The 144,179-nt window shown below is 43.0% G+C and overlaps 4 protein-coding genes across 10 annotated transcripts in view; 1 reads left to right on the forward strand and 3 right to left on the reverse strand.

Annotated features, from left to right (window-relative positions):
• Positions 1-12,837: 12,837 nt before the first annotated feature.
• Positions 12,838-22,184, reverse strand: LOC311136590 (mitochondrial outer membrane protein SLC25A46-like). Its single transcript, XM_084170778.1, has 8 exons — positions 21,686-22,184; positions 18,721-18,763; positions 15,941-15,998; positions 15,619-15,696; positions 15,373-15,473; positions 14,734-14,790; positions 14,414-14,471; positions 12,838-14,022 (listed from the first exon to the last, which is right to left on the reverse strand). The coding sequence occupies exons 1-8, from the start codon at positions 21,933-21,935 to the stop codon at positions 13,447-13,449; spliced, it is 1,221 nt and encodes a 406-aa protein (XP_084026904.1). The 5' UTR covers positions 21,936-22,184; the 3' UTR covers positions 12,838-13,446.
• Positions 22,185-31,614: 9,430 nt separating this feature from the next.
• Positions 31,615-89,374, reverse strand: LOC311136540 (alpha-mannosidase 2-like). 3 transcript variants are annotated; one of them, XM_084170705.1, is made up of 22 exons: positions 88,915-89,374; positions 87,697-87,960; positions 85,553-85,697; positions 78,103-78,274; positions 73,489-73,616; positions 72,342-72,515; positions 69,349-69,535; positions 68,347-68,524; positions 67,741-67,940; positions 59,420-59,605; positions 59,069-59,183; positions 58,469-58,536; positions 58,103-58,268; positions 47,802-48,032; positions 46,183-46,305; positions 45,810-45,924; positions 42,410-42,543; positions 40,959-41,100; positions 40,383-40,513; positions 39,073-39,264; positions 37,634-37,747; positions 31,615-33,974 (listed from the first exon to the last, which is right to left on the reverse strand). In XM_084170705.1, exons 1-22 carry the CDS (start codon positions 89,053-89,055, stop codon positions 33,822-33,824), a joined length of 3,459 nt encoding a protein of 1,152 aa, XP_084026831.1. In that variant the 5' UTR covers positions 89,056-89,374; the 3' UTR covers positions 31,615-33,821. The 3 variants fall into 3 exon arrangements, with proteins under 3 accessions (XP_084026831.1, XP_084026830.1, XP_084026832.1); XM_084170704.1 differs by having other exon boundaries at positions 40,380-40,513; XM_084170706.1 differs by lacking the exons at positions 31,615-33,974; positions 37,634-37,747; positions 39,073-39,264 and having other exon boundaries at positions 40,443-40,513; positions 40,945-41,100; positions 88,915-89,143.
• Positions 89,375-97,178: 7,804 nt separating this feature from the next.
• On the forward strand, positions 97,179-115,939 carry LOC311136697 (E3 ubiquitin-protein ligase Praja-2-like). Of its 2 annotated transcripts, none has more exons than XM_084170933.1 (9): positions 97,179-97,258; positions 99,867-100,061; positions 100,504-101,551; positions 101,989-102,150; positions 102,951-103,136; positions 103,344-103,455; positions 112,112-112,226; positions 115,012-115,127; positions 115,408-115,939. In XM_084170933.1, exons 2-9 carry the CDS (start codon positions 99,869-99,871, stop codon positions 115,531-115,533), a joined length of 2,058 nt encoding a protein of 685 aa, XP_084027059.1. In that variant the 5' UTR covers positions 97,179-97,258; positions 99,867-99,868; the 3' UTR covers positions 115,534-115,939. The 2 variants fall into 2 exon arrangements, with proteins under 2 accessions (XP_084027059.1, XP_084027060.1); XM_084170934.1 differs by having other exon boundaries at positions 97,225-98,330.
• Positions 115,940-116,216: 277 nt separating this feature from the next.
• LOC311136067 (tyrosine-protein kinase Fer-like) overlaps positions 116,217-144,179 on the reverse strand; it is a 41,634-nt gene continuing 13,671 nt past the window's right edge. For 3 of the 4 annotated variants that reach the window (XM_084170132.1, XM_084170133.1, XM_084170134.1), the window contains 11 exons: positions 144,049-144,179; positions 139,206-139,301; positions 138,760-138,966; positions 136,016-136,138; positions 134,911-134,967; positions 134,643-134,758; positions 133,250-133,344; positions 132,979-133,102; positions 123,014-123,168; positions 121,008-121,130; positions 116,217-119,276 (listed from right to left, as the gene is read on the reverse strand). The exon at positions 144,049-144,179 is cut by the window's right edge and continues 59 nt beyond it. In XM_084170132.1, the coding sequence (XP_084026258.1) occupies positions 119,140-119,276; positions 121,008-121,130; positions 123,014-123,168; positions 132,979-133,102; positions 133,250-133,344; positions 134,643-134,758; positions 134,911-134,967; positions 136,016-136,138; positions 138,760-138,966; positions 139,206-139,301; positions 144,049-144,179 (1,364 nt within the window). In that variant the 3' untranslated portion in view covers positions 116,217-119,139. The remainder of the gene's footprint in view (positions 119,277-121,007; positions 121,131-123,013; positions 123,169-132,978; positions 133,103-133,249; positions 133,345-134,642; positions 134,759-134,910; positions 134,968-136,015; positions 136,139-138,759; positions 138,967-139,205; positions 139,302-144,048) is intronic. The other variant, XM_084170135.1, reaches the window with a different exon arrangement.

Raw genomic sequence — 144,179 nt, forward strand, 5'->3', positions numbered from 1 at the left:
GAGTGCTCTGTGGGCAAATGTTACAGCTCTGACTGAAATCAGACCGAAGCGTTATCATACGAACTGATAAAATCAAATAGATTATTTAACTTTTCAAAAAAATGCAGTGCCCACACTGTGCTCATTAATGACGTTTGAGGGTTTCCTTCTTTTTAATAAGTTTAGCCAGATCACTTTATCTCAATGAAGAGATCTGTCTGGTGTATCTGGGCATATTTTGCACTGGGCAGACCTAACATTTGACCAGCATGCAGTCCTCTCTCATCTAGCCGCCCCTGGAGAGAGAGCTGCTCTTCTGCTCACCTGACATCTAGCTGCCCCAGCTAAATCCCTTGGTATCTAGACACACTTTACCTCATGCCTATCTTACAAAAAGGGTTCTACATGGAACCAACAAGGGTTCCTCCGGGTTCTCCTATGGGGACAGCTGACGAACCCTTTTAGGTTCTAGATAGCACCTTTCTTTCTTAGTGTATGATTCAGCAATAAGGCATGAGGGAGTGTGGTATATGGCCAATATACCACGGCTAAGGGCTGTTCTTATCCACGATGCAACACGGAGTGCCTGGATACAGCCCTTAGCCGTGGTATATTGGCCATATACCACAAACCCCCGAGGTGCCTTATTGCTATTATAAACTAGTTACCAACGTAATTAGAGCAGTAAAAATACATGTTTTGTCATACCCGTGATACACGGTCAGATGACGCAGATGCTAAGCTACAGGACTGTTTTGCTAGCACAGACTGGAACATGTTCCGGGATTCTTCAGATAGCATTGAGGAGTACACCACATCAGTCACTGGCTTCATTAATAAGTGCATCGATGATGTCGTCCCCACAGTGATTGTACATACATACCCCAACCAGAAGCCATGGATTACAGGAAACATCCGCACTGAGCTAAAGGGTAGAGCTTCCGCTTTCAAGGAGCGGGACTCTAACCCGGACGCTTATAAGAAATCCCGCTATGCCCTCCGACGAACCATCAAACAGGCAAAGAGTCAATACAGGACTAAGATTGAATCGTACTACACCGGCTCTGACGCTCGTCGGATGTGGCAGGGCTTGAAAACTATTACAGACTACAAAGGGAAGCACAGCCGCGAGATTCCCAGTGACACAAGCCTACCAGACGAGCTAAACCACTTATATGCTCGCTTTGAGGCAAGCAACACTGAAGCATGCATGAGAACACCAGCTGTTCCGGATGACTATGTGATCACGCTCTCCGTAGCCGATGTGAGTAAGACTTTTAAGCAGGTCAACATTCACAAGGCCGCAGGGCCAGACGGATTACCAGGACGTGTACTCCGAGCATGTGCTGACCAACTGGCAAGTGTCTTCACTGACATTTTCAACATGTCCCTGACTGAGTCTGTAATACCAACATGTTTCAAGCAGACCACCATAGTCCCCGTGCCCAAGGACACTAAGATAACCTGCCTAAATGACTACCGACCCGTAGCACTGACATCTGTAGCCATGAAGTGCTTTGAAAGGCTGGTCATGGCTCACATCAACACCATTATCCCAGAAACCCTAGACCCACTCCAATTTGCATACCGCCCCAACAGATCCACAGATGATGCAATCTCTATTGCACTCCACACTGCCCTTTCCCACCTGGACAAGAGGAACACCTACGTGAGAATGCTATTCATTGACTACAGCTCAGCATTCAACACCATAGTGCCCTCAAAGCTCATCACTAAGCTAAGGATCCTGGAACTAAACACCTCCCTCTGCAACTGGATCCTGGACTTCCTGACGGGCCGCCCCCAGGTGGTAAGGGTAGGTAACAACACATCTGCCACACTGATCCTCAACACGGGGGCCCCTCAGGGGTGCGTGCTCAGTCCCCTCCTGTACTCCCTGTTCACCCATGACTACATGGCCAGGCACGACTCCAACACCATCATTAAGTTTGCTGACGACACAACAGTGGTAGGCCTGATCACCGACAACGATGAGACAGCCTATAGGGAGGAGGTCAGAGACCTGGCCGTGTGGTGCCAGGATAACAACCTCTCCCTCAACGTGACCAAGACAAAGGAGATGATTGTGGACTACAGGGAAAAAAAGAGGACTGAGCACGCCCCCATTCTCATCGACGGGGCTGTAGTGGAACAGGTTGAGAGCTTCAAGTTCCTTGGTGTCCACATCACCAACGAACTATCATGGTCCAAACACACCAAGACAGTCGTGAAGAGGGCACAACAAAGCCTATTCCCCCTCAGGAGACTGAAAAGATTCGGCATGGGTCCTCAGATCCTCAAAAAATTCTACAGCTGCACCATCGAGAGCATCCTGTCTGGTTGCATCACCGCCTGGTATGGCAACTGCTTGGCCTCCGACCGCAAGGCACTACAGAGGGTAGTGCGTACGGCCCAGTACATCACTGGGGCCAAGCTTCCTGCCATCCAGGACCTCTATACCAGGCGGTGTCAGAGGAAGGCCCTCAAAATTGTCAAAGACTCCAGCCACCCTAGTTATAGACTGTTCTCTCTGCTACCGCACGGCAAGCGGTACCGTAGCGCCAAGTCTAGGTCCAAAAGGCTTCTCAACAGCTTCAACCCCCAAGCCATAAGACTCCTGAACAGCTAATCATGGCTACCCGGACTATTTGCACTGCCCCATCTTTTTACGCTGATGCTACTCTGTTAATTATTTATGCATAGTCACTTTAACTCTACCCACATGTACATATTACTTCAACTACCTCAACTAGCCGGTGCCCCCGCACATTGACTCTGCACCGGTACCCCCCTGTATATATAGCCTCCCTACTGTTATTTTATTTTACTTCTGCTCTTTTTTTCTCAACACTTTTTTGTTGTTGTTTTATTTTACTTTTTTATTAAAAATAAATGCACTGTTGGTTAAGGGCTGTAAGTAAGCATTTCACTGTAATGTCTGCACCTGTTGTATTCGGCGCATGTGGCCAATAAAATTTGATTTGATTTGATATACCACGGCTGTCAGCCAATCAACATTCAGGGCTCGAACGACCCAGTTCATAATGGCTGATAGCTTACTTTTTGCATGGCCTTTTACCTATGATTTCAACTAATGATTTGTTGATTTCCAAAATTATTTTTATTGGGTAAATAATAGAGATCTACTTGCCTTAACTTTGGATGTGTAGAGCTGGGTGGTAGATGAGACTAGGGTGGATGGAACATTTTATATAGCAATTAAAGGCCCTATATAGAGTTCCAATAGCCTGTGTACAGTTCAGGTAAATCAGAGACAGAAACAGTATTTAAATATACAGTGCATTCGGAAAGTATTCAGACTTTTTCCACATTTTGTTACGTTATAGCCTTATTCTAAAATGGATTAAATAAAATTTTTACCTCATCAATCTACACACAATACCCCATAATGACAAAGCGAAAACAGGTTTTTAGAAATGTTTGCAAATGTATTACAAATAAAAAACAGAAATACCTTATTTACATAATTATTCAGACCCTTTGCTATGAGACTCGAAATTGAGCTCAGGTGCATCCTGTTTCCATTGATCATCCTTGAGATGTTTCTACAACTTGACTGGAATACACCTGTGGTAAATTCAATTGATTGGACATGATTTGTAAAGGCATACACCTGTCTATATAAGGTATCTCAGTTGACAGTGCATGTCAGAGCAAAAACCAAGCCATGAGGTTGAAGGAATTGTCCGTTGAGCTCCGAGACAGGATTGTGTCGAGGCACAGATCTGGGGAAGGGTACCCAACAATTTCTGCAGCATTGAAGGTCCCCAAGAACACAGTGGCCTCCATTCTTAAATGGAAGAAGTTTAGAACCACCGAGACTCTTCCTAGAGCTGGTGGCCGCCCGGCCAAACTGAGCAATCGGGGAGAAGGGCCTTGGTCAGGGAGGTGACCAAGAACCCGATGGTCACTCTGACAGAGCTCTAGAGTTCCTCTGTGGAGATGGGAGAACCTTCCAGAAGGACAACCATCTCTGCAGCACTCCACCAATCAGGCCTTTATGGTAGAGTGGCCAGACAGAAGCCACTCCTCAGTAAAAGGCACATTACAGCCCGCATGGAGTGTGCCAAAAGGCACCTAAAGACTCCCAGAAACAAGATTATCTGGTCTGATGAAACCAAGATTGAACTCTTTGGCCTGAATGCCAAGCGTCACGTCTGGAGGAAACCTGCCACCATCCCTACGGTGAAGCATGGTGGTGGCAGCATCATGCTGTGGGGATGTTTTTCAGCGGCAGGGACTGGGAGACACTGGATCGAGGCAAAGATGAACGGAGCAAAGTACAGAGAGATCCTTGACGAAAACCTGCTCCAGAGCGCTCAGGACCTCAGACTGGGGCGAAGGTTCACCTTCCAACAGGACAACGACCCTAAGCACACAGCCAAGACAACGCAGGCGTGGCTTCGGGACAAGTCTCTGAATGTCCTTGATTGGCCCAGCCAGAGCCTGGACTTGAACCCAATCTAACATCTCTGGAGAGACCTGAAAATAGCTATGCAGCGACACTCCCCAAATACAGGTGTGCCAAGCTTGTAGCATCATACCCAAGAAGACTCAAGGCTGTAATCGCTGCCAAAGGTGCTTCAACAAAGTACTGAGTGAAGGGTCTGAATACTTATGTAAATGTGATATTTCAGTTTTTTTTTTAATACATTTGCAAACATTTCTAAAAATCTGTTTTTGCTTTGTCATTATGGGGTATTGTGTGTAGATTGATGAGGGGAAAAAACTATTTAATCAATTTTAGAATAAGGCTGTAACATAACAAAAGGTAAGGGGTCTGAATACTTTCCGAATGCACTGTATGGCTCTGAGGTACAGTGCCTTCAGAAAGTATTCAAACCTCTTTACTTTTTCCACATTTTGTTGTGTTACAGCCTGAATTTAAAATGGATTAATTTGAGATTTGTGCCACTGGCCTACACACAATACCCCATAATGTCAAAGTGGAATTATGTTTTTAGAAATGTTTACAAATTAATTAAATATGAAAAGCTGAAATGTCTTGAGTCAATAAGTATTCAACCCCTTTGTTCAGCAAGCCTAAGGTTCAGGAGTAAAAATGTGCTTAACAAGTCACATAATAGGTTGCATGGACAATAACATTATTTAACATGATTTTTGAAGGACTACCTCATCTCTGTACCCCGCACATACAAATGATCTGTAAGGTCCCTCAGTCGAGCAGTGAATTTCAAACACAGATTCAACCACAAAGACCAGGGAGGTTTTCCAATGCCTCACAAAGAAGGGCAGCTGTTGGTAGATAAAATACATTTTAAAAAGCAGACATTGAATATCCCTTTGAGCATGATGAAGTTATTAATTACACTTTGGACGGTGTATAAATGCACCCAGTCACTACAAAGATACAGGCTTCCTTCCTAACTCAGTTGCCGGAGAGGAAGGAAACCGCTCAGGGATTTCACCATGATGCCAATGGTGACTCAAACAGTTACAGAGTTTAATGGCTGTGATAGGAGAAAACTGAGGATGGATCAACAACATTGTAGTTACTCCACGATACTAACCTAAATGACAGAGTGGAAAGAAGGAAGCCTGTACAGAATACAAATATTCCAAAACATGCATCCTGTTTGTAATAAGGCACTAAAGTAAAACTGCAAAAAATGTGGCAAAGAAATTAACTTTATGCCCTGAATACAATGCGTTATGTTTGGGGCAAATCCAACACAACACATCACTGAGTACCAACTCTCCATATTTTCAAGCGTGGTGGTGGCTGCATCATGTTATGGGTATGTTTGTCATCGGCAAGGACTAGGGAGTTTTTTTTAGGATCAAAATAAATGGAATAGAGCTAAGCACAGGCAAAAGCCTAAAGGAAAACCTAGTTGTCTGCTTTCCAACAGACACTAGGAAACAAATTCATCTTTCAGCAGGACAATAACCTAAAACATAAGGCCAAATATACACAAGTGGCCTATTTAGTTTTGACTTAAATCGGCTTGAAAATCTATGGCAAGACATAGAAATGGTTGTCTAGCAATGATCAACAACCAACTTGACAGAGCTTGAAGAATTTTAAATATAATAATGTGCAAATATTGTGCAATCCAGGTGTGCAAAGCTCTTAGAGACTTACCCAGGAAGACTCACATCTGTAATCGCTGCCAAAAGGTGATTCTAACATGTATTGACTCAGGGTTGTGAATACTTATGTAAATGAGATATTTCTGTATTTAATTTTCAATAAATGTGCAAACATTTCTAAAAACATGTTTTCACTTTGTCATTATGGGGTATTGTGTGTGGATGGGATGGGTGATAAAAAATAAATACATGTTGAATTCAGGCTGTAACACATAAAATGTGCATTCTGAATGCACTGTAAATTATCTGAATACTGGTTGGTTTCCCACTGAATTTGGGGTTCAGTGGGAAACCAGCTACTTTCGCACTGTTGCCATCCTTGGCATTGGAGAACTCATTGTTCAAATACACAAAAGCAAAGAATATGTCAGACATTTATTTTCAGCAAGGTTCTGAAGCGATGAACAAATGATCTTATACATTTCCCTACTCTGAGCTCCGTATGGTCCTAAAACATTTACAAAAGAGACAGTTCAATAATTTAAAATCCCTGAACTCAATCACCCACTCGCATAAATTATACTTTTTTCTGTTCATGTTCCTACTCTCGCACTACATACCTTTGAAATGTTCCTAAATGTACTGTTCATTTGTAATGTACTCTGTGGATACCAAAATGTGAACAACTTGATACATACAGTGAGGGAAAAAAGTATTTGATCCCCTGCAGATTTTGTACGTTTGACCACTGACAAAGACATGATCAGTCTATAATTTTAATGGTAGGTTTATTTGAACAGTGAGAGACAGAATAACAACAAACAAATCCAGAAAAACGCATGTCAAAAATGTTATAAATTGATTTGCATTTTAATGAGGGAAATAAGTATTTGACCCCTCTGCAAAACATGACTTAGTGGCAAAACCCTTGTTGGCAATCACAGAGGTCAGATGTTTCTTGTAGTTGGCCACCAGGTTTGCACACATTTCAGGAGGGATTTTGTTCCACTCCTCATTGCAGATCTTCTCCAAGTCATTAAGGTTTCGAGGCTGACGTTTGGCAACTCGAACCTTCAGCTCCCTCCACAGATTTTCTATGGGATTAAGGTCTGGAGACTGGCTAGGCCACTCCAGGACCTTAATGTGCTTCTTCTTGAGCCACTCCTTTGTTGCCTTGGCCGTGTGTTTTGGGTCATTGTCATGCTGGAATACCCATCCACGACCCATTTTCAATGCCCTGGTTGAGGGAAGGAGGTTCTCACCCAAGATTTGATGGTACATGGCCCCGTCCATCGTCCCTTTGATGCGGTGAAGTTGTCCTGTTCCCTTAGCAGAAAAACACCCCCAAAGCATAATGTTTCCACCTCCATGTTTGACGGTGGGGATGGTGTTCTTGGGGTCATAGGCAGCATTCCTCCTCCTCCAAACACGGCGAGTTGAGTTGATGCCAAAGAGCTCCATTTTGGTCTCATCTGACCACAACACTTTCACCCAGTTCTCCTCTGAATCATTCAGATGTTCATTAACAAACTTCAGACGGGCCTGTATATGTGCTTTCTTGAGCAGGGGGACCTTGCGGGCGCTGCAGGATTTCAGTCCTTCACGGCGTAGTGTGTTACCAATTGTTTTCTTGGTGACTATGGTCCCAGCTGCCTTGAGATCAAGATCCTCCCGTGTAGTTCTGGGCTGATTCCTCACCGTTCTCATGATCATTGCAACTCCATGAGGTGAGATCTTGCATGGCGCCCCAGGCCGAGGGAGATTGACAGTTATTTTGTGTTTCTTCCATTTGCGAATAATCGCACCAACTGTTGTCACCTTCTCACCAAGCTGCTTGGCGATGGTCTTGTAGCCCATTCCAGCCTTGTGTAGGTCTACAATCTTGTCCCTGACATCCTTGGAGAGCTCTTTGGTCTTGGCCATGGTGGAGAGTTTGGAATCTGATTGATTGATTGCTTCTGTGGACAGGTGTCTTTTATACAGGTAACAAACTGAGATTAGGAGCACTCCCTTTAAGAGTGTGCTCCTAATCTCAGCTCGTTACCTGTATAAAAGACACCTGGGAGCCAGAAATCTTTCTGATTGAGAGGGGGTCAAATACTTATTTCCCTCATTAAAATGCAAATCAATTTATAACATTTTTGACATGTGTTTTTCTGGATTTTTTTGTTGTTATTCTCAAATCAAATCAAATCAAATCAAATTTTATTGGTCACATGCGCCGAATACAACAGGTGCAGACATTACAGTGAAATGCTTACTTACAGCCCTTAACCAACAGTGCATTTATTTTAAACAAAAAAGTAAGAATAAAACAACAACAAAAAAAGTGTTGAGAAAAAAAGAGCAGAAGTAAAATAAAGTGACAGTAGGGAGGCTATATATACAGTAAAATAAAGTGACAGTAGGGAGGCTATATATACAGGGGGGTACCGTTGCAGAGTCAATGTGCGGGGGCACCGGCTAGTTGAGGTAGTTGAGGTAATATGTACATGTGGGTAGAGTTAAAGTGACTATGCATAAATACTTAACAGAGTAGCAGCAGCGTAAAAAGGATGGGGTGGGGGGGCAGTGCAAATAGTCCGGGTAGCCATGATTAGCTGTTCAGGAGTCTTATGGCTTGGGGGTAGAAGCTGTTGAGAAGTCTTTTGGACCTAGACTTGGCACTCCGGTACCGCTTGCCGTGCGGTAGCAGAGAGAACAGTCTATGACTAGGGTGGCTGGAGTCTTTGACAATTTTGAGGGCCTTCCTCTGACACCGCCTGGTATAGAGGTCCTGGATGGCAGGGAGCTTTGCCCCAGTGATGTACTGGGCCGTACGCACTACCCTCTGTAGTGCCTTGCGGTCAGAGGCCAAGCAGTTGCCATACCAGGCGGTGATGCAACCAGTCAGGATGCTCTCGATGGTGCAGCTGTAGAATTTTTTGAGGATCTGAGGACCCATGCCAAATCTTTTTAGTCTCCTGAGGGGGAATAGGCTTTGTCGTGCCCTCTTCACGACTGTCTTGGTGTGTTTGGACCATGATAGTTCGTTGGTGATGTGGACACCAAGGAACTTGAAGCTCTCAACCTGTTCCACTACAGCCCCGTCGATGAGAATGGGGGCGTGCTCAGTCCTCTTTTTTTTCCTGTAGTCCACAATCATCTCCTTTGTCTTGGTCACGTTGAGGGAGAGGTTGTTGTCCTGGCACCACACGGCCAGATCTCTGACCTCCTCCCTATAGGCTGTCTCATCGTTGTCGGTGATCAGGCCTACCACTGTTGTGTCGTCGGCAAACTTAATGATGGTGTTGGAGTTGTGCCTGGCCATGCAGTCATGGGTGAACAGAGAGTACAGGAGGGGACTGAGCACGCACCCCTGTCTCTCACTGTTCAAATAAACCTAACATTAAAATTATAGACTGATCATTTCTTTGTCAGTGGGCAAACGTACAAAATCAGCAGGGGATCAAATACTTTTTTCCCTCACTGTACCTACCAGTGGCGTGTATTCATGGATGCCAAAGGAAGCCAGGCTTCCTCAAAAAAAGGACCAAAAAAAACGAACAAAAATAACATTTAAAATAATTTCTCTTTCGTCTCTGTGTTTCATAATGTTCCTTTAATTCGCAAGAGGCTGAATGTACACTACATGACCAAAAGTATGTGGACACCTGCTCGTCGAACATCTCATTCCAAAATCATAAGCATTAATATGGAGTTGGTCCCCCCTTTGCTGCTATAACAGCCTCCACTCTTCTGGGAAGGCTTTTCACTAGATGTTGGAACATTGCTGCGAGGACGTGCTTCCATTCAGCCACAAGAGCATTAGTGATGTCGGGCACTCATGTTGGGCGATTAGGCCTGGCTAGCAGTTGGCGTTACAATTCATCCCAAAGATGTTCGATGGGGTTGAGGTCAGGGCTCTGTGCAGGCCAGTCAAGTTCTTCCACACCGATCTCGACAAACCATTTCTGTATGGACCTCGCTTTGTGCACGGGGGCATTGTCATGTTGAAACAGGAAAGGGCCTTCCCCAAACTGTTGCAACAATGTTGGAAGCACAGAATCGTGTAGAATGTCATTGTATGCTGTAACTTTAAGATTTCCCTTCACTGGAACTAAGGAGCCTAGCCCGAACCATGAAAAACAGCCCCAGACCATTATTCCTCTTCCACCAAACTTTACAGTTGGCACTATGCATGTGGGCAGGTAGTGTTCTCATGGCATCCGCCAAACCCAGATTAGTCCATCGGACTGCCAGATGGTAAAGCGTGATTCATCACGCCAGAGAACGCGTTTCCACTGCTCCAGAGTCCAATGGAGGCAAGCTTTACACCACTCCAGCAAACGCTTGGTATTGCACATGGTGATCTTAGGATTGTGTGCGGCTGCTCGGCCATGGAAACCCATTTCATGAAGCTCCCGACGAACAGTTATTGTGCTTCCAGAGGCAGTTTGGAACTCGGTAGTGAGACTTGCAACCGAGGACAGAAGATTTTTAAGCGCTATGCGCTTCAGCACTCAGCAATCCTGTTCTGTGAGCTTGTGTGGCCTACCACTTCACGGCTGAGCCGTTGTTGCTCCTAGACGCTTCCACTTCACAATAACAGCACTTACAGTTGACCGGGGCAGATCTAGTAGGGCAGAAATTTGACGAACTGTTAAGTTGCGTCAATTCAAATCTGGTATTAGGAACAAAAGAGGTCAATACACGTCTTCTAAATAGACTAGTATTTTAATTAATGCAAAACCTTCAATGGTAAATATGAGGTTCGTATATACGGGTCTACTGAAGTACCACGCAGGGCATTCAGAGAACTAATCCATTGTTACAGGTTCTCCTTAAAATACTCGGACAGTTTTTAGTTCCCGCTCTCTGCTGGGCCTATCAGGGTAGAGACTGAGCGTGGTTTAGACTTACTCAGCCAATCCGTTGGCGCACAGGCTAGTCCCAGCCTCTTGGCGCTCCACCGTTGCCAGGCATAAGTTCTTATCATAACAACCTGTCATGGTGAGAAGAGCCAGCTCCCCTAGACACCATTCCTACGTCCAAGGAAGGTTCACAGATCACAAAGAAGCAGTATAGTCTAGTATTTGGAGACACAAATTCTTATCTCATCTTACCCCCTAAAACAGCTCCTCACATCAATCACAGCTTGCCAGGTGAAACAACCCACATCAGCACAGTACAGACCCTCCATGCCTTAATCATTAATGCATTCCTTCCAAGCTAGTCATCCCATCCATCTATGAGAATAATAAATCCCCACAGAACTGACTTGTTGGAAAGGTGGCATCCTATGACGGTGCCACGTTGAAAGTCACTGAGCTCTTCAGTAAGGCCATTCTACTGCCAATGTTTGTCTATGGAAAATGCATGGCTGTGTGCTCGATTTTATACACCGGTCAGCAACGGTGTGGCTGAAATAGCCGAATCCACTAATTTGAAGGGGTGTCCAAATACACTATATATATAAAAGTATCTCACCGGAGAAAGCAAACCAAGCGAGCGAAACAGCGCCCCTCTGTCTCTATGTGTAGGCCATCTATCTGATGCTCTCTGGTCCAAAAGAGTATGACATTGTTGCTGCCCGTAGCATTGAATGCAAGGGAAGCCAGCGAGCATTTGGCCTCCCTTGATAAAAAAAAAAGGTATAAAATAATAGCCAATCAGCGTTGAGCTAAACTGAACGAGCTCAACTGTGAATGGTCCTGGCGCACCAAAAAAGGAAGCCAGTTTGGATTTGGCGTCACTCCTATCAAATCGCATCGAGAGCAGACGTCATTGACAGAAACAACTTGAATTGTTGCATCTGGTTGTGTTGTTGTTCTCCGGTGGCTAGCTAGCTAGCTAAAATTGGCCCTTGGATGGAGATGCAGATCTGGAGTTGTGGTTTTACTTAATTCTCCGTACTGGATTGATTATAAAGGCGATTCTGATCCAACCATTAATTCATATATTGTGCCACTGGCCCGAGAGGATGGAAGTTCAACATGTAGCTAGATGTAGTAAGCTACATCTGCATTGCTTGCTGTTTGGGGTTTTAGGCTGGATTTCTGTATAGCACTTTGTGACATCTGCTGATGTAGAAAGGGCTTTATAAATACATTTGATTGATTGAATTTGATTGATATTAACTAGCATCATTGCCCATGAAAGGAAGTTAGGCTAGCGAGCAAGCATTTTAGCCAGGTAGCTTAGGACAACAAAAAATAAACATGTGTACTGTATGACAGAGTGATTGACAGTTTCGTCACCATGAAAGAGAAGAGGATGGCGTTGGCGTTTCTCTACAAGTAGAGTGAGTCAACATGTTTTTTCTACTTGCACAAATGCGCACACACACACAAATCAGAACCATGGACAGCCACATCGTATTTAGCTTACGTTAATTGGACTAAATCGTTGTTGGTATCTTTTAGTTGTCACTGTATTAGACTAAGCATAGGTGATTTGATGACGTTGAAATGTTGAAGTTGAAATGGTGCTAGAATAGTGGAGGCAGCTCGTTTTCTTTGTGGTAACTCTCCGTGGTTCTAAATCAATAGTTGTTTAGTGGTCCGAAAATGTCTGAAACATTAACTTACTTGACCATGCTGTAGGTCATGTAACTGTTTGTTACATGCAATATGCTTTGTGGACTTCACCGGACAGAGGTTGCTTTCCGGTTTTGTGATGAAACAAAGGTGTGGTTGAATTTATTCTGCCACTGTGTCTTCTTATTGTCTCGGCCTTTAGGCCTATATATATCACGGTCGAAAGGCATATGAACTTACAGGTTATAGAGCAAACAACGCAATTATCACAACACATAGGTTTTAATATGGCTTTTTTTTCTGGCTTCCCCAGTGATTTTACCCACCAACCGCCACAGATTTACACACATACATTATCACTCGTAAAGCAAATAATAATTTAAAGACATTCTGTACATACATTTCTGAATAAATTGGCACAACCCATCCTCTGCTAGTGCTAACACAAACCCAAAAGCAACAAATTGCCACATTCATACAATGTAGAAATTAGATCCTTTCAGATGAGAAACACCAGAAAAAAAGTGTGATTACTGACTGATAATTCACATAAATGATGCCAGGATGAGTTAGTTTGACAGATGCAAGTTAGGTGTATTTCCTTCTATGACCATTGGGGATATTTATTGATTCCATGCGTTATATTACATATTATTATTCAGTGCTTTGTGGAAGTGCTGACAATTACGTGAGGAACACCACTCTCTGCAAAACACTCGAAATGTGCTTCTGGACAGAATAAATATTTTGGTATTTTAGTGACAACATTTTCTGGAATGAGCACAACTCCGACTGGCATGAAAAAAAAACAGGGTTCCAAGGGGGCAACCACCAAGTCAAACTAACATTTATGAATATTTTGCATTGTTTTTCTTTAAGCGTTTTGCAGCAAGGTGGAATAGATCACCTTGGTGATCTGCAGCACGGCGGCGTGTAGCGAGTACTGCACCACGATGGAGCCGAAGCCCTTGTAGAATCCCAGGGCTCCCTCCTCTCGCCGGATCACATTTACACAGTCCCGGATGCCTTCATACTGCGTGTTGATGGGCAGGACCTCAAAGCCCAGGTCTGTGTTGTCGATGATGGTGCGCGTGCCCTGGATGTGGAGCCTGTGCATCACCGTCTCCAGCGGATAGAGGAGGACGTCGGCACACAGACTGGCCACGAAACTTGCCATGAGTTCGGGGAAGTAGGCGTCCAGCATGGTCTGGACCGTCTCCGAGCCGTCCACGGGCTGCTTGGCCGGACTCCTCCGGCGCAGGAGGAAGAGAACCAGCCTCTGCACGGTGGAGCTCACCACATAGTGGAGGACCCCGTGGAGCACGGTGGGGAGCATTAGGCCCCACAGGGGCAGCAGGCGCTTGCTGTGGGGGATGCCCATTCCCATGACCCGGCCCACACCCTCCTTCACACAGTCCAGGATGCCAGGGTTGTCCCGGATGATCTCACTCTGGGGACGCACGACAAGGGACAGTATAGGTGTGGCGCATATAGTAAATGGTTAATACAGAACGGCCTGAAATGATCTCTGCATGTGTGTTTGGATGAAAAGACCAGCTCTGTGAAGGAATGGAGAAATTGACTGATTCTTTGATACTGTTAAAGGTTGAGTTTCACAAAAACATAAAGTCATATTTATCTTTGTTAGACAATGGATGAACAGTGATCTTCACGCTAAAGATTATCTTTATGTTGTTGGGAAACTCACCTAAAGTCAGTTAGAATGTGAAGGGGAGTTATAGAAGAGATACCGATGGACAAGATAAGGACGGCCAAAATACAACAGACCAGAAAGGGATCATCATTCATACACAGTAAGTATGAAGTGTGGACACACTCACCTGCACAGTTTCAATGAGGCTTGCTGAGTAAAATGGCATGGCAACCACACAGGTCAAACTGTAAAAAGGAGAGATACACAATGACTGGTCATAAGATCAAAGAATTCTACTGGGATAAAGATCTCAACACCATCTGATAACAGCATCTACTAAATGTTAAGTCCCTTCTCAATTACACTGCACAGTTTTTATAATTATAGGAATATGCACTCAATAGTTATGCAATTAAATTATCACTTACTATACAGATACTTGTAAGTCACTACATTATACAGTATGAAAACCATTCATTATATAGGAAAGAAAATACATGTTATTACCCTTTTAGAACCAAATGCCCAATAACTTGCTTGGGGTTCCATTTGTGGGATAATTCTCTGAGAACAAACAAACAAAGTCAGGCCTCTATCCATGGTACCAGGTAACAAACAGTTAGTATTCATTTATTTCATATGTTCAAATAAGGCGATTTAACATGATTGTGATTTTTAAGAATAAAAAAAGGCTGGTTTAAACTAGTTTTTGTCTTGTTTGAACACTTATTGTTGAAGTATACTCTATAGTTTTGTTTTATGTCAGTTTTTTTTTCATTCATTTAAAGCTCTTAGTGGTCTTTGATTTTGGTACTGGAATGTCCTGCTCATCTCACTGGAACCCTTGGAAGCTGATAGATATGGCCTCTGAGTATAATCACCCACCTCCAGCATGTTCTGGTAGTGCCCAGAGGTCACATTGTGACTGGAAGTTTGACACCTAACGCCATTTAAAAGGATGACTTGCTATTGATGCTGTGCTCAATTTTTATCAACAGCAATACAAACATTTTATTTTAGTTTGTTGAAGTCTTGTCAAAGATATGGTGGGCGATCAGGCGATGACTAAGGGCAATGACTAATATAGGCAATAATCCCGTTGGCTAGGTTTCTTGTCTCAAATATCATTCAACAGTAAATGCATACCGTGGTAGTGGAGTGCATTCACTTATGATGCCTTCTGTTCCCAGTGTGACTCCCTGTACCACAAAGGTGCTGCCCATTCCTTTCCATAAGACCTTAGGACCCTGCAAGCAGACAATTCACAACAATATACCAGCATTAAAACAACATGTTAGCCCCAAATTCACATTTTCAACATTTTGCTTGTGTGATATTTGTTAGACCTATTTGTGAATGTTGGGTTTTGGGTTTGTGAAAAGCATTTAATACCTGACTCTTGGTGACATTATACATCACACTGACAGCAGTCAATGGGGACAGATGATAGCACCTGGCGTGATAATTGACCTGGAAGCCACAAACAAACAGAATAAGGAATAATTCATTTATTATTACAGTTTATGTAATCTTACTTCATTAATACTTACTTCAAGCACACTGGAGGTAAAACTGTGATACACCCGGAAGATTGATGTACTGTATTGTAGAAAGTTATGAGTCTACAGATTACACCAAAGCCTAAGGGTGGAACACATACAGTCTCTGAACATGTGAATTGTGGCTTATACTGCATGGATGACCGTAGGCTTACCTGGCACTGACGACGAAACACAATGCAAGGGTGAGCCAGGACATTTTCAGTAAAGAGACTGGAAGAAGAAGACATGGTGTGAATACAGTGCCTTCAGAAAGAATTCACACCCCTTGACTTTATCCACATTCTGTTGTGTTACAGCCTGATTTTAAAATTGATTAAATTGAGATTGTGTCACTGGCCTACACGCCCTACCCCATAATGTCAAAGTGGAATTATGTTTTTCGAAATTTTACAAATTAATTAAATATATAAAGCTGAAATGTCTTGAGTAAATAAGTATTCAACCTCTTTCTTATGGCAAGCCTAAATAAGTTCAGGAGTAAAGATGTGCTTAACAAGTCACATAATAAGTTGCATGGACTCACTCTGTGTGTAATAATAGTGTTTAACATTATTTTTTAATGACTACCTCATCTCTGTACCCCACACATACAATTATCTGTAAGGTCCCTCAGTCGGACCTCCTCAGTGGCGCAGCGGTCTAAGGCATTGCATCGCAGAGCTTGAGGCGTCACTACAGACCGGGTTTGATCCCAGGCTGTGTTGCAGCCGGCTGCGACCGGGAGACCAATGAGGCGGCGCACAATTGGCCCAGCGTTGTCCGGGTTAGGGGAGGGTTTTCCTCTAAGATTTTGCCTGTGCTTAGCTCCATTCTGTTTCATTTTTTAAACTGAAAAACTCCCCAGTCCTTAACGATTACAAGCATACCCATAACATGATGCAGCCACCACTATGCTTGAAAATATAGAGAATGGCACTCAGTAACGTGTTGTGTTGGATTTGCCCCAAACATAACATTTTGTATTCAGGACAAAAAGTGAATTGCTTTGCCACATTTTTTGTAGTATTACTTTAGTGCCTTGTTGCAAACAAGATGCATGTTTTGGAATATTTTTGTTCTGTACAGGCTTCCTTTTCACTCTGTAAATTAGATTTTTCTGTATTTCATTTTCAATAAATTAGCAAACATTTCTAAAAAACATGTTTTCACTTTGTCATTATGGCATGTGTGTATCGATTTAATCAATTTTGAATTCAGGCTGTAACAACAAAATGTGGAATAAGTCGAGGTGTATGAATACTTTCTGAAGGCACTGTACATACTTGACTTCTTCCACATTGTTACGTTACAGCCTTATTCTAAAACGGATTAAATAAATAAAAAGTCTCATCAATATACACACAATACCCCATAATGACAAAGTAAAAACAGGTGTTTAGAAATGTTTGCAAGTTTATTACAAATAAAAAACAGAAATACCTTATTTACATAAGTATTCAGACCCTTTGCTATGAGACTCGAAATTAAGCTCAGGTGCATCCTGTTTCCATTGATCATCCTTGAGATGTTTCTACAACTTGATTGGAGTCCACTTGTGGTAAATTCAATTGATTGGACATGATTTGGAAAGGCACACACACACAGTGCATGTCAGAGCAAAAACCAAGCCATTAGGTCGGAAGAATTGTCCGTAGAGGTCCGAGACAGGATTGTGTCGAGGCTCAGATCTGGGGAAGGGTACCAAAAAATGTCTGCAGCATTGAAGGTCCCCAAGAACACAGTGGCCTCCATCATTCTTAAATGGAAGAAGTTTGGAACTACCTCTTCCTAGAGCTGGCCGCCCGGCCAAACTGAGCAATCGGGGGAGAAGGGCCTTGGTCAGGGAGGTGACAAAGAACCCGATGGTCACTCTGACAGAGCTCCAGAGTTCCTCTGTGGAGATGGGAGAACCTACCAGAAGGACAACCATCTCTGCAGCACTCCACCAATCAGGCCTTTATGGTAGAGTGGCCAGATGGAAACCACTCCTCAGTAAAAGGCACATGACAGTCCGCTTGGAGTTTGCCAAAAGGCACCTAAAGGACTCTCAGACCATGAGAAACAAGATTCTCTGGTCTGATGAAACCAAGATTGAACTCTTTGGCCTGAATGCCAAGCGTCACGTCTGGAGGAAACCTGGCACCATCCTTACGGTGAAGCATGGTGGTGGCAGCATCATGCTGTGGGGATGTTTTTCAGCAGCAGGGACTGGGATTGAGGGAAAGATGAACGGAGCAAAGTACAGAGAGATCCTTGATGAAAACCTGCTCCAGAGCGCTCAGGACCTCAGACTGGGGCGAAGGTTCACCTTCCAACAGGACAACGACCCTATGAACACGGCCAAGACAACGCAGAAGTGGCTTCGGGACAAGTCTTTGAATGTCCTTGAGTGGCCCAGCTAGTCCGGACTTGAACCCAATCGAACATCTCTGGAGAGACCTGAAAATAGCTGTGGAGCGACGCTCCCCATCTAACCTGACAGAGCTTGAGAGGATCTGCAGAGAAGAATGGAAGAAACTCCCCAAATACAGGTGTGCCAACTTGTTACGTCATACCCAAGAAGACTTGAGGCTGTAATCACTGCAAAAGGTGCTTCAACAAAGTACTGAGTAAAGGGTCTGAATACTTATGTAAATGTGATATTTCCGTTTTTTATTTTTAATAAATTAGCAAACATTTCTAAAGACCTGTTTTTGCTTTGTCATTATGGGGTATTGTGTGTAGATTGATGAGGGGGAAAAAACTATTTAATCCATTTTAGAATATGCCTGTAACGTAACAAAATGTGGAAAAAGTCAAGGGGTCTGAATACTTTCCGAATGCACTGTATAGGCTTACTGTTTTCCTTTTCCCAAACATTCTACTGTATATAGAATGTTTAATGAATTCAAATTGGATCATAGTCATCTCTTTACTGCTGAACTACCACTAAATTACTGAAACATCGAATTACCTTGCAAGCCCGATACCAAATCCAGCAAATCTGTTCAACTGCTCTGAAAGAGAAAGAACATATACATTTGAATTAATATCTAACAGCAACATTTAATGGAAAACCTTATTTATTGTTATACATAAATAAGTCATAGTCACGCAAGTCACTCAATATTTTGAGCATCATAGGCTAGGTAGCTGAGAAAGACTCTTCGAATTGTGTTTACTGTTTACAAACAAGCAGAGCAGCCTCACCGGGGGAAGCACACGTATTACTCAGAGGTGTAAAGTCACCAAGACACGCAAAACCCCTCAAAATGTTATTGGTCGTATACACAGATTTGCAGGTACAGCGAAATGCTTGTGTTTCTTGCTCCAACAGTGCAGTAATGCCTAGCAATAAAATAAAAAACAATACACACATAATCCAGATTTTATTTTTATCGGAAATATCAGAACAAGCAATGTTAGAGACGGGAATATATAAATATAATGGTGTGTTTTGTATGTAAATATTATATTAGAATTTTTTTGTACTTTTACCCCTTTTCCTCCTCAATTTCGTGATATCCAGTTGGTAGTTACTGTTAGAGACGGGAATTTCCTTGTCCCATCGCAATCTAGCGACTCCCCGGCCCGCCACAAGGAGTCGCTAGAGCGCGATGGGACATGGAAATCCCGGCCGGCCAAACCCTCCCCTAACCCGGACGACGCTTTTCGCTCTGAGCGTTCAGAGTGCATACTGGACGCTCTGGCCGAGGAGTAGGGTTGATGTGAGCTTTCTGACCTCACAACGGCAGTCAAGCATCCAAGCTAACTGGCTATAGTTGGCTAGCTTGCTAGCTACTTCCAGACACAAATGAGAGAACACCTCACTTTACTCACCCTAGCAGAGCTGGTTAGGCTGTTTTCATGTTATCCAGAGCGTTGGTGACTGTACCTGTTCTGCTGGCAATTTAATTACGCTTTTTTACCGATGTTTACTGACACTGGTCATATTCAACGGGTGTTGTGTGTTCGTAAATTCATCAGGTATTCTGCGCTCTGGCACACTCAGACGAGAGTGCTCTGAAATCAGAGTAGATAGCCAGAGTGAATTGACGAACGCACCCTAAGGTGAGGGCAGAGTACCGGGTGGTAGCCAGCTAGAACAGTGACTAAGGATAGTGGTGACTGTTAAACAGTCTGATGGCCTGGAGATAGAAGCTGTTTTTCAGTCTCTCTGTCCCAGCTTTGATGCACCTCTACTGTCTCTGTCTTCTAGACGGTAGCGGGTGAACAGGCCGTGGCTCGGGTAGCTGAGGTCCTTGATGATCTTTTTTGGCCTTCCTGTGACACAAGGTGCTGTAGATGTCTGGTAAGGCAGGCAGTGTGCCTCCAGTGATGCGTTGGCCTGACCGCACCACCATCTGGAGAGCCCTGCGGTAGCGGACGGTGCAATTGCCGTACGAGGCGGTGATACAGCCCAACAGGATGCTCTCAATGGTGCATCTGTTGAAGTTCGTGAAGGCCTTAGGGGCCAAGCCGAATTTCCTCAGCCTCCTGGAGGTTGAAGAGGCGCTGTTGCGCCTTCTTCCTTACGCTGTCTGTGTGAAGGGGCCATTTCAGGTTGTCAGTGATGTGCGCGCCGAAGAAGTTGAAGCTTTTGACCCAATCCACTGCGGCCTTGTTGATGTGGATGGGGGCGGACTCTCTCGGCTGTCTCCTGTAGTCAATGATCAGCTTTTTTGCTTTGTTGACGTTATTTTCCTCCCCCCTTTAGGCTGTCTCATCATTGTTGGTGATCAGGCCTATCACTTGTGTCGCCAGCCATACCATGAGACATCCATGTCTTCATCACTGGAAGAGCATCTTGTGTCTCAACCGATGGCGGGCACAACACAAAAACCTCATGATGTGAAATAGGGTCTAAGCTACAAGATATGCGAACATGAAAAAAAATCAGAGTTTATTCGTTGTTAGATAATTGACGTTAAAGGTTTAAGGTTTTTGACAACACTGTTTGTAAGCTTTTAAATGACATCAAACTCAACTGTTTATATTTTCCAGTGATGAAGACAGGTCTCATGGTATGGTGGGGTATGCAAAATGGGTCAACTTTGAGCACCTTTATCTCGTTAATGTTTTGGCATTCAGGTCGAAAAAGTCACTTTCTGACCACTTCTTCCATGAGAAAACATATATGGAAAGTTATGAATCAAAAAAGGAATGCTGTTGAAAAGGGATTGAATTCAAGTGGATTTACCCTGTAGTGTAATTGACATCAATCAATGTTCACAAATGCACCTAAAGGCACAAATAACCAGGAAAGCTACTTTATAATATACATTATGACTCATCAACCTACTTGAGAAATGCACCTAGGTCTACACTAGACTCCCTCGCTCTAGGGTCTTGTCTGAACCCATAAGCGCCGGTCAGTCTGTTCAAATGCCATGTTTCTGTTGTGTGTTATTTCGTCATGGATGCTTTGAAAGGCAGTCCTGTCGACATTGTATTTTTATTTTCACTTCTTGTAGGTAATTCTGGACTTGGTTGGATATGAGTTGGTTGGATTCTATCAGCCCAACAGTACATGCAATCAAAAACAGTGCCTCATAAAACATTTTAAAAACAGATCTAGGCTAGGCCTAGTTTGTGCTCTCTTCAATGTTTGTGTACTTTAATGTAATTTAATCCCTATCCTGAACAAAAATAATTTGTATGAATGGCAACTGATTGTAAACGTGGATTTCAGGGCAAAGAAGTCAAAGAAATGTATGTATTTTTCTGCCACCAAGACACGTACGCTAAAGTTTAAGTATGTTACATAGGTCATGTAAAGTTCAAATTGTTGTCACTGACTCTATTCTCAGGCCTAGCTAGCTAGCAGACATCTGAGAGTGATTACACATTTAAAACACTCATGACAGTGACGATTTCGTGTCGTCGTCATTGCTGTGAATGAAAAGGGTCAGAGTTGCTGGAATGATGATGTCCCCTACCGGATGGAGGAGCCGTAGGCAGAGTATCTTCAGCACCAGGTGCTGCAGGGGCCGCCTCAAATTGGGGCGTGCGTTCACCAAAATGTAAATTTCGGCTACCTGGAATATCTGGCGGTGTTGTTACCCAATTCTGCAGGTCCACACTAGAGGAATTATTAAATGACCTTCCACTGTAGCCCCCAATGTAAGCAGGATCCTCTCTACCTCTGTAACCTAAGCCATCGAAATTGTCCGGTCGCCGAGAAGTCATGCTGCACGAGAGCTAAATAGGAGTGACAGCTCCTTTGATATCACGACTAGTCAAATATGTGTAACTATACCGCTTTCTAAATCTAAGAGAAACACATTGAAAATGAAAATTAACCACTGTATAACCCCAATTTAGACCGCAAGCAAGCTAGCCACCCTAAATGACTTCGTTAGATACGCTAGCTAGCGAGCAAAACAACAACGCGTAGGAACTGTCATCCGATCAAATCAGCAGCTCATCAGCCACACTAAACAAGTACTTCCGGGTTATGGAATTTCGAAGATTCTCAAAATAAAATACCCCACGTAATAGTAGAACCGTGTCAATAACCTGTATGTATTCATGATATATTAAAAGTAATTGTCTAAACATTAACAATTAATCATATTTGTTCATATTTAAGTGACATTTGCATTACATTTGGGTTTTAAAACATGTCCCAAGGTAAAATAAATGGCCACAATGCGAATCACTGTATACAGCAAAAACTATTCTGGGTGCCACAGTAAAGGAGTTGTAGGGAATACTCAGTAGGGTCTGTAGATGGTGTCATTTCATGCGGCTCTCAATAATACAGAGTGTTGCTGGCCTTTTACTCCACCCATTCCAATGGCCACAATGTGAATCACGAAATATGGAATACATATTGCCTACAGGAGGTTCGTGGCACTTTAATTGGGGAGGACGGGTTCGTGGTAATGGCTGGAGCCGAATCTGTGGACTGGTATCAAACACATGGTTTCCATGTGTTTGGTGCCATTATATTATTTCATTTACTCTGTTCCGGCCATTATTATGAGCCATCCTCCCCTCCACTGATATTGGCTTATGGCTTTACTGCGGCAGCTAGAATAGTTTTTGCTCTATAAACCAATATGTATTTCATATACAGGGATTAACAATGTGGCCAATGGAATGGGTGGAGTAAAAGGCCAGCAACACTCTGCATTATTCAAAGCCCCATGAAATGACACCACATATAGGTTCTACAGACCCTACTGAGTATTCCCAACCCCACTTTTACATCGGCACATAGAATAGTTTATTCTCTATAAGGCAATATGTAATTTATAGGCCTACAGTGCATTGCATTGGGACCAATGGAATGGGTGGAGTAGAAAGGGCTGCTGGGTATTTAGACCATAACACCATATATTGACTCTAGTGCTAGATCAATAGGGTCTGTAGAATATTATTTTCTTTACATTCATTTACTTAAGCTCCAGCCATTTCTCAATGTGCTCCACCTTATAATATAATGTGTCTTACATAAAGTAGTAATTCTCTTTAGTTTAGATTTTTCCCCGATGTAGTTATAAGTTTGTTACATTATTTTAACATTATGCCCTATGCAAAGCTGCAAAAATTATTGATTTTGTATCATACACATAGCGTTTTACTTTTATTTTGAAGACAAAATCAGTAAACCGGAAATCTTAATGTTGCTGCCGGGACACTAATGCTGCTAACATGACGCTAATGCCGATCAACTGGAAGTTGTTTCCTTCTCTTTCGCATCCAAACTGCATTGTGGGACATATTGTTTTTGGTGTACTTATTTGACCTCGCCGCCGTGCGTGGAAACAGCAAGTAAACGAGACTGGTGTGTAAGAGATTAGGGTGAACAATCCATAGATGTTAGATGGAGGCGAGGGTAACAGGTTTAATTTTGTATTTACAAAGCTGTGCAAGATGCCTATAATGGAACAGGTGGTAGTGCACATGGCCAATTTATTTTTTTATTTCACCTTTATTTAACCAGGTAAACCAGTTGAGAACAGGTTCTCATTTACAACTGCGACCTGGCCAAGATAAAGCAAAGCAGTGCAATACATATGGGGTAAACATATGGGGGTAAAAAAACATAAAGTCAAAAATACAACAGAAAATATATATACAGTGTGTGCAAATGTAGCAAGTTATGGAGGTAAGGCAATAAATAGGCTATAGTGCAGAATAATTACAATAGTATTAACACTGGAATGCTAGATGTGCAAGAGATTATGTGCAAATAGAGATACTGGGGTGCAAAAGAGCAAAATAAATAACAATATAGGGATGAGGTAGTTGGGTGGGCTAATTTCAGATGGGCTGTGTACAGGTGCAGTGATCGGTAAGGTGCTCTGACAACTGATGCTTAAAGTTATTGAGGGAGATAAGAGTCTCCAGCTTCAGAGATTTTTGCAATTCGTTCCAGTCATTGGCAGCAGAGAACTGGAAGGAATGGCGGCCAAAGGAGGTGTTGGCTTTGGGAATGACCAGTGAGATATACCTGCTGGAGCGCAGACTACGGGTGGGTGCTGCTATGGTGACCAATGAGCTAAGATAAGGCGGGGATTTGCCTAGCAGTGATTTATAGATGGCCTGGAGCCAGTGGGTTTGACGACGAACATGTAGTGAGGACCAGCCAACAAGAGCGTACAGGTCACAGTGGTGGGTAGTGTATGGGGCTTTGGAGACAAAACGGATGGCACTGTGATAGACTACATCCAATTTGCTGAGTAGAGTGTTGGAGGCTATTTTGTAAATGACATCGCCGAAGTCAAGGATCGGTAGGATAGTCAGTTTTACGAGGGCATGTTTGGCAGCATGAGTGAAGGAGGCTTTGTTGCGAAATAGGAAGCCGATTCTAGATTTAACTTTGGATTGGAGATTCTTTATGTGAGTCTGGAAGTTGAGTTTACAGTCTAACCAGACACCTAGGTATTTGTAGTTGTCCACATACTCTAGGTCAGACCCGTCGAGAGTGGTGATTCTAGTCGGGTGGGCGGGTGCCAGCAGCGTTCGATTGAAAAGCATGCATTTAGTTTTACTAGTGTTTAAGAGCAGTTGGAGGCTACTGAAGGATTGTTGTATGGCATTGAAGCTCGTTTGGAGGTTTGTTAACACAGTGTCCAATGAAGGGCCAGATGTATACAAAATGGTGTCGTCTGCGTAGAGGTGGATCTGAGAGTCACCAGCAGGGTTGCTGGTTTAAGCTCTGTTCTGTTTGTTTCTCATCTATTACTAGACTGTTGGGTCAGTGGTGTGCGACGTTGCAAATAAACTAGACTCAGGGAACTCAATTTAGGCTACTGACACATTGAAATATGCTCTCCCACTGGGCACAGTCATTAATTAAATGTCTATTCTACGTGGTTGAACGTAATTTCGTTGAAAAACGTGGAAACAATGTTGATTCAACCAGTGTGTGCCCAGTGGGCTGTAAGAAGGCTATGACATCTATTGATGCTATGAAGCTTGCATGTGTTTTTGTTTTATGTTTATCTGTTTATGATTTGTGTTACATTTTTAAGATGGATTTTTGTATCACATTTGAATTATTATCCTTTAAAATGTATGTAATTTTTATATATACAGTGCATTCGGAAAGTATTCAGACCCCTTGACTTTTTCCACATTTTGTTATGTTACAGCCTTATTCTAAAATGGATGAAATTGTTTTTTTCCCTCATCAATCTACACACAAGACCCCATAATGACAAAGCAAAAACAGGTCTTTAGAAATGTTTGCTAATATATTAAAAAATAAAAAAACGAAAATATCACATTTACATAACTATTCAGACCCTTTACTCAGTACTTTGTTGAAGCACCTTTGGCAGCGATTACAGCCTCGAGTCTTCTTGGGTATGACACTACAAGCTTGGCACACCTGTATTTGGGGAGTTTCTCCCATTCTTCTCTGCAGATCCTCTCAAGCTCTGTCAGGTTAGATGGGGAGCGTCGCTGCACAGGTCAGATGTTCGATCGGGTATAATTTTTCGGGCTCTGGCTGGGCCACTCAAGGACATTCAGAGACTTGTGCCGAAGCCACTCCTGCGTTGTCTTGGCTGTGTGCTTAGGGTTGTTGTCCTGTTGGAAGGTGTACGTTCGCCCCAGTCTGAGGTCCTGAGCGCTCTGGAGCAGGTTTTCATCAAGGATCTCTCTGTACTTTGCTCTGTTCATCTTTCCCTTGATCCTGACTAGTCTCCCAGTCCCTACCGCTGAAAAACATCTGTTTTTGCTGTCACCACCATGCTTTACCGTGGGGATGGTGCCAGGTTTCCTCCAGACGTGATGCTTGATATTCAGGCCAAAGACTTCAATCTTGATTTGATCAGACCAGAGAATCTTGTTTCTCATGGTCTGAGAGTCTTTATGTGCCTTTTGGTAAACGTCAAGCGGGCTGTCATGTGCCTTTTAATGAGGAGTAGCTTCCGTCTGGCAACTCTACCATAAAGGCCTGATTGGTGGAGTGCTGCAGAGATGGTTGTCCTTCTGGAAGGTTCTCCCATCTCCACAGAGGAACTCTGGAGCTCTGTCAGAGTGACCATCGGGTTCTTGGTCACCTCCCTGACCAAGGCCCTTCTCCCCCGATTGCTTGGTTTGGCCGGGCGGCCAGCTCTAGGAAGAGTCTTGGTGGTTCCAAACTTCTTCCATTTAAGAATGATGGAGGCCACTGTGTTCTTGGGGACCTTCAATGCTGCAGAAATGTTTTGGTACCCTTCCCCAGATCTGTGCCTCGACACAATCCTATCTCGGAGCAGACTGACAATTCCTTCGACCTCATGGCTTGGTTTTTGCTCTGACATGCACTGTCAACTGTGGGACCTTATGTACACAGGTGTGTGCCTTTCCAAAAATCATGTCCAATCAATTGAATTTACCACAGGTGGACTCCAATCAAGTTGTAAAAACATCTCAAGGATGATCAATGGAAACAGGATGCACCTGAGCTCAATTTCGAGTCTCATAGCAAAGGGTCTGAATACTTATGTAAATAAGGTATTTCTGTTTTTTTATAAATTTGCTAACATTTCTAAAAACCTGTTTTTGTTTTCTCATTATAGGTTATTGTGTGTAGATTGATGAAGAAATACATGTATTTAATCCATTTTAGAATAAGCCTGTAACGTAACAAAATGTGGAAAAAGTCAGGGAGTCTGAATACTTTCCGAATGCACTGGATTCAAGGGTTTTTCATTCAAGGGTTTTTCTTTATTTTTTAAAACTATTTTCTACATTGTAGAATATAAGTGAAGACATCAAAACTATGAAGGACACACATGGAATCATGCAGTAACCAAAAAAGTGTTAAACAAATCAAAATATATTTTATATTTGAGATTCTTCAAATAGCCACCCTTTGCCTTGATGACAGCTTTGCACACTCATGGCATTCTCTCAACCAGCTTCACCTGGAATGCTTTTCCAACAGTCTTGAAAGAGTTCCCACATACAGTGGCTTGCAAAAGTATTCACCCCCTTGGCATTTTTCCTATTTTGTTGCCTTACAACCTGGAATTAAAATGGATTTTGGGGGGGTTTGTATCATTTGATTTACACAACATACCTACCACTTTGAAGATGCAAAATAAAAAAAATTGTGACACAAACAAGAAATAAGACAAAAAAACAGAAAACCTGAGCATGCATAACTATTCACCCCTCCAAAGTCAATATTTTGTAGAGCCACCTTTTGCAGCAATTACAGCTGCAAGTCTCTTGGGGTATGTCTCTATAAGCTTGGCACATCTAGCCACTGGGATTTTTGCCCATTCTTCAAGACAAAACTGCTCCAGCTCCTTCAAGTTGGATGGGTTCTGCTGGTGTACAGCAATCTTTAAGTCATACCACAGATTCTCAATTGGATTGAGGTCTGGGCTTTGACTAGGCCATTCCAAGACATTTAAATGTTTCCCCTTAAACCACTCAAGTGTTGCTTTGGCAGTATGCTTAGGGTCCTTGTCCTGCTGGAAGGTGATCCTCAGTCCCAGTCTCAAATCTCTGGAAGACTGAAACAGGTTTCCCTCAAGAATTACCCTGTATATAGCGCCATCCATCATTCCTTCAATTCTGACCAGTTTCCCAGTCCCTGCCGATGAAAAACATCCCCACAGCATGATGCTGCCACCACCATGGTGTTCTCGGGTGATGAGAGGTGTTGGGTTTGCGCCAGACATAGCATTTTCCTTGATGGCCAAAAAGCTCAATTTGAGTCTCATCTGACCAGAGTACCTTCTTCCATATGTTTGGGGAGTCTCCCACATGCCTTTTGGCGAACACCAAACGTGTTTGCTTATTTATTTCTTCAAGCAATGGCTTTTTTTCTGGCCACTCTTCTGTAAAGCCCAGCTCTGTGGAGTGTACGGCTTAAAGTGGTTCTATGGACAGATACTCCAATCTCTGCTGTGGAGCTTTGCAGCTACTTCAGGGTTATCTTTGGTCTCTTTGTTGCCTCTGATTAATGCCCTCCTTGCCTAGTCCGTGAGTTTTGGTGGACGGCCCTCTCTTGGCAGGTTTGTTGTGGTGCCATATTCTTTCAATTTTTTAATAATGGATTTAAATGGTGCTCCGTGGGATGTTCAAAGTTTCTGATATTTTTTTGTAACCCAACCCTGATCTGTACTTCTCCACAACTTTGTCCCTGACCTGTTTGGAGAGCTCCTTGGTCTTCATGGTGCCGCTTGCTTGGTGGTGCCCCTTGCTTAGTGATGTTGCAGACTCTGGGGCCTTTCAGAAGAGGTGTATATATACTGAGATCATGTGACAGATCATGTAACACTTAGATTGCACACAGGTGGACTTTATTTAACTAATTATGTGACTTCTGAAGGTAATTGGTTGCACCAGATCTTATTTAGGGGCTTCATAGCAAAGGGGGTGAATACATATGCACGCACCACTTTTCCGTTACTTATTTTGTATAATTTTTTGAAACAAGTTATTTTTTTCATTTGACTTCACCAATTTGGACTATTTTGTGTATGTCCATTACATGAAATCCAAATAGAAATCAATTTAAATGACAGGTTGTAATGCAACAAAATAGGAAAAACGCCAAGGGGGATGAATTCTTTTGCAAAGCATTGTACATGTGTTCTTGGGTGTGTGTGCGTGCACGTACGTGCAACTAATGGGTGTAAACTGTGTTGTTGTTGAAAAACACAAGTAACATCTGTAAACTTCTGTTTCTCTTTTAGCTTTGTCTCAGTGTGAGTCATGCTACCAACCGTATCCTAACATATTTGTCTCAGTGCACTTCATGTTACGTCCATGGGAGATTATTTGTGGACTGGGACCTTTTCTAGAGGATTCAGCACCAGTAACAGTACCATGACAATTCTAATGAACTCAAAATATTTATTTTGGTCCTGTGTTGATCAGTTGGTAGTGCCAAGGCCATGGTTTCACATACATACTACAAATGTATACACTAACTGGACTGTCAGTTGCTTTGGATAGGTGTCTGCTAAGTGGAATAATATTCATTTAAATCCAGTCTGTCCCAAAAATGCATTTGGTTTACGATTAGTTTAACATTAACATCAGAAAGGTGTATTCAAGTTCACATCTGTAGCGTTGCACTGTGCCATAATAACACATTATTTATCAAGGCAACTAATATAAGGGCATCATGCCATCTGTGCAGGTGTTTAATGTTTGCATATCCTGTAGCTACATCCTGATGCTTTCCCCATGTCATCTGTTGTGTACTGTAGGCTCAGGCAGACTGTCAGGAGTACGACGTGAACGAGGTGCTCTAGCATTGTCTTCCCAGTTGGTACTGCGTACAAAACAATGTCAGCCAGCTCTCCCAGTTGGTACTGCGTACAAAACAATGTCAGCCAGCTCTCCCAGTTGGTACTGCGTACAAAACAATGTCAGCCAGCTCTCCCAGGTGGTACTGCGTACAAAACAATGTCAGCCAGCTCTCCCAGTTGGTACTGCGTACAAAACAATGTCAGCCAGCTCTCCCAGGTGGTACTGCGTACAAAACAATGTCAGCCAGCTCTCCCAGTTGGTACTGCGTACAAAACAATGTCAGCCAGCTCTCCCAGTTGGTACTGCGTACAAAACAATGTCAGCCAGCTCTCCCAGTTGGTACCACCTCATCCTGCTTAGAGACGAGTTGCAAAAAGAAAACTAGTTGGTTTGAGCTGTGTATTATAATCTCGTTCCTCAAGATTTAAACTTTTCATTAGTGCAACACCATGACAATGTAGGCTATATATTCCTTTCCAGAATCTGCCATACCACAGACTGTGACAAATTAGGACATTCCTAATGACATGATTCAGCTCTAACCTGGTAACCAGATCTGTTTGTGCTTTAGCCGATGCTTTGTAAAGGGAAAGGCAGTTGTTGTGACAAAACAGCAGTTGGATATGAAAATCAGACATCTCTTTTCTTTGAGAATAAGTTGACATTTGAGATAAGGCCCAGAGTACTTCTTGATCATGTGACATGGCCAGGAAAACCTTAGAGACAACACACACTCAGTATCTACAATTTAGTACCTCTATAACCCTGGGGGTGTCTCGGACTCTCTGGTCTGTCTCTTGGCCCAGGTGTTCCTGCAGAGCGATCCAGGCCACATTCCTCAGCTCCTCCTGCAACACGGCTCCGCTGAGCCCTCAGCATACTCACACCAAAGCCTGAACAGCACTGTAGCGCAGCTGCCAGGCCTTGGCGCCATCTAGCGAATTAACAGATGACACCAAACTCAGTGAAAACCCTGACAAACTGCAGACCAGAATAGGGAATTACTGCTTTAGTTAGACTTTTAGTGTAAATATAATGGCTAACCCAAGCGGTTTCATTGGAACCTACTCTTGCTTTAAACTGTTATGTCTGCAATGAGGAGTCATATAGGCCTAATATCTAAAGATGTCGAAAAATGAATTACATCCACAAACCAAAACCAAAATAGATGTGGCTATTTTTGCTCGTTTTCAATGTTTGCTTGGTCTCCCACTCCATTTTTCTCCATGATTTACAGTGGTTCGACAGTTTAAGCAGTCCATCAGTATTGTGATATCCTGGAGGGGTTTGGCTGCCCAGCCGAGCTGTTTTCTTTATCTCGGCATTGCTGCTATGCTGGCATATGTCTGCTAACACAGTGGTATAGATGTGTTTCCAACTGCCATGGCCAGCAACCCCTCGGATACATCCCTTCCTGGACAAGAGGATTACATACTTTTAGTGATAATGAAATAAATTAAAAGAGAGCGACAAGTTAATTTAGTGTGTAGATTATATATGGGCCAGTTTTTCCCAGACACAGATGAAGCCTAAGCTAAAAAACCATGCTCAATTTTAAATCTCCAGTTAAAGTGATTTTTAGTCCAGAACTAGGCTTAATCATGGTCTGGGTAACCAGCCCATAATATGTATGGCAGTTGATAGCTTTAAGTAGAATCCCATCCTGCTCTGTCTTTGGGTTGATGTGGAGACTCATAAACATCTGAAGGCACAACAAGCTGGACTTTGCAGCCTCACCCAGAATCATTAGTCCTACAGTACAGTCCACCCTGAATTTACAATAGACGTTTAAAATTGAATACATTAATTTAAGAATGAATTGATTTAAAAGAAAACACGTTTGGATGATTAAGCAAGTCTTTATAACTTGAAACTGGTATAAAATAAACATGAATACATTTATGAACAAAGATACATCCGGAGTGATGTGTTTACATACGTATGACTATGCAATGACTGACATGACAAGAGGGAAACTGATGATGCACTAGCCAATTTCGATATTGCACCTTGTGCATTCTACTATTACAACTGTTAAGAGTAAGTTGAAAGCTGGACTGAGTTCCTTTTTGGGGGGAAATATTGTCTTGCATACAACAAGTGCAAATAGTTTTATGCACTTTATTTAATTGACAAAACTAACTTTGGATTTCATTCTTTTTTATTCTCCCATTATATTACATTTACAGAAAGATAAACAATGACAACATTTTACTCTCAACAAGCAACATTGGTAGAAAGAGATTTGTGCATAACACCCTACCCTAATGCTGAGTTTCAAAGATAGACAATAGAACAATTACAGTTCTATACCAAGTAAAGTAATATTGTTTCTCTAATCTGCTTTTGCTTTCTAATCATCCTAGACCAGCTTCTGTCTTGAAGTTGACTTTTGTCTCTCATAAAGGAGATAATAAAAAATGATTCATAATTTAATCAGATGGGATAGAACCACTAAACAAGCTTTGACATTCCCATTGACATTCAAACATTATGGAACAACCGTTTCCACATTCATTTACATTGACACAAATAAAAATTCGAAAATTATAGCAACCAATGTCCCAAGAATCCTTCTTACTCCTTACGGTAACAGTGAAGGCGCAATTATTTGACCACCACAATAGCTAGGCATGCTGCCGTATAACGCATAAGATACGCTCACCTCAAAACACCCCATTAAATGTAAGGTAACATTTCCATCTCCTTGGAACTTCACAAAGGTGTTCAAAACATACATTAAAACCCCCCATGGCAACATGTTGAAGTGGATTTGAAAATGGCTCAGTCAGGTTACCAGTTTAAGGCATTGCATCTGGTAGCCAAGATCACAGGCAAGAACAGAACAAAACACAAATAGTTGCGTAAATATGACAGGGTTTGTGACCTTTGGCATGTGTCATATGCTTAAGCAAGCAGTCGTACGCTTTTGGCCATAGTAACAAAATGTGTCTCAAGAATGTAATGACTAACTATTGTAGATTTAGAAGATTCAACTCATTCAGATGGACATCATTAGCATGAGAAAAGAGGGGATTGCTGCATATACGGTATCAATGGTGAGTTTGATCAGTTGCATAGTTTGATATCTAGGCAGTAGGCCCCAATTCAATCAATTGCAGATTATAATAAACCACACTGAGGGACGGTTTCCCGGACACAGATTAAGCCTAGTCCTGGACTAAAGAGTTCGATGACACATTTCCATTGAAAGTTTTTCTGCTTTCTAATGCAGGACTAGGATTTTTCCATGTCTGGGAAAACGGCCTTGAAAGTTAACGCTACAGGTGTGTTTTTTTCATCAATATCCAATTAGGACATTTTCCCAGAGAGGAACACCTCAACGCAGTGTGAACATTCCAAGTCAACACGCAGTGCAGTTTTCCTTTAACTGCAACTGATTAAAAGGCTTTATTATTGATAGACCGTTGAACATTTCTTGAACAAAACATCTGACTGACTGGTGTGCTGTACCAAGAGTAGCATAGCTGTGTAAAGCAACAAAAAAGGGACAATTCACTACAATACGTATATGAAGGTCACAATAACAGACCTATATCAATTAATGTGATGTCACATGTCAATTATATAACATCAACTATTAGCTGCAGTAATTTTGCATCGATCGTAAATTGTAACAATAATGTATGCACTCACTAACTGTAAGTCGCTCTGGATAAGAGCGTCTGCTAAATGACTAAAATGTAAATGTAACAGACATTTTTCTCCAAGCGGAACAACATATAAAGGATATGTACATTGGGCTCATTATGAAATTGATAAATAAGGCACATTTTTGCTCTTTGGAAAAATGTAAACATAATCTCACTTGCAATTAAACATATTTAAAAAATATATATTTAGAATCAGTTGGCATTCAAATCTTTTTTCGGCATGCCAAGGACATTAAGCAATATTCACTATGATTGAAACCATACCTCGGTAAAACAAAAATAATCACATTGTACAAAACATATTAGTGGAAAAGGAAATCTGGACCTGTGGTCTTCTCAATAGAGTGAGTTCAAGTGAAATTGCAACACAAACGTTCGCAACACATACTGAACCTGAGACTGCAGGATAACTAGGGATACTGGACTCAAACAATATCATATTGCACTTTTAGAATGAAGCTTAATCAAGTTCCATTTCCTTCTCCTCCTGCCTCTCTCCTTTCTTCCCCTCCTCCCTCTCTCCTTCTCTCGCTCTTCCTCTTTCCCTCCTTCTGTCTGTTCCAAGGATGTCCTATGTCCCTAAGCTTCTGCATAGCCTCGCTGACAATGTTTTTCGGCACAGGAACAGAGGCCGGATGTTGGGCATGTGCCGTGGCAGTCACCGACTAGCCTCTCTGGCCAGCTCTCATGTCAGCTTCACGCGGTATGTGCTGATCTCCATTGGTTTAAGGCTGATTTCCTCTCTGCTCCACCTTCCCTCAGTCGTATGCATCAGAGTCAGAGACACGGGGATGATGCTCTGGAATCTCAGTTCTGAAAACAGTTTCTCCGTGTGGATCTGTGAGAGAACCAAACCAAACATGAACAATGACGTTATAACCGCATGTTTGAATAGAGAACACATTATAAAAGGGGTTGATGGATAGGTTTAATAAAAGTATTTGACGCCTGCTTTGATCATGATGAAATATCCTATTATTTTAGAAGATATTAATAGGCTTATTAAGTATACTGAACAAAAATATAAATGCAACATGCAACAATTTAAAAGATTTCACTGAGTTACAGTTCATTTAAGGAAATCCTCATGACGCCAGGACAGCGGAGTCACTCACCACCTTCCGGAGACACTTGAAACCCCACCTCTTTAAGGAATACCTGGGATAGGATAAAGTAATCCTTCTACCCCCACTTACCCCACCCCCCAAAAAATTAATAAATAATAATAATAATAATAATAATAAACTATTGTAAAGTGGTTGTCCCACTGGCTATCATAAGGTGAATGCACCAATTTGTAATTCGCTCTGGATAAGAGCGTCTGCTAAATGACGAAAATGTAAATGAAAATGAAATCAGTCAATTAAAATACATTTACTAGGCCCTAATCTATGGATTTCACATGACTGGGCAGGGGCGCAGCCATGGGTGGGCCTTGGAGGGCTTAGGCCTACCCACTTGGCAGCCAGGCCCACCCACTGTGAAGCCAGGCCCAGCCAATCAGACTGAGTTTTTCCCCACAAAAGGGCTTTATTACAGACAGAAATACTCCTCAGTTTCATTAGCTGTCCGAGTGGCTGGCCTCAGACGGTCCCGCAGGTGAAGAAGCCAGATGTGGAGGTCCTGTGCTGCGGTTGTGAGGCCGGTTGGACGTACTGCCAAATTCTCTAAAACGACGTTGGAGGCGGCTTATGGTAGAGAAATTAACATTAAATTATCTGGCAACAACGGTGGACATTCCTGGAGTCAGCATGCCAATTGCACGCTCCCTCAAAACTTGAGACATTTGTTGCATTGTGTTGTGTGACAAAACTTCACCTTTTAGAGTGGCCTTCTATTGTCCCCAGCACAAGGTGCACCTGTTTAATGATCATGCTGTTTAATCAGCTTCTTGATATGCCACACCTGTCAGATGGATGGATTATCTTGACAAAGGATAAACGCTCACTAACAGGGATGTAAACAAATTTGTGCACAACATTTGAGATAAATAAGCTTTTTGTACATATGGAATATTTCTGGGATCTTTTATTTCAGCTCATGAAACATGTGACCAACACTTTACATGTTGTGTTTTAATGTTTGTTCAGTATATACAGCTCTGGAAAAAAGTAAGAGACCACTGTAAAATTATCAGTTTCTCTGGTTTTACTATTTATAGGTATGTGTTTGGGTAAAGATAACATTTTTGTTTTATTCTATAAACTACTGACAACATTTCTCCCAAATTCCAAATAAAAATATTGTCATTTAGAGCATTTATTTGCAGAAAATTACAACTGGTCAAAATAACAAAAAAGATACAGTGTTGTCAGACCACGAATAATGCAAAGAAAATAAGTTCATGTTCATTTTTAAACAACACAATAGTAATGTTTTAACTTAGGAAGAGTTCAGAAATCAATATTTGGTGGAATAACCCAGATTTTCAACCACAGCTTTCATGCGTCTTGGCATGCTCTCCACCAGTCTTTCACATTGATGTTGGGTGACTTTATGCCTGTCCTGGCGCAAAAATTCAAGCAGCTCGGCTTTGTTTGATGGCTTGTGACCATCCATCTTCCTCTTGATCACATTCCAGAAGTTTTCAATGGGGTTCAGGTCTAGAGATTGGGCTGGCCATGACAGGGTCTTTATCTGGTGGTTCTCCATCCACACCTTGATTGACCTGGCTGTGTGGCATGGCGCATTGTCCTGCTGGAAAAACCAATCCTCAGAGTTGGGGAACAATGTCAGAGCAAAAGGAAGCACGTTTTCTTCCAGGACAACCTTGTACGTGGCTTGATTCATGCGTCCTTCACAAAGACAAATCTGCCCGATTCCAGCCTTGCTGAAGCACCCCCAGATTATCACCGATCCTCCACCAAATTTCACAGTGGGTGCGAGACACGGTGGCTTGTAGACCTCTCCAGGTCTCCGTCTAACCATTAGACGAACAGGTGTTGGGCAAAGCTGAAAATTGGACTCATCAGAGAAGATTACCTTACTCCAGTCCTCTACGGTCCAATCCTTATGGTCTTTTGCAAACCTCAGCCTGGCTCTTCTTTGCTTCTCATTGATTAAGGGCTTTTTTCTACATTTACATTTTACATTTTAGTCATTTAGCAGACGCTCTTATCCAGAGCGACTTACAGTTAGTGAGTGCATACATTATTTAGAAATTTTTCATACTGGCCCCCCATGGGAATCGAACCCACAACCCCGGCGTTGCAAACGCCATGCTCTACCAACTGAGCTACATCCCTGCCGGCCATTCCCTCCCCTACCCTGGACGACGCTGGGCCAATTGTGCGCCGCCCCATGGGTCTCCCGGTCGCGGCCGGCTATGACAGAGCCTGGATGACAGAGCCTTCTAGCTTTGCACGACTTCAGCCCTGCCCCTAGGAGCCTGTTTCGAACAGTCCTCGCCGTGCACTTCACCCCAGCTGCCGTTTGCCATTCTTTTTGTAGGTCACTTGAAGTCATCCTACGGTTGTTGAGTGACATTCGAATGTGTTGGCGGTCATCCTGGTCAGTAGAGAGTCGTTTTCGCCCTCTGCCGGTCTGTAGCTTTGTTGTCCCCAATGTCTGCTGCTTGACCTTGTTCTTATGAACCGCCGTCTTTGAAATTTTAAGGATGGAAGCAACCTGACGCTCACTGTATCCCTCTGCCAGTAAAGCCAGAATTGAAACCTTATTTTCCTCACTCAAAACGTTCCTTTTCAACTCTTTTGGCATGGTCAATAGTTATTTTTTGATTAATATTACTTTTGAGGTACTATTAGCACAGTTTTTGCCATCCAGCTGGTCCTATTGCAAGAGGATAGTGATGACCACAGCAGTGGTTTTTATACTTTTCCTCGTTAAATACGATTTGGTTCATGTGATCACCTAATCAGTACCTAACTCAGTAGAATGAGGTGTGCCTGTGTTGGAATTCAACTGACACTGGAATGGAATGGCTGTCATACATGTAGAGATGCTGATTTAAGAAAAATTTGCAGTGGTCTGCAGTGCCAGGGTCAACAGAGATTTCACCATCTACTCTAGCCATTTTGTAATAACAGCCTACTTCCTCTTGGAGAGAGATAAGTATTCACTTAAACTGATGATGGCTGCATTATAGTAGTTGTCATCAGAAAGCGAGGAAATGCAAGAAAGACATTTCCCATTTCCCAAGAAAGACATTTCCTTCCTCGCAGCAGATTCTCTGTGGCATGTGACTCTTGATCCGCTTTGCTAGAGGGGAAGTTAATTTCTGTTCAAAGACCAATAGTACTACAAACTGTTTGAATGAAGAGCATCACGTGCAACTCTCCTTTTAACCCTCAGGTTACAATTCCCTTTAATCACTAATTAATAAAGAGTGTTTGGTGACCACTTTCATTTTGGTGTTTGTGTGCGTGTGTGTGTTTGTGTGCATGCATGCACGGATGTCTCTGTGTGTGTGTACGGATGTCTCTGTGTGTGTGTGCTCCTGTGTGTGTTAGCGTGCCGACATGTGTGTGGCAGGTTTACCTTCCCCTGCGTGGTGGCACACAGTAGCCCTGTGTTCCTATTGGAGAAGGCGCAGTCAAAGCCTTTTCTGTGCAGAATCAAAGCCGCCTCGTCCGATGGACCACCCCCGTCCTCCTGTAGGGCCAGTGACAAACGCTTCAGTCCCCATAAAGACCCCCACTGTCCCCCCCCCCCCCTCCCCCTCAGCCTCAACACTGGAGCAATTATAGAGACCACCCTTTCACAGGTCAGCTGCATTTCCACAGCCATGTTCAAGGAGCTGATTCTGAAACAGACCTGGGTTCACATACTATTTCAAAACATTTCAAATACTTAATCTGTGCTTGATTGAGCTTGTCTGGCTTAATGGACCAATAGAGTAGTTCCAATACTGCAAACCGTCCTATCTGGAACTCCAGTCAGGCGAGAGCAAACACTCAAGGTATTTCAAAGATTTTAAATCGTATTTAAACCCAGGTCTGAATCTGAAACAGGGTAACTACTGTAGTTTACTCCCTGACAGAACAAGTCCAAGTCAATTTCATCCTCCCTCCAGAAATTGTGTTTCTTTTACATCCACAGTCCCTGGCTAAGTAAATGGAGAGATGCCACAGTGCATACTAAGTGTGGTAGCAGTAGCGGCAGTGGTGTCATCATGTGAGTATTCATATAAATTCATACAAAGCCCTCATCTCTAACACATTTCACGTCTCCTCTTTTGATTTGTTCTTAGAGTCAAATTGGATGTCAGAGCGTATCTTTACAATCGATAATTGAGCAAATTGGTCTGCAGATTCCCCTTCTCAGCGGAACAATTAGCTCGATCTTTGACATGAGAGATGGCTCTATCATCCGAGTTAACGGGCCATGCGACAACAAAGTAGGAGATTATAGAAGATGTACAACACAGAGATGTAGTGTATTTACAGAGATAATATAAGGACCTTAATGGAGAGCCCCTGGAGGAGTGCTGAGTGTGTGTTTGTCCTAACAAACAAGAGATTAAACCAGGATTCCACATTGGTAGATTTAAATCAATACAGCCAGGGAGGATCTTAATAAAAAACATGACTATGAGAACACAGCGGTACAGTCATCACTTCAGAAAACTTGGTAACTCTTAGTCTTTCTATGAAGTTGCTCCAGTGTAGTAACCCTGTAACTACTCTAGTAACATTGTATTAACATGTTATTACATAGTTATTCAGTATTTACATACAGTAGCAAATGACCTGAGCGTTTTTTGTTGCTAGCTACATATTTGGAACGGTTCATGTCTCAACTCAATGAATATGCAAGTACAAAGCAATGATTAAATCACTACGTAACAACATGTAAATGTAATTGCAATTAAAGCGTTACTACACAGCTATAAGAGCAACAATGTAAAGCATAAGCTTGATGCGGCCTTATGCTCCACAGGGAGAAAAGAGAAGTGAGGAAGTATTCTGTAGCATTACCTTGGACTGGATGGTGCGTAGGTTGACCAAGTGGACATCACAGGGCAGGGATGAGGCCAGCGGGCTGAAGGCGGACAAGGACAGGGACTGTGCCTCCGTGCTGACAGCCATGGAGATCAGAGGGTGGTTCAGGTACAGCGACAACGCGTGACTCAGCAGAGACGGGTAGCTGAGGGACGAGGGTTTCTCCCCCTGGAAATATCAAAGTAGAGACAGGGACGTTAGGACAATACTCTGGGGCAAAAGAGACAAATTACCATAATGTAATACATGACAATGTTTTAACCCTAATGTCTTAACACTATAAATGATGAGAGCGTCATGTGGACGCAAAACAAATGTACATTTTGTATTACTCTGCCATTTTTAAAGGCATGAAGAGATGGGAACAGCTTGGAATTGACACAGAGGCAGGGAAATCCTAGTCACATGCAGGTAATAATAATAATATGCCATTTAGCAGACGCTTTTATCCAAAGCGACTTAGTCATGCGTGCATACATTTTTTTTTTGTGTATGGGTGGTCCCGGGGATCGAACCCACTACCTTGGCGTTACAAGCGCCGTGCTCTACCAGCTGAGCTACAGAGGACCACAGGTAAGATGTTTGATTTATATATAGTATCAGAAAGAGCAGATTATGCCATTTCTAAAACACTTACCTTTGTCAAATAACTCTCAAAATTCAAGAGCTGAGCTCTATTTCAAAGAATGACTTTTTCCAAGAATATCCGCTGTTCCATTCGTTCAACACATGATCACTCGCGGCAGCATAGCTCAGCCCACTAAGCAAAGACTAGTAATACAACTTAAAATATGTTATTCTGTTCTTTTGAAAAACATTTTCTTATTTCCATAAAATTTCTTAAGACCTGCCAAAACAAAATTCTAATGGGTTTCTTTGTGATGGATTTGACTCTTGAATTGTGGTGTTTTAGTGTTTTTTCCATATAGCCTACAGTAACATAACCTAATGGAAATGCTATTATGTTCTTTGAAATAATTGTTATTTCGTATTATAATGTTACCTTAATAAACACAATCAAAGGCTACTTTTTCCGATAGCATATATGGAATGTATTTCTTAGGCTTTTAGAATGTTGACGTCCAAAAGACGCATCATTGGCTAGAAGCGGGGGCCCTCGAGGCCTTTCTAGTGTTAATCAAGTCTCCATTATTGACCTTAAAGTAAGTGAACTTCAGTAAAACTACAGTAGAACTACAAACTACAGTAAGTATGAAAATGACAAAACGGAATGTGTAGTGAGCTCAATTCAATCTCAAACTTCAAACTCCTGTTGTAAGTACCACCTCGGTCTTGGCCCTCTTCTCCAGGAGCAGGCGGAAGGAGCTGGCAGTAACTTTGTTGTCCAGAACACCCTGGCCCAGCCCGCGGTTATCATCCTGGTTCAGCCGACGGTCCATAATCACCTCCAACTGGCCTGGAGGGGAAAGGTCAAAGGTTATCTTCATAAATATTTTGATATCACGTTGTCTTCTGGTCACATAAGATAAATTCATCAAAGTACAGAACTTTATTTTTTTTAAAGCTTGGCCAGAAACAGCAAGATAGAAACTTCACTCATTTTAAATCAAGTCGTACTGTATCTCCCCCTCTTTTCACATCCCGGTGCCTTAATTGGGGAGGACAGGCTTGTGTTAATGGCTGGAGTGGAATGGCATCAAACACATGGGTTCCATGTGTTTGATGCCATTCCATTTGCTCCTTTCCAGCCATTATTATGAGCCGTCCTCCCCTCAGCAGCCTCCACTGGTACACAGATGGCAAGCTTAGAATCGAGAAGGGATGTCATCTTTCCCGGAGACTTGAAGTACTGACGCCCTTCCAATAGACAACAGAAAACAAATTCACCGGCTTTCACTCACCACTCTCCAGGCTGGCGGAGCCCAGAGACTGTGCAGTGAGCAGGGTCAGTCTGGTGCCGGGGTCCTGGATGTAGGCCATACTGGTCATGGGGTAGAAGTTGGCTTGAAGGGGAAGCTTGGCCATGGTTCTTCTGGGCTGGATCTGCAGACAACATACATAGCATGGTTACACAATACCCACGCTTTATACAGTGACGTCCTATGGGCTGAAGCGCAATGAGCCTTGACGTGCAATGCGGGTACTTGAGAAACAAGAGTGCTATGACATAGCATCAGGAGTACTTCCTGACCATGTGACCTGACCAGGAAAAACTCAGAGCCCTAGACTTTAACGAAGACCTAGAGTTTGTCCTGTAGGGAAAAATTCATGGCCCCACGCATACTGAATCACCAGAGAGCAGGTGTGTTGAGTGGGATCTTTATCTTAAGCCGACGAGTTTGTTTTGACTACAATGGCTATGGGAAGCTGTTCAAGTATGTTGTTGTTTTTAATTTGCGTGAAGCATTGAGTTGTGTTTCATCTCTGATGGCAGTAAATCCCTCTTAATCCCTGAAATCAAGGTCAGACTGGCAAAAACATGCAAATAGAGATTGCGAGAAAAAATTGCCTCTCTCTAGAATTATGGCAGCCTATCTAATTGGCAAAGGCGCTCAAACACTGATCTGTCGGAAGATTCTCCCGTGAACAAATTTTTATAGTTTCAGCTTTTGTTTTCAAAACTTTATGTCATGACACAAATTGGAAGATTTCAATGAAGTCCCTTCTGGGAACTTGAACAGCTAATATACCCCCATTCAGCTAGTTTCAATGTAAATTTGATGTCAAGCTAATGCTACAAAATAGCCATTTCTATCATAGTTAATTGCTAATCATGTCATAATTGTCCAAGCACAAGCCAGTTCAGAAGCAAGAAACGCAGTACTTCTTGTGTTGAAATGTGTGACAGTAGCTGGTACACTGCAGAGCTCTGGGCTATAGCTAGTATCCATGGTTCTGTTTTCTATGTTGAAGTGCAACTGGATAGACAGGGTCCGGGCTTCAATTGTCCATTCCTACTATCAGTTCTAATTCAAATGTTCCACCTTGTGTAAGGTTGCTTCTTTCACTATGTGGTCTTTGCCCTCGCTTTGTATGTGTGCTCTTGTCCAGTGTATTCTTCACTCAATGATTTTGTCAGTATTGTCACCTGCCCTCTTTCAGGTAACTTAAAAATCATACTACAGCACTCGAAGAGCCATTTGACTCTAAGAATAAATAATACATTAATTGTACAGCTGTGACCGATTAACCTGTACACTTATCCTTCAGTGTGTACGAAACAAATGAACATTCTCTCATTGAATGATCCGAGGGCACTGCAGTACCTGAGTAGAGATAGTGGTAGTGAAAAAGAGAGAGAGTTAAAGAGAGCGAGAGAGAAACAGAGATCCGTATCATACAGTAACCGTACCTGGAATCCGTTGAGGTCTGTGAAGAATCGATCGTTGCTGTCCACATCTGATGTTAACCTCATAGCAATTTCATGGTTGAACTCCCCCCTTATATCTACCAAGTTACAGATCTCCACCGCCTGGCCCTCTACACCTAGAGAGAGAGACAGATACAGAGAGCGAGAGACAGAGAGAGCAAGAGAGAGATACAGAAAGACAACTCAATCATAGAGGTTACACTGAACACCCGCTATGCTGTGGTCTACAAGACCATCGCCAAGCAGCTTGGTGAGAAGGTGACAACAGTTGGTGTGATTATTCGCAAATGGAAGAAACACAAAAGAACTGTCAATCTCCCTCGGCCTGGGGCTCCATGCAAGATCTCGTGGAGTTGCAATGATCATGAGAACGGTGAGGAATCAGCCCAGAACTACACGGGAGGATCTTGTCAATGATCTCAAGGCAGCTGGGACCATAGTCACCAAGAAAACAATTGATAACACACTACGCCGTGAAGGACTGAAATCCTGCAGCGCCCGTAAGGTCCCCCTGCTCAAGAAAGCACATATACAGGCCCGTCTGAAGTTTGCCAATGAACATCTGAATGATTCAGAGGAGAACTGGGTGAAAGTGTTGTGGTCAGATGAGACCAAAATCGAGCTCTTTGGCATCAACTCAACTCGCCGTGTTTGGAGGAGGAGGAATGCTGCCTATGACCCCAAGAACACCATCCCCACCGTCAAACATGGAGGTGGAAACATTATGCTTTGGGGGTGTTTTTCTGCTAAGGGGACAGGACAACTGCATCAAAGGGATGATGGACGGGGCCATAATAATATAATAATAATATGCCATTTAGCAGATGCTTTTATCCAAAGCGACTTACAGTCATGCGTGCATACATTTTTTTTGTGTATGGGTGGTCCCGGGGATCGAACCCACTACCTTGGCGTTACAAGCGCCATGCTCTACCAGCTGAGCTACAGAGGACCACAAGTCATGTACCGTCAAATCTTGGGTGAGAACCTCCTTCCCTCAGCCAGGGCATTGAAAATGGGTTGTGGATGGGTATTCCAGCATGACAATGACCCAAAACACACGGCCAAGGCAACAAAGGAGTGGCTCAAGAAGAAGCACATTAAGGTCCTGGAGTGGCCTAGCCAGTCTCCAGACCTTAATCCCATAAAAAATCTGTGGAGGGAGCTGTAGGTTCGAGTTGCCAAACGTCAGCCTCGAAACCTTAATGACTTGGAGAAGATCTGCAAAGAGAAGTGGAACAAAATCCCTCCTGAGATGTGTGCAAACCTGGTGGCCAACTACAAGAAACGTCTGACCTCTGTGATTGCCAACAAGGGTTTTGCCACCAAGTACTAAGTCATGTTTTGCAGAGGGGTCAAATACTTATTTCCCTCATTAAAATGCAAATCAATTTATAACATTTTTGACATGCGTTTTTCTGGATTTTTTGTTGTTATTCTGTCTCTCATTGTTCAAATAAACCTACCATTAAAATTATAGACTGATCATGTCTTTGTCAATGGGCAAACGTACAAAATCAGCAGGGGATCAAATACTTTTTTCCCTCACTGTATGTACAACTGCTTTTCAGTTGTTTTTACAATCAGTGGTGTAAAGTAACTTACAGTTTTTCTGAATTGCTAAAACACTAAACCCCATTCTCTGAACCAAATGCTCAGTGGCCTAAACCCATTTGTCAAATCAGTCAGTCTTTTTGCAAAACTCTAAACACATTCTCACTCACTAAAACACATTTCGCACTGTGATGCACTTGTGTTACAAAATGGTAAACACAGGTGGCAAAAGTTAAACACAACTACAACACAGTTGTCATCGTTTACACACAACCACTCCAAATTGTTCACACTTGTTTCTAATGATGTGATCAAACCAATTGTACAGAATATAAGCCAGTTCAGAGTGCACAGGTGGCACAGGTGGCACAGGTGCGTTGGATGTTGATACCAACAATGGATGGAAACAATCTGAGAGGCAGAGGAGGAAGAGTACCAGGACGAGGACGAGGAAGAGCAAGACCATGAACAGTAATTTCAGAAGAAATTCGAGCAACTGTGATAGACCATGTTGTTGTTCATGGAATGACAATGAGGGAAGCAGGACAAAGACGTGATGCTGAGGCAGAATGAATCTCTCATTGACTTTGATTTCGCAGTTGCACAACATTTTTGAGTGTACTGTAATGTGCTTTTCATTTAGAGTGTTCTTGTTCTTTGGGCTTTTGCAGTTGGACTACTGTATTTTCATGCAAGTGCTGAATATACTGACATTCAATACTGTATTACTTGCAGTACTTACAGTATACAATATATTCACTGCACTAAGTTGTGATTACTATCCTTTTTGTTTTAATTGCTAAATGCATTTACTATATACAATAAATAAAAACATCTGTAACTACATTCCCTGGACGCTGTGTTCTCCATTTTTTTATGTAGTGTCTAATGAACGCTCTGTAGTGTTTGAAAAGCATTGTTTGATTTTGAGCACAGATTAAATGTTTTTGAGGCGATTGTTTGATTTTGCCATAAGAGTAAGGGGTTTTGTGAATGTAGTTTGAAGATTTGGTTTTGTGTTTAAAGTTTTGAGAAAATGGGTGAAGGTTTCAAGAAATGTGTCTTAACAATCGAGAAAAACTGTAAGTAAAATAATAATAATAATAATAATATGCCATTTAGCAGACGCTTTTATCCAAAGTGACTTACAGTCATGTGTGCATACATTTTTACATATGGGTGGTCCCGGGGATCGTACCCACTACCCTGGCGTTACAAGCCAATTGAGCTACAGAGGACCAAATTACTTTAAAGTACTACTTAAGTCGTTTTTTGGGGGTATCTGTACTATACTTTACTATTTATATTTTAGACAACTTTTACTTCACTACATTCCTAAAGAAAAGAAAGTACTTTTTATTCCATACATTTTCCCTGACACCCAAAAGTACTTGTTACATTTTGAACGCTTAGCAGGACAAGAAAATTGTCCATTCACGCACTAATCAAGAGAACATCTCTGGTCATCCCTTCCGCCTCTGATCTGGCAGACTCACTAAACACAAATGCTTTGTTTGTAAATGAGTGTTGGAGTGTGCCCCTGGCTATTGATACATTTTAAAAACAAGAAAATTGTGCCGTCTGGTTTGCTTAATATAAGTAATTTGAAATGATTTATACTTTTACTTTAGATACTTAAGTATATTTAAAAACAAATACTTTTAGACTTTTACTCAAGTAGTATTTTACTGGGTGACTTTCACTTTTACTTGAGTCATTTTCTATTAAGGTATCTTTACTTTTACTCAAGTATGACAATTGGGTACTTTTTCCACCACTGTTTACAATTGTAGATGCACGCAGGCACACACCCAATTTCCATCCTTACCTTGAACGTTATACAGGCGTAGAGTGTGCGTCACGTGATCGAAGTTAGTGGTGATCTCAGAGAACACAGATCCTTTGGTTACCCGTATCACTGGAGGCCGGGCGGGAGTGTATATCTGGAGGAGAACAGAAAATCAATGGGAATCAAATCACTCCTAACACCATCTCCCATCCATCCTCTGCCAATAACACCTCCTACAGAGAGCATGATGGTAAGGGAGCACAAATAAGAGAGGAAGGAGAGAGCGGGAAACTGGGGGAGCAGAACAACTGTAAGAGCTGAAGCCTTTCTTCTTCACAGGGTTTCAGTACAGCTGCAATGATACACGTTGACAAAGGAGCATCAATCACGTTGAATAAAGTTGTCAGGTTACCTTGGCTTCCCCGTCAGGCAGGAACAAGTAGGCTCCGCTTTTATCTCGGTTGCTGGTTGTGCCGTACCACGCAAACTCCACCTTGATCTGGAGTTCTGAGCCGTCCTCTTTCAGCTTCAATCTCTGAGGGTGTCAGTCAGAAGAAAGCGGGATTCAAGACTTACATCATCACCATTACACTGACAGTTTGGCATCAATGATGAGAGCGAACCGAGCTACCGATATTATAATAATACACCTACTGTATCGTGTGTTGTTGTAGCTGAGGTGGTTTAGTGAACAATGTGATGAGCTTGTGTGATGAGTAATCTTGCCTGAGACTGGAAGGCTCGTATGACCTCCCAGAACTAATGCCTAGGCTTTAGCTCAGAGGAATAAGGTAGTCTTGTGTCACACAGACAACCCTGGTTTGATACCCGGTCAGTCCCATTGACAGTCTAGAAGTGTGATATATTCCATGCAACCTTTCAGTGCAAAGCCCTATGGGTCACAGTCATTATACACTTTATGATTCTGGTTCAATGCCCTGCTGTGTAGTGCTATGCTTTACAATGCTATGCTGTGTTATGTAGTGCTATGCTTTACAATAAAACGTCTGTGATCTGTACTATGCTTTTCTATGCTGTGCTAAGCTTTGCTATCAGGGCATAACATTTACTTTTTGGTCCACCAGCCACTGTGGCAGGTAGATTAAAAAATCTACAAGCCACTCAGATTTTTTACCAGCCAAAATAATTTTTTTACCGCTAACATTACACCAACAAAACACAAAAAAAATGATGAGCATGCTTTGTAATGTTTCTAAAACAATACATGTATTACTAGTAAGAAGTAATGTGTATATTGTTTCATTTCATTTTTTCAACCATAATATCCCAGATGAGACAAAAAGTTTCACCTGCCCCTTTAAGGGCGGGAGGTTACCGTGGCAGCGTGAATCCAGTCATGTTTGTGCCTGTGAGATTGAGTCTGACTACTAGAAGCGTTGTCTTCTCTTCTCTAGCAGTTGAAACGCAAACATAGAAAAACGACCTAGCTTGTGAACAAAACAATGTAAATAGCCAAGAAACACAAGGACAAAGTCTCACTTCAGTAGACTTTAGTTTAAAGTAAATTAGACCAACTTGTATCCCTGTGCGCAGCGCTACTAAAAATGAATCTTTCACTCAGCTCTTCACGTGCGCACAGCACCCAGCCAGGCAGTGTTGCAGCACGAGGTGGAATAGGTTATATAGGATATGTAGATCTTTGACTTTGTGCGATTAATTTACCAGCTTTGTAACAAAATGGCAGAAATACTTTGAAAACAGCTACTACAGCATTTATTTTACTATAAATGTGAGTGAAATGCTCGCACTGTGGTTCCCTGACCACCCGCCAACATGGCTGGTGAAATTGACATTTTACACGCCAATGCCAAAATCTACCCGGATTTGGCAGGTGGCGGGTGTTAATTTTAGGCCCTGTTTGCTATGTTGTCATGTGCTAAACTTTGCTATGCGTGCTAAACTTTGCTGTGCTAAACTTTGCTATGCTGTGCTACGCTATGCTAAGCTTTGGTATGCTGTGCTATGCTGTGCTAAACTATGCTTTGTTATGCTGTGCTGTGCATGGCTTACCTCCATCAGGCCGGTGGTGGGGGAGCTCCAGACCTGGAGGTGGGGGTTGTGGATGGTGAGGGGGGTGGTGGCGTCCTGGGGGATGTTGACGGTAAAGTGCTTCATGTTGACGGATAGTTTGTCGCCTTGCCTGAAGAAGACATACTCCGCCGTCTCCGCCCCGCCGCTCGCAGCCGTACTCAACTGGTACAGCCCAAGACCCAGCGCTGGCACCTGAGCTACGAAGGACAACTGCCCCCGAGAGAAAACACCATAACATGAGATAATGTGAGAAGAGAACATAAACAACAGAAAACGTTGTTTTCACTACGAACTGGTAATACATTGGTGATCAATCTCTAGTCCAAACTGAAAAGACCACAGCTTTGGGTTTCTGCATCCATACACAGACTTGTCTGATACTGCCTGACACTACCTGATACTACCTGCCTGATACTACTTGATACTACCTGCCTGACACTACCTGCTGATACTACCTGATACCACCTGCCCGATACTACTTGATACTACCTGCCTGACACTACCTGATACTACCTGCCTGATACTACCTGCCTGATACTACCTGCCTGACACTACCTGCTGATACTACCTGCCTGATACTACCTGATACTACCTGCCTGATACTACCTGATACTACCTGCCTGATACTACCTGATACTACCTGATACCACCTGCCTGATACTACTTGATACTACCTGCCTGATACTACCTGACAGTACCTGATACTAACTGATACTACCTGCCTGATACTACCTGATACTACCTGCCTGATACTAGCTGACTGATACTGTCTGATACTACCTGCCTGATACTGCCTGATACTACCCGATACTACCTGCCTGATACTGCCTGACACTACCTGATAATAACTGCCTGATACTGCCTGCCTGATACTGCCTGACACTACCTGATACTACCTGCCTGAACTACCTGATACTACCTGCCTGATACTACCCGATACTACCTGCCTGATACTGCCTGACACTACCTGCCTGATACTGCCTGACACTACCTGATAATAACTGCCTGATACTGCCTGCCTGATACTGCCTGACACTACCTGATACTACCTGCCTGAACTACCTGATACTACCTGCCTGATACTACCCGGTACTACCTGCCTGATACTGGCTGACACTACCTGCCTGATACTGCCTGACACTACCTGATAATAACTGCCTGATACTGCCTGCCTGATACTGCCTGACACTACCTGATACTACCTGCCTGAACTACCTGATACTACCTGCCTGATACTGCCTGACACTACCTGCCTGATACTACCTGATACTACCTGCCTGATACTGCCTGACACTACCTGATACTACCTGCCTGATACTGCCTGATACTGCCTGAAACTACCTGATACTACCAGCCTGATACTACCTGCCTGACACTACCTGACACTACCTGCCTGATACTACCTGCCTGACACTACCTGACACTACCTGCCTGAAACTGCCTGACACTACCTGATACTACCTGCCTGATACTGCCTGACACTACCTGATACTACCTGCCTGATACTACCTGCCTGATACTGCCTGCCTGATACTGCCTGACACTACCTGATACTACCTGCCTGATACTACTTGATACTACCTGCCTGATACTGCCTGACACTACCTGATACTACCTGCTTGATCCTGCCTGATACTACCTGCCTGATACTGCCTGATACTACCTGCCTGACACTACCTGATACTACCTGCCTGATACTGCCTGACACTACCTGCTGATACCACCTGCCTGATACTACTTGATACTACCTGCCTGACACTACCTGATACTACCTGCCTGACACTACCTGCCTGATACTGCCTGACACTACCTGCCTGATACTGCATGACACTACCTGCTGATACTACCTGATACCACCTGCCTGATACTACCTGCCTGATACTGCCTGACAGTACCTGATACTACCTGACACTACCTGCCTGATACTACCTGATACTACCTGATACTACCTGCCTGATACTACCTGACTGATACTACCTGACTGATACTTCCTGACACTACCTGATAATACCTGCCTGATACTACCTGCCTGAACTACCTGATACTCCCTGCCTGATACTTCCTGATACTACCTGCCTGATACTGCCTGACACTACCTGAGTGATACTGCCTGACACTACCTGATACTACCTGCCTGATACTGCCTGCCTGATACTGCCTGCCACTACCTGATACTACCTGCCTGATACTGCCTGACACTACCTGATACCACCTGCCTGATACTGCCTGACAGTACCTGATACTACCTGACACTACCTGCCTGATACTACCTGACTGATACTGCCTGATACTACCTGCCTGATATTGCCTGACACTACCTGATAATACCTGCCTGATAATACCTGCCTGATACTACCTGCCTGAACTACCTGATACTACCTGCCTGATACTACCTGCCTGATACTGCCTGACACTACCTGATACTACCTGCCTGATACTGCCTGACACTACCTGATACTACCTGCCTGATACTACCTGATACTACCTGCCTGATACTACCTGCCTGATACTGCCTGATACTACCTGCCTGATACTACCTGCCTGATACTGCCTGACACTACCCGATACTACCTGCCTGATACTACCTGCCTGATACTGCCTGACACTACCTGCCTAATACTGTCTGATACTACCTGCCTGATACTACCTGATACTACCTGCCTGATACTGCCTGATACTACCTGCCTGATACTACCTGATACTACCTGCCTGAAACTGCCTGATACTACCTGCCTGACACTACTTGCCTGATACTACCTGCCTGATACTACCTGATACTACCTGATACTACTTGCCCGATACTACCTGCCTGACACTACCTGATACTACCTTCCTGACACTACCTGCCTGACACTACCTGCCTGACACTACCTGATACTACCTGCCTGATACTACCTGATACTACCTTCCTGATACTGCCTGACACTACCTGATACTACCTGATACAACCTGACACTGCCTGATACTGCCTGATACTACCTTCCTGATACTGCCTGACACTACCTGATACTACCTGCCTGATACTGCCTGACACTACTTGCCTGATACTACCTGATACTACTTTCCTGATACTGCCTGATACTACCTGATATAACCTGCCTGATACTGCCTGATACTACCTGCCTGATACTACCTGACTGATACTGCCTGATACTACCTGCCTGATACTGCCTGACACTACCTGATAATACCTGCCTGATAATACCTGCCTGATACTACCTGCCTGAACTACCTGATACTACCTGCCTGATACTACCTGCCTGATACTGCCTGACACTACCTGATACTACCTGCCTGATACTGCCTGACACTTCCTGATACTACCTGCCTGATACTACCTGATACTACCTGCCTGATACTACCTGCCTGATACTGCCTGATACTACCTGCCTGATACTACCTGATACTACCTGCCTGATACTACCTGCCTGATACTGCCTGACACTACCTGCCTAATACTGTATGATACTACCTGCCTGATACTACCTGCCTGATACTGCCTGACACTACCTGCCTGATACTACCTGATACTACCTGCCTGATACTGCCTGATACTACCTGCCTGATACTACCTGATACTACCTGCCTGAAACTGCCTGATACTACCTGATACTACTTGCCTGATACTACCTGATACTACCTGCCTGACACTACCTGATACTACCTGCCTGATACTACCTGATACTACCTTCCTGATACTGCCTGACACTACCTGATACTACCTGATACAACCTGACACTGCCTGATACTACCTTCCTGATACTGCCTGACACTACCTGATACTACTTGCCTGATACTACCTGCCTGATACTACCTGATACTACTTGCCTGATACTACCTGATACTACCTGCCTGATACTACCTGCCTGACACTACCTGCCTGATACTACCTGATACTACCTGCCTGATACTACCTGATACTACCTTCCTGATACTGCCTGACACTACCTGATACTACCTGATACTGCCTGATACTACCTTCCTGATACTGCCTGACACTACCTGATACTACCTGCCTGATACTGCCTGACACTACTTGCCTGATACTACCTGATACTACTTTCCTGATACTGCCTGATACTACCTGATATAACCTGCCTGATACTGCCTGATACTACCTGCCTGATACTGCCTGATACTACCTGATATAACCTGCCTGACACTGCCTGTGTGACACTCTGGCTCCGGGACTTTTATATTTGAGCCAGGGTGTATTTGTTTTGTTGGGTTTTGGTTTGGTTATGTTGGGTTTTGGGTGTATTTCTATGTTTGCAGTTCTGTGGGGTTTATGTCTAGGTTTGGTCAATGACTCCCAATCGGAGGTAACGAGTGTCAGCTGTCGGCTCGTTATCTCTGATTGGGAGCCATATTTAATCTGATTGTTTTCCTGTGGGAATGGTGGGTTTTTGTTCCAGGTTCAGTATTTTGTCACTGTTGGACTTCACTATCGTCTTTTGTTTGTAGTTACGTGCTTTCTTTATTTAAGTCATCATGTTCACTCAACGCGCTGCGTATTGGTCTGCTCCCTTTATAGACGATCGTGACAGAAAAACCCACCGTAAAAGGACCAAGCAGCGTGTCAAGCGGCAACAGGACCTACCTACACAGGATTTATGGACGCCTCCAAAGGATTCATGGACATGGGAGGAGATACGGGCTGGAAAGGGTCCTTGGGCACAACCGGGAGAATATCGCCGCCCTCGTGAAGAGCTGGAGGCAGCTAAAGCCGAGAGGAGGTGGTATGAGGAGGCAGCACGGAGTCGAGGCTGGAAGCCCGTGGGTACTACCCAAAAATTTCTTGGGGGGGGGGCTAAAAGGGAGTGTGGCGAAGTCAGGTAGGAGACCTGCGCCTACTCCCTGGACTGACCGTGGAGAGCGAGAGTACGGGCAGACACCGTGTTACGCAGTAGAGCGCATGGTGTCTCCTGTACGCAGGCATAGCCCGGTTCGGTACATTCCAGCTCCACGTATCGGCCGGGCTAGATTGAGCATTGAGCCGGATGTCATGAAGCCGGCCCAACGCATCAGGCCACCAGTGCGTCTCCTCGGGCCGGCTTACATGGCACCAGCCTTACGCATGGTGTCCCCGGTTCGCCCACCTGGCCCGGTGCGGGTTATTCCTCCTTCCCGTACTGGTCGGGCGACGGGGAGTATACAACCAGGTAAGGTTGGGCAGGCTCAGTGCTCAAGGGAGCCAGTACGCCTGCACGGTCCGGTATTTCCGGCGCCACCTCCCCGCTCCAGCCCAGTACCACCAGTGCCTACACCACGCACCAAGCCTCCTGTGTGTCCCCAGAGTCCTGTGCGTCCTGTTGCTGCTCCCCGCACTAGCCCTGAGATGCGTGTCCTCAGCCCGGGACCACCAGTTCCGGCACCACGCACTAGGCCTTATGTGCGTCCCCAGGGTCCAGCATGCCCTGTTGCTACTCCCCGCACTAGCCCTGAGATGCGTGTCCTCAGCCCGGGACCACCAGTTCCGGCACCACGCACTAGGCCTTATGTGCGTCCCCAGGGTCCAGCATGCCCTGTTCCTTCTCCCCGCACTAGCCCTGAGATGCGTGTCCTCAGCCCGGGACCACCAGTTCCGGCACCACGCACCAGGCCTATAGTGCGTCTCGGCCGGCCAGAGTCTGCCGTCTGCCCAACGGCGCCTGAACTGCCCGTCTGCCCAACGGCGCCTGAACTGCCCGTCTGCCCAACGGCGCTTGAACTGCCCGTCTGCCCAACGGCGCCTGAACTGCCTGTCTGCCCAACGCCGTCTGAACTGTCCGTCTGCCAAGCGCTGCATAAGCCGCCCGTCTGCCATGAGCCTTCAGAGCCGTCCGCCAGACCGGAGCCGCTAAAGCCTTCCGCCAGACAGGATCAGCCAGAGCCTTCCGCCAGACAGGATCAGCCAGAGCCTTCCGCCAGACAGGATCAGCCAGAGCCTTCCGCCAGACAGGATCGGCCAGAGCCTTCCGCCAGACAGGATCAGCCAGAGCCTTCGGCCAGCCATGAGCAGCCAGATCCGTCGGCCAGCCATGAGCAGCCAGATCCGTCGGCCAGCCATGAGCAGCCAGATCCGTCAGCCAGCCATGAGCAGCCAGATCCGTCAGCCAGCCATGAGCAGCCAGATCCGTCGGCCAGCCATGAGCAGCCAGATCCGTCGGCCAGCCATGAGCAGCCAGATCCGTCGGCCAGCCATGAGCAGCCAGATCCGTCAGCCAGCCATGAGCAGCCAGATCCGTCAGCCAGCCATGAGCAGCCAGATCCTTCAGCCAGCCATGAGCCGTCCAGCCAGGATCCGCCAGAGCCGTCCAGCCAGGATCCGCCAGAGCCAGCCAGCCAGGATCCGCCATTGAGTCCGGTGCTGTCCCTTAGCCCGGTGCTGCCCCTTATCCTGGTGCTGCCCCTTAGTCCGGTACTGCCCCTTAGTCCGGTGCTGCCCGTTAGTCCGGTGCCGCCCCTTAATCCAGTGGGGTTTAGTTGGGGGGTGGTCATATGGAGGAGGCTACGGAAGCGGATAGTGACTAAGGTGGGGTGGGGACCACGACCAGGGCCAGAGCCGCCACCGTGGACAGACGCCCACCCAGACCCTCCCATAGACTGTATGCTGGTGCGCCCGGAGTTCGCACCTTTAGGGGGGGGTACTGTGACACTCTGGCTCCGGGACTTTTATATTTGAGCCAGGGTGTATTTGTTTTGTTGGGTTTTGGTTTGGTTATGTTGGGTTTTGGGTGTATTTCTATGTTTGCAGTTCTGTGGGGTTTATGTCTAGGTTTGGTCAATGACTCCCAATCGGAGGTAACGAGTGTCAGCTGTCGGCTCGTTATCTCTGATTGGGAGCCATATTTAATCTGATTGTTTTCCTGTGGGAATGGTGGGTTTTTGTTCCAGGTTCAGTATTTTGTCACTGTTGGACTTCACTATCGTCTTTTGTTTGTAGTTACGTGCTTTCTTTATTTAAGTCATCATGTTCACTCAACGCGCTGCGTATTGGTCTGCTCCCTTTATAGACGATCGTGACAGCCTGACACTACCTGCCTGATACTACCTGGCTGATACTACCTGCCTGATACTACCTGATACTACCTGCCTGACACTACCTGCCTGAAACTGCCTGACACTACCTGATACTACCTGATATTACCTGCCTGATACTGCCTGACACTACCTGATACTACCTGCCTGATACATGCCTGATACTAGTGTTGCACAGTATACCGGTACCACGGTAATATCACGGTGCCAAAACGTCATGATACTTATGACACCAACATTTTAGAATACCATAGTACCGTTTCATATGATACTACCGACTTTTTCAGCCCTACCAATCTAAAGAACTTGCTGGCGCCTGTTATAAAATGTTTATAAAGTCAGTTTTATTTATAAAGTCAGTTGAATTTAAACAACATCCACTAGTCTCTTGTATCCGCAGGTCCAATAATACCCACTTCACTTTCTTGCGCATATCACCTGTGGCAGCTATAATTAGCCAGCCGCATCCCCTACCAGCCCCCACTCACCTGCTTCTCTCCGTCCGCTCTTCATGCGTGTCTATTCCTCCGTCAGTTTAAAAAATATATCATTTAGCCGTGATGGCGAGCGGGGATAAAGACCCAGACCCTGATGAGTCTTTTTACATTCGTACATTTGTTACATTGGAGCAGCGTGCAAAGTGAGCAATGTTGTTGATACATTGTATCATTTAATCGCCTATTATAATCAAGAGCACAGACCAGTCTGAGTAGACTTTGCAAGTTCACTGCCATGCAGCCTCTGAGTGTCAGAGAGGGAAAATTGAGCTTTACAGCAAAGAAAGCAGCTTGTCTCTAGCCTAAAAGGTTCAAAGAATATGACCCATATTATATCACCTCATATTATATTACCTCATATTATATCTCCCATATTATATCACCCATATTATATTACCTCATATTATATTACCCATGTTATATCACCCATATTATATCATCCATATTATTTTACCTCATATTATAGCACCCATATTATATTACCTCATATTATACAGTGCCTTGCGAAAGTATTCACCCCCCTTTGCATTTTTCCTATTTTATTGCCTTACAACCTGGAATTAAAATGGATTTTTGGGGGGTTTATATCATTTGATTTACACAACATGCCTACCACTTTGAAGATGCAAAATATTTTTTTTTGTGAAACAAACAAGAAATAAGTCTCTTGGGGTATGTCTCTATAAGCTTGGCACATCTAGCCACTGTGGATTTTTGCCCATTCTTCAAGGCAAAACTGCTCCAGCTCCTTCAAGTTGGATGGGTTCCGCTGGTGTACAGCAATCTTTAAGTCATACCACAGATTCTCAATTGGATTGAGGTCTGGGCTTTGACTAGGCCATTCCAAGACATGTAAATGTTTCCCCTTAAACCACTCAAGTGTTGCTTTAGCAGTATGCTTAGGGTCCTTGTCCTGCTGGAAGGTGAACCTCCGTCCCAGTCTCAAATCTCTGGAAGACTGAAACAGGTTTCCATCAAGTATTTCCCTGTATTTAGCGCCATCCATCATTCCTTCAATTCTGACCAGCCCTGAACTGTACTTCTCCACAACTTTGTCCCTGACCTGTTTGGAGAGCTCCTTGGTCTTCATGGTGCCGCTTGCTTGGTGGTGCCCCTTACTTAGTGGTGTTGCAGACTCTGGGGCCTTTCAGAACAGGTGTATATATACTGAGATCATGTGACAGATCATGTGACACTTAGATTGCACACAGGTGGACTTTTTTAAACTAATTATGTGACTTCTGAAGTTAATTGGTTGCACCAGATATTATTTAGGGGCTTCATAGCATAGGGGGTGACTGCATATGCACACACCACTTTTCAGTTATTTATATTTTAGAATTTTTTGAAACTAGTAATTTTTTTCATTTCACTTCACCAATTTGGACTATTTTGTGTATGTCCATTACATGAAATCCAAATAAAAATCAATTTAAATCACAGGTTGTAATGCAACAAAATAGGAAAAACGCCAAAGGGATGAATACTTTTGCAAGGCACTGTATCACCCATATTATATTACCTCATATTATATCACCCATATGATATCACCCATATTACCAGAGATGCTTCTTTCTTTCTATCGGGATTTGCGCGCATTTTAAATAATTTCACAAACAACGTTGTTCAGCTAACAATCTAGTAATTTCACAGTAGGTTTAGCCACATTTGATTGGCCCAGGTAGAAAGGAAAAGGTTCTGCTGCTTATGAGATGTGCTTCAAAGGTAGGATTCATATAGGCCTAATGGAAGGCTAAACTATATCAACAATCTATTTCTTTCCGGTGCTCCTTAAATATTTTTTGGTGCCTAATGTTATAAAAGTTGGGAGCAGTGTGTGTATGTGTGTTTGTGGGAGAGAGAGTGGTGTGTGTATGAGAGAGAGGGAGACAGTGTGTGTGAGGAAGGGGGGGAGAGTGTGTGTCTGTGTTAACTGAAGAGTAAAGAAGGTTTCATGCAGTCTTTTCCCCTTACTGACACAATGACATGCAGATCATTATGCATGTATATTCCTTCCTTCCATTCCTGCACCCAAATCACAGGTAGGCCTTTGCAAATATGAGCAAATCAGCCATTCTATGCAGTATTCTATTATACACTGAACAGTGTGAAGTTAAATTTAGTGTGTTGTATTGAGTAGAAGTTGTGAATTTCAGTGACAGGTTTTTGGAAAACGTTTAGAAAACGTGAACAAGCATCCGGGATGGGGCGAACAGGATGCTAGGTCAAGGATTTCTTTCCACCGTGGTATCCTGATACTACTCGGTATCGTGATACTTGGCCCAGTATCGTATCGTTTGTAAAATGTTGGTATCGTGACAAGCCTACCTGATACTGCTTGATATTACCTGATACTGCCTGATAATACCTGATACTGCCTGATAATACCTGATACTGCCTGCTTGATACTACCTGATACTGCCTGCTTGATACTACCTGATACTGCCTGCTTGATACTACCTGATACTGCCTGATACTGCCTGCTACTGCTTGATACTATTTGATACTACCTGATACTGCCTGATACTACCTGATACTGCTTGATACTATCTGATACTGCTTGATACTACCTGATACTGCTTGATACTGCTTGATACTACTTGATACTACTTGATACTGCCTGATACTGCTTGATACTCGTATTATCATTCATGAACGTATCTGAATTTGAAGCAAAAAATATATTGATGTAGGGGATTAACCTGGATAAATAAAGGATATTAAAAATAATTGATAACAAAACAATCTCACAGACAGTCATACCTGGAAGGCCTCTGTGGATGCTGTGGTGGAGTCGTCCCAGACCACGCTAACCTGAGCGGGGACGGGGTGACCGTGGTCCGTGACCACACGCAGGTGGGGCGTGTTCACATACACGGTCACCACTGACGTGCGGTCCTGCTCCGTGGGGTTGTAGACGACCACAGACCTGAGGGAAAAAGAGCAGTTGGTACAAGCTGCTAATGTTTTGATCTGATAAGTCTGAAAGTACAGACACATATCCAAACAAAACTGTTCAACCTGACCAGACTATAACTTCCTGTACTTTTTCTAAAACATATTTGGAATATGAAAGGGGTCATAATATCAGCCAGAATGTTGTGAGGGAAAAGGAGGACGGCGACATACCTAGGCTGTGAGCTGATTTTCAGAATGGTTTTTTGAGGCAGGGCATCTTGAGCAGGCTGGATGTCATCCTGAGAGACATTTGCATGAGAGTGAGTTGATTTGCAAAATAACACAAATCTGGTGTAGCTACAATTATTTGAGACACATTTGAAAAATGTATTTAATTTTGTTGTTGTGGTATTGGCTGCCGCTTTTGGGAATATATGACGCTATTTAAGCGTCTAAGGCTCATTCACTTCCTAATACAAATTTCATTAGGTTTGGGTGAGTGAGATTCATATCAAGCGTCTTTTCAGCTGCTGTAGCAAAACGAGGAAGTGGAAGAGGTTACATTGCTCTGAAAATTGATGTTGACTTCCTGCCTGGGCAATTTGCATATTAAAATCCTGATGTTGTGCTTCCTTGAGGGATTTTGTCGAAGGTAGGGTGTGGTAAATAAACATTTCAAAAGGTAGCTAACTGCATGCACTTCACTCACTGTACCACCACCATCAACTGTCACCCTTTGAAAATCAATCTACTATCTGAAAATGTTGCTATGCACAACCAACACCCTTGTTTCAACACCGAAATTAAAACACCAAAGCTATTTTTACTCACCATTTGAAGAAAGGCCTTTGACGGATTATGACTGTATGCACTTTTGTCCTTTAGCACCAGCCAGTGAGCGGAGTTGACAATCACTTGTTTCAAATTAAAAATGGAATGAAACAACCTGAGAAGAGAGAATTGTTCTTAGTAAATGCCCAGAGGCTCAAAGCTCTGAGTCAAATAGTGTTTCACTTTCATTCAAACAATGTCTACGTCCCGACACTGGATTTAATCACTAAACCATGTCAGTGCAATCCATTTAACTCGTGATGAATCAGTGTGTCCATGTCTACACTGCATCTCTCCCAATCAAATAAGACGATGAAAACAAATAAAACAAGTAATAAAACAGAGTGATACCTGGTACCGTAGTCGATCACCACCAAGTCCTTGCCGGTGCCTGTGATGGCGTCATGGTGCTGGAACAAGCCCAGGTTCCTCCTGGCTTCAGTGAGCAGTCTGTTGTTCTCCACAGCTGGGAAATCATTCAGCTTCCCAAACCTCTGAATATTAGCCAGGGTCAGGGAGTAAAGGATCTCAGCTGCCCTGAAGGACAGACAAAGGGAATAGTTATTTTCTTCACATGAGTTTGCCTTTCCATGGCACCAAGACAAAGATAGACATGGGTCGTGTTCATTAGGTAGAAATGATTTAAACGGGGAGGTGGCATGTAATTTGAATCTGAATCTGAATTTGACCAATAAGAACACATTTTTTCCCCGTTGCAAAACATTTTGCTACATCGTGCACTCCTGAGCACGACCCATGTTCACTCATTTCAGTGCATTCAGTGAAGTGAGAAATAGTTGTTGATATATGGGTTCATCATGGACCAAGAGATAAGTAAAGTACTCCAAATTGACTACAGTTGGACATCTCCAGTATTTGACTGCAATCAGAGTCTCAGCTTGTGTTATTGAACCCATTTAACCCCGAACTACAACAATGAAAACTGAGCTGCTCGGCTCACAAAATAAGAGATTTTCTCATTATCCCTAAAGTATCAAGGAAAACAGCTGGCAGATGAGGCTTTTCTTAAACTACTCCAGCCTTGTGAAACAAACTGTTAGTTGCTATCAGGGAATCAGAGACAACCACTGTTACAATTTCTAACAGCCCTGCCACTTGTTTTGGTATAGAGCTGAGGGATGGAACTGGAAGAATCAATGTAAGCACTCTTAAAGCCATAGGACAGTTTTTTACTACTGTGTATCTTGTTTACAGCTTTTTCTCTCGATATTTGATTGCGCATCTTGATAATCGTACTATGTCCTATGTGTCTGACTGTGTCCTTCTAGATTGACAATAGCAGAGCAACACCTCTTGATTGTGGCAGTATCTCTAAGAAAATCATGTTTTAACACAAAAACCAAAATATTTGATCAATCTAAGGACAATCATGTACCTATCTCTAAGTCTTTGAGCAAGAACAGGACTGGGGAGCCCTAGGATTTCAATGCACTGACTGCATCTTGAGAGCTTCTCACATAAAACAATACACTGAGGCGACTGACCCAAATGCACCGTATAAAAAGCCAATAGTTCTGCCTCCTTTCACAGAGAAAAACATATTTACAGAACGAGACAATGACCTTGAAGGGAACATCTCTTTCAGAGAATTGAGGAGGATAGCAGGCAGACGTACATCTATACCACATACTGTGCACAGTCCTGTTTGCAGCTTGAAAGCAGTCACTGGTTGAGTGCCAAGACTAATTTAACAACTGTTTTGTGATTAGCCATCTCCCTTCCTATATTTAGACACCATCAAATGCAAATACGGTCATGTGTTTGAAGAAAATCCACGAATCCATCCACACAGTATCTGTTGGTGTACTGAATCTAACAAAAACGTATTTCTGTTATGAAGTTGAACCATTCAAGCATAACAATAGATATTGGGACCTCAGCAGGACAGAACAGATTCAAAGTTCAAACGGATTTAAACTTTCTCTGCTGAAACTTTTCTCATGTGGTCTTTCTCTGCTGAAACTTTTCTCACGTGGTATTTCTCTGCTCTGGGCAATGGTGTGTGAGATGCTGTGTGTATTTGGGGTTCTGGAGTTTGGTCTGTAATGAGGGCTGTGTCTGTGGGGGCTCACAGTGAGACAGTCTGTGGTGGAGAGGGGGGGACCCCAGTGTTGAGGCCCCAGGGCCCTACCTGTGCTGCTGGTTAAAGGCTTTGTAGACACTGGGGCCTGGGGCAGGGGAGGAGACACTCACTACTGCTCTACTACTGAGTCTGATCAAAAACAATGGTGCACGCACACACACACACACACCTCTCATCCACAGTCATCTCTGTGTGCTTAGTTCCTGCACTGACCACTTTGACACTCTCACACCAGGGATCCTGTTAGATTAGGCCTTTATCTCAACAGTCAAAACAAAGGAAATCGATACCTGCTGAGAACACAGTTCTAAACACGGTGACTGAGGGTCTTTACCCCGTATCGGTAGAAAGTAGCGAAACTTTTGGCCAGAAGTTTGGGTACCTGGTAATTTTAGTTGTAGAAGAAACACTTGACTAGAAGATACCAGGAAGACTAGCGGTTGCCAAGGCGTCAGTTCATGGGGAACCAAATAAAGAATACTGTAACCCAATCAAAGACATGGTGAAACTAATCCACTGTGCATTATAAACAGATCATTGATTGGAGAAATTTTTATTTTTTTTTACATTTGAAGCGACTGAGATAGCCCATAAATAAAACGTGAATAAAAACCACATCTCCAACTGGGCCTGATTATAAAGGCTTGATTAAAATAATATGATTGTTGAAAGAAAAAATTGCATTTTTAATTACATGTTTCTCACCAACTACTCTTGCATATTGATGAATATAAATCCAATAAAATAGTCAAGTTAGGTCTTCTCACTGCAAAGTGTTTGCCACAGTTGATGAAGAAAGAAATGAAAGACAATCTAATGGTCCACCATCTAGTAACCTCAAACACTGATCAGACAGACTTGACTTGAATACCTTTTTAGTTAGCACTAGCCTTTATCCTTCATTCACAGTCACGGGGGGGGGGGGGGGGGGTCGTTGCCTTTGATCCAGTCTGTTTCTTTCTTTAGTAAAGGTTTGTTAGATTCATTTGTATTTTAAGAATAATGACTAAAGGATTTCACCCCAAATACAGTATAAATGTGTGAACGGTGTTAAGAGTTATAATGTAGTGGCAACCCACTAACAGAGGGGGGCGGGACTAAACATTCCAGGGTGAAGGGGACTGAGAAAACGGGTAAAAAAAAGCCTCCTAAAGGTGGGCGGAGCAAAGTGCCTTTGTGTGTCAAGGGGTATAAAGCTGTATGTATGGGTTTTGGCGGCAGAGCTCTCCATGATTAAAAATACAGATCATTCTTGCTGGTTGTGGACCTTGAATCATTTATGATTAAAACCATAGCCTTACAACCCCTGGTAATGATTCAAGCTTAGGTTGAATTAGAGATAGAAATTGACAAGGTTTCTGTAGCAAGTTATTGTTTATGTGGTGGGGGAGTTAGCCCCATGCACAACCCCCAACCTGCAGGGCCAGAGACTGCTTGGTCTGCCTCCTACCCTTCAACCTGTCTGGCTTGGTTGCACCGGCTGGGGGTTTAAGAATAGTTAATAGTTAACAATAGTTATTAATCAATAGTTACATATCGCGATATTATTTTGGACAATATTTTATCGATACTTTGACTCCAAGTATTGATTTGTAAGGCAACGTTAGCTAGGTAGCGTTAACTAGGGCTAGTCGGCTGTAATTTTCATCCTATAGCTTGTTCTTCTACACAAAACATTAAAGCAATTGTCTGAGGATGATGCTTGACCATTTGAAATAAAAAGAAAACGGGACAGTTGGATGAAAAAGCTTTAAATAAAAGATGAAATCCAGGCATGACACATGATTGCGCAAAACACAGGGCCCTAGATGATGACTGTTATGGGAGTTGACCGCTATTCACATACATAGACAGGGTCTGTAACGCCAGCGGGATCTCTCTCTGCATAGATAAACAGGGTCTGTAACGCCAGTGGGATCTCTCTCTGCATAGATAAACAGGGTCTGTAACGCCAGTGGGATCTCTCTCTGCATAGATAAACAGGGTCTGTAACGCCAGCGGGATCTCTCTCTGCATAGATAAACAGGGTCTGTAACGCCAGTGGGATCTCTCTCTGCATAGATAAACAGGGTCTGTAACGCCAGTGGGATCTCTCCCTGCATGCGTCTTCTAGGCGTAGATGACATGACTCTACAGTCTAGGACAGGGGTGTCGAACAGCTTTAGCCCCGGAGGCTGCATTCATCCTTCAACAATTGGACCCTGCCCGCGGGCCATATGTTTGACACCCCTGGTCTAGGGCATTGCGTTAGAAGACATGCAGGAAACTGACAGTTCATTTTGGGTTTACTTGCATGTAGTACCATGTAGCTCATTTTAATTTACTTTACTGAAATGCTGTTAATTTAGATTTTAGCAGACGCTCTTATCCAGAGCGACTTACAGTTAGTGGGTGCACACATCTTTCATACTGGCCCCCGTGGGAAACGAACCCACAACCCTGGCATTGCAAGTGCCATGCTCTACCAACTGAGCTACAGGGGACTATGTTTTTACGTTTGCATTCGTTTCATTCCCTCATTAGTGTATATACAGTGCCTTCATTAAAATTAATCACAACCCTTGACTTTTTCCACATTTTGTTGCGTTACAAAGTGGGATTAAAATGAATGTACGTTTTTTTTTTATTCAACGATCTACACAAAATACTCTGTAATGTCAAAATGGAAGAAAAATGTGAACTTTTAAAAACATTTATGGAAAATAAACACAAATATATTTTGATTAGATAAGTATTCAACCCCTTGAGTCAATACATGTTAGAATCACTTTTGACAGCGATTACAGCTTTGAGTCTTTCTGGGTAAGTCTCTAAGAGTTTTGCAAACCTGGATTGTACAATATTTGCCCATTATTATTTTAAAAAATCTTCAACCTCAGTCAAGTTGTTTGTTGATCATTGCTAGACAGCCATTTTCAAGTCTTGGCATAGATTTTCAAGCCGATTTAAGTCAAAACTGTAACTAGGCCACTCAGGAACAATCAATGTGGTCTTGGTAAGTAACTGAAGTGTATATTTGGCCTTGTGTTTTAGGTTATTGTCCTGCTTAAAGGTGAATTTGTCTCCCAGTGTGTGTTGGAAAGCAGACTGAACTAGGTTTTCCTCTAGGTCTTTGCCTGTGCTTAGCTCTATTCCTTTACTTTTTATCCAAAAAAACTCCCTAGTCCTTGTCGATGACAAGCATACTCATAACATGATGCAGTCACCAACATGCTTGAAAATATGAAGAGTGGTACTCAGTGATGTGTTGTGTTGGAATTGCCCCAAACATAATGCTTTGTATTCAGGACAAGTTAATTTCTTTCCCACTTCTTTTTGTAGTATTACTTTAGTATATTTTTGGAATATTATTATTCTGTTCACTCTGTCATTTAGGTTAGTATTGTGGAGTAACTACAATGTTGTTGATCCATCCTCAGTTGTTTCCTATCACAGACATTTAACTCTGTAACTGGTTTAAAATCACCATTGGCCTCATGGTGAAATCCGGTTTCCTTTTTTTCCCTTTACCCATCAGCCAATAGGTGCCCTTCTTTGTGAGATATTGGAAAATCTCCCTGGTCTTTGTCATTGAATCTGTGCCTGAAATTCACTGCTCGACTGAGGGACATTACAGATAATTGTATGTGTGGGGTACAGAGATGGGGTAGCCATTCAAAAATCATGTTAAACACCATTATTGCACACAGAGTGAGTGCATTCAACTTATTATCTGACGTGTTAAGCAAATCTTTACTCCTGAAGTTATTTAGGCTTGCCATAACAAAGGATTTGAATACTTATTGAATCGAGACATTTTAGCTTTTCATTTGTTATTAATTTGTAAAAAATAATAAACATAATTCCACTTTGACATCATGGGGTATTATGTCTAGATCAGTGACACAACATCTAAATGTAATCAATTTTAAATTCAGGCTATAACACAACAAAACATGGAAAAGGTTAAAGGGTGTGAATACTTTCTGAAGGCACTGAGTATACCAAACATTAGGAACACCTTCCTAATATTGAGTTGCCAAGAAACTGTATATCCCCCCTACCTTGTCACAACACAACTGATTGGCTCAAACGTATTAAGGAAATAAATTCTACAAATTAACTTTTAAGAAGGCACACCTGTTAATTGAAATGCATTCCAGGTGAATACCTCATGAAGCTGGTTGAGAGAATGCCAAGAGTGTGCAAAGCTGTCATCAAGGCAAAGCGTGGCTATTTGAAGAATCTCAAATCTCAAATATATTTTGATTTGTTTAACACTTTTTTGGTTACTACATGATTCCATATGTGTTATTTCATAGTTATGATGTCTTCACTATTATTCTGCAATGTAAAACATAAATGGGTAGGTGTGTCCAAACTTTTGACTGGTACTGTATGTATGTATGTATGTATGTATGTATGTATGTATGTATGTATATGTATATGCAGGGGCGGTGTTCATTAGGGCGATATGGGCGACGCACTGCCAAACGGGAAAAGGAAGGGATTTTTTTTCTAATCAATTATATCACGGCAACAGTAGTTATCAGTGTTCTAATCTAGACGTCTGATCTGCCACTAAATGTCCAATAAGGCTAAAGTCGTGCTTCAAATGGCCCCGCCCCTTTTGGGGTGATTTCAGTCAGGTTGAAAATCGCCCAGGAGTCTCTCATAGACTCTCATGTAAAATCTTTTTTTTTTCAAATATCAGAGCTTTCAATAAAATCTCTATGGGTTCCGGGAGGGCTTGCACTTACGCGCTTTCGTCATACGTAACAAAAGCTCCTGCTTGCTTGTTGTGAATTATGCTCAGGTGCACATATTTCCAATTCAACCATGAGGCCTTTTTGAAGCAAGTAATGTGTATATCAGTATTGACTTATATGCTGCCCCTGTCTTCATGTTGTTGCTGGACATATCTTTTTTAAAATGTGTGTAGGTCACCTAAATCATCAGAAAAATTGCCCCCCCTGAGAATTTTTTCAGGAGCCGCCACTGTGTATATGTATATGTATATGTATATATATATATATATATATATATATATATATATATATACACACACACACACACACACACACACGTTCAAAAGTTTGGGGTCACTTAGAAATTGCCTTGTTTTCGAAAGAAAAGCACATTTTTTGTCCATTAAAATAACATCAAATTGATCAGAAATACACTGTAAACATTGTTAATGTTGAAAATGGCTATTGTAGTTGGAAACGGCTGATTATTTATGGAATAGGCATACATAGGCGTACAGAGGCCCATTATCAGCAACCATCAGTCCTGTGTTCCAATGGCACGTTGTGTTTGCTAATCCAAGTTTATCATTTTCAAAAGCTAATTGATCATTAGAAAACCCTTTTACAATTATGTTAGCACAGCTGAAAACTGTTGTGCTGATTAAAGAAGCAGAAGCAAAAGCTGATTAAAGATAGCCCTATTTGGTAAAAGACCAAGTCCATATTATGGCAAGAACAGCTCAAATAAGCAAAGAGAAATGACAGTCCATCATTACTTTAAGACATGAAGGTCAGTCAATCCTGAACATTTCAAGAACTTTAAATGTTTCTTCAAGTGCAATCGCAAAAACCATCAAGCGCTATGATGAAACTGGCTCTCATGAGGACCGCCACAGGAATGGAAGACCCAGAGTTACCTCTGCTGCAGAGGATAAGTTCATTAGAGTTACCAGCCTCAGAAATTGCAGCCCAAAAAAATGCTTCACAGAGTTCAAGTAACAGACATCTCAACATCAACTGTTCAGAGGGGACTGTGTGTATCAGGCCTTCATGGTCGAATTGCTGCAAAGAAACCACTACTAAAGGACACCAATAAGAAGAAGAGACCTGCTTGGGCCAAGAAACACGAGCAATGGACATTAGACCGGTGGAAATGTGTCCTTTGGTCTGGAGTCCAAATTTGAGATTTTTGGTTCCAACCGCCGTGTCTTTGTGAGACGTGGTGTGGGTGAACGGATGATCTCCGCATGTGTAGTTCCCACCGTAAAGCATGGAGGAGGAGGTGTTATGGTGCTTTGCTGGTGACACTGTCTGTGATTTATTTAGAATGCAAGGCACACTTAACCAGCATGGCTACCACAGCATTCTGCAGCGATACGCCATCCCATCTGGTTTGGGCTTAGTGGGACTATCATTTGTTTTTCAACAGGACAATGACCCAACACACCTCTAGGCTGTGTAAGGGCTATTTTACCAAGAAGGAGAGCGATGGAGTGCTGCATCAGATGACCTGGCCTCCACAATCCCCCGACCTCAACCCAATTGAGATGGTTTGGGGTGCCCAGCAACGACTCTAGTCTAGATAAATAAATCATCTATGTTGCTTGGTCTATTGTTTGGTCAATTGACAGCTAAATTGGCATTCCCTCGTGTACACTGCAACCTTAACCAGACATCCAATCCAGTGCTTACGGTGATTCACTTTCTATGTTGAAACTGTACACCTTTTACAAAATAAATGTAATCTGTGTTGGATGATTATTGAAATGAAACAATAAGTTGCAAATAAGAAATAACGAAGGACCAATAAGTTGCAGAAAAGAAACTGTATGTGCTCCTACCTGAGGTGTGACTCCAGCAAGCGGTCCAGGCGTTTGTAGAAGGGTCGGGAGGTGAAGTAGCCGCTCCAGTAGTGGTCATCTCGGTCTGCGTATGTGAAGAAGTCTCCGCTGACCACCGGTAAAGAGGGACTATCGTGACCGGGGTGTATGGCCGACTTACGAAGAGCATTGAAGTAATCAGAGATGGTGCCGAACTGAGCCTAGAACAGAATACGTCAGTTGGAATATAAAGCAAATATATGGTAGAGTACCTGAGAGACAAACTTAAAATAGATCTATCAATAATGTAGGGTAGTTTATGCTGTAGGGTAGTTTACTTTTCTGCTTTATTGAGAGCAGTGTACTATTGCAATAGCTGGACACAAAAAAATATTTCAAGAAGGGCAGGAACTAGGGAGCCAACAAAACACACCATTACACTATCGGGCATCAGTCATTCCAATTATGCGCTGCATCAAAACCTTAAACCCCACCATCTTCCACCAATGCAAACTCAATAAACCTGAAATAAAGCTGGCAGCCGGAAAGGGAAATGGCTAAACAAAACTCCACTCCTGCATATTCACGCAACATTCCAGTGCCCAAGTCACAAGTCACAAGTCAGACCTTGACATGTAGTTCTAGATGAGAGTTCATGTAGTCAAAGAGCTTCTGGTAGTTCTGGAACTGCTGGTCCCACTCCAAGGCCTCTGTGTAGCGGAAGTCGTCCCCTAGGGGGACCATCACAACCTTGGTTCGGAACAGCTTAGACTTCTTCCTGTACTGGTCCAGCAGTATCTGAACCCTAGGGATCATGGGAAAAAGAGTTGACTACTACAACGGATTCACAATTTCTCATGACATATTAAGCTGTAAATGTCAACAAAAATGTGTGTGTGTGTGTTCGTGCATTGCGTGCGTGCACACATGTGTGGAGAGGGGTTGCTTGTGTATTTCCATATGTTACTTTTTAGACTTTTAATGCCTCCCAATTCACTAGTCCAACCCTTGTCCATCTGCCTCTATCTGTTAGGGCCATGTTGTGTAATCAGACAACAAGGGAACACTGGGTGCAAACAAGTTCCTCTTGGATTTGGTACTGTGTCAGAAAGTCCACTTATCATCACAGCCTTCTGTTAGAAAAATAAACTATCTTCTGTTAGCAAACAGAGGGCATATGAAATTCCTATTACCACAACAGATTATCCTACAGTGGCATCAATGTTTTATCTTGTTCATACAACATGTTTCATCCTTGTCTATAACACCATCACACTGAGGACACCATAACACGGAGACACCATAACATCATCACCATGGAGAGAATGTGGACTGTCTGTTTACCACATAAACCAGTGTTTGTAAAACTTTTCTGTACTAGGGAGAGGCAAGCCTTAAAGGCAAGACTTAGTGACCTGCTTTGCTTTTGTCGTGTTTCAAAGTCAAGTTTTTGTTTTTACTGTGAGCCTCAAGCCAAAGACAATTTCCTGCCTCATGTAAATGCAATGGGACAATAAAGATTTTTGAATTTGAATTTTGTATTTCACAGCCAAGTCCAGTGGTTATAGCATAATAATAATAATAATACAGTATATATCATTCTCATTCCATTTCTATCTGATTGGTCACCTCTGTTGTACGTTCCCATCCGTGATTGGCTGAGGGGGGACCCTCCAGGGACAGCTGACCCGCCCACCAGGAAGTCTTTTGAAGTCAAACTGGCAGCAGATCTTGGGGTCGGGACCACACGTGTGGGGAACATCGTAACTGTAAAAGGGCATCATGTGGCATAGAATGTCTGTGCTGGAGGCTGGGTCTGCAGACAGATAGAACATGAAATAGAGCATTCTGATATTTCTTCATTTCCTCAAATTTTCTTTTTTGGATGTGTGTATTGTTTTGTATTGTTAGGTATTACTGCACTGTTGGAGCTAGAAACATAAGCATTTCGCTGCACCTGCGATAAAGATATGTGTATGCGAACAATACAATTTCATTTAAAATAGAATAAAATAGAATATTAAAATAGAATATAGAATAGATGTATATTTTCTTACGGGTAATTAATGTGTGGTAGTTGCATTTGACAGTACAAAGACAACATTTCAGAACGTGGACTGTAAACATATAGCTAGCATGTGATTACATTTCTATCTCAAAGAGACTGGCCATGGCATGCATGCAGTATTCAAAAGTACTAACATTTATACCTTATTAGAAATAACAACTCATGCCTGGTCGATGATAATTATATAAAATAACTTTGGTGGATATAATCTGATCTGGCATTGAACCGATGACTAATTGGCTATGGCCAAGAGAGAAATCCTATTTGTCCAGCAGTGGAAGGGGTCCACTTCCTGAGCTAGAGCACCCTGTCATCTCCCACATTGCACGTTTCTAGCCATGCTCTCTACTATGCCACAGGATGTCTGCCTCTCAAAACAACAGCACAGAGAGGCGTTTCCAACCACTACATCAATGTGGGTTTTCCATGACATGTATTTGACCCCGCATTTGGTCAATTCCATTTAAATTCTAGTCAATTCAGAAAGTAAACCAAATTCCAATTCCAAATGTTCCTCATTGAAAAGTATTGGAAGAGAAGTGGAATTGGAGTTGGAACTTTATTGTACTTCCTGAATTGACTGGAATTGAAATGGAATTAACCCCAACCCTGAAGAGAATATAGAGGGTGAGGAGCATACAGACGATAGTGTTTAGAAATCTTATGTAATATACTGTATTTTAATGTTATTTGACCAGTATAGTGAGTACGTTAGGTAAAATAACATTCTGAGACCAACTGACTGTTATTCGACTATTCCTTCAACTTTCATTTCATTTAAGTCTTCCAACTTAAAAACCACAAGACCTTTACTCATGTAGATAATATATTTGTATATTTCAAAACATTGTCCAGAGACTAAGCTATATCATTAGGGTGTGTATCCCCTTTTGGCCATGTGGTGCCATTCTACCAGTATGGCCAACAAACTGTACTCTACTTTGGCATCAAGAAGTACTCAACTCAACTCTATAACACTGAGAATAACATAAAACACCATAAGAACAGAGCACAAACGGATCTGATCTTTCATCAGTCTGCTATTAAATAATCATAACAGTATTTGATAATTATCCTGACGTAAATAACAACTTGTACAGACAGATGCTCTCTTTGGCATTGCAGACGATTTCGGCGTCTGTCTACCCAGTGAAAAGCATTAATGAGTACTTTATAATTTGGCTTAGGAGTTCGAGTAGTCACACGTTTTTGGACAAAACATCTGGGGGATGGTTGGCTCCATCATGGCTGCATGGAACCACTAACTAACAATGCCTGTTCTGTTACCAATTGCTCCCTGTCACACACACACACATACACACACCCTCTAGTCATGAGGCTGTGGTCTACATTCTTCTTATCAATCAGCATGCTCATCACCAAACCAAGGTTCAAAATGTTTTTCTTTCCTACTGGCCTGGTGCAATGGAACCAACGGAATTGTTGCAAAAGTGCAAACCTGCCCATCTGGCACTCCGATCAGGCTCAATCAAATGCAAATAGAAAGGAATCAAACCCTATTTGAACCCAGGTCTGTTCATTACATGAACTACCAGCCAGACATGTTTAAGCCATGCAGGCCTCAGTCCATACAAGGAGAATCCCTTATACCACAGACGCTATAAGATGAGACCAAGCACAATCAGAGCCTTGAGAGAGGAGCATGCCTTTCTATATGCTTCTCGTGTAAGGCAGGTAGCCTAGCGGTTAGAGCGTTGGGCCAGTAACCAAAAAGTCGCTAGTTCTAATCCCAGAGCCAACAAGGTGAAATATCTGTTGACATGCCCTTGTGCAAGGCACTTAACCCTAATTGCTCCAGGGTCGCCGTTAATAATGGCTAAACCTGTGACCCCACTCTCCGAGCGTTTCTCAGGGGGAGTTGGGATATGCAAAAATTATCCAATATACACTTGCACATGTGTTAAATAGGACTAATAAAAGCACTCAAACTATTATAATTATCTATGGACATGAGAAATCCCTCTGCTGATAGTCTGAGCGGCTCAATACTGAAGGCTGTCGCTTATCCTAGCGCTGTTAGTTACACAAGCTGACTGCCCAGAGTTCAACACAGGGCATCAAACCATCCACATCATCTGTCACACCAAATATGTACAGGAATTGGAAGTAGCTGGAAGGATTTATTTTCTACTGACTACATGAGTATGTACTAGTCACTCTGAGGTCATGTTCTTTTGTTTCTGTCCATCGACTTACAGTAGAACTAGGACTTTGAATATGCTAAATGCTTAATTTAATGGGTAAGATAGTACCTGAACCACTGAGAACAGAAGCGTGAGGACTGGATCTCTGGCATGTTGAATGCTACAGTAGTGTAAACACTGAGCAGTGTTTTCCCTACAATTGTATAAGTGAGGTGGGCCCCCTTTACCTTGCTCTTTCCCTCTCATTGAAAAGAATAGGCTTCAAGTGATACTACTAAAGAGGCAATGGATGTTTATTTGGGCCTTTTCACCCCGCCTACAAAACAATCTAGCTAGGGGAAACACTGACTCTTGGAGAGCCACAGGGCTACATAAGTCTGGGTACTTGCCCCAGTTCTGTCTCCAAAAGAACTCCAGGGTCTTCTGACTGGCAAAGTGTTTCTTGACTGAGTAGTGCACCCTCTGGATGAGCATGTTGTCCAGGCCAGCTTGTTTCAACAGGTACGCCTGGGTAGGGGAGTGGCCAAATGGATCCACAGCCCAGCCCGTCTGGGGTTTCACTCCTAGCAGGGGAGATTAGAGGGAGAAGTCAGGTTCATGCAGAGGAGGTTGACAACAGTCCTCCTTTTTTTGAGGAAAAATTATAAACATTAAAAAACAATGAAACATGATGTAAAAATATCCTTGAAATAAACATCTGTTACACAGGTCATCCCATTGGCTTAATTAAAAAGTTCTCTCTCTCTCTCTCTCTCTCTCTCTCTCTCTCTCTCTCTCTCTCTCTCTCTCTCTCTCTCTCTCTCTCTCTCTCTCTCTCTCTCTCTCTCTCTCTCTCTCTCTCTCTCTCTCTCTCTCTCTCTCTCTCTCTCTCTCTCTCTCTCTCTCTCTCTCTCTCTCTCTCTCTCTCTCTCTCTCTCTCTCTCTCTCTCTCTCTCTCTCTCTCTCAATCCCCCCCTCTCTCTCTCTCAATCCCCCCCTCTCTCTCTCTCTCTCTCTCTCTCTCTCTCTCTCTCTCTCTCTCTCTCTGAATGCTGGGCTATGAAAAGCCAACTGACATTTACTCCTGAGGTGCTGACCTGTTGCACAATCTACAACCACTGTGATTATTATTTGACCTTGCTGGTCATCTATGAACATTTCAACGTCTTCAAGAACGATCAGGCCTTAATGGCCATGTACTCTTATAATCTCCACCCAGCACAGCCAGAAGAGGACTGGCCACCCCTCTGAGCCTGCTTTCTTTCTTGGTTTCCTCCTAGGGTCCTGCCTTTCTAGGGAGTTTTCTGCATTGCTTGCTGTTTAGAATTTAGGCTGGGTTTCTGTATAAGCATTTTGTGACATCTGCTGATGTAAAAAGGGCTTTATAAATAAATTTGATTTGAATTTATATATAAATCACAGTTAAAATCTCTGATGGTTAAAGTGTGCCAATCATTTTGAATCATGCAAAAATAACCAATATGTTGTGCTTGCCAACAAATGTCATTTTTATGATCTCCTTCCAGATAACAAACTCCTGATATATTATGCACTCACCCACATTTCTCTCCAACCATTGGTGTCCCTCCAATAGCTGGTCAATTAATGCAAAGTAATGCGAGTTGGCTTCATCAGGCATCACCCAGCCTCCCGTTGTTATCTCCAACTGGCCTTGCTCAATCAGACTAAACAACATAGAGGAAAATTATCAATCAGGCTCTCAGACAGTCAGCTCAGTCAATTACCGTTTCATAGCTCAAAGCCAAAATGAAAGAAAAAAAAGCTATACAAAAACCCTGCAGCTTTATGAATTTATGAGCTTATTTTTCCATACAGAATTGTAGGTAACACTTTACCGACAGGTATAATGCATATTAATTGTTTTAAAAAATACCAGATTCATGGATGTTATATGGTCAAGAACCTTATGACATGATAATAAGTAGGATTGCAAAATTCTAGTAACTTGTCCAAATTCCCCGGTTTTCCAGAAATACTGGTTGGAAGATTCCTGGAATTAAAAGGGAATCAGCAGGAATACAGAGAATCCTCAAACCAGGATTTCTGGAAAACAGGGGAATTTTGGGAGAGTTACCGGAATTTTGCCACCCTAATAATAAGACATTCTAAAGGTGTCATACATCTTAGGGTGTGTTTGTAAATTCACTCTGGAGTGCCAGAGTGCGCTCTGGGCGTTCATAAATTCAGAGCGTTATCAGATTGTACGTTTGTAAATTCTGAGCGTTTCGCTCTCGGAGCGTTCAGAGCACACACTGGACGCTCTGGTCGCGGAGTACGGTTGATCCGAGCGTTCTGACCTCACAACGGCAGTCAAGCACCCAAGCTAACTGGCTAAAGTTGGCTAGCTTGCTAGCTCCTTCCAGACACAAATGAGAGGACACCTCACTCTGACCATTTTACTCACCCTAGCAGAGCTGGTTAGGCTGTTTTCATGTTATCTAGAGTGACTGTAAATGTGCGGCTGGCAACAATTTAATTACGTTTTTTTGCAGACGTTTACTGACACCGGTCATGTTCAGCGGGTGTTGAGCGTTCGTAAATTCATCAGTTATTCTGCGCTCTGGCACACTCAGGCGAGAGTGCTTTGAAATCGGTGTAGATAGCCAGAGTGAATTTACGAACGCACCCTTAGCTGTACGAGACATCAACTCATGTGTGGCTGAGAAAGAAATCAGGGCCCTACTTATTGCGACAATAAGAACCATCTTCTCCTCTGTAGCGGTTGAATTATCTTACTCCCAAGTCCAAAGAGTAAAATCAACCACCTCAGGAGTTACTCCCATCTCTTGTTAGGACAGGAAACCTCTTGCCATGATTGTGATTCAGCATCTTTTCTCTGTTTGCCGAGCATATTTCAATTGCAGACTTCCCTAACGTATCCCTGGCGAGCCCCTATAATAAGAGTATGGAGCATCAAAACAAAGTAAAACGACTCAGCAATTTTCGTAACATCAAGTTGAAATTGCTCTTTATCTTCTCTCCTTGGAAATGTGATATTTCTCTGGCATCATTCAATCACCAGAAGGTTTCTTTCATTGTTCTATGATTGGACAGGTGGAAGTGGTGTGTAGTGTAGGTCTGTCCTGGTGTTGAAGAGTTGGAGTGGTGAAAGCAGGTGCCATCTTCACTGAGCAGATATCAACACTGCATCCTAACGAGGATGGATGGACGCGTCCCTTCTACAAACCAAAACACGCCGCTCAAAAACATGTTCCTTTCCAATTCTAAAAGTGTGTTCTAAAGAATTAATGAGGTCGTTTGTTTGAATTTCTCGAGCGATGCTTCTCCGTGTACTGTAACAGGGAACATTTTATCATTAAGCGCCAGACCTTCAATTTGCTGACATAAAATTAAAACCTGCAAAGAAAATAAGTTATTACATAAGCAACGACACTCTTCAAAAAAGAGTAAACACTGAATATTCTCCAAAAGAAGGAATGGATCTGGTTTGCTTTGAACTCCCTGCGCATCAAATCAATAGTGAATAAATATTAGTGTTAGATCTCCCTCCATCCTTCACCTTAAGGCTGTTTGCTTGTGCTCCTAATTAGAATTCTAACCTGCAGCTGAAATGTTTATTGCATTTCATACACAGTTTGTGTATAGAGAGGTGGAGGGGCTTCCCACCATAATGGCTGCCCGTCCTGTGTTTTCTCTTGACGCGTTGCGGTGCAGAATCAGGTTGCTGACCTACTCCCAACATGTTCTCCAGACCCTGAAGGGCAGGTTACTGCCTATAGCTGTTAACCGTGTGGTCGGTGTATCAAACTAAGCAGCTCATTCGCGAGACCCTGAATATTGTATTGAATTTGAAGAGATTAGTATGAAAATGTATGCACTAACTGTAAGTCGCTCTGGATAAGAGCGTCTGCTAAATGACAAATGTAATGTAAATGTAATGTGTATCCCCCAAGGCTAGCTGCTGAACCCTACCCGTCAGTAGCTCGTCGTGAGCATGGCCAATGCACACAGCATTTGCACACAGCATTTGTGACACCCTGCTTCTTGCTTTTGGGGCAGTTTTCTGAAGTGGTGGAACAAGCTCCCTCACGACGCCAGGACAGCGGAGTCACTCACCACCTTCCGGAGACACTTGAAACCCCACCTCTTTAAGGAATACCTGGGATAGTATAAAGTAATCCTTCTACCCCCCCCAAAAAAAGTGGTTATAATAATAATAATAATAAATAATATGCCATTTAGCAGACGCTTTTATCCAAAGCGACTTACAGTCATGCGTGCATACATTTTTGTGTATGGGTGGTCCCGGGGATCGAACCCACTACCTTGGCGTTACAAGCGCCGTGCTCTACCAGCTGAGCTACAGAGGACCACTGGCTATAAGGTGAATGCACCAATTTGTAAGTCGCTCTGGATAAGAGCGTCTGCTAAATGACGTAAATGTAAATGTAAGTGGAGAACCCTCTGAATCCCCCTCCATGTCACTTCCAGAGAAACCCCTGACTGACAACCATTACATCCCCAAGGGGACAAAGAGTGAGGCAGAGTGAGAGAGAACATGTGTTAACCTATGTGCCTCTCACAAACAACATTTATTTGATGACCTCAAGACCATTTGGAGTCAGTTTGGCTGGTTAAGGCAATTTAAACCAATTTACTCCTGTTACCAGGCAGAGTAAAGAATCGTTGTACTGTAAACTGGGATGCGCCCATTGATTTACCTGGACATATAACAACCGTTTTACGTTGTGGTGTTGTTGATTTAATTTATCTACATCTTCCCCACTTGGCACAGATGTCAGTTCAACATCTAGTTTTGATTTAGATTTGGTTGAGTTGTCAACTAACGTGAAATCAACAAAAAATATAACCATGTCATTGGATTTAGGTTAAAAGGTGGGTGAAAAAAATTGGAAATGCCCTGACGTTGATTACTTTTTTCAAATCCAATCAGTTTTCCACGTTCATTCAACGCCATCACTAGACTTGGGCGATATACCGTTTATACCGTATACCGGGGTATTTTGCCTCGCCGCGGCTGCAGGGCTGCATGCTATGCCACTTCTTATAACTATACACGGAGTGTACAAAATATTAGGAACACCTGCTCTTTCCATGACATAGACTGACCAGGTGAATCCAGGTGAAAGCTATGATCCCTTATTGATGTCACCTGTTAAATCCACTTAAATCAGTGTAGATGAAGGGGAGGGGACAGGTTAAATAAGGATTTTAAAGCTTTGAGACAATTGAGACCTGGATTGTGTATGTGTGCCATTTAGAAGATTTAAGTGCCTTTGAACAGTTTGAGTGTGTCAAGAACTGCAACGCTGCTGGGTTTTTCACGCTCAAGTTTCCTATGTATCAATAATGGTCCACTACCCAAATGACAACCATCTAACTTGACAAAACTGTGGGAAGCATTGGGGTCAACAGGAGCCAGCATCCCTGTGGAATGCTTTTGACACCTTGTAGTCCATGCCCTGATGAATTGAGGCTGTTCTGAGGGCAAAAAGGGAGCAACTCAATATTAGGAAGGTGTTCCTAATGTTTTGTACACTCAGTGTAAGTTAAGTATAACTGTAAGAAATCTAAGATGTGTCAAATAAATAATATCCGGCTCAGGGCTCCAGCTATGCATTTGGTTTGCTAACTTGCTAGCTAAGTGTCTAGATGTCAAGATCAAGCTTCTTGGTTACAGCAGAGACATTCAATCCCCTCCTGGATCAAGATCCCTGTTGCCTAAATTGTTTTGTGCATCAAAAAATCTTGTGTGCACTTCCAGTAATACCGTATACCCCGGTATGGTACAGAAACGGTATGACGGTATGAAAATCTGGATACCACCCAACCCTAGTTATCACATAGAATTTTGGGGTTGAAATGACGTGGAAACAACGTTGATTCGACCAGTTTTTGCAAAGTGGGTCACTTCTAATTTAATTACATTGTTTATAAACCCTATAAAACCGCTAGCCCTAAGCAAGGTTATGACCTTGTTTTAATTCAAATGGGAATAACAAAGGAGCTTCGGAATCTTATTGCAAATCCACTGAGGAATTAGATTCCACGTTACAGCAGCCAAACTATATCAACAATACAATAACATAATCCATAAGTGATTTGCTGCTCATATTCATTTCAGTATCACCTTGAAGCTAGAATGACAGAGACAGACAGACAGACTACCTCTTGACAGCATCTCTCTTCTGGTCGTCGATGTTGTCCCACCACTTGGAGAAGTAGGAGATCTCGGACCAGATCATTTTCCTGCGGCTGTCCTCGTGGAGTTTCACCACCATGTTGTTCAGGATGTGCTGGGTCTGGTCTCGGTAGTAGTCGTCAAACGTCTTCAGCCATCCTGAGAACGTACAAATGGACAAATATGACAAAGTGGTAGAGCATTCATTACAACTGTAGACTGTCTGTCTGTCTGCCATAGAGTCAATAAACTGAGTCAATAAAGCCATCATCATCAGGTGAATGAGCAGAACATGTGGTTCAATCAATATGCCACATCCATTGATTTCACAACATAATGTCATCATATTTCCAATGAAAATCAATGCATTCAAAAAAGTCTGAACATCGCATTGTTCTTTCCACTGCAAGATAAAATAGGATAAATAATTCAGTAGAAGGCACACAGGCATGAGTGCTTTTAAACTGTGCAAGGGCGTGAGTATTGTCATTAGCTACAGTATACAACTCTAAGGGAGAACCTGCCCAGTTAAACCAGAAACCCAGCTTGGGTTACTGAAGAATTACCCAATCTCAGGCACAGAGAATACACTGGCCTTGGCTGTTACCAGGCTGCAGATGCTACTACTGTGCTTACACGTGATGTGACAAACGCCCAGAACCATCAGTACTGACTACTCTTATTGCCTACACTAACGCCTTAGTCCCTAGAATTTCTAGTGAGGGACTACGCCTTTTAGTCACACTGCAATACAGCATTTAAATGCTGTGTTTCTGTGCAAAATATACTATTGAGGAAATTTATAGAAACAGGCTTCTTATGAGTCTGATCAATTGTTTTCTTTTTCTGATATATATATTTTCTACTGGTAACAGGACAAGACTTTCATCAATTGCTCTATGACATTTTGTCAATAAATATCAGGCCATTTGAAAGAAAGAGAGCAGAAAGAGCTTTTTTATAATGAGAGGTCACACTGATGGTCAAAACCGATAGGATAGGGCTCTTCCTCCATTGTTACAGTAGTGGTGCCACCCCACACACATCTTCATGTTGTATACTAGCAATAAGGCCCGAGGGGGTGTGGTATGTGGTATATGGCCAATATACCACGGCTAAGGGCTGTTCATAGGCACGACGCAACGTGGCCAAGCGCGCCTCCAACTGAAAGCGCGAACCACCGCATTTAACCATGGCAAGGTGACTGGGAATATGGCAGAATACAAACAGTGTAGCTACTCACTCCGAGTCACAATTCAACAGCTCAGACACGAGACATATGTGGCAGGGTCTACAGACAATCACGGACTACAAAAGGAAAATCAGCCACGTCGCCGACACCGACGTCTCGCTTCCAGACAAGCTAAACACCTTCTTCGCCCGCTTTGAGGATAACACAGTGCCACCGATGCGGCCCACTACCAAGGACTGTGGGCTCTCCTTCTCCGTGGTCGACATGAGTAAGACATTTCAAATAAAATCAAATTTATTTGCCACATGCACCGAATACAACATTACCGTGAAATGCTTACTTACAGCCCTTAACCAACAATGCATTTTTTTCTTACTAAAAAAGTAAAATAAAACAACAACAACAAAAAAGTGTTGAGAAAAAAAGAGCAGAAGTAAAATAAAATGACAGTAGGGAGGCTATATACAGGGGGGTACCGGTGCAGAGTCAATGTGCGGGGGCACCAGCTAGTTGAGGTAGTTGAGGTAATATGTACATGTGGGTAGAGTTAAAGTGACTATGCATAAATAATTAACAGAGTAGCAGCAGCATAAAAAGATGGGGTGGGGGTGCAAATAGTCCGGGTAGCCATGATTAGTTGTTCAGGAGTCTTATGGCTTGGGGGTAGAAGCTGTTGAGAAGCCTTTTGGACCTAGACTTGGCGCTCCGGTACCGCTTGCCGTGCGGTAGCAGAGAGAACAGTCTATGACTAGGGTGGCTGGAGTCTTTGACAATTTTGAGGGCCTTCCTCTGACACCGCCTGGTATAGAGGTCCTGGATGGCAGGAAGCTTGGCCCCAGTGATGTACTGGGCCATACGCACTACCCTCTGTAGTGCCTTGCGGTCGGAGGCCAAGCAGTTGCCATACCAGGCGGTGATGCAACCAGTCAGGATGCTCTCGATGGTTCAGCTGTAGAACTTTTTGAGGATCTGAGACCCACGCCAAATCTTTTCAGTCTCCTGAGGGGGAATAGGCTTTGTTGTGCCCTCTTCACGACTGTCTTGGTGTGTTTGGACCATGATAGTTCGTTGGTGATGTGGACACCAAGGAACTTGAAGCTCTCAACCTGTTCCACTACAGCCCCGTCGATGAGAATGGGGGCGTGCTCAGTCCTCTTTTTTTTCCCTGTAGTCCACAATCATCTCCTTTGTCTTGGTCACATTGAGGGAGAGGTTGTTATCCTGGCACCACACGGCCAGGTCTCTGACCTCCTCCCTATAGGCTGTCTCATCGTTGTTGGTGATCAGGCCTACCACTGTTGTGTCGTCAGCAAACTTAATGATGGTGTTGGAGTCGTGCCTAGCCATGCAGTCATGGGTGAACAGGGAGTACAGGAGGGGACTGAGCACGCACCCCTGAGGGGCCCCTGTGTTGAGGATCAGCGTGGCAGATGTGTTGTTACCTACCCTTACCACCTGAGGGCGGCCCGTCAGGAAGTCCAGGATCCAGTTGCAGAGGGAGGTGTTTAGTCCCAGGATCCTTAGCTTAGTGATGAGCTTTGAGGGCACTATGGTGTTGAACGCTGAGCTGTAGTCAATGAATAGCATTCTCACGTAGGTGTTCCTCTTGTCCATGTGGGAAAGGGAAGTGTGGAGTGCAATAGAGATTGCATCATCTGTGGATCTGTTGGGGCGGTATGCAAATTGGAGTGGGTCTAGGGAATCTGGGATAATGGTGTTGATGACCAGCCTTTCAAAGCACTTCATGGCTACAGACGTCAGTGCTACGGGTCGGTCGACATTTAGGCAGGTTATCTTATTGTCCTTGGGCACGGGGACTATGGTGGTCTGCTTGAAACATGTTGGTATTACAGACTCAGTCAGGGACATGTTGAAAATGTCGGTGAAGACACTTGCCAGTTGGTCAGCACATGCTCGGAGTACACATCCTGGTAATCCGTCTGGCCCTGCGGCCTTGTGAATGTTGACCTGCTTAAAAGTCTTACTCACATCGGCTACGGAGAGCGTGATCACATAGTCATCCGGAACAGCTGGTGCTCTCATGCATGCTTCAGTGTTGCTTGCCTCGAAGCGAGCATAGAAGTGGTTTAGCTCGTCTGGTAGGCTTGTGTCACTGGGCAGCTCGCGTCTGTGCTTCCCTTTGTAGTCTGTAATAGTTTTCAAGCCCTGCCACATCCGACGAGCGTCAGAGCCGGTGTAGTACGATTCAATCTTAGTCCTGTATTGACTCTTTGCCTGTTTGATGGTTCGTCGGAGGGCATAGCGGGATTTCTTATAAGCGTCCGGGTTAGAGTCCCGCTCCTTGAAAGCGGCAGCTCTACCCTTTAGCTCAGTGCGGATGTTGCCTGTAATCCATGGCTTCTGGTTGGGGTATGTATGTACGGTCACTGCATGTTAAAACCCGCAAGGCTGCCGGCCCAGACGGTATCCCTTGCCGCATCCTCAGAGCATGCGCAGACCAGCTGGCTGGTGTGTTTACGGACATATTCAATCTCTCCCTATCCAGTCTGCTGTCCCCACATGCTTCAAGATGGCCACCATTGTTCCTGTACCCAAGAAAGCAAAAGTAACTGAACTAAATTACTATCGCCCCGTAGCACTCACCTCTGTCATCATGAAGTGCTTTGAGAGGCTAGTTAAGGATCATATCACCTCCACCTTACCTGTCATCCTAGACCCACTTCAATTTGCTTACCGCCTCAATAGATCCACAGACGATGCAATAGCCATCACACTGCATACTGCCCTATCCCATCTGGACAAGAGGAATACCTATGTAAGAATGCTGTTCATTGACTATAGCTCAGCATTCAACACCATAGTACCCTCCAAGCTCATCATTAAGCTTGAGGCCCTGGGTCTGAACCCCGCCCTGTGCAACTGGATCCTGGACTTCCTGACGGGCCGCCCCCAGGTGGTGAAGGTAGGAAACAACATCTCCACTTCGCTGATTCTCAACACTGGGGCCCCACAAGCATGTGTGCTCAGCCCCCCCCTGTATTCCCTGTTCACCCATGACTGCGTGGCCAAGCACGCCCTCCAACTCAATCATCAAGTTTGCAGACGACACAACAGTAGTAGGCTTGATTACCAACAATGACGAGACAGCCTACAGGGAGGAGGTGAGGGCTCTGGGAGTGTGGTGCCAGGAAAATAACCTCTCACTCAACGTCAACAACACGAAGGAGATGATTGTGGACTTCAGGAAACAGCAGAGGGTGCACCCCCCTATCCACATCGATGGGACCGCAGTGGAGAAGGTGGAAAGCTTCAAGATCCTTGGCGTACACATCACTGACAAACTGAAATGGTCCACCCACGCAGACAGTGTGGTGAAGAAGGCACAACAGAGCCTCTTCAACCTCAGGAGGCTGAAGAAATTTGTCTTGGCACCTAAAACCCTCACAAACTTTTACAGATGCACAATTGAGAGCATCCTGTCGGGCTGTATCACCGCCTGGTACGGCAACTGCACCGCCCGCAACGGCAGGGCTCTCCAAAGGGTGGTGTGGTCTGCTGAACGCATTACCAGGGGCAAACTCCCGCCCTCAAGGACACCTACAGCACCCGATGTCACAGGAAGGCCAAAAAGATCATCAAGGACATCAACCACCCGAGCCACTGCCTGTTCACCCCGCTATCATCCAGAAGGTGAGGTCAGTACATGTGCATCAAAGCTGGGACCGAGAGAATGAAAAACAGCTTCTATCTCAAGGCCATCAGACTGTTAAATAACCATCACTAGCACATTAGAGGCTGCTGCTGCCTATATAAATCACTGGCCACTTGAAATGGAACACTAGTCACTTTAATAATGTTTACATATCTTGCATTACTCATCTCATATGTATATACTGTATTCTATAATATTCTACTGTATCTTAGTCCATGCCGCTCTGTCATTGCTTATATATATATATATATATATATATATATATATATATATATATATATATATATACGCTACCATTCAAAAGTTTGGGGTCACTTAGAAATGTCCTTGTTTTTGTCCATTAAAATAACATCAAATTGATCAGAAATACAGTGTAGACATTGTTAATGTTGTAAATGGCTATTGTAGCTGGAAACAGCTGATTTTTAATGGAATATCTACATAGGCGTACAGAGGCCCATTATCAGCAACCATCAGTCCTGTGTTCCAATGGCACGTTGTGTTTGCTAATCCAAGTTTATCATTTTAAAAGGCTAATTGATCATTAGAATCTCAGACTGCCCATCTTAATCTTTTCTTTTTATTGGCCAGTCTGAGATATGGCTTTTTCTTTGTAACTCTGCCTAGAAGGTCAGCATCCCAGAATCGCCTCTTCACTGTTGACGTTGAGACTGGTGTTTTGCGGGTACTATTTAATGAAGCTGCCAGTTGAGGACCTGTGAGGCGTCTGTTTCTCAAACTAGACACTCTAATGTATTTGTCCTCTTGCTCAGTTGTGCACCGGGGCCTCCCACTCCTCTTTCTATTCTGGTTAGAGCCAGTTTGCGCTGTTCTGTGAAGGGAGTAGTACACAGCGTTGTACGAGATCTTCAGTTTCTTGGCAATTTCTCGCATGGAATAGCCTTCATTTCTCAGAACAAGAATAGACTGACAAGTTTCAGAAGAAAGTTATTTGTTTCTGGCCATTTTGAGCCTGTAATCGAACCCACAATTGCTGACGCTCTAGATACTCAACTAGTCTCAAGAAGGCCTTTTTATTGCTTCTTTAAATCAGCATAACAGTTTTCAGCTGTGCTAACATAGTTGCAAAAGGGTTTTCTAATGATCAATTGGCCTTTTCAAATTATAAACTTGGATTAGAAAACACAACGTGCCATTGGAATACAGGACTGATGGTTGCTGATAATGGGCCTCTGTACTCCTATGTAGATATTGTGTTAAAAATCTGCCATTTCCAGCTACAATAGCCATTTACAACATTAACAATGTCTACACTGTATTTCTGATCAATTTGATGTTATTTTAATGGACCAAAAAAATGCTTTTCTTTCGAAAACAAGGACATTTCTAAGTGACCCCAAACTTATGAAGGGTAGTGTATATTCTTAAATTCCATTCCTTACTTAGATTTGTGTGTATTGGTTATATGTTGTGAAATTGTTAGATATTACTTGTTAGATATTACTGCACTGTCGGAGCTAGAAGCGCATGCATTTTCGCTACAGCCGCAATAACATCTGCTAAACACGTGCATGTGACAAATAACATTTGATTTGATATACCACATTTACATTTTAGGCATTTAGCAGACGCTCTTATCCAGAGCAACTTACAGTTAGTGAGTGCATACATTTTTCATACTGGCCCCCCTTGGGAAACGAACCCACAACCCTGGCGTTGCAAGTGCCATGCTCTACCAATTGAGGTACAGGGGACTGTCAGCGAATCAGCATTCAGGGCTCGAACCCCCCAGTTTATAATGTGGTATAGACAGGTTGGTTGTTTAGCAACAAAACAGACATGTGCGCAACTATGGGGCAAAACAGACTGGGTTGGCTTAGATTGTTGACAACATGTAAACTATATTTTGTCTCCAATATTTATTGAAAACATAAATACATTTGCACAATGAGCACTTGTTGTCTCTCAAATACATCATCTAATTTGTTGGTTAGCTAGCTAGCGAATTGTAGCCATATTAGCATAAATGTCAATCAAAACCCCTCAAAACAAGACATGGTATCAAGAACAAGATACAATTAGCTGAAATGAGCAACCTACGATTCCCCACATGGCAGTTTCTTGTCATTGTTGCTAGCTATCTGGCCATCCAGAATCATAACAACACACGGCCTTCTGCCCCATTGAAGCGTGTGCATCGTTTTCGTGACGTTGTCAGCTAACCCGTCTATAATGCTTGTCTTTATGTTGTGTACTGTGGTATAATGCTTGTTCCCTTGACAGACTATGAAACACAATTAACCCAGGAAGGAGCGAAATTTGAATCCTGACTCTGCTGTGGAGCGGCCTACGCTTTGCTTCCTGTCTGCACAAGGTGTGACTGCATTAAGTAGAGAAAACAAAGCATTGAAGAAGTCACAGAAGAATGTCCAGTGTTTCCAGGTTAGCTTTAAAGGGACAATACACTCCAAAATAAACATTGCAAAATTGTTTTCAAACCTCTAAAGTAGTCTTGTGTAAATCCATGTCCCACGCATTCGATTGTGAAGAACTACAACCTGATTTACGAGTGTAACGTCCCTTTAATGCTCAGAAGTAGTGCACTGCTTACCAGGATCATTGTGTGAGTGGGGCACAACAAATACTTGTAGTGGCTCACTGTCCCATTCATTCTCCTGGTAGGTGATATCAAAGCCTTGTTTCCACACTCCCCCATCAGCGTTGTCAAAGGTCAGGAGGTCATACACATCTAGCAACTGAAAAATAAACAACAACAAAAAACAATGAGTGGGATATTCTTGAGGTACCATGAAGAAGACTAACATACACTGAAGTATATCTAACCTGTTTATTGTCAACAATGTATTATTAGGAGTATTAAGAGTATTGCACATTACACTGTGACACTACGGGGGCAATGCGTGGCTTAGTTGGTAGAGCAAGGCACTTGCAATGCCAAGGTTGTGGGTTCAATTCCCACGGGGGACCAGTATGAAAAATGGATGCACTCACGACTGTATGTCGCTCTGGATAAGAGCGTCTGCTAAATGACTAAAATGTATGGTTTGCAGCAAAGCCTCACTTTATTAGGCTATGTACTCTAGAACTGTTTACGGAAGTTTCATGTATTTGGTTCCGATTCAGTTTTGTGTTTACTTTAAGTCACAGTGGCGGTTAAAGTGTCTAATCCACCACAGAGAAAATAAAGAAAACAAGAAAGAAAGCAGTGCATCTGTTCCTGGAATTCTGTGTAGGATAACAGTCATATCAGCAGGTCAGAAGAATGCAAATGAGAGATGGAACTTCTAACACAAATCGAGACCGCTTGGGGGTTTCTTTGGGACTCACGCCAACTTAAATATCTCTCTTTGTCTATTGGCCAAATAAAATGATGGACTGAATGGAATGTGATACAGAGAGGACAAGATGACAGAATGTCTGCTCTATGGTACAAAAGCCACTGACTAAAGCCATGATTTTAATAAAAGGAATATAAATCATAGAAATGAGCTTGTTATCATGATTGGTGTCAAGAACAAATATGATGAGATATACTGTATATCAGGGTTCCCCAACTAGCGGCCCGCGGATGGTTTTATTTGTCCCCCCAAGTCTTCGGAGCAACAAAAAAAGTATATATATTTTGTATTATTCTTTTGGGGAATTTTCATTGTTGGACATAAAAGACTGTAAAAACACCAGGAAATCAGCTCCAAGTGAGTTTAATTAACGAAATCTGTTCCCAAGTATTCCCACACATAGAGAGACACGTGATCGTACACAAATGTAAGCAAGGTTTGAAATGATTATCTTTTAGTCAAACATTATATCTGTTTGGGCTCTTGCGGTCAATTTGCAGTATACAAATTATTTGTAATTTTGTTCCGGCCCCCCGACCAGCCGCTCATTAAAAAATCGGCCCGCGGCTGAATCTAGTTGATGATCCCTGCTGTATATACAGACATATTGTGGCTGGGAGGCTGTCTCATTCTGTATATTTAAGCACAGGAGTGATAGGTTTCTTTTCGATCCGTAACATTCTTGCATATAGAGTGACTTAACTGTACCTAAAAGGTATTAACTCTATCTAAAGAAACCGGTCTTTCAAGTCAAACCGCAGTCTCATCCTTTTACATTTCCAACATATACAACCAGATACATTTCTGATGAGCTGGCATTCAATATCTCACCTGACTTGATGGACAACTGGAAAGGAAAAGGATAGTCCAACCAGACCAGATAATATAACCAAAACCCATTCAGATTACACCTTTTTGAATTAATTCCAGCTGTATACTAATGCATTACGCGTTCTGTGTGCTCATGATATTAATTTCAAAAATATTCAATAACATATTCATGGTACATAGTATAATGGTAGTGTAATGGTTTTTACATTTGTCCTTCATTTCAACACCATAACCACGACACATTGTAATAAGTATCTTCCCTATGGCTATTACAAGGCTTCATATTTCACACTAGGAGCAATTCAGCATGGAAGGTTGGCATCATGGTAATGAGGTCATGATGGTGTCTCTTTGTATAATGATGTAGCTTATTAAAAGAGGTGAAATTCAGAGTTAAATAAAAATAAACACTGGCTGTTAACTTTGTGCATGGAGGTTTGTTCACTTCAAACTTTCCCTGGAGTATGTTGAACAGATCCGATCGTAGTTCAATCCTACAACAATGTCGCTACACAAATACCTGAACTGTTTGTTTCTCATTGTATCCACCTTATAAAACTCTTACCTGCACCCCATCTGCTGGCTTGGAGAACTCCCTTGCTGCAAACTGACAGTCTTGGGAGTCAATATGGAGGACCAGTGAAGGCGAAGCCAGAAGTTCTAGGTAGGGCCCTTGGCTCATGTTCCCGCCGTCAGGACCCCCTCGGCCATCCTTGACCGACTCCTTCAGGTTGATCACAGAGTCCCTGATGTTGGCTATGATCTCATTGTTCTCTGACAGTAGTCTCTCCAAGCTGTCAATCTTATCCTGGAGGATGGACAACTGGCCCTGATGAAGGAGAAGCAGGGACGGAGGAGAACACATTTACTGGCTTTATACAATATAGTATGCATATAATTATGCAATAAATATTTATAAATTAGTTATAATGAGTCTATTAATATGTTAATTGACTGTCAATAAACTAGCTGTAAACCCTTTATAAAAGTAACCGTATTGTAGTGTTACCAAAATGAGGACCTATGTCATCCATGGTGACAAATCCAAAGTGTCAATGCATTTAGGGTTAATTTTTAAGACCTCAAGGAAAGGAAGTGGAAATGACGAATATATAGAAAACAAGAGGTCAGTAACCTTCTTGTTGCACAAACATGACCACTTTGACCAGTTTCCACTTAGTCTCGGAAATCCCAGACCTTGGGCAACAGCACTGGGTGAATAATAGTTGTATAATAATATAGGTGTGTGCTGGAACATTGTGGGAGGCTACCTGTCTGCTTAGGAAGACTAGTTTTCACTCATTCCGGAATGGAATTATGCAACATACAACCCTGCCCACGATCTAGATCTCAATGTGCAAATGAACACTGGAGTTTTCAGGAAGTCATACACAATTAGGTTCATTGGAACCATGTCTGTTGCAAGACGATAACTCTATCATGTAACACAAAGACGGTATGTAGCCTACTGTACAGGCTACAGTTGAAAATGTGTTTACATTGTCTGGAACGTTGAATAGGCCTACATTGTAACGTTAAAACATTGTAGGCTAATTAGTAAGCCTACAGCAGCCAGTTCTCTATGTGGTTAGCTACACAACATAGGATATTGAGGAAATGGGCTACTTTACAAAGTCATTAATATTTGTGCAACCATGTAAAAACAACGTTCCACTCAAGTTATACGCTACGATATTACACATGCATGTCTGATCTAGACTGCAAAAAGTGAGAAAATAAGTAGCCTATCTGAACCAAACAGCCAACGAAATGAAAAACTTACATTTTGCAATCTATCCCCACCATTGTTTGGACTTTTGGTATGGTCTAATTGCAGGTGATCCAGCATCAGGTACAATGAGAAGATGACAACACAGAATATGGCACTTCCATAAACAGTGAATTGCCGACTTATCTTCATCATTATTTACGATCGATTTAACCTATAGTTATGTAGATCACCCTCAGGGAATGGTCGATATCTTGACTCTGTGGTGAGGATCAGAAAAATCTCATGCTATTCCAAAAAAATATAGTTACAAATTCTTCTTTAGTGTGTTGCCACGGAACTAACATAATTGTCCACATTCACTCCTTCTATGAACAATCAGCTTTAAAAAGCTGGGTCTGGAACCGAAAGGTAGCCTGAATCATGGCTGGACCCACAGACTGAAAGAGTTGTGATTCAGCAGATCGTGTTGGCCAGTGCCGACGACCCCGTCTTCTTCCAGCATTTGTCTTCTGTTAAAATTAAGTAAGGAAGTGAAAAGCATAGGTATGAACGTGCGCCGCCTACCGACTCACAACTTTTTTCATTTGGGATCCACAGGTAAAGTCGTGGATACGTTTTTAGTCCAGCGCACAATGCGTAGGGAACGTTTCCAATTCCATATTTTTTGCATTCATTGCCCTTTCTAGTTCCTATCCTATTCAGCTATTGCATCTTCCAGACATTCGTCTCCACTCCAATCATTCATTGGTGTTGCGAAAACTTGGCCATTAACTCCAGAAAGCACTCATTTAGAGACCGTGTGAAAACAGCTGCATGGACATGTTCAGCACCCGCTCCTGATGTTTAAAGGCTCTCCAAGTGCCAGCTTTACTACCTGATCTCGTTCGTATTTTCAACATTTGGAATTCAAAAAGAGAGAAAGTGTTCCAGATGTGACGCCATTTCATTGGAAAAGTCAGAAGCGTTTGTGGAAATGAACAAGCTCCATGTACCGTCAAATGTTAATTCCTTACTCCCTCATGATTATAATATTAGAGGCAAACAAGTTGAAAACGCCACAAATTTAAGTCAGCATTTATGGATTGAGAGAAGCGAACGCGCAATTAATATTTTCTTAGCGTTACCAGTTTCCTTTGTGAATGTAATCTCACAATTGAGAAGCGTCTCCCCTTCTTTCTCCAGGCCACGGTCAATAGTAGTGGGGTATGGATGGGAGCACAGAAACTTGTATACGCCTCCTCTGACATCATTTGGTGACGAGAAATATGCCATAATTTGTATAAAATCTAACAGGCAAAAAATATATATAAATGAATGGGTTAGTTCGGAGAGTGAATTATCATCTGTTTATTGTCTATTAGTGTGACGAGGTGTGAAGGAAGGAGTCAGGCGCAGGAGGTAAAATACCGAAGTCCAGAGTTTATTCCGTTTACATAAATCAAACGCTCCTAGCGTCAAAACGAAACTAACAAGGGAAAACATCCACCTTGGCATAAACACTAAGAATAGTAGCTCAACCGCGCTACACACTCTCACAACAAACAATCACTCACAAAGAGAAGGGGAACAGAGGGAACACTTATACACATACTAATAAGGGGACTGAGCACCAGGTGTGTGTGATTGACAAGACATGACAAGTGGAGTGATGAGAATGGGATCGGCAGTAGCTAGTACTCCGGTGACGACGAACGCCGAAGCCTGCCCGAACCAGGAGGGGGGCAGCCTCGGCGGAAGTCGTGACAATTAGGCTTAATATAGTAATAATAATAATAATAATAAATACTTGTTTTGATCAACTTTTGTAATTGTATTATCAAGGTCAACTCATCTACATTTGGCAGAATTCATTTACTCGTTTAAAGATCTGCTTCATTAATCATTATCTTGCTGCAGAGTAAATGTTCTTCAATGTTAATTTTTTTTCCAATATTTTCTCTGGTGGAGCAAGCTTCAAAGATCCCCATCCCTTGCTTGGAACTCAAGCTGATTTAGGAACCAATTTCTATGAAGCCTCTTTAGCCTGGTGAGCAGGGCCGGTTCTAGGCATAAGAGACATAAGCGATGGATTAGGGGCCCCCCCCCAAAAAAACTATTATAATTATTATAATTTTTTTATGTAGGAGCTCAGTTGGGGTCTCAACTTAATAACATCGACGAGCGTCAGGGCCGGTATAGTAGGATTCGATCTTAGTCCTGTATTTACATTTTGTATGTTTGTTGGTTCCAGCAGTCGCCTACTTACTTAGTCACCTGAGCTTGACGAGTCCGGAGAGCTCATCCGAGTTGGTGGTAGACTACGTTGTGCCGAAATCTAGAACATGCTACAGTTCATCCCATCGTCCTCGATCCTGGTCATCCATCCACTGGACTCCTGATCCAAGATTACGACAACCGTCTGTGCCATCCTGGCCCTGAGAGGGTGTTTTCAGAGATCCGCCGCACCCTTTGGATCCTCCGCGGGCGGGAAGCCATCCGTCGCTTCCAGCACAACTGCACAGAATGCCGTAGATTGAAATCTAGACCTGCTGTCCCCAAGATGGCTGACCTGCCAGCTGCACACCTGCGCCTCTTCAAGCCAGCCTTCCACTCCACGGGCATGGACTGCTTCGGGCCCTTCCAGGTCAAACTGGGGCGGCGCGTCGAGAAGAGATGGGGGATAATCTTCAAGGGTCTCACCACGAGGGGTGTGTACTTGGACCTCCTGACCAACATTGATGCCGACTCCTTTCTGATGGCCCTTAGAATATTCATCGCCTGCCGAGGGACACCGGCTGAGCTGTTCTCTGACCAGGGAATGAACTTCCGGGGAGGCGAGAAGGAGCTGCGCGAGGCCTTCGCTAATTTGTCTCCCAACCTGCAAGAGCAGCTTGCAAAACAGAAGATTGCCTTTCGCTTCAACCCCCCTGCAACCCCGCACTTCGGAGGAGTTTGGGAGAGAGAGATTCGCTCCGTTAAGACTGCCCTCTACACTACAGTGGGTGCCCAGTCATTGACCGAAGAAGTGCTCAGAACTGTACTCATTGAAGTGGAGGGTATCCTGAATTCGAAGCCCTTGGGCTACGTGACCTCCAGTATCACAGACTAGGACCCTGTGACCCCTAACCTCCTGTTGATGGGGCGGCCAGACGTATCCCTGCCGCAAGTGGTGTATCCGGAGACTGAGCACCTCAGCAGACGTTGATGAAGACACTGCCAGATCCTGATGGATCATTCTGGTCCAGCTACATCAGGAACTACCTACCCAGCCTGCAAGCTCTCCAGAAGTGGCATTCCATCCCTGCCGTCCTCAAAAGGGATATTATGGTTATGTTGGTGGACCCCCAGCTTCCGAGAGCCCTCTGGCCCATCGGACGTGTCATTAAAGTTCACCCAAGCGCAGATGGTCATGTGAGGTCTGCCGAGGTTAAGATCAAGGACAGAGCATACACCCATCCTGTTGCCTGGTTGGTAATCCTCCCAGCTCTCCCGGACAGAGAAGACGACGACAGTACGCCTGCCGTAACTCCTCCCAAGAGCCCTTAGCCTTTCTCAGGTGATAATTGACGTCGCAATTTGGGGCGGCTGTACAAAAGACTATTGACAGTAAATATTAGTTCATCATAGGAGAGCTGTAGCTCCGCCCACCGGTGATGTGGAGCAGAGCATGCTGGGCGATCTCTGAGGAGAAATAATGAACTAGAGAAGCCGTGATAAGTTCCAGCCATCTCCTGTGATTACCTTTAGTTAGCATTCTTTGTTTTAGCCAAGGCCAGTGTGCATCCTTCAGAAATGTGAGTTAATATTTCTTACAATTCATGTGTTGTGGACGCACTCCTTTGTTATGCTAATTAGCGTTTTTACACCAAGCTAGCAACTGTAAGCTTGCTAACCCTGTTTTTTGTCATCTCATTTCAGACATTTAGCCTTTCAGTGTCTAGTTTTATATGCTGTTATATGGATGTGTACTGTATAGATTATGTGGGTATTTTGTTAGCAATGAGCCTTGTGGATGCATTATCAAATCAAATCAAATCAAATTGTATTGGCCACATGCGCCGAATACAACAGGTGCAGACATTACAGTGAAATGCTTACTTACAGCCCTTAACCAACAGTGCATTTATTTTTAACAAAAAAGTAAAAATAAAACAACAACAAAAAAAAGTGTTGAGAAAAAAAGAGCAGAAGTAAAATAAAATAACAGTAGGGAGGCTATATACATACAGGGGGGTACCGGTGCAGAGTCAATGTGCGGGGGCACCGGCTAGTTGAGGTAGTTGAAGTAATATGTACATGTGGGCAGAGTTAAAGTGACTATGCATAAATAATTAACAGAGTAGCAGCAGCGTAAAAGGATGGGGTGGGGGGGGCAGTGCAAATAGTCCGGGTAGCCATGATTAGCTGTTCAAGAGTCTTATGGCTTGGGGGTAGAAGCTGTTGAGAAGTCTTTTGGACCTAGACTTGGCACTCCGGTACCGCTTGCCGTGCGGTAGCAGAAAGAACAGTCTATGACTAGGGTGGCTGGAGTCTTTGACAATTTTGAGGGCTTTCCTCTGACACCGCCTGGTGTAGAGGTCCTGGATGGCAGGAAGCTTGGCCCCAGTGATGTACTGGGCCGTACGCACTACCCTCTGTAGTGCCTTGCGGTCGGAGGCCAAGCAGTTGCCATACCAGGCGGTGATGCAACCAGTCAGGATGCTCTCGATGGTGCAGCTGTAGAATTTTTTGAGGATCTGAGGACCCATGCCAAATCTTTTCAGTCTCCTGAGGGGGAATAGGCTTTGTCGTGCCCTCTTCACGACTGTCTTGGTGTGTTTGGACCATGATAGTTCGTTGGTGATGTGGACACCAAGGAACTTGAAGCTCTCAACCTGTTCCACTACAGCCCCGTCGATGAGAATGGGGGCGTGCTCAGTCCTCTTTTTTTTCCCTGTAGTCCACAATCATCTCCTTTGTCTTGGTCACGTTGAGGGAGAGGTTGTTATCCTGGCACCACACGGCCAGGTCTCTGACCTCCTCCCTATAGGCTGTCTCATCGTTGTCGGTGATCAGGCCTACCACTGTTGTGTCGTCGGCAAACTTAATGATGGTGTTGGAGTCGTGCCTGGCCATGCAGTCATGGGTGAACAGGGAGTACAGGAGGGGACTGAGCACGCACCCCTGAGGGGCCCCCGTGTTGAGGATCAGTGTGGCAGATGTGTTGTTACCTACCCTTACCACTTGGGGGCGGCCTGTCAGGAAGTCCAGGATCCAGTTGCAGAGGGAGGTGTTTAGTCCCAGGATCCTTAGCTTAGTGATGAGCTTTGAGGGCACTATGGTGTTGAATGCTGAGCTGTAGTCAATGAATAGCATTCTCACGTAGGTGTTCCTCTTGTCCAGGTGGGAAAGGGCATTTCAGACATTCAAGTTCATGCTGTTGTGTGAGGATGATGGTGCTGCTCAGTAGTGCTGTGTAGATGCACTCCTCTGATCATTCATTAGTGAAGTCACAGCCATGTTGTTAGGTTGTATTGCCCTGTGCAGCAGATAACCTATTGTAGCCATATTATTTATAGCTCATGTAATTTGAGGTTGTATTAAGCCTATACCTGCCATTTACTATTGTATTTAATTTAGCTCTTTTCAGAACCACACAAACTCTTGGTTAACACAATTGTCAAGCCATACACTGTGCTGTACTGTTCCGTTACTGCTCTGTGAATCAGCGCCATTAAACAACCTCTACTGGAATCCTACCGGTCTGTCATCTGTGCCCTTACAAGCAACTGGGAGAGAACACATAGTGCTAAGTAAAACCTAACCCTACAGAATATACAGTCCCACCAAGTCCTCAACTACACAGCTTCTACCACCAGGCCATCAGACTGTTGAAGAGCTAAACCCTAGCTGTCTACTAGATAGATAGCCGTTCTCACCATTATTTGTTGCCCGCACCAACATCCCCATCAAACAACCAATATATGTCATCATGACACATAATAAACAATGTAAAATAACTTCATAGTAATTGACCATAACCATTGTCTACATAATACACCAGTGAATGAACTCCTTTACATAAGTGGGGGAGATACTGTATTTTGTGTGGGCTAAATGGGTCCACAATGAGACCACAGCTCCCTGGTGTGACTGGACAGGATCATCTCTGCTGGCACAATCTAGCAGACCATGTAGAGATTGTTAATGACAGGGCGTCGATCACACACAGACGTGCGCACATGTAAACACACACACAGGCACACATGCACACACACACACACACACACACACACAGAGCAGCCTCTAGTCTTTTGGGGACCCTGAGTGCGATTTGATTGCCCCCTCCACCTCTCGAGCAAAACATTTTAGTGGCCTCTCTCTTGGCGGCGGAGAGAATTTATTTGACATTTTCAGCAATTCTACTCATTTTGCCTCGATTTATACCATGTTCATACGATATCTGTGTGAATAACAAAATCAATGGGTGTCCCGTGGAGGTTGGGGGCCCACTGGCAGTCAGGGCCCCTGGGCACGTGCCCTTTCTGCCCGGTCAGTAATTCAGTCATGATTACTACAAGGTTTAGAAAGCTGGCTAGACTAACTTACCTAGCGATCTATAAAATGTTAGCTGACATGGGCTAATTGAGTGACTAACATAACAAGAGGAAAACTGCTAATGCACTACCATATTTCGAAATTGCAACCTTGTGTATTCTACTATTCTAACTCCCAACAGTAAGTGGTTGGGGGCCCCCTACCGGCCACGGGGTCTGCATATTGGCAGAGGCGGCACTGCACACACACACAAGGACCAACCACTTACAGTTGCTGCCGTTTTTATATCAATATCACATCATTTCTGGGTAACAATGAAGTACCTTGCTGTAATAGATTTCCATTAAAATGAGCAAAAACAGCCCATTTTCTAAAGCAATCATTTTGCTAGGACTGTCTGGGAGTGGTCTGAATGGAGAGGGGACAACTGAAAACTAGCTATTATTGGCAGAAAAGTTTGGAACTCTTTTTGTTATTGGTCTATTAACCATGTACCACATGGTGATATCACCATGGAAAGCCGAAACTGCTTATTAGAAGGTCCTGTGTATATTGTATTTTCAACCAGCAACTATCAGGAAATAACACTGATTCATTTGTTTCACACTTTTACAGTGTTAGTTTTCTCAGCTGTTGTATAGTTAAGCAACAAGGTCCGAGGAGGTGTGGTATATGGCCAATATACCAGGGCTAAGGGCTGTTCTTATGCATGATGCAACGCAGAGTGCCTGGACACAGCCCTTAGCCGTGGTATATTGGCCATATATCACAAACCCCTGAGGGGCCTTATTGCTATTATAAACTGGTTACCAACGTAATTAGAGCAGTAAAAATAAATATTTTGTCATACCCGTGGTACATGGTCTGATATACCAAGGCTTTCAGCTAATCAGCATTCAGGGCTCGAACCACCCAGTTTATAATATTGTAATGAAACAGGCAGGGAGCAGGTCTCGAACCCTCAACCTTCTAGCCCGAAGTCCAGCGCACCATCGACTGTGCCCGCTTATAAACCCAGGGTCGTTACAATATGATACAAAACACAGGAAAATCTGAATTTTGACTGCACTTGGCCTTTAACACACACCATGGTCACCACTGCTGTTACTATTTATTAATACTATTTATTTAAGCTGCTATATAAGTCACTTCTCACTTTACTACTTGTATATAACAGTTCTCGTAATTTGACACAGCACATTTTATAAATCATACTGTATATTGTATATCCCTGTTTATAGCTCCATTCTTGTGTTTAATTTAATTTAATTCCTCTTGTATTACTACTTTAATTTAAAATGTTAAACTCTGCATTGTTGGGAAGGGCTCATAAGCAAGCATTTCACTGTAAAGTTGTATTCAGCGCATGTGCCATTTTTATTATTTAATTTTCCTATCGTTTTTATTACTTTTTTCTTCTACTTTTTTATTACTACTTGTAATTTTTGGACTTTTTATTTGGCATTTGATTCTTGATTGATATCGTAGGCTACTGCATTGTTGAGGAGAGTTAGCGAAGCATTTCACTGTACAATTTGCATTTACACCTGTATCCTGTGCACGTGACCAATACACATTGCTTTGATTTTGATTTGATTTATTGGATGATAATCTATTTTAGTCACCAATAAAGATGTTCCAGGTGTTTAATAAATCAAATTGCACAAGCCACACATTTGTTATACTTTTTTATTGAGGTGTCCTGCGCTTCTCTCTTATTATAGTAGACGTATGGTTTAAATCCCCTTAAAATCGATTGCCAATGCAGTCTCAGCAGCAGATTGGACAAAGCCTGTCATATGACACTAAGTTTGCCGATGACGTTAGCGTACAGGGTTTTTTTTCGCAGTTTCGGACGGAGAGAAAGCCTGCGGGACAGGTAATACAGCAACCACTTTGAATAATGGATGTCGATATAGGTTAAAAGAAACAAGAAAATATGGGGACCAGTAATGTTTGATTAATAACAAGTGGACCGTTTTGTCCCTTGCCGTTTGGAAATTGCTAGCTAACGGGATGCATTGAGGAGGAAGCTCTTTTGACAAGCTAGCTAGCATAACACGATAGTTAGCTAGCTAACGTTACTTAGGCCAAGGCCAAGTATTTTTCCGTCTGCTAAACACGAATCTTATTTTCTGAATACACCCTAATAATCTGTGAAGTAGCAGCCAAATAACCAGCTAGCTATAGTGACTACTGTTCTCGTAAGGTATAGCAATTTGTTTTGGGTGCTGTGCAGTTAGCTAGCTAGCGAATGACGTTAGTAAAATAACTTTGCAACCAAGCTAGCTAGACAACAATGGCAAGCCGGTTGCAATAATTATGTAGCTAGCGTGCTAGCTACACTATTGCTTATTCCGTTTCATTGCTGTCTAGTTTGCTCCAAAATGTAACTAAGTGTTTATTGTTTGCTATTAACTCGCTATCAAGCTAGCTTGTAAAATAATTGTATAAACTAAATGAGTGTCCTTTATAGTCTTGTGACATGCAGGAGACCAGGTTCGAACCCAGTCAGTCACCAAGAGGTCATGGCTAGAAGGGATCTAGTTTTTGTCAAATTAACGTCAGAATTGACTTTTCGTAGCAGGTTAGGAGAATTTACGCAGCAGTTTTGGATAATTAAAAATAAATCAACTTTTTACGTTAATTTGACAAAAGCTGGATCCCTTTATCCATGACCGTCACAAGAGCAATATTAAAGGGGAGTGGAAAGGCTATCTGTAGAAGGGCCATGACCTGGCATTTCAACTATATTATTATGGGGGCCTTCTAACGCAGCCTGTGATCGTCATAGAGGGGAACAGAAGACACGTCCATGCACCAGAGAGTCTTAGCTTTCAGGAATGGGGTCATAATAGCTCGGTTCAAATGCTAGAGCCAAATTAATTGGAAGGAAATCAATTCATCATGCTACATTGGCATCAGAAACGGCCAGAAGTTTGTTTATCACAGTGAGTGTTTGATTCTATCTGTTCTCCGTTACCTTTCCTGGCTGGCAAAGTACCAGGATGTTGTCTCTGGTTTTGAATCTGAATTTCAGTTGAATTTTAAAACTGAATATGAATGCATCTGAGATGTTAAATATATGAAACTTTGATAAACTTGAAATGATCATTTGTAAACTTGATACAGACAATGAATGCAATATCTACCATATTGAAATCGAATATATAAATATTGAACTTGAATATTCCATTAAATTGAATTTTTAAACTGAATGCAATATTCTGAGTTCTGAATTCAATGATTCAATTTGTGCATTACAAATTCAAAAATATTACATTCAAATTCAATACCCTAAAACAAATGAAAAATTATGGAATTCAAATACAATTTCTGTTGGCACTGAAATCGCTTCATATAGGCCTATCATTTGTTATGATAATTGAACTGTTAGGACTGAATTTGGTAGTATAATACCTTCTCCCCTTTCCTTAATCTCAATTTCGGTCACATTTGTAGCTAGGTCAACAACTGTTGTAGCAAGTCCTTGAACGTTTACTTTGCTTTCATGTCATGTTAGTCATATTTGTTATATTGCTTTAATTTGCCAACTTTTCCAGACTGTTTGTTTTTAAGTGTAAAGAAGGCCTCCACAACTGTTATGGTTTGCAGCAATGTTTCTTGTGTCTTTACTGCTTTGTGTTTTGTATGGATCTAAGCTCAAAGACGCAGTTATTCTCACACTTCCTCTTTTTAGACAATATGTATATTTTGACAATATGGTACCCTATTTTATTTTAGCTTATTTTTAGACATATTGTTTGTAACAATATACTCTACAAACATGTCAAATTTCCAGAGTGAGCTCTCTGGTACTTTTAATGATATTACCCATTTTATACATAGAAATTAGGTCAATAACCAAGCACAGCCCTCCTTTAGGATTAAACATTAAACAAATTACCAGCAGAGGGAGTTCCCTTTGAATCAATTTTCCCATTCACTGTGTTGGTGGTGCTCATTAAATTAGTAGTGAGCCCACTGGAAATGTTATGTACTTGTAGAGTATATTGTTCCAAACAATGTCTTAAATGAACAAAATCAAAAAGGTACTTTTGAGATATTAACATTAATATTTTCAATGTTGAATAAATTAATGTGAAAAATTGTATTTCAGAATCAAGACATACTCCATATGTTAGAGCACACTGTAAGGAGTATAATGACACCAATATGTTGTTTGTGTCATGTACGGTTCACAGATCATAGTGTCTTACAGGAGGCATGTATAGGTCTAAAAAGTCACTTTCATCATGATTTTCAAAAAAATTGTTTGCGATACAAATGTAAAAAGCATGTCAAACATCCTTCCTTCCAATTAATTTTCTATGTGAGAATTGCCTGAACAATCTGAGATACCAAAAATATTTTTGTGCTTCTCTGGCATGGAATCACCCAATAGGTCAGATTAAACCATCAGTCACTCTTTTCAACTTTTAGTTTGGCGCTGTGTGTTTCAATGTTGTTATTTCCTCTCTCTCTAGTGATGGGTCAGGAAGCTGGCAAGCCAGCCTGGCCCAAACCAGCTGGTGGATATCAGACAATCACAGGAAGGAGATACGGCAGGAGGCATGCATACGTTAGCTTCCGTCCAACCTCTGACAAGCACAGGAACCCAGCCAGAGTGGAGGATTGGCCAGATACGGAAATGGACGGTGTCCATAGAGCGCATTCCATATGTACGTTCACGGTGCAATAGATCTATATGGCTAAGTCCCATTTGCAGTGCATTGAATAGCTGAGGGACAAGCTGTAGGCTATTTGAGTCAGGCCTATATTTCTACATGTGAACAACATGATATCAAGGTCAACAAATCAATTAAAGTTATGTTTATTATTTATTTGACATCATGGCAGACCACTAAGCAACTCCTGTAGTGAGTAGCAGCATGTGAGTAAGTACTGCACCGGGGCAGGTTTGGATCGATTTATCCTGTGACATGAAATTCAGTGTGAGGAGCTAAGCCTATAAACCCCAATCTGCGCCATAAATGGTGGCTGGCTGGAGCTGCTGCATGCTATGTCAGTATTTAGCAAATGTAATAGTTGTGTATTGGCAAGTCATGGTAATAGTAGATGTTTTGATTGTGTTTTAGCTGTAACTAAATGCGCCTCTCCTAGCTTCAACAGGGAACATCTCCTCGATGCTTCACGCCATCTTTCCTGTGTCATCGAATTCGGTTCACGCAGAGGTGAAAATCAAATCTGGCAAAGATCCTCCCCACAAGAAACAGTCAACTTCTAGGAAGTCATCGGAAGCCCACTCCATCCACTACAAAAATAGTGACCAACCTGTAGCCTCAGACCAGGACCAAAATGGCGTCTCGAAGAAAAGTGCAGAAGCCAGTGCATGGCCTATCCCCGAGGACGAGGACAGCAACCCTTCTAATTCCAGCATATTGAGCTTTGTAAATATTGATGCTTACGAGCCAGACAGTAGCGGCGGCGAGGAGGAGGGGGGGCAGGGTTCCGATCCGTCTCACGGTCTCCAGAAAAGACTGGATGACATGATCTTCGAGCTGGGTAAAGAGTTTGACTATCTCAGCGGTTTGCACTCGTATTTGTACACAAAATCTAGTGAAGGGACGTCAGACTGTTCCCTCAGAGACACTGAGTCAGTGAAAGATTCTAGAACAGATCCAAGATCAGATTCTAACACAGAAGAAATCCCTCCTGAGTGGAATATATCAGAACGCAACAGAACAGATCACACGGAAAACAGCACAGAGGACCACCCACCAGAGGACCTAGCAGTCGGTGGCTCTCCTGTTGGCCCCAAAGGTCCTGCTGAGCTGGGGAACGACGACCAGAGAGGGACCCAGTCAGAGATGGTGGTGAGGCCCAAAATTCGTAAGCAGACGAGTGAAACACACCTGGAGAAGAGGAAGAGTTCTCACGGCGAGGAGGCGCACTGTGGCTCAGCCAAACAGGCCAGCAAGACCAAGTGTGTGTCTGCACCGCCATTCTTCCTGACACAAACGGAAAGGCCAAACCAGGAGTTTCTCTTTGATTACCCTCGGACTGATTCATATGGGTTTAGCCCTATCGAGAGGAGGGGTGAACATGAAGATTCTTGTAGCAAAATGAATTCAGATGATGAAAAGGACATCTGGGAAGATCTTGAGGACTTCAATAAGACATGTGTTCCTTTCATGAAGGCTGAAGAAAGGTATAATATACCTTAGATTGTCATTTCTACATATCACCCTTTTATTGCTCTTAGATCATAGTAAAATAGGACAAAACCGTGTGTATTTATATTATAGTCAGCAAGTGTATATATGGTCAGTGGGATCTAATCACAAGTGTTGGATTTCTGTGAAGGGAAAATGTCAGTTAAACATTTGCACTATAATTTGGGATTATTCATAAATGTTAGACAAGGCATTTTCTAGGTCTCTGTTGATCAAAGACATTGCAACTCACAATCCAATTGTTGCCTTTCTGGGAAAGTGTGAATACGTAGCTCTCTTTTGTCCTGATGGTGTCAATTGAGGAAGCGGAGGTTGCTAGCGAAGCTCTTGTGTTTATACTGCTAAGACCTCACTGCTAAGCAGATTAGGTGTGGTGCTTACTAGGTGGACTGACGCGTGTGTGTGTTTGCAGCTCGGAGTGCAGTGAGGGGGAGTGGTCAGCCTTGTGGACGTCGGACTCTGGCCTGGAGAAGGAGCGTGGCTCCAATCAGGAGAGCTGGGAGACGCTGCCCGGCCTGGACGAACTGCACAGCAGCAGTCTGGAGGATGTCCCCGAGCTCAGCCTGCCCCTTGAGTAAGCACCAAAATACTGGCCTTATACGGGTCACTCCTGATAACTGCAACATAATACAGCCTTATACGATCACTTCTGATAAATGCAATCAATGGCTTGGGAGTGGCCTAAATGCAGACACTAATCTAGAGTAATGCAGATATGAGTAATAGTCTGGAGTAGTTAAACGGGGAAGTATTTGAATTGTGACTGGGGGACCACTGCATTTAAATGTATGTATATCTAATGTATACTATATATTCTATATGTCATTGGTAAGCACAGCCAGCCCTCAGACCGACACCTCCATGTGTTAATGCTGTGATGTGTAACCAGGGTGTGGGCTGGAATAACGATTAAGCTAAGTGCCACAGCAGCACAGTCTCCAAGCAAAGTCTTACATTAATACATTAAATCAGTTGAGGTAGGCTGAATCATTCCCATGGATATTGATTTTATGATTTGTTAACTAAGATATGTAAACTACTGTATATGTATATAATTTGATCAAATCGTATTGGTCGCATACACATATTTAGCAGATGTTATTGCGGGTGTAGTGAAATGCTTGTGTTCCTAACTCCAGCAGTGCAGTAATATCTAACAATTTCCAACAAATCACACAAAATACCTTTCTGCATAGCCTACATTTCCGGTGCATACTATATTTTTGATTCTCATTTGCAAGGTGAAAACTTGGTCGTGTCCATTAGGGCACAAAACGAAAATGAGCGTTTCTTATTGGACAAGTCTCCCCGTTTCAGTCCATTTTCTTCCTGCTGGTGCCCAATGAACACAAGCTGTGTTTGTGCACTGTGCAGGGAGCCGACCCCTCTGGAGGAGGGAGAGATTCCGTGGTTGATGTACAATGAGGAGACGGGCAGCAGTAGTGACGAAGACCCAGATGGCATGAGTCACTTTGTCCACCCAGGCCTCTTCATCCTGGACGGGAACAACAACCTGGAGGATGACTCCAGCGTGAGCGAGGACCTGGACGCTGAGTGGAGGTGGGGAACAATTTAAGAGTTTTAACTCCAAATTGTGAGATATAATTCATGATTTTTATGATAGTTTTCTGGAGGTGTGTAGAATGTTTGACGTTTTACTCCTGTAATGTACTTTGATGCGTTGACATTTACAACGTGATAGATAGATGTATGTAGGGCCAGGAGGTTTCCTGACCAGGATTTTTTATATTTTTTGCTTCATCTTAGGTTGTTGGATGACTTTGGAGAGGGCTTTGGGATGGCCCAGGCTATTTCCTATGTGGATCCTCAGCTCCTCACATACATGGCTCTTGAAGAGCGCCTGGCCCAAGCTATGGAGGTAAGGCCAAAGCCCTAGACTCTTACTATGACACAAGTCACTCTAATCAAGTCCACAGAAGTGCAGACGGAAGGGTGTTAGGATCAAATTTGTTGACCACCACCATTCCATCTCTAAATGTTTGCTTCAAGTGTGCTTTTCAAGATTGTGCCATCCTATGTTGACGCAGTGAGTTCCTGCTCATCCAACCTGGAGTTGAATTCATGTGTGCTATCACAGCTGTGTACATACCGCCACAAACAAACACCAAGTTGGCACTCCGCAAACTGTACAAGATCATTAGCCAGCAAGAATACTTTCACCCCCGGAAGCAGTCTTCATTGTCGTGGGTGACTTGAAACCGTCTAAAGCAAATTTTCCCAAAATATTACTGACATGTATCCTTCCCCACAAGAGGATCCGCCGTGCTTGACCATGTATACACAAACATCCGCGACGCGTACAAAGCCATCCACCGAAAGTAATAAAGGGAAATATATTTTAAAAAAGTATGTATGTATGTATGTATGTATGTATGTATATTTTTTATTTTATTTAACCAGGTAAGCCAGTTGAGAAAAAGTTGTCATTTACAACTGCGACCTGGCCAAGATAAAGCAAAGCAGTGCGATAAAAACAACACAGAGTTACATATGGAATAAACAAAACGTACAGTCAATAACACAATAGAAAATCTATATACAGTGTGTTATGGAGGTAAGGCAATAAATAGGCCATAGTGCAAAATAATTACGATTTAGTATTAACACTGGAGTGATAGATGTGCAGAAGATGATGTGCAAATTGAGATACTGGGGTGCAAATTAGCAAAATAAATAACAATGTAAATAACAATATGGGGATGAGGTAGTTGGGTGGGCTAATTACAGATGGGTTGTGTACAGGTGCAGTGATCGGTAAGCTGCTCTGACAACTGATGCTTAAAGTTAGTGAGGGAGATAATAGTCTCCAGCTTCAGAGATTTTTGCAGTTCGTTCCAGTCATTGGCAGCAGAGAACTGGAAGGAATGGCGGCCAAAGGAGGTGTTGGCTTTGGGGATGACCAGTGAGATATACCTACTGGAATGCATACTACGGGTGGGTGTTGCTATGGTGACCAATGATCTAAGATAAGGCGGGGATTTGCCTAGAAGTGATTTATAGATGACATGGAGCCAGTGGGTTTGGCGACAAATATGTAGTGAGGGCCAGCCAACGAGAGCGTACAGGTCACATTGGTGGGTAGTATATGGGGCTTTGGTGACAAAACGGATGGCACTGTGATAGACTACATCCAATTTGCTGAGTAGAGTGTTGGAAGCTATTTTGTAAATGACATCGCCGAAGTCAAGGATCGGTAGGATAGTCCGTTTTACGAGGGCATGTTTAGCAGCATGAGTGAAGGAGGCTTTGTTGCGAAATAGGAAGCCGATTCTAGATTTAACTTTGGATTGGAGATGCTTAATGTGAGTCTGGAAGGAGAGTTTACGGTCTAACCAGACACCTAGGTAGTTGTAGTTGTCCACATATTCTAAGTCAGACCCACCGAGAGTAGTTATTCTAGTCGGGCGGGCGGTTGCAAGCAGGGTTCGATTGAAGAGCATGCATTTAGTTTTACTAGCGTTTAAGAGCAGTTGGAGGCTACGGAAGGAGTGTTGTATGGCATTGAAGCTCGTTTGGAGGTTTGTTAACACAGTGTCCAGTGAAGGGCCAGATGTATACAAAATGGTGTCGTCTGCGTAGAGGTGGATCTGAGAGTGACATCATTGATATACACAGAGAATAGAGTCTGCCCGAGAATTGAACCCTGTGGCACCCCCATAGACTGCCAGAGGTCCAGACAACAGGCCCTCAGAGTTCAATGTGTCAAATCGATCTGAGAAGTAGTTGGTGAACCAGGCGAGACAGTCATTTGAGAAACCAAGGCTATTTAGTCTGCCAATAAGAATGCGATGATTGACAGAGTCAAAGCCTTGGCCAGGTCGATGAAGACGGCTGCACAGTACTGTCTTTTTTATCGATCATGGTTATTATATCGTTTAGGACCTTGAGCGTGGCTGAGGTGCACCCATGACCAGCTCGGAAACCAGATTGCATAGTGGAGAAGGTACGGTGGGATTCGAAATGATTTGGATCTAGAGTGTCACCCCCTTTGAAGAGGGGGATGACCGCGGTAGCTTTCCGATCTCTGGGGATCTCAGACGATACGAAAGAGAGCTTGAACAGGCCGCTAATTTTAGAAAGAAAGGGTCCAGATTGTCTAGTATGTATATATGTGTGTGTGTATACAGTTGAAGTCGGACGTTTACATACATTTAGGTTGGTCATTAAAACTTGTTTTTCAACCACTACACACATTTCTTGTTAACAAACTATAGTTTTTGGAAGTCGGTTAGGACATCTACTTTGTGCATGACAAAATGTAAATCAATCCCAGAACAACAGCAAAGGACCTTGTTGACCAGGTTTGTAGGCCTCCTTGCTCGCACATCATTTTCAGTTCTGCCCACACATTTTCTATAGGATTGAGGTCAGGGCTTTGTGATGGCCACTCCAATACCTTGACTTTGTTGTCCTTAAGCCATTTTGCCACAACTTTGGAAGTATGCTTGGGGTCATTGTCCATTTGGAAGACCCATTTGCGACCAAGCTTTAACTTCCTGACTGATGTCTTGGGATGTTGCTTCAATATATCCACATAATTTTCCTTCCTCATGATGCCATCTATTTGGTGAAGTGCACCAGCAAAGCACCCCCACAGCATGATGCTGCCACCCCCGTGCTTCACGGTTGGGATGGTGTTCTTCGGCTTGCAAGACATCCCTTTTTCCTCCAAACATAACGATGGTCATTATGGCCAAACAGTTCTATTTTTGTTTCATCAGACCAGAGGACATTTCTTCAAAAAGTACGATCTTTGTCCCCATGTGCAGTTGCAAACCGTAGTCTGGCTTTTTTATGGCGGTTTTGGAGCAGTGGCTTCTTCCTTGCTGAGTGGATTTTCAGGTTATGTCGATATAGGACTCGTTTTACTGTGGTTATAAATACTTTTGTACCTGTTTCCTCCAGCATCTTCACAAGGCCCTTTGCTGTTGTTCTGGGATTGATTTGCACTTTCCGCACCAAAGTACGTTCATCTCTAGGAGACAGAACGCATCTCCTTCCTGAGCGGTATGACGGCTGCGTGGTCCCATGGTGTTTATACTTGCGTACTATTGTTTGTACAGATGAACGTGGTACCTTCAGGCGTTTGGAAATTGCTCCCAAGGATGAGGTCTACAATATTTTTTCTGAGGTCTTGGCTGATTTTATTTTTATTTTCCCATGATGTCAAGCAAAGAGGCACTGAGTTTGAGGGTAGGCTTTGAAATACATCCACAGGTACACCTCCAATTGACTCAAATGATGTCAATTAGCCTATCAGAAGCTTCTAAAGCCATGACATCATTTTCTGGAATTTTCCAAGCTGTTTAAAGGTACAGTCAACGTAGTGTATGTAAACTTCTGACCCACTGGAATTGTGATGCAGTGAATTATAAGTGAAATAATCTCTCTAAACAATTGTTCGAAATATTACTTGTGTCCTGCACAAAGTAGATGTCCTAACCGACTTGCCAAAACTATAGTTTGTTAACAAGAAATTTGTGGAGTGGTTGAAAAACAAGTTTTAATGACTCCAACCTAAGTGTATGTAAACTTCCGACTTCAACTGTGTGTGTGTGTGTATATATATATTTATTTATTTGACATTTACATTTTAGTCATTTAGCAGACGCTCTTATCCAGAGCCACTTACAGTTAGAGTGCATACATTTTTCATACTGGCCCCCCCATGGGAATCGAACCCACAACCCTGGCGTTGCAAGCGCCATGCTCTACCAATTGAGCTACAGGAGGGCCAGATAGATAGATAGATAGATAGAGATATATATATATATATACACACACACACACACACACACACACACACACACACACACACACACACACACACACAGTGAGGGGGAAAAAAGTATTTGATCCCCTGCTGATTTTGTACGTTTGCCCACTGACAAAGAAATGATCAGTCTATAATTTTAATGGTAGGTTTATTTGAACAGTGAGAGACAGAATAACAACAAAAAAATCCAGAAAAACGCATGTCAAAAATGTTATAAATTGATTTGCATTTTAATGAGGGAAATAAGTATTTGACCCCTCTGCAAAACATGACTTAGTACTTGGTGGCAAAACCCTTGTTGGCAATCACAGAGGTCAGACGTTTCTTGTAGTTGGTCACCAGGTTTGCACACATCTCAGGAGGGATTTTGTCCCACTCTTCTTTGCAGATCTCCTCCAAGTCATTAAGGTTTCGAGGCTGACGTTTGGCAACTCGAACCTTCAGCTCCCTCCACAGATTGTCTATGGGATTAACTGAGTGGCGCAGTGGTCTAAGGCACTGCATCGCAGTGCTAACTGTGCCACTAGAGATCCTGGTTCGAATCCAGGCTCTGTCGCAGCTGGCCGCGACCGGGAGACTCATGGGCGGCGCACAATTGGCCCATCGTCGTCCAGGGTAGGGGAGGGAATGGCCGGCAGGGATGTAGCTCAGTTGATAGAGCATGGCGTTTGCAATGCCAGGGTTGTGGGTTCGATTCCCACGGGGGGCCAGTATAAAAAAATATGTATTCACTAACTGTAAGTCGCTCTGGATAAGAGCGTCTGCTAAATGACTAAAATGTAAAAATTAAGGTCTGGAGACTGGCTAGGCCACTCCAGGACCTTAATGTGCTTCTTCTTGAGCCACTCCTTTGTTGCCTTGGCCGTGTGTTTTGGGTCATTGTCATGCTGGAATACCCATCCACGACCCATTTTCAATGCCCTGGCTGAGGGAAGGAGGTTCTCACCCAAGATTTGGCCCCGTCCATCGTCCCTTTGATGCGGTGAAGTTGTCCTGTCCCCTTAGCAGAAAAACACCCCCAAAGCATAATGATTCCACCTCCATGTTTGACGGTGGGGATGGTATTCTTGGGGTCATATGCAGCATTCCTCCTCCTCCAAACACGGCGAGTTGAGTTGATGCCAAAGAGCTCGATTTTGGTCATCTGACCACAACACTTTCACCCAGTTCTCCTCTGAATCATTCAGATGTTAATTGGCATCTTCAGACGGTCCTGTATATGTGCTTTCTTGAGCAGGGGGACCTTGCGGGCGCTGCAGGATTTCAGTCCTTCACGGCGTAGTGTGTTACCAATTGTTTTCTTGGTGACTATGGTCCCAGCTGCCTTGAGATCATTGACAAGATCCTCCCGTGTAGTTCTGGGCTGATTCCTCACCGTTCTCATGATCATTGCAACTCCACGAGGTGAGATCTTGCATAGATCCCCAGGGCGAGGGAGATTGACAGGTCTTTTTTGTTTCTTCCATTTGCGAATAATCGCACCAACTGTTGTCACCTTCTCACCAAGCTGCTTGGCGATGGTCTTGTAGCCCATTCCAGCCTTGTGTAGGTCTACAATCCTGTCCCTGACATCCTTGGAGTGCTCTTTGGTCTTGGCCATGGTGGAGAGTTTGGAATCTGATTGATTGCTTCTGTGGACAGGTGTCTTTTATACAGGTAACAAACTGAGATTAGGAGCACTCCCTTTAAGAGTGTGCTCCTAATCTCAGCTCGTTACCTGTATAAAAGACACCTGGGAGCCAGAAATCTTTCTGATTGAGAGGGGGTCAAATACTTATTTCCCTCATTAAAATGCTAATCAATTTATAACATTTTTGGCATGTGTTTTTCTGGATTCCTTTGTTGTTATTCTGTCTCTCACTGTTCAAATAAACCTACCATTAAAATTATAGACTGATCATTTCTTTGTCAGTGGGCAAACGTACAAAATCAGCAGGGGATCAAATACTTTTTTCCCTCACTGTATATGTGTGTATATGTATGTGTGTGTATAGATATGTGTGTGTGTGTGTGTGTGTGTGTGTGTGTGTGTGTGTGTGTGTGTGTATATATATATATATATATATATATATATATATATATATATATATATATATATATATATATATATATATATATATATATATATATATGGGGGATTGGAAGTGATGCGGACAATTACATTGGAAGTTACAATCTATCTGCAATATTAAAGCTGATCTACCCCCTAAAAAAGAAAAAAAAAAAGCCATCCATCCACTTCGGCCAATCAAATCACATCTCTCTGTTCCTACTCCCCGTCTTCAAGCAGGAACTCGAGGGAGCCACCAACACAGAGAATAGTGAGGCGTTGGTCAGAGGAGGCAGACTCAATGCTGCAGGATTGTTTTGAGAATACTGATTGAAATATGTTCAAAGATTCATCCACCCAGAACTCATCCATCAACATTGAGGAATATACATTGTCAGTCACAGGCTTCATTAGGAAATGTGTTGATGACGACGTACCCACAATAACAATCCGGACATACTCCAACCAAAAACCCTGGATGGACGGAGATATCCGTACAATGCTGAGAGCCTGTACTGCAGCATTCAATGTCAGCAGAATGGACCCCGACGACTCGGTGGCATGCGAGCAGGTACTAGCTCCGCAAATCTATTAGGAATGCAAAAAGATAATACAGACTCAAACTTGAATTGATGTTCGACCACTCAGACTCGCGTCGCATGTGGCAAGGACTACAGACTATCAAAGACTACAAAGGTAAATCCAGCTGTGCGGTGCCCACCGACACCTCCCTCCCAGACGCACTTAACACATTCAATGCTGTAGCTCAGTTGGTAGAGCATGGCGCTTGCAATGCCAGGGTTGTGGGTTCGTTTCCCACGGGGGGCCAGTATGAAAAATGTATGCACTCACTAACTGTAAGTCGCTCTGGATAAGAGCGTCTGCTAAATTACTAAAATGTAAGGCAGACAGTACAGAGCCATCCAGGAAGATTCTTGCTGTCCGGACAACCAGGTACTTCCGCTCTCCAAGGCTGATATGTGAATACTCACAAAGCCGCCGGCCCAGATGGCATCTTTGGTCGTGACCTCAGTGTGTGCTGACCTGCTGGCGGGCGTTTTCTCTGACATCTTCAACCTGTCCCTGTCCTAGGCTGTAGTCCCCACCTGCTTTAAGGAGACCACCATCATCCCAGTGCCCAAAAAAAAACATGACATTCCAAAATTACTATCGCCCGTTGCGCTAACCTCGGTCATCATGAAGTGCTTGGAGAGGCTGGTCATGGCCCACATCAAGGTCACCATGCCAGGCACACTGGACCCACTCCAATCTGCCCACCGCTCCAAAAGATCCACGGAAGATGCCATTTCTAACCCTATTCACACGGCCGTAACACATTTGGACAAAAGGAACACCTACGTGAGAATGCTGTTCATTGACTATTGTTCTCTCTGAGCTTGACACCAAGCTCCAAGCCCTGGGTCTGGACAACACCCTCTGCAACTGGATCCTGTACTTCCTGACGGACAGACAACAGGCTGTGAGGATTGGCAACAACTCCTCCACTACTCCTCAGTCCTCTGTTGCACTCCCTGTTCACCCACGACTGCGTGAACTTTGCCCCTCACCAACTCCCAGTTTGCTGATGACACCACGGTTGTAGGTCTGATAACCAACAACGACGAGTCAGCCTATAGGGAGGCGGTAAGTGAACTGGCATTGTGGTGTCATGAGAACAACCTCTCCCTCAATGTCAGCAAAACAAAATAATTGATTGTTGACTTAAGGAAGCAGAGGAGGGAACATGCCCCGATCCACATCAATGGGACTGTAGTAGAGAGTGACAAGTTTTTTTTTAATTCCTCGGCGTCCACATCACCAAGGACTTGTCATGGACCAACAACAGCGTCTCTACTTCCTAAGGCGTCTCTACTTCCTACGGCGGGTCCTCTCCAAATACTACCGCTGCACCATCGAGAGTGTCCTGACCGGTTGCATCACAGCCTGGTACAGGAATTGCTCCATCCACGACCGCAAGGCCCTCCAGCGGAGAGTGAAGACGGCCCATCACTGGGACCGTGCTCCCACCCATCCAGGACATCACTGGGACCGTGCTCCCACCCATCCAGGACATCACTGGGACCGTGCTCCCACCCATCCAGGACATCACTGGGACCGTGCTCCCACCCATCCAGGACATCTACTCAAAATGGTGCCTGAGGAAAGCACACAGCATCAAGGAACTCACACACCCCAGCCATGAGCTGTTCACTCCTTTACCATCAGGCAGACGGTATCGGAGCATGAGGCCTGATACCAACGGGCTCAGAGACTGTTTCTATCTACAAGCCATCAGACTGCTGAACACTTGAACTGGACTGACCATCTACTCTGATTCTCCGCACTTAGCACACATCACAACTGCTTCTACCAGACTCTTATTATACTGCTTGTGTAAATATTGTACTATAAATTGTGCCTTCTTGTATTATACTTATACAAAAATGTACTTTGTTGTTTTTCTTATTTCTCATTGTTGTTGCATTACCGAGAAGGAACCTGCAAGTGAGCATTTCATTGGATGATGTATACCATGCATATCCCGTACATGCGACTAATAACTTGAAACTTGTTGCTGTCTTTAACCATGTAACAATGTGTACCTACCTACACTGTAATTACATTGTACGCATCCATGTAAATACATAGGGACATTGGCACCTGATGTTCTTTTGTTGTGGTTCACAGGCGGCTCTAGCCCACCTGGAGTCCCTGGCCATCGACGTGGAGCAGGCCCACCCTCCGGCTACAGAACAGATCATAGAGTGTCTGCCTCAAATCACTATATTGGAGGACCCCAGTGGTAAGTTCACAGTGCTAGAAGACCACAGTGGTAGGACCACATCTTCTTATCCTAACAGACTGGCCCTTCCCTCCGCTCCCTTTGAATTGGCTGTATTGTTAATGTGTGCAATTGCCCTTTTTGCATTGGCAACAATAGACTGTCATTCTGGGTGTAAGTAGTGAAATACTGCTAAATGTGCAATATATTCAAGGATTCCATGAATGTCATAATTCACAATGACCTTTGAAAAAGATCAAGCAAAACCATATTTCCAGTGGTGGAACGAGTAAGATTAGTTATTTTAATTTTGACATGTGCTAACTACTGTAAATGGCCTAACTAATGCAATGGTTAATACCAACATGGAGTGCCTTTTGTATCAGGATCAAAAGACATGTAATTAGTGGGACCATCCACTCTGTAAATCCCCACCCTCAGTCTTGTACTCAGTTTTACTATTAGCCGACCGGACCAGCAGTCCAGGCCAGACTGACTGTCTGAAGAAACCAGCTGCTAATATATAGACTCTAATATATACAGTGGGGAGAACAAGTATTTGATACACTGCCAATTTTGCAGGTTTTCCTACTTACAAAGCATATAGAGGTCTGTAATTTTTATCATAGGTACACTTCAACTGTGAGAGACGGAATCTAAAACAAAAATCCAGAAAATTACATTGTATGATTTTTAAGTAAATAATTTGCATTTTATTGCATGACATAAGTATTTGATCACCTACCAACCAGTAAGAATTCTGGCTCTCACAGACCTGTTAGTTTTTCTTTAAGAAGCCCTCCTGTTCTCCACTCATTACCTGTATTAACTGCACCTGTTTGAACTCGTTACCTGTATAAAAGACACCTGTCCACACACTCAATCAAACAGATTCCAACCTCTCCACAATGGCCAAGACCAGAGAGCTGTGTAAGGACATGAGGGATAAAATTGTAGACCTGTACAGGGCTGGGATGGGCTACAGGACAATAGGCAAGCAGCTTGGTGAGAAGGCAACAACTGTTGGCGCAATTATTAGAAAATGGAAGAAGTTCAAGATGACGGTCAATCACCCTTGGTCTGGGGCTCCATGCAAGATCTCACCTCGTGGGGCATCAATGATCATGAGGAAGGTGAGGGATCAGCCCAGAACTACACAGCAGGACCTGGTCAATGACCTGAAGAGAGCTGGGACCACAGTCTCAAAGAAAACCATTAGTAACACACTACGCCGTCATGGATTAAAATCCTGCAGCGCACGCAAGGTCCCCCTGTTCAAGCCAGCGCATGTCCAGGCCCGTCTGAAGTTTGCCAATGACCATCTGGATGATCCAGAGGAGGAATGGGAGAAGGTCATGTGGTCTGATGAGACAAAAATAGATATTTTTGGTCTAAACTCCACTAGCCGTGTTTGGAGGAAGAAGAAGGATGAGTACAACCCCAAGAACACCATCCCAACCGTGAAGCATGGAGGTGGAAACATCATTCTTTGGGGATGCTTTTCTGCAAAGGGGACAGGACGACTGCACCGTATTGAGGGGAGGATGGATGGGGCCATGTATCGCGAGATCTTGGCCAACAACCTCCTTCCCTCAGTAAGAGCATTGAAGATTGGTCGTGGCTGGGTCTTCCAGCATGACAACGACCCGAAACACACAGCCAGGGCAACTAAGGAGTGGCTCCGTAAGAAGCATCTCAAGGTCCTGGAGTGGCCTAGCCAGTCTTCAGACCTGAACCCAATAGAAAATCTTTGGAGGGAGCTGAAAGTCCGTATTGCCCAGCGACTGCCCCGAAACCTGAAGGATCTGGAGAAGGTCTGTATGGAGGAGTGGGCCAAAATCCCTGCTGCAGTGTGTGCAAACCTGGTCAAGACCTACAGGAAACGTATGATCTCTGTAATTGCAAACAAAGGTTTCTGTACCAAATATTAAGTTCTGCTTTTCTGATGTATCAAATACTTATGTCATGCAATAAAATGCAAATTAATTTCTTTAAAATCATACAATGTGATTTTCTGGATTTTTGTTTTAGATTCTGTCTCTCACAGTTGAAGTGTACCTATAATAAAAATTACAGACCTCTACATGCTTTGTAAGTAGGAAAACGTGCAAAATCGGCAGTGTATCAAATACTTGTTCTCCCCACTGTAGACTCACATATATATATTACGCAGAGCACTCTGCTCATTAGTCTGTATGAAATGGATCATAAAAAAAAAGTATTCAGCAGGCTGAGTTTGTCTCAACACATCGACGCATTCCATATGGAAATATTCCGCTGTTACTGATCCGATGTTGATTCATGTGGTGTCAAGATAAGAAATAACTTGCAGTGCGTAAAGCAATGCATAATATGAATGATGGGAACATAATGTAAATGTGTGAGAGGGGGGCAAGACAAAATGTATGCACCGGTGTCGCGTCAAGTTTCCCCGGGAATAAATCGCAGTATGCAGGCGTCGAGGCAAGATGGCCGCCATTCGTCATGCCATGTCGGAGCGAGCGGTTCCATCTGTGTGCTTGTGGATCGACTGAATGGAGTCTGATGGAATGTAAACGTGTGGGGCTGTGAATACAGAACAGAGTGGATGAGGCCGGGGCTGCAGAACATGAAGTGATAGATGGCCCAGCGCCGCTCTATGACACTTATGATTTAGTTCTTCTTGTGCGGCTCTTTATCCTTGTCTTTCTCGCTCCCTCGCCTTTCTTTCTCTCTTTTCTCTCTCTCTCTCTCTCTCTCTCTCTCTCTCTCTCTCTCTCTCTCTCTCTCTCTCTGTCTCGCTCTCTCTCTCTCGCTCTCTCTCTAGGGCAGGAACAGTGCTGTGCCATCTGCTGTGGTGAGTACGTCAAAGATGAGATTGCAACCCAGCTGCCGTGCCACCACATGTTCCACAAGATCTGCGTGACTCTCTGGCTCCAAAAGGTATGTGTGTGACTGACTGAATGAGGGCCTCTGTGTGTGTGTGTGTGTGTGTGTGTGTGTGTGGAGAATAACTTATTTTGAAGCCCATTTAGACTATATTTTCTAAAGCGTTTATGTACATGGCCTGTACTGCACATCAGCATGTAATTGAAATGTTCTTTAAGTGATGAGGGTGGTGGCATCAGCCTATATTCAGTCTAGCTCCTGGCCTGTGTGTCAATGTATTTTGAGTGATGATATGAAAATGTTTATACTGATTTGTGGTATCTTCTCTCTCTAGTCTGGGACTTGCCCTGTCTGTCGTCACATTCTGTCGCCTGTTGTCATGGAGACCACTGCTAACACCTCGTTTGTGTCGGATCAGGACATCCCACCGTCCAATCACAGCGCAGCCGGAATGCGGTGAATTCACTGATGACCAATCAACAGCCAGAAAAGAAAAAGAGGCCTATAACACTTCAATGAAAATAAGTTCTTATTACTTTTTCTTTCATTGCCGCTCTCTGCAATGTAACTCTATGAATGAGATTGTTGATTTAGTTCTGCACATGTAAACAAGTTCAAGATGTCCGAGTGACAGTTCAGGCTTATTTTCTGAGAAAATATTATCTGTATAATGTCAAGTCTTTGTTACGAATGTATGTTTTAATGAAGGTTAGGAAATTGCCATTTTTGTTTTGCCTAGATTTGTTAAAGCGTCTCAGATTTTACTTGCACACATTTTTCAATACAGATGAAAGCATTGCTTATGTACCTCACATTGTACTCATTTCAAAATAATTTTAGTTCAATAAAGGCTGTAATGTGGGTAAGTCTTGGAAGAACTATCAAAATCAATGGAAGGCACTAACTTCCTTACGAAGAGATTGTATACATCCACTGTAGAATCCATTCAGATAACGCTGTTTATACAAGGAAGAGATTTAGCACACCACCATCTTTATTTACCCAACGTAAACCTCTGATTGCCTGTTGAATGGAAGAGGATAATCAACTATTTGTATTCTGAATATGGATTTAAAAGATGTTCATTAATTTCTCCACCTTCCCAAATCAAAGTGTAAAACAGAAATAACACGTGATGTTGAATTCAAAGAGCCAAAAAAGATTTTATTGCAAGTACACAGTATAAACATTGAGGTTTAGACAATGACTGGACATACTATGGTCATCAAGGTTGTGAAAGCTAACAAGGGGGCATATACAGGCGTTCCTTTCCAGGTGTGTAACGGCGAACACATTTAAGGACATTTTTCAATTACAACCACACTAGCTAGTTTTTATTTACTCTAATATGGGCTAAGTATAACAATTTGATAATCATTTTAAATCCAGTGCATTGTCCACTTGTTACTTTAGATATGGTCTTTATTAATAGGGAAGGATATGTTGGGCTAAACACTAGTTGACACAACAGTACTATTGTGCCTTGTCAGTGTCTTTTTAACATGGCCAAAAGTGCAATCAAAATATATAAGGTCTCTTGTGGCAATAAATATCCCAGCTCTTTAAATTAGTCTATGACACATAATCAAATAACAATATACTTTAGGAAAAGAAAGAGCTCAGTAATGCACATACCTTCGAATGCTGTAAAGTTGGCCTTGGGAGTACATACCAGAATGCTAACGTTAATGCAGCACAAGACATTCACATTGAATTGTGAAGCTTAAATATACTTTCACTCAAAAAACAAATGAGTAACAAAATGAAAGACAACTTCATTCAACACAAGTGTAATGTATTGACCAGTAATGTAGAGCAGATTTTAACTACTCATGGGGAAATCTAGACTTGGTACAAGAAGAATACAAATTAAAAAACAAATTAAACCATAGAACAAATTCTATAAAAACAAATGCAAATATTTTAATACAAAATGCTAAGGATACTATTTAAGTGTCTCAAATAAATAAGAGAGTTACTGAAAAAGGTGTATGCCTTTCAAATGTGTTTAAACAGATATCTTATTTGTGCTCATCAACCAGTAGTTAAGATGTAAGCACCCTTCGCCTATTCATTTTTCTTACTAGGTTGTCTGGAATGCTAAAAAAAAACAATTCAGGAGGTAATTTGACGAGAAATGAATGAACAACTGTTACACCAGTCTACAAACCAAAGGCAGTGTCTCAAATGACACCCTATTCACCATATAGTGTACTACCTTTGGCATATTAGTGCACTATATATGTGGAGTTGGGTGTCATTTGTGACACAGAAAGATGAGGATACAGCATAGGTGAGCAGGAGACATTGTATAAAGGATAGGAAAGAGGAGTTTTCCAAAAATCATTTATACATATACTAAAAATGTACAAACAATCATGACGATACAGACAATGTTTTCTTTATAGAATACATCATTGGAAGAAACACTTCCAATAGAGATACACACATAAAACGTGATCTACATTTGCATAAAAAAGTATTTACAAAATACAGGAGGAGGAATGTTTCATTTTAAAGTTTGGAAGACAAGGGTTCCATCATTCTAATAGGAGTGAAACTCATGAATGGATGTGATGTGTTACTTCACAGAAGATGCTTTTGAAGACACGCTTGGGCTGTCAACACAAATGGCAAGAAGGAGCTTGGTTTACATAGAAACAACATGGCACCCTCAGAGAAATGACATCATACAGGAGTGGCTGGAATAGCGAATACACTATATTAGGGGCAGGAGAATTACCTTGCCAGGACAACTGTAGACCAGGCATAGACTAGGCCCCAGAGTCTCTCCTGGTCATGTCACATGGTCAGATACAACTCCTGGCCCTAAGTATACTTCATGAAAACAAGTTCACTGTTCATTTCTGAATGCATGTCTATCAACGATGTACAACAGTAGTTTTATTAAAAAATTGAAGTAAAAAATAACAAAAATGAATGCATGAAAACTGGAGCTCCTTACAACCCTCGGAGCTATGTAAAAGTGGACAAAATGCTACATTCACATTTCACGTCAGATAGAACAGTTATGATCATTTTCAAATTATGAGTGTTGAGCTTGTAACAACTGACAGAGACCAAAACGTAGAAAATAGCCAGCAATCTGGAGGGTCTAAAACATTGAATAATTCAAAGTAAAATTATATTAATTATAAATAAACAGCCTTATTGCAATATTTCTACATTACAAAGCCCAAATAATTATAGGAAAGGGTGTCACAAATTGCACTTATCCTTGTATGTTAAACTCAAAAGGTTTTCTCGATTAAATGGTGGGCGTGAAGATAAAACTTTACGAGATCTTTGGACAGAAATGATTTGCAGATCTCAACTCAAACTGTCACATCACAATAAGACTTTACAGGAAGAAGAAAATACTTACTGCTGAATGTCGAAAAGTCAAGCTTGAGACAAAAACAGGACACTATACCCTTAGGTATAAATTGTTACGTCCTTGGGTAGGAACTGCTGGTAAAGAGAACAGGTTCTCAAACACAATCTGTCTCTGAAGACTGAAATGAGCTACAGAGTGCATCTACACATTAGTATTTTACACAGAGCACAAGACTCCTTTGCATTTTCAAGTAATCATATTACTCATGTAACCTTAAAAGGCCCAAACTCAGGGCCCTAAAAAACCTAGAAACGTTGACATTTCTCATTATCGTGGCTATGCCCGAGTGATGCCCAATAGCAAAAACTACAGAAGTCATATGTGCAATGGAGCATGATCGATTGTATCTATTGTACACATGTTTGCGTGGTTTTGTCTCAAAACACCTTTAGTTGCAGAAATAAAAGAACACCAGGTAAAAAATAAAAATAATACTGTCATATTTTGACAATGATCCAAGCTAAGCAGAGATCTCTCTCCTTGATAATGGCTCAAAACAGTTGCCTAGGCAAATAACACAGTGATTTTTGTGACAAAGTATACACCGTGAGTACAATCACGAAAAGTAGCATCAAGGCTGTAACGTTCTGTGGTGTTTCTCTCGGGTTGTAATGGGGTGATCCCCTGGACGTGATGACATGACCTGGTCCACCTTCCCCTACCAGGTTGCTATTTCTTCTTGATCGAGGCCAGTTCTTTCTGAAGGTCGGCGAACTTCGGCCGGTTTTCAGGTTTGTACTCCCAGCACTTCTGCATGACTTTGTAAATCTCCTCAGGGCACTTTGTTGGACAGGACATTCTGTAATCTAAGATGGGGGGGGGGGGGGGGGGGGGAGACAGACACAGAGGGAAACTTTAATTGAATTTCCTAGGATTGATCGAGGCATGGTAATCAGGGATATACGTTTAGAGAACAAATTACCACCCAATGCAGTGCTCTTCATGACTTCTTGAAGTTCAAGTAATTGTCTCTAAAGGGCCAACTCCAATGCAAAAGAACAGACAGACGACCCCATTAAAGTATTCCTTTGAGTTCTCTCATTTTCGTTCAGTTTTATACCAAATCATTACCGTTTATTCATTCTTAAAGAGCGTTACCAGTCAGAAATGCCTTCAGCAGACCTCTACATGGCCAGAAGTATGTGGACACCTGCTCGTCGAACATCTCATTCCAAAATCATGGGCATTAATATGGAATTGATCCCCCCTTTGCTGCTATATTCTGGGAAGGCTTTCCACTAGATGTTGGAACATTGCTGCGGGGACTTGCTTCCATTCAGCCACAACAACATTAGTGAGGTCAGGCACTGATGTTGGGCGATTAGGCCTGGCTCGCAGTCGGCGTTCCAATTCATCCCAAAGGTGTTTGATGGGGTTGAGGTCAGTGCTTTGTGCAGGCCAGTCAAGTTCTTCCACACCAATCTCGACAAACCATTTCTGTATGGACCTCGCTTTGTGCATGGGGGCATTGTCATGCTGAAACAGGAAAGGGCCTTCCCCAAACTGTGGCCACAAAGTCGGAAGCACAGAATCGTCTAGAATGTCATTGTATGCTGTAGCGTTAAGATTTCCCTTCACTGGAACTAAGGGGCCTAGCCCAAACCATGAAAAAACAGCCCCAGACCATTATTACTCCTCCACCAGACTTTACAGTTGGCACTATGCATTGGGGTAGGTTGCGTCCTCCTGGCATCCGCCAAACCCAGATTTGTCTGTCGGACCGCCAGATGGTGAAGTGTGATTCACCACTCCAGAGAACGTGTTTCCACTGCTCCAGAGTCCAATGGCGGCAAGCTTTACACCACTCCAGCCGACGCTTGGCGATCTTAGGCTTGTGTGCGACTGCTCGGCCATGGAAACCCATTTCATGAAGCTCCCGACGAACAGTTCTTGTGCTGACGTTGCTTCCAGAGGCAGTTTGGAACTCGGTAGTGAGTGTTGCAACCGAGTACAGAGGATTTTTACGCGCTAGGCGATCCCGTTCTGTGAGCTTGTGTGGCCTACCAACTTGTGGCTGAGCCGTTGTTGCTCCTAGACGTTTCCACTTCACAATAACAGCACTTACAGTTGACCGGGGCAGCTCTAGCAGGGCAGAAATTAGACGAACTGACTTGTTGGAAACGTGAGCTCTTCAAAACAGGCCATTCGACTGCCAATGTTTGTCTATGGAGATTGCATGGCTGTGTGCTCGATTTTATACACCGGTCAGCAACGGGTGTGGCTGAAACTCATTTTAAGGGGGGGCCACATACTTTTGACAATGTAGTGTATGTGCAGTCTTATATCATTAGCAACTCCCTCACAACAGGAAAAATCGTAAGGCACAATCTGTTGATGACTTAAGAATTATCTTGTCAAGAGGTAAACAAAAATAAGAAAAGAAGCTCTTAAAATACTGGAGAACAGACACCTCTGTCTACTGACATGACAATAAGCAGAGGAGTTGGCTAAAGCACAAACAGATCCAGCTACCAGGCTAATAGAGACATGCTGGCAGATCAACACAACACTGAACCCTTGGAGGGATGTCTTCTTACCTTTCTCCACTTGCTCTCTGGCCTGCTGGTTGGTCATCCCAGGGTAAGGACACACTCCTAGACTAAACGTTTCCCATAGGAGGATGCCATAACTCCACACGTCACTCTCTGAGCTGTATCTCCCTGGAATAACGACCAAACACAACCACAATGTCTCAGCCATCAAGTATTGAAGAAGAAATGCTGTGAAATGCTAGGGATGCTGTGTCATCAAGAAGAATTTATCAAACTATCCTACCTCCTGCAGAGCTACAATCATATACTCCTAAAAGAACATCGCTATTGAGAGTTTTTTCTACAGTAATTGCTCTTTGCTGGGTTAGGCCTATGTTGCTGTTAACCTATACAGTGAGGGAAAAAAGTATTTGATCCCCTGCTGATTTTGTACGTTTGCCCACATGATCAGTCTATAATTTTAATGGTAGGTTTATTTGAACAGTGAGAGACAGAATAACAACAACAAAATCCAGAAAAACACATGTCAAAAATGTTATGAAATTGATTTGCATTTTAATGAGGGAAATAAGTATTTGACCCCTCTGCAAAACATGATTTAGTACTTGGTGGCAAAACCCTTGTTGGCAATCACAGAGGTCAGACGTTTCTTGTAGTTGGCCACCAGGTTTGCACACATCTCAGGAGGGATTTTGTCCCACTCCTCTTTGCAGATATTCTCCAAGTCATTAAGGTTTCGAGGCTGACGTTTGGCAACTCGAACCTTCAGCTCCCTCCACAGATTTTCTATGGGATTAAGGTCTGGAGACTGGCTAGGCCACTCCAGGACCTTAATGTGCTTCTTCTTGAGCCACTCCTTTTGTTGCCTTGGCCGTGTGTTTTGGGTCATTGTCATGCTGGAACACCCATCCACGACCCATTTTCAATGCCCTGGCTGAGGAAAGGATGTTCTCACCCAAGATTTGACGGTATATGGCCCCGTCCATCGTCCCTTTGATGCGGTGAAGTTGTCCTGTCCCCTTAGCAGAAAAACAGCTCCAAAGCATAATGTTTCCACCTCCATGTTTGACGGTGGGGATGGTGTTCTTGGGGTCATAGGCAGCATTCCTCCTCCTCCAAACACGGCGAGTTGAGTTGATGCCAAAGAGCTCGATTTTGGTCATCTGACCACAACACTTTCACCCAGTTCTCCTTTGAATCATTCAGATGTTCATTGGCAAACTTCAGAGGGGCCTGTATATGTGCTTTCTTGAGCAGGGGGACCTTGCAGGCGCTGCAGGATTTCAGTCCTTCACGGCGTAGTGTGTTACCAATTGTTTTCTTGGTGACTATGGTCCCAGCTGCCTTGAGATCATTGACAAGATCCTCCCGTGTAGTTCTGGGCTGATTCCTCACCGTTCTCATGATCATTGCAACTCCACGAGGTGAGATCTTGCATGGAGCCCCAGGCCGAGGGAGATTGACAGTTATTTTGTGTCTCTTCCATTTGCGAATAATCGCACCAACTGTTGTCACCTTCTCACCAAGATGCTTGGCGATGGTCTTGTAGCCCATTCCAGCCTTGTGTAGGTCTACAATCTTGTCCCTGACATCCTTGGAGAGCTCTTTGGTCTTGGCCATGGTGGAGAGTTTGGAATCTGATTGATTGATTGATTGCTTCTGTGGACAGGTGTCTTTTATAGAGGTAACAAACTGAGATTAGGAGCACTCCCTTTAAGAGTGTGCTCCTAATCTCAGCTCGTTACCTGTATAAAAGACACCTGGGAGCCAGAAATCTTTCTGATTGAGAGGGGGTCAAATACTTATTTCCCTCATTAAAATGCAAATCAATTTATAACATTTTTGACATGCGTTTTTCTAGATTTTTTTGTTGTTATTCTGTCTCTCACTGTTCAAATAAACCTACCATTAAAATTATAGACTGATCATTTCTTTGTAAGTGGGCAAATGCACAAAATAAGCAGGGGATCAAATACTTTTTTCCCCTCACTGTAAATCTATTTGGAGGTTTGATAAAGAAATTGGTGAAAAAGAAAGGCCTTCCAGTTTACCATAATTCAAAGCCTCTGGAGCCGTCCACTTGATGGGGATCTGTTTGAGGCCAGACGATGAGTAGATCCCATCGTCCTCTTGCCTTGACATCCCAAAGTCGCTGATCTTCAGCAGGTTGCTCTCTCCCACCAGACAGTTCCTGGCCGCCAGATCCCTGAGGGAGACGGACGGGGGGAGGGATAATAATATCACTTTACTTCCACTCTCCCTCCATCCTCCTCAGATGGAGGAATAATCCACTACATGACCAAAAGTATGTGGACACCTGCTCGTTGAACATCTCATTCCAAAATCATGGGCATTAATATGGAGTTGCCCCCCTCCCCCCCTCCTCTTTGCTGCTGTAACAGCCTCCAGTCTTCTAGGAAGGCTTTCCACTAGATGTTGGAACATTGCTGCGGGGACTTGATTCCATTCAGCCACAAGAGCATTAGTGAGGTCAGGCACCGATGTTGGGTGATTAGGCCTGGCTCGCAGTAGGCATTTCAGCACTCAGCGGTCCCGTTCTGTAAGCTTGTGTGGCTTACCACTTCGCGGCTGAGCCGTTGTTGCTCCTAGATGTTTCCACTTCACAATAACAGCACTTACAGTTGACCGGGGCAGCTCTAGCAGGGCAGAAATATGACGAACTGACTTGTTGGAAAGGTGGCATCCTATGATGGTGCCATGTTGAAAGTCACTGAGCTCTTCAGTAAGGCCATTCTACTGCCAATGTTTACCTATGGCGATTGCATGGCTGTGTGCTCGATTTTATACACCTGTCAGCATAGGGTGTGGCTGAAATAAACAAATCCACTAATTTGAAGGGGAGTCCACACACTTTTGTATACAGTTGAAGTCGGAAGTTTACATACACTACCGGTCAAAAGTTTTAGAACACCTACTCATTTAAGGGTTTTTCTTAATTTTTATTATTTTCTACTTTGTAGAATAATAGTGAAGACATCAAAACCATGAAATAACACATGGAATTATGTAGTAACCAAAAAAGTGTTAAACAAATCAAAATATATTTTATATTTGAGATTCTTCAAATAGCCACCTTTTGCCTTGATGACAGCTTTGCACACTCTTGGCATTCTCTCAACCAGCTTCATGAGGTAGTCACCTGGAATGCATTTCAATTAACAGGTGTGCCTTGTTAAAAGTTAATTTGTGGAATTTCTTTCCTTCTTAATGCGTTTAAGCCAATCAGTTGTGTTGTGACAAGGTAGGGGGGTATACAGAAGATAGCACTATTTGGTAAAAGACCAAGTCCATATTATGGCAAGTACAGCTCAAATAAGCAAAGAGAAACGACAGTCCATCATTACTTTAAGACATGAAGGTCAGTCAATCCGGAAAAAGTTTATTCAAGTGCAGTCGCAAAAACCATCAAGCGCTATGATGAAACTGGCTCTCATGAGGACCGCCACAGGAAAGGAAGACCCAGAGTTACCTCTACTGCAGAGGATAAGTTCATTAGAGTTACCAGCCTCAGAAATTGCAGCCCAAATAAATGCTTCACAGAGTTCAAGTAACAGACACATCTCAACATCAACTGTTCAGAGGGGACTGTGTGAATCAGGCCTTCATGGTCGAATTGCTGCAAAGAAACCACTACTAAAGGACACCAATAAGAAGAAGAGACTTGCTTGGGCCAAGAAACACGAACAATGGACATTAGACCGGTGGAAATTTGTCCTTTGGTCTGGAGTCCAAATTGGAGATTTTTGGTTCCAACCGCTGTGTCTTTGTGAGATGTGGTGTGGGTGAACGGATGATCTCCGCATGTGTAGTTCCCACCGTAAGGCATGGAGGAGGAGGTGTTATGGTGTGGGGGTGCTTTGCTGGTGACACTGTGATTTATTTAGAATTCAAGGCACACTTAACCAGCATGGCTACCACAGCGTTCTGCAGCGATACGCCATCCCATCTGGTTTGGGCTTAGTGGGACTATTATTTGTTTTTCAACAGGACAACGACCCAAATCACATCCAGGCTGTGTAAGGGCTATTTTACCAAGCAGGAGAGTGATGTAGTGCTGCATCAGATGACCTGGCCTCCACAATCCCCCGACCTCAACCCAATTGTGATGGTTTGGGATGAGTTGGACCGCAGAGTGAAGGAAAAGCAGCCAACAAGTGCTCAGCATATGTGGGAACTCCTTCAAGACTGTTGGAAAAGCATTCCAGGTAAGCTGGTTGAGAGAATGCCAAGAGTGTGCAAAGCTGTCATCAAGGCAAAGGGTGGCTATTTGAAAAATCTCAAATATACTTTTTTGGTTACTACATGATTCCATATGTGTTATTTCATAGTTTTGATGTCTTCACTATTATTCTACAATGTAGAAAATAGTAAAAATAAAGAAAAACCCTTGAATGAGTAGGTGTCCTAAAACTTTTGACAAGTAGTGTACACTTAGGTTGGAGTCATTAAAACTCGTTTTTCAACCACTCCACAAATTTCTTGTTAACAAACTATAGTTTTGGCAAGTCGGTTAGGACATCTACTTTGTGCAGGACACAAGTAATATTTCGAACAATTGTTTAGAGAGATTATTTCACTTATAATTCACTGCATCACAATTCCAGTGGGTCAGAAGTTTACATACACTAAGTTGACTGTGCCTTTAAACAGCTTGGAAAATTCCAGAAAATGATGTCATGGCTTTAGAAGCTTCTGATAGGCTAATTGACATCATTTGAGTCAATTGGAGGTGTACCTGTGGATGTATTTCAAGGCCTAAAGATGAACGTACTTTGGTGCGAAAAATGCAAATCAATCCCAGAACAACCGCAAAGGACCTTGTGAAGATGCTGGAGGAAACAGGTACAAAAGTATCTATATCCACAGTAAAACGATTCCTATATTGACATAACCTGAAAGGCCGCTCAGCAAGGAAGAAGCCACTGCTCCAAAACTGCCATAAAAAAGCTAGACTACGGTTTGCAACTGCACATGGGGACAAAGATCGTACTTTTTGGAGAAATGTCCTCTGGTCTGATGAAACAAAAATAGAACTGTTTGGCCATAGTTTGGAGGAAAAAGGGGGACGCTTACAAGCCGAAGAACACCATCCCAACCGTGAAGCACGGGGGTGGCAGCATAATTTACATTTACATTTTAGTCATTTAGCAGACGCTCTTATCCAGAGCGACTTACAGTTAGTGAGTGCGTACATTTTGGTTTTCATACTGGTCCCCCGTGGGAATCGAACCCACAACCCTGGTGTTGCAAGCACCATGCTCTACCAACTGAGCTACACAGGACTCATGCAGTGGGGGTGCTTTGCTTAAGGAGGGACTGGTGCACTTCACAAAATAGATGGCATTATGAGGAAGGAAAATTATGCGGATATATTGAAGCAACATCTCAAGATATCAGTCAGGAAGTTAAAGCTTGGTCGCAAATGGGTCTTCCAAATGGACAATGACCCCAAGCATACTTCCAAAGTTGGGGCAAAATGGCTTAAGGACAACAAAGTCAAGGTATTGGAGTGGCCATCACAAAGCCCTGACCTCAATCCTATAGAAAATGTGTGGGCAGAACTGAAAAAGCATGTGCGAGCAAGGAGGCCTACAAACCTGACTCAGTTACACCAGCTCTGTGAGGAGGAATGGGCCAAAATTCACCCAACTGATTGTGGGAAGCTTGTGGAAGGCTACCCGAAACGTTTGACCCAAGTTAAACAATTTAAAGGCAATGCTACCAAATACTAATTGATTGTATGTAAACTTCTGGCCCACTGGGAATGTGATGAAATAAATAAAAGCTGAAATAAATAATTCTCTCTACTATTATTCTGACATTTCACATTCTTAAAATAAAGTGGTGATCCTAACTGACCTAAGACAGGGAATTTTTTACTAGGAGTAAATGTCAGGAATTGTGAAAAACGGAGTTTAAATGTATTTGGCTAAGGTGTATGTAAACTTCCGACTTCAACTGTATATAGTGTATCACTTTACTTCCACTCTCCCTCCATCCTCCTCAGATCATGGGGGTGCAGCAGAGCGGAATGAGAAGCCTGGATGGTACGGTGAAGTGTGGGTGTGACAAAGAGATGGGCTGTGATGGTTTCTAAATACAACAGCAAAACACATGACCACAGCACCTTCATGAGGGGCCTGTTGAGACTCTCAAAGTAGCTACATCCTGTCTGCCTATGATGGCAAACAGTAAGCCTTTGTTTGGATATGAACCAACAATCATGACCACAACCTAAATGGGTCCACAACGAGACCACAGCTCCCTGTTGTGACTGGACAGGATAATCTCTGCTGGCACAATCTAGCAGACCATGTGGGGATTGTTAATGACAGGCGTCGATCACAAACACACGTGCAATGCACACACACACACACACACACACACACACCTACACCTACCTATAAACACACACGCGTGCGCATAAAAATGTGAACACACACACAGACACAGGGTGTATTAGCTGGAGCTTAATCTCTACAGAACAAAATGAATGGATTTAGTGGTAGAGAGAGAAGAGAGAGACTGCTTCTGACAGAGGCTAGCCATATTGGCTGACAGGAATACTCATCATGGACATTAACATTTTCATATTAACAATATGCCATTAAATAAATGACTGAAATAGGAGGCAATCAGGACACCGAAAACAAACACGAGTTGTAACAGATGGGGAGCTCAACTACCACTGTCCATGTTAAGGTCACCATACGGTCTGTAATCTGATGATGTGAACATTTCTACTCTGCAGAGAGAAAAGTCATCCACCAGATTTGGTGGGCCCTGATGCAGGTGGCTGGGATGACCCTGTACAATGTGTGTTTTTGTGTGTGTGTGTACACTACAGGTATGTGTACACACATACCTGTAGCTCAATTGGTAGAGCATGGCGCTTGTAACGCCAGGGTAGTGGGTTCGCTCCCCGGGACCACCCATACGTAAAAATGTATGCACATGACTCTAAGTCGCTTTGGATAAAAGCGTCTGCTAAATAGCATATTATTTATTATTATTATTATGTGTGTAAGTATGTGAAAGTGTGTGTGTGTGTACGCTCGTATATGCGTGGGTGCGACGTGCATGTGTACATGCTCGCAGGACAGATTGTGCCCTGCATCCCTCCCATTTCAATTTCATAGCCCTCATCTGCAGCCCCTCTGTGAGAAGGGGGCCTACAGCTACTCTGGTATTTTTCAAAGTGCTTCTCCTGTCATTTCTGCTGACTGCCGGCACCGAGCCACAGAGTTGGGCTAAATTAGGCTGTCACTCAGGGAGACTGGCCCCGGTGAGATAAGTAAGAGCAATGCACCGGAGATGATTTGATAGCCCCGCTGTGCTGTGAGAAATGTAAGACTGATTGCAGCAGCAGTAGCACCTCTCTCTCTCTTGCTGCGACTATCTGGCTTGCTGGAAATATTAGTTTTCACCTGAAAACACAATCTCAAATTGGTGTGTTACCATCAAAGGTGACAGTGTTGTAAACTGCAGTAAAGCAGAGAGAGATCCATGTTGTCCTCTCACATATCTTACTTTAGGGGGCCTGGCATTATAGAGGGGAAGACATTTCATGGGGTTTAAATTCAGTTAGGTTTGAAAATGTAGTAGGCTTGCTGCTAGGTTAATAATAGTTTCATGTATGAAGTTTTGTGTCATATTTAGAAGTAAAAATAAGAAAACTGAAATTCTGTTAAAAGCATGAGCAATCTATTGAACAATAGACAGATAGGGCAATTTGTTGGAATTAGGGCAGTATACCGCATTTTAGTATATACAGCAGTATTGATGCACAGACAGGTTTGGGCTTTTACTTTACCATCTATAATGGTATTTCAATGTTTGGTTTGTTAATTGTGATACGCAACTCTGCCATGTGTAATGTCCATTTTTATCGTTTACTCTGTTTTCTCCCTGTCCTCCTGCATGCTGCTTCCCACACCAAACCCTGCCCCCTGTCACTCAGGGAGAGCATGTTGTTGCTCAACCACGGAGTCACAAGATTTTTCTTGCCGTTCACTCTGCATGGTCAGATAGATGCAACAAGATATTGGTGACAACAATGCTGATTTCCACAAGCGTTCTACAATTACACTATTAGTTTGTGTACCTTACTGTCCGCTAGTTTTTCTTTTTTTAGCAAGTTGTGTCTTGCGGCTAAAATAAATTGTGTTAGCCGCTAATGCTAATCGTTAGTTAGCTGGCTAGCTAGCTAGCTTGCTAAATGTACTAAGAGTCAGCAAACGTAGCTAGGTAATACAGCATGGTACCAGCACAGATAGAACAATGAGACAGATATTTCACCGGATGTATAAATGTGAAGCATCCGCTTGGCGTTTCCACGCCAAGTGTCCGGCAGTGGGAGAAGCTGGAACGAGATGGATTTTCGCAGACGTTTAGAAAATGTTGTCATCGATGAAACATTTGATCTCAATACAGTTTTCTATTCCCAAAACTAAAATTTGTTTTACGAACAGAGTAGACTACGTTTTGTAGACTTCACCCTTTGCTAAAGTTGTAAAAAATGGCATTGTTTAAAAGAAGTGCAAAGGCTAATTGATTTATTGTATTGAGTTACTGTGCTCTTCACAGAGTAGTCGTTCCCTAACGGAAATATGCAAATGTGGCTACAATGCGCCAATAGGATCTCGCAAGCTCGTGCTTGGCTCTGCCCAGCTCCTTGCTTGTTCTGCCCACTATGACTCATTTGTTCCCATTTGAAACGACGGGCTGTGGTCTATCTTGGTTTAGTTATAAAATCTTTGGTACCAGTGCTGGTGTAGGCCTAGATAAGCATGTTGTTTGTGCAATGGTATCTTCTAAATCAGAGAGGAGTTACCTCTGGTTCGTTCAGCCATCCCTATGGGGAAAGAATAGGGTTTTGGGATAAACGCCAAAAATAAGGTCTGAGGTTAACACAGGCTTAGGAGATCTTATAAGTTTTGTTCTATGAGATAATATCAGTCAGTTAACATGATCTTTATGAATTATGACGCATATAATTTGTGTTCTTTATGTACTTTTTTGAATTACATAAACACTTCAAAATTCACAGAAAGTGACGTTAGCTGATGAAGATTAATTCATAGAACAAAACGTATATCTCCTAAGCCTGTGCTTACCACTAGGGATGTGACAAAGGAAACATTTTGCTTAACGTTTAAACAGCCATTTTTTAACATCGGTTTCCATTAAAACGATAAGAAAAAAATCATACAATTTCACATCAATTTACAATGCAGAATAACGGTCCTATTACATACAGTACCAGTTAAAAGTTTGGACACACCTACTTTATTTTGACTATTTTCTACATTGTAGAATAATAGTGAAGACATCAAAACTATGAAATAACACATATGGAATCATGTAGTAACCAAAAAAGTGTTAAACAAATCAAAATATATTTTATATTTGAGATTCTTTTAAGTAGCCACCCTTTGCCTTGATGACAGCTTTGCACACTCTTGACATTCTCTCAACCAGCTTCATGAGGTAGTCACCTGGAATGCATTTCAATTAACAGGTGTGCCTTGTTAAAAGTTAATTTGTGGAATTTCTTCCCTTCTTAATGCGTTTGTGACAATCAGTTGTGTTGTGACAAGGTGGGGGGGGGGGGGGGGGGGGGGGGTATACAGAAGATAGCCCTATTTAGTAAAAGACCAAGTCCATATTATGGCAAGAACAGCTCAAATAAGCAAAGAGAAGCGACAGTCCATCATTACTTTAAGACATGAAGGTCAGTCAATCCGGAAAATGTCAAGAACTTTGAAAGTTTCTTCAAGTGCAGTCTCAAAAAACATCAAGCGCTATGATGAAACTGGCTCTCATGAGGACCGCCACAGGAAAGGATGACCCAGAGTTACCTCTGCTGCAGAGGATAAGTTAATTAGAGTTAACTGCACCTCAGACTGCAGCCCAAATAAATGCTTCACAGAGTTCAAGTAACAGACATCTCAACATCAACTGTTCAGAGGAGACTGTGTGAATCAGGCCTTCATGGTCGAATTGCTGTAAAGAAACCACTACTAAAGGACACCAAAAAGAAGAAGAGACTTGCTTGGGCCAAGAAACACGAGCAATGGACATTAGACCGGTGGAAATCTGTCCTTTGGTCTGATGAGTCCAAATTCCAGATTTTTGGTTCCAACCGCCGTGTCTTTGTGAGACGCAGAGTAGGTGAACGGATGATCTCCGCATGTGTAGTTCCCACCGTGAAGCATGGAGGAGGAGGTGTGATGGTGCTTTGCTGGTCTACCGAGTGGCGCAGTGGTCTAAGGCACTAGCTAACTGTGCCACTAGAGATCCTGGTTCGAATCCAGGCTCTGTCGTAGCCGGACGCGACCGGAAGAAGACCCATGGGGCGGCGCACAATTGGCCCAGGGTATGGGAGGAAATGTCCGGCAGGGATGTAGCTCAGTTGGTAGAGCATGGCGTTCGCAACGCCAGGGTTGTGGGTTCGATTCCCACGGGGGGCCAGTATGTAAAATATATATATATATATATATATATATATATATATATATATATATATATATATATATATATATATATATATATATATATATATATAAATAAATAATGTATGCACTCACTAACTGTAAGTCGCTCTGGATAAGAGCGTCTGCTAAATGACTAAAATGTTAAATGTAAAATGTAAATGAGAGAATGCCAAGAGTGTGCAAAGCTGTCATCAAGGCAAAGGGTGGCTACTTTGAAGAATCTAAAATCGAAAATATATTTTGATTTGTTTAACACTTTTTTGGTTACTACATGTATTATTTCATAGTTTTGATGTCTTCACTATTATTCTACAATGTAGAAAATTGTAAAAATAAAGAAAAACCCTTGAATGAGTAGGTGTGTCCAAACTTTTGACTGGTACTGTATGTACGACCGCTAGACTGAACACACACTTGCAGCATTAGCGAAGAGACCGAGCAGGCAGGCCAGAGCGAAGGAGAGAGGGGCAGAAGAAGGCAGAAGCGTGCTCATATGTTTTGGTAATCTGCATCTCGCAATGTCTTGTTTTACATGCCTTGCAAATTCACCAAGTAGCCTAAAATTAGCCTCTTCCTCTCTGGTTTTATTTTGAATTACACAACTTCCCCAGGTCTTTATAGCCTATTGGCTATAACAAGAAAACAATGTTTTGTGATAACTGAACTGTGATTTTAATTATGTGAAGAAAAAAATTATTGTTTTTTAGTTAGGGATTTTTCTTAACGATAAGGATCCCAACTTCGTTTAAACGTTTTAACGTTCACACCCCTATTTATTCAAAAACCTTCCAAAAAACTCCATTCATTTCCCCATAGGCTTTGACCAACAAGCCATGGCGGAGTTAGGGCCTACAAAACGATGCTATTACTATTTCTCTCTATAAGCGAAGCATGAATATGTTAGCTAGCTAGCTACACGAGGTAAGAAAACATGAAATGTAACATCTAATTAGAGTCCCCTGGAAACACTTTGGTTCCTTCCCCGTCAATAATTCCTCCCTGGTTTATTCATTCGTTCTCATGTCAAACAACAATGTATTCAAGGTGCTGCCCACTATATTCCAAATATATAATTAGAATAATCATTATATTTTCACGATTCCAACAGTTCATCAGTTAACTAGGTCTAGATTCTTGCCCATTTCATGCAGCCCTTGGTGGCACAGTGTGGAAATGATAACAAAAGAGCAGGAAATGCAGAAATTTATGAAAATACTGAAAATTATTTTTGTTTGAAGTTGGATTGAACAGTATAAAATAATCAGAATGGAGAAAGCCCCATTGAAATCACTTATCATTTCTGTGTTGCCACCCTAGGGTTATGAACTACTCAAAGCATATTTAGAACGTTGTGAAAAAATATTGTGATATGATATTTTGGCTATATGGCCTAGCCCTAGTTGGAAGACTCTATGGAGAATCATAAACATACTGTACATGTTGCATACAGTATTCCAGATTGATGTTGACAACGCTAAAACAAGGCAAAATCTCCATACCTGTGGATGCAGTTTTTGAGCTCGAGGTAAGCCATTCCTGCAGCAGCATCTAAAGCAAACTTCACCAGCTGTTTGGTCTTCAGGTCTTCCTTCCTCTTCCGTAGAAACGACAAGAAGTCCCCTCCTTCAAATAGGATATAAAATGTATATTCACAATTGTAACATTGGTCATCGCTTGTAAATTACTTTTGAAATTGCACACTACCTGCGAAACTACAATTGAGTCTCAAAAAGTTATCTGTATGGCAGTAATGTATGCTGCTGGACTTACCTGACACTAGCTCCATCACAATGTAAATAGGCTGTCGTTGTGTGCAAACGCCTATCAACTTCACAATGTTTGCATGGTCATATTGCTTTAGGATCCTGTAGAAACAAGAAAGTACCAATATGAGATAATTACATATTTGTCAAATCTCTAAACACCAGACTAAAAGCGTGTTAAGTGAAATAATGTTAGATGAGTGAACGGACGTTTCAAGGTACTTGACGGGACCTGCAATTGATTGACAGCTGTCATTTTCATCCACTATATTGTAGGACATGCGCTTCTCTCACCTGGCTTCTGATAGGAACTAGGACATGTGGTCCACTCACCTGGCTTCTGATAGGAACTAGGACATGTGGTGCCCAAGAACGCCAAGGTAACCTGCCTAAATGACTACCGCCCTGTAGCACTCACGTCTGTAGCCATGAAGAGCTTTGAAAGGCTGGTCATGGCTCACATCAACACCATCATCCCGGAAATCCTAGACCCACTCCAAATCGCATATCACCCCAAGAGATCCACAGATGATGCAATCTCAATTGCACTCCACACTGCCCTTTCCCACCTGAACAAAATGAACACCTATATGAGAATTCTGTTAATTGACTACAGCTCAGCGTTCAACACCATAGTGCCCACAAAGCTCGTCACTAAGCTAAGGACCCTGGGACTAAACACCTCCCTCTGTAACTGGATCCTGGACTTCCTGACGGGCCGCGCCCAGGTGGTAAGGGTAGGCAACAACACATCTGCCACGCTGATCCTCAACACGGTGGCCCCTCAGGGATGCGTGCTTAGTCCCGTCCTGTACACCCTGTTCACCCACGACTGCGTGGCCAAGCACGACTCCAACACCATCATTAAGTTTGCTGATCACAGACAACAATGAGACAGCCTATAGGGAGGAGGTCAGAGACCTGGCAGTGTGGTGCCAGGACAACAACCTCTCCCTCAACGTGCGCAAGACAAAGGAACTGATTGTGGACTACAGGAAAAGGGGGGGGGGGGGGGGGAACACGCCCCCATTCACATCGCCAGGGCTGTAGTGGAGCAGGTCGAGAGCTTTTTTATATATTTTTTTTACACTGCTGCTACTCGCTGTTTATTATCTATGTATAGTCACTTTACCCCTACCCACATGTACAAATTACCTCGACTAACCTGTACCCCCGCACAATGACTCGGTACCAGTACCCCCTGTATATAGCCTCGTTATTGTTATTTTATTGTGTAACTTTTTTTAAAACTTTAGTTTATTTAGTAAATATTTTCTTAACTCTATTTACTTAAAACTGCATTGTTGGTTAAGGGCTTGTAAGTAAGCATTTCATGGTAAGGTCTACACCTGTTGTATTTGGCGCATGTGATAAATAAAAATGAGATTTTGTCCTCTCACCTGGCTTCTGATAGGAACTTAATCTTCAGCTCCTGTGGAAGATCCTCTTTACATGTTTTGACTGCCACAGGAGTCTTGTCCCGCAAAGTTCCTTTGAATACCTCACCAAAGTTGCCCTAAGAACAAAGAAAACACAGAGATATAGTAACAGAAGTTGGTTTAATCAAACATATATTGACATCATTGATGATGGATGTCAAAACTAATCAAAGATAACATCTGTCCTACAGATGTGTTGAAAATGAAAAGGATATCTAAAATCACTAACTTTGCCAAGAAGCTCTCCAAGACTAACATCCTCGTGGTTGAGTATCCATTTTTTATCCTACAGAAGACGGAACAAAACATACGCAATGTAAACACAAGACACAGAACATCCACAAAAAAATAAACCACAAAAACCTTGATGCCTCAAAAACATCAGAGCAAGAAAATAATTTCAAAGTATTTCCATCTTTGGCCCAGCTCAACATAACGCATTCCAACGGCCAGTCTCATCGAATAAAACAATGATCAAATCCAAATCGCATTCTTCCAAGTGCGAGGTGGTGCCTAATGGTCAAATTTCACCGCTTTTCCATGAAATGCTTGAAGAAAGACCATTTAAAAACACTTAGCATTCCTAGGCTTCAGCAGATCTATTACAGTAGTAATGACAACAACAATTAGCCCTGTGTTGGTGATGGCTGAGGCAATTAAAACACCATTATGTTCAACACCAGCAGGCCAGCTAAGGAGGACTCCAGGTCTTCTTTATGATTAAACCTGGGTATTAACAGTGTTGGCCTATTTCCCCCTATCCAGGTCACTTAAAGCATATTGGATGCAGCTGCAACACAGAGTGGATATTAAAAAGACATTTGCACTATTATACATGAGAAATGGGTCCTGAAAACGTCATACAGGTCTGGAAACCAGGAATGAATCCTGTCAATTAGGGCTGGGAATTGCCAGGGACCTCACGATACCGATACGATATATATTGCGATTCACACGATTCTATACGTTGTATTTTTTTTAAATGGATTTTTATTTTCTTAATGTGGAGAACCTAGTTAGAACTTCATCAACAAAAAGTTGTTCAACTGTGATCACAGCTTTACTGATAAATATAACTACAATATTTAGTTAATGTCAGATTCTTATTCAAGGGCTTATTCCTGACCATCTATTAGCCTCCTACCACAAACACCACAAGCTTCTGGACAACCTGAGCATATTGATGAGTTTCACAGTGTGATTAAAGGCCTCCATGACAGCTTGATGGCTTTAGCAATAATTACATTCCCACCCCTGTTGTGAAACCACTCATTGACTTCTGATCTGAATCACAGGGTGAATGAACAAAAGATAGGAGAGCAAATATGTTTTACCTTGACGACTGGGTTTAAAAGCACCACCCCAGACTTCTTGGTAATAACTTGCTTTGAAGTATAATGGTGTTCAATTAACTGAGGAATGGTCGGGAAGCCAGTGCCTTCAAAACGATACTGGTTCTGTGGACAAAGAGGCGGCACAGAGCATGGGATTGATTAACTACAAAGTTGAGTTGGAAGCTTTTCTAATCATCATCTTTTGTGTTACGGAAACAACTTCACAAGCAATTACTAGTAGCTGTCATCTGAACGAATTAAATTAAAACACATCAACCATAGAATTCCTTGCCAATTAACTTCAGTTTCAACCAAGGTGCCTGTGATCTCTCATCTCTGTGTCTTAGTGACAGACATAAAGTAACCATTGGCTGACGCACATCATCACATCAAAAATACCTGACTACACCTTATATATATATATATATACACACACACAGTGCCTTGCAAAAGTATTCATCCCCCTTGGTGTTTTTCCTATTTTGTTGCATTACAACCTGTGATTTAAATTTATTTTTATTTGGATTTCATGTAATGTACATACACAAAATAGTCCAAATTGGTGAAGTGGAATGAAAAAACTAACTTGTTTCAAAAAATTCTAAAAAATAAATAACGGAAAAGTGGTGCATGCATATGTATTCACCCCCTTTGCTATGAAGCCCCTAAATAAGATCTGGTGCAACCAATTACCTTCAGAAGTCACATAATTAGTTAAATAAACTGTGTGCAATCTAAGTGTCACATGATCTGTCACATGATCTCTGTATATATACACACCTGTTCTGAAAGGCCCCAGAGTCTGCAACACCACTAAGCAAGGGGCACCACCAAGCAAGCGGCACCTTGAAGACCAAGGAGCTCTCCAAACAGGTCAGGGACAAAATTGTGGAGAAGTACAGATCAGGGTTGGGTTATAAAAAAATATCTGAAACTTTGAACATCCCACGGAGCACCATTAAATCCATTATTAAAAAATGGAAAGAATATGGCACCACAACAAACCTGCCAAGAGAGGGCCGCCCACCAAAACTCACGGACCAGGCAAGGAGGGCATTAATCAGAGAGGCAACAAAGAGACCAAAGATAACCCTGAAGGAGCTGCAAAGCTCCACAGCGGAGATTGGAGTATCTGTCCATAGGACCACTTTAAGCCATACACTCCACAGAGCTGGGCTTTACGGAAGAGTGGCCAGAAAAAAGCCATTGCTTGAAGAAATATATAAGCAAACACGTTTGGTGTTTGCCAAAAGGCATGTGGGAGACTCCCCAAACATATGGAAGAAGGTACTCTGGTCAGATGAGACTAAAATTGAGCTTTTTGGCCATCAAGGAAAACACTATGTCTGGCGCAAACCCAACACCTCTCATCACCCCGAGAACACCATCCCCACAGTGAAGCATGGTGGTGGCAGCATCATGCTGTGGGGATGTTTTTCATCGGCAGGGACTGGGAAACTGGTCAGAATTGAAGGAATGATGGTGGCGCTAAATACAGGGAAATTCTTGAGGGAAACCTGTTTCAGTCTTCCAGAGATTTGAGACTGGGATGGAGGTTCACCTTCCAGTAGGACAATGACCCTAAGCATACTGCTAAAGCAACACTCGAGTGGTTTAAGGGGAAACATTTAAATGTCTTGGAATGGCCTAGTCAAAGACCAGACCTCAATCCAATTGAGAATCTGTGGTATGACTTAATGATTGCTGTACACCAGTGGAACCCATCCAACTTGAAGGAGCTGGAGCAGTTTTTCCTTGAAGAATGGGCAGAAATCCCAGTGGCTAGATGTGCCAAGCTTAGAGACATACCCCAAAAACTTGCAGCTGTAATTGCTGCAAAAGGTGGCTCTACAAAGTATTGACTTTTGGGGGGGGTGAATAGTTATGCACGCTCAAGTTCAGTTTTTTTGTCTTATTTCTTGTTTGTTTCACCCAAAAAAATATTTTGCATCTTCAAAGTGGTAGGCATGTTGTGTAAATCAAATGATACAACCCCACCCAAAAATCCATTTTAATTTCAGGTTGTAAGGCAACAAAATAGGAAAAATGTCACCGGGGTGAATACTTTCGCAAGTCACTGTATATATATATATTTATTTTTGTGTGTACTTTTTACCCCTTTATCTCCCCAATTTCGTGATATCCAATTGGTAGTTACAGTCTTGTCCCATCGCTGCAACTCCCGTACGGACTCGGGAGAGGTGAAGGTCGAGAGCCATGCGTCCTCCGAAACACGACCCTGCCAAGCCGCACTGCTTCTTGACACACTGCTCGCTTAACCCGAAAGCCAGCCGCACCAATGTGTCGGAGGAAACACGTACAACTGGCGACCGGCCCGCCACAAGGAGTCACTAGAACGCAATGGGACAAGGACATCTCGGCCGGCCAAATCCTCCCCTAACCCAGACGACGCTGGGCCAATTATGCACCGTCTCATTGGTCTCCTGGTTGCGGACGGCTGCGCCACAGCCTAGGATCGTACCCGGGTCTGTAGTGACGCCTCTAGCACTGCCATGCAGTGCCTTAGAACGCTGCGCCACTCGGAAGGTCCTACACCTTTATATTTTGTCTCTTTTACTGCTGAAACCTAGTGGCTCTGCAGTGAGACAAACACCTAGCCTGGTCTGAGATCTGTTTGTGCCATCATGTCAACTCCTTGTCATGCCAAACATGGCACAAACAGATCTATGACCAGGCTAAGAAATGCCTTTAGTTTTATTTAGAACTGAACAAGTAGAACTCACGTCTGCAAACTGGATGATGAAGTGTCTCCGCTGTCCCTCGGAGAAGACAGACAGGACGTACTCGCCAGGCTTGCCGTGGCTCTCCCGGACCAGGAAGTCTCCCTGCTCTTTGAGCAACTCCTGGGCCTCGGTCCTGGGGATGGCCCCATGGTACCACTCCTGGTCCCCCAGGGGCTTCTCACTGGTTGGGATCACGTCGAAAAACTGCTGGACACGTACAATGGAATGATATGACATGATGATATGATGATAATGTCAGTTAGGAATCAATCGCTGTTCAATTGCAAGTCAAGAGAGCTATAAGATCTGTGTCACTCCACTCAGATTAAACAGGTAATGCACAATTTGAATGCAATATCTATGATAGACAGGATAGTTTCCACACTCACTACACAAGAACACAATGCTTTTAAAACCTGTTTTTTTTAACAGACTTTAGAATTTACCGATGATGAGCCAAGGACTGATTTGGGAGAGCGGATGATGCCAGCGAAGGAATGACGCAAGGTGTCAAACTTTGATGTCCTGTCTTTGCCTTTGTCCTGAAAATACAGACATTTGGTTGAAAATCTGTTGAGAATAAACAGTTGAGCAAGCCGACTACAGTAAACTATAGTGTATCAAATAAAATAAAATGTTATTTGTCACATGCGCCGAATACAACAGGTGTAGACCTTACCGTGAAATGCTTACTTACAAGCCCTTAACCAACAATGCAGTTTTAAGAAAATAGAGTTAAGAAAATATTTAATAAATAAACTAGTCAAAAAAATAAACAATAATAACACAATAAAATAACAATAACGAGGGGTACCGGTACCGAGTCAATGTGTGTTGGTACAGGTTAGTCCAGGTCATTTGTACATGTACAGTAAAGAAAAAAAGTATTTAGTCAGCCACCAATTGTGCAAGTTCTCTCACTTAAAAAGATGAGAGGCCTGTAATTTTCATCATAGGTACACGTCAACTATGACAGACAAATTGAGAGAAAAAAATCCAGAAAATCACATTGTAGGATTTTTTATGAATTTTTTTGCAAATTATGGTGGAAAATAAGTATTTGGTCACCTACAAACAAGCAAGATTTCTGGCTCTCACAGACCTGTAACTTCATCTTTAAGAGGCTCCTCTGTCCTCCACTCGTTACCTGTATTAATGGCACCTGTTTGAACTTGTTATCAGTTTAAAAGACACCTGTCCACAACCTCAAACAGTCACACTCCAAACTGCACTATGGCCAAGACCAAAGAGCTGTCAAAGGACACCAGAAACAAAATTGTAGACCTGCACCAGGCTGGGAAGACTGAATCTGCAATAGGTAAGCAGCTTGGTTTGAAGAAATCAACTGTGGGAGCAATTATTAGGAAATGGAAGACATACAAGACCACTGATAATCTCCCTCGATCTGGGGCTCCACGCAAGATCTCACCCCGTGGGGTCAAAATGATCACAAGAACGGTGAGCAAAAATCCCAGAACCACACGGGGGGACCTAGTAAATGACCTGCAGAGAGCTGGGACCAAAGTAACAAAGCCTACCATCAGTAACACACTACGCCGCCAGGGACTCAAATCCTGCAGTGCAGACGTGTCCCCCTGCTTAAGCCAGTACATGTCCAGGCCCGTCTGAAGTTTGCTAGAGTGCATTTGGATGATCCAGAAGAGGATTGGGAGAATGTCATATGGTCAGATGAAACCAAAATAGAACATTTTGGTAAAAACTCAACTCGTCGTGTTTGGAGGACAAAGAATGCTGAGTTGCATCCAAAGAACACCATACCTACTGTGAAGCATGGGGGTGGAAACATCATGCTTTGGGGCTGTTTTTCTGCAAAGGGACCAGGACGACTAATCCGTGTAAAGGAAAGAATGAATGGGGCCATGTATCGTGAGATTTTGAGTGAAAACCTCCTTCCATCAGCAAGGGCATTGAAGATGAAACGTGGCTGGGTCTTTCAGCATGACAATGATCCCAAACACACCGCCCGGGCAACGAAGGAGTGGCTTCGTAAGAAGCATTTCAAGGTCCTGGAGTGGCCTAGCCAGTCTCCAGATCTCAACACCATAGAAAATATTTGGAGGGAGTTGAAAGTCCGTGTTGCCCAGCGACAGCCCCAAAACATCACTGCTCTAGAGGAGATCTGCATGGAGGAATGGGCCAAAATACCAGCAACAGTGTGTGAAAACCTTGTGAAGACTTACAGAAACGTTTGACCTGTGTCATTGCCAACAAAGGGTATATAACAAAGTATTGAGAAACTTTTGTTATTGACCAAATACTTATTTTCCACCATAATTTGCACCGGGGCGGCAGGTGGCTTAGGGGGTAAGAGCGTTGTGCCAGTAACCGAAAGGTCGCTGGTTCTAATCCCCAAGCCGACTAGGTGAAAAATCTGTCGATGTGCCCTTGAGCAAGGCACTTAACCCTAATTGCTCCTGTAAGTCGCTCTGGATAAGAGCGTCTGCTAAATGACTAAAATGTAAAATGTAAATGTAAATAAATTCATTAAAATCCTACAATGTGATTTTCTGGATTTTCTTTTCTCATTTTGTCTGTCATAGTTGACGTGTACCTATGATGAAAATTACAGGCCTCTCTCATCTTTTTAAGTGGGAGAACTTACACAATTGGTGGCTGACTAAATACTTTTTCCCCCCACTGTAGGTAGGGATAAAGTGACTATGCATAGATAATAAACAGCGAGTTTAGCAGCAGTGTAAAAACCAAGGGGGGGGGGGGGGGGGGGGTCAATGCAAATAGTCCGGGTGGCCATTTGATTAATTGGGGCTGGGAATTGCCAGGGACCTCACAATACGATATTATATATATTTATTATTATTATATTATATAGAGGTTTATAGCCATCACAATGTGCTTACACTGCCCCCCTTTGCTCATCCAACTCTCTGCAGAGAGAGCTAGAGTCTAAAGGAGGCTCAACAGCACCACCATATCATCTACCACATACTGCAGAGTCAACAAAAAGCTTTTTCTCTTACACTGCCCCATTCAAAGCCAAATATCTCAACATTGGTGAAACATGTTTCCATTTCACTGAAATGACAAAAATCTGTGGAAAACAGGTATGCAACGTTTATCAGTGTTTTTCTTCTGAACTGGTTTATAATGACACCATCTGCTTTTAAAACAGGGACATGATTGACACAGAGATACATCTATTTTTTTTACCTCTATGGGTCGACATTTCAGTGACATTTGATGAGAAAGGTACAAATTGTTTTAAATGAAAGATTCAGCACAACAGCATATTTTAGATAAAAAACAACAACTTTGATTTGCCTGAAGGAGTATATTCATGGAGACAGCAGAAGACAAAACACATACTGGCCTACTACTATACAATGAATGAAAAGCAGTATACTGACACAGTACCAGTATGTGTAAGTGTACATAAGTAAATATCAGCCGCAAAAGTATCTAAGACTAACAAAATCATCAAGCAAAGACATTTAATCAACAGACGCTATACAGTCGTGGTCAAAAGTTTTGAGAATGACACAAATACTAATTTTCACAAAGTCTGCTGCCTCAGTTTTGATGATGGCAATTTGCATATACTCCAGAATGTCATGAAGAGTGATCAGATTAATTGCAATTAATTGCAAAGTCCCTCTTTGCCATGAAAATGAACTTAATCCCAAAAAAACTTTTCCAATGCATTTCAGCCCTGCCACAAAAGGACCAGCTGCCATCATGTCAGTGATTCTCTCGTTAACACGTGAGAGTGTTGACGAGGACAAGGCTGGAGATCACTCTGTCATGCTGATTGAGTTAGAATAACAGACTGGAAGCTTTAAAAGGAGGGTGGTGCTTGAAATCATTGTTCTTCCTCTGTTAACCATGGTTACTTGCAAGGAAACACATGCCGTCATTATTGCTTTGCACAAAAAGGGCTTCACAGGCAAGGATATTGCTTGCTAGTAAGATTGCACCTAAATCAACCATTTATCAGATCATCAAGAACTTCAAGGAGAGAGGTTCAATTGTTGTGAAGAAGGCGTCAGGGCGCCCAAGAAAGTCCAGCAAGTGCCAAGACCGTCTCCTAAAGTTGATTCAGCTGCGGGATCGGGGCACCACCAGTGCAGAGCTTGCTCAGGAATGGCAGCAGGCAGGTGTGAGTGCATCTGCACGCACAGTGAGGTGAAGACTTTTGGAGGATGGCCTGGTGTCAAGAAGGGCAGCAAAGAAGCCACTTCTCTCCAGGAAAAACATCAGGGACAGACTGATATTCTGCAAAAGGTACAGGGATTGGACTGCTGAGGACTGGGGTAAAGTCATTTTCTCTGATGGATCCCCTTTCCGATTGTTTGGGGCATCCGGAAAACACCTTGTCCAGAGAAGACAAGGTGAGCGCTACCATCAGTCCTGTGTCATGCCAACAGTAAAGCATCCTGAGACCATTCATGTGTGGGGTTGCTTCTCAGCCAAGGGAGTGGGCTCACTCACAATTTTGCCTAAGAACACAGCCATGAATAAAGAATGGTACCAACACATCCTCCGAGAGCAACTTCTCCCAACTATCCATGAACAGTTTGGTGACGACCAATGCCTTTTCCAGCATGATGGAGCACTTTGCCATAAAGCAAAAGTGATAACTAAGTGGCTCGGGGAACAAAACATCGAAATGTTGGGTCCATGGCCAGAAAACTCCCCAGACCTTAATCCCATTGAGAACTTGTGGTCGATCCTCAAGAGGCGGGTGGACAAACAAAAACCCACAAATTCTGACAAACTCCAACCATTGATTATGCAAGAATGGGCTGCCATCAGTCAGGATGTGGCCCAGAAGTTAATTGACTGCATGCCAGGGCGGATTGCAGAGGTTTTGATAAAGAAGGGTCAACACTGCAAATATTCACTCTTTGCATAAACTTAATGTAATTGTCAATAAAAGCCTTTGACACTTATGGAATGCTTGTAACTATACTTCAGTATAGCATAGTAACATCTGACAAAAATATCTCATAACACTGAAGCAGCGAACTTTGTGAAAACCAATACTTGTGTCATTCTCAAAACCTTTGACCACGACTGTATAGTATCTCTGAAAAGGTTAGAGACAGAGGAGTTCATAGTGGGACAGTCTGAGTGGAAAGTGCTGCGTTCCTTCTGATTACAAAGGAAGTAATAGCCTGGAATCCACATTGATGTGCTCCGTTTCCCCATGGTATGCCATCACTTATCAGTTTGGATTCTGACTTGACAAGTAAGTCCTTCCTATTCAAAAACCAACAACGGTCAACTCCACAACAACACCCACTCACTCACCATGGAGTTGACGGAGCGCGCGTCGTCCTCGTAGTTGACCATGGGGGGAGGCTCCTTGCCCTCGTTCTCCTGCATCTTGTGGTCGAGCAGGTCCTTCTGGGCGCCCAGCTTGGCCTCTGTGCAGCGCAGCA

This window comes from Coregonus lavaretus (genome assembly GCF_964263955.1).
Source record: "Coregonus lavaretus genome assembly, chromosome: 10".
NCBI lineage: Eukaryota > Metazoa > Chordata > Actinopteri > Salmoniformes > Salmonidae > Coregonus > Coregonus lavaretus.

Bases quoted from the DNA above. Each gene is read 5' to 3' on its own strand.
- LOC311136590 (XM_084170778.1), bottom strand. From the start codon at position 21,935: ATGACTTCTCGGCGACCGGACAATTTCGATGGCTTAGGTTACAGAGGT. The intron at 14,791-15,372 runs GTATGCATTTAC...GTTTGTTCTCAG, and splicing joins GAATGCACTCCACTACCACG to AGAATTATCCCACAAATGGA. The intron at 14,472-14,733 runs GTAATAACATGT...TCCTTTTTACAG, and splicing joins GGGCATTTGGTTCTAAAAGG to TTTGACCTGTGTGGTTGCCA.
- LOC311136540 (XM_084170704.1), bottom strand. From the start codon at position 89,055: ATGATGAAGATAAGTCGGCAATTCACTGTTTATGGAAGTGCCATATTC. The intron at 42,544-45,809 runs GTAAGGATGGAA...CTCTCTCTCTAG, and splicing joins ACGCCTGTATAACGTTCAAG to GTGTAGAGGGCCAGGCGGTG. The intron at 33,975-37,633 runs GTAAACCTGCCA...GTTCTCTCACAG, and splicing joins GTGCCACCACGCAGGGGAAG to ATCCACACGGAGAAACTGTT.
- LOC311136697 (XM_084170934.1), top strand. The intron at 103,137-103,343 runs GTGGGGAACAAT...GCTTCATCTTAG, and splicing joins GACCTGGACGCTGAGTGGAG to GTTGTTGGATGACTTTGGAG. The intron at 115,128-115,407 runs GTATGTGTGTGA...TTCTCTCTCTAG, and splicing joins TGACTCTCTGGCTCCAAAAG to TCTGGGACTTGCCCTGTCTG.